This window comes from Stylophora pistillata, chromosome 9, assembly GCF_964205215.1.
Source record: "Stylophora pistillata chromosome 9, jaStyPist1.2, whole genome shotgun sequence".
Lineage (NCBI taxonomy): Eukaryota > Metazoa > Cnidaria > Anthozoa > Scleractinia > Pocilloporidae > Stylophora > Stylophora pistillata.
The window spans coordinates 16,685,896-16,830,074 of NC_142527.1; the positions used below are offsets into that span (position 1 = coordinate 16,685,896).

A 144,179-nucleotide genomic window follows, 5' to 3' on the forward strand; every position below is an offset into this window, starting at 1 on the left:
CTGCTGCATCTGGCTTTGCTCGAGACTCTGCATCTGTTACGACATTCAGTCAACCTGGAATGTGCTCTGCTCGAAGGGTGATTTTCTTGTTGAGACACCATTCCCAGAGGGTACGAGCATGTTTGTCTAGCACACCCTGTTTGGCTTCCCCCATTTTATTTAGATAAGCTGTGGCTGATGTATTGTCCATTTGCATAAGGACCCGATTATTGTTCAGGGATTTGGTGAAGGCGTTGATTGCATAGGTGGCTGCAAGCAGCTCCAGGCAATTTATGTGAAGTGAGGATTCATGGAGGGACCAGGTTCCCCTTGTGTCTATCCTGTTGCACACAGCCCCCCAGCCCGACCCTGAAGCATCTGACTGGATCAGGATGTTGGAGAGGAGGGGTTTCACAAGCCTGGTGTTGGCTGTGGGTAGGTTGTTTTATTCCAGGTCTAACAAGGTCTCAACATCTAGAATTACCTTCTGATGAAGGGGAACTCTCTGGATGTCTAAGGAGTTCTTCTGGTGTTGAAGTGCTCTGTAATGAAGTGGAGCCTGGAATACAGCTGCCTCTGCTGCTATCATTTTGCCAATTAAGTGTGCTAGGTCTGACTGTGAGGCAGTCTTGGAACTTAGAAATCTTCTGCAATCGTTCTGAAGGCTCACAACCTTGTTGTCTGGAAGGGAGAAGCTCATGTGTATAGAGCTGACTAGAACACCTAGGAATTCCATTTCCTGTGAAGGGAAAAGAATAGATTTTTCCATGTTCATAGTAAACCCCAGATTTTCCAGCAGGTGGATCGTTAGAGAGGCATCTCTCAGAGCTCCCTCTCCGAGAATTCAGGATTAGTATGTCGTCTATGTAGATGCATATCCATAGTCCCAGTCTTCTCACAAAAGCCACCAGGGGCTTCAGCACTTTGGTGAAGACCCACGGTGCTGATGTGAGACCGAATGGTAAGCATTTGAACTGGTAGGTTACATTCTGAAACTGAAAGCAAAGTAACTTCTGGTGTTCCGGGTGGATGGGAACAGCAAAGTATGCGTCTTTGAGGTCGATCTTGCACATAAAGTCTTGAGGACGAAGAATGTCTGCAACCATCTTCAAGTCCTCCATCTTGAAATGATAATGGTGCACAAAAGAATTCAGTGAATATAGGTTTATCACTGGGCGTTGCCCTCCTGCTCTCTTTTCCACAAGGAAAAGGTTGCTGTAAAAGAGTTTCCTGTGGTGAGGGACACTTGCTATGGCTTTCTTGTCTAAGAGGCTGATAATCTCGTCCTCTACTAGGGCAAGCTGACTGGGATTCAAGTGATGAGGGAGGGCAGTCTTAACTGTCTGTGACTCCCTGTTAGTTCTAGCCTGTGACCCCTTATGGTGTTGAGGGTCCACTGGTCTGATGTTAAGAGTTCCCAATTCTGGAGAAAATACTTTAGCCTCCCTACCCTCGGAATGTTCTCCAAATTGATGTAAGCAAAGGGAAGAGGGGAAGGTGAATGAGTAGACAGAAGGCTTACCTCTGTTTCTCCTGTGTGTAGTTCTTGTTGGGAGCTTGCACGGACTGCTTGTTGGACTTCTGTCCAAATGTGAGCCTTTGATCGTCCCCCCCCCCCCCAGGTAAGGCTTTCCTTGGGAGGGGGCCCTCTGAAAAGGCTGGTTATTATTGTAAGGCTTTTTTTTTTTTTTAATTTTGACTGCCTTGATTTCCAGAAGGCAAACGGGCTGAGTGAGAGGAATGGTCATCGTGCCCTTGAGTGTTTGATGAACTGTTGCCACTACCAGAATTCTTTCTGCTTGCATTTTTCTTAATCTGAGGCTGGATGGCTTTGGAAACTTTTTCAGCCAGTTCACCAACAAAGTTAAGTTCCTTGGCTTTAGATTCACCAAAGAGGAACTTCTGCATAGAATCAGAGTGTTTACCGAGCTCAGTGATGTCGGTAATATGTGTAGACTTAACAATATCCCGACGTCTATGTTTGTTTACAGTTGCCACAGCATGCCCCAGCAAGCTTAGGCTCTTGAGAACCAAGTTAATTGCCTCACCGACCTGTACGACCTGTGGGTCCTTCTTTAAGTGTTGGAGAAGGATGCAAAGTGGACCCGCTGCGTCTATATAGTTTCTCTGCATCACTTGGAGATCTTGTTCCCAGCAAAGACTAGCTAGAGACTGCTTACCTTGAATAAGGACAAGCCATTTGTCAAGTTCCGGCATGTGGAGAGCGGGAACATCGGGCTTGGGGAACTGTTTGACGAGCTCGTTGTGTGCTTTGTCCTCCATACATGAACGGAAATAAATATCAATTATTTTCTTGAGGTCATTGTTGATGTTCCACATACAATATTAAGTATTCGTAGAGCCCAAAGGTGGTGGAATCTTATCAACCACTGTCACTTTCGAAGCATGTTTCTTAGCTTCCTCTTTTGCCGCCAATAATGCCGAGGCAAAGGGATCTTTAGAAACATCTGAAACCTTAGCGACTTGGTTTAAAGGTTCCTTATCTGCAGCTTGGTGCTGCAATGCTCAGCTGACTTGCAGGGTAGGGTCGCTTTCGGCTGGCTAGCTGTTGGGTGGAAATTAGGCAGGAAACCGTTCAATGACAAACAGGTTTCTTGCAAGGCTGACTGATCCTGAGAGGCAACAGTTAGTTCACCATCTTCCAGCGTAAAATCGCCATGAAACGATCCCCTTGGGGATGCAGGTGTCTCATCATCAGGTTCCAAGCCCGTAGGCTCGTGATGAGATAAGGTTCATCATCCATGATCGCCAAAATTCTCAACACAAAACACTGCAAATCAAATTTCTTCACGCAAAGTGAAAATGGCCACCAGTTTGGTACTGATGCTTAGGTTTATGGGATTGCTTGGACGATATATGGTATGACTGTCCTTTTGGGGAAAATCTCTTCGTGCCAATTATTTTTGCTTTTAATGACTTTGGTATTTTTATATATTTAGGGCCAAGACCAATTAGTGAATTTGGAGTGCAACATGCTATAGAATTGCTATTTGAATAAGTGTATATATTTATAATTCAAAGACATACAAGTGTTATAATTCTAACCAGTCACCGATAACTGACCTAAGTAATAGTGCTAACTTTCCTAAGTTATGAGAGAAAGAATCAGTTTCTTTAGTTCGTTTCAATGAAATGTGACTCCTTTATAACTGGTGCCAAATTTCGATCAGTGGTGACTATCACAGAACATTCTACTGCATTTAGACTATCTCCATGCTTGCTGGTTCAGCAACCGCTCAGGACTATCTTTCACCTTTCTTTTTTTTATTGCATTTGCTTGTTTGTCCACCACAGTCATTCAACTCATTCTATGCATTCAATCCATTCTCCCCTCAGGTTACAATATTCAGTAGTTTTATCGTTACCATGCGTAAATACCCAAGCTACATATGTCCAGCCATAGACAATCGACCATAAATAGTTTTAAAGAGCTTGTTGTCCATTCAAGAGAGTTGTCAGTCTTGCATGTAGAGAGTTAATTTGTAGTAAAGTTACTGAAAAATGGTAATTGATATCTATGTCTAAGTTCTATTTTTGTGGATAGGTTTTTTGTGGTTGGCAGTAGAGACATGACTGGTCGCATCTTTTCATTATTTCCTGTGAAGAATTTTGTCCCAGTCACACTGTCAGGACATCGAAATACTGTAATAGGTTGTTATTTTGAAAACAAATGCTTAGATGTATCCTTTTTACCCACTCCAACTACAGAATTTATGTTTCAGATAATACAGTTTGACTCCCTCTGGAAAGGGCATTGAAAAAATGAATTTTAAGGTGTTCGATAGTATTCTCAGCCAAACTTTGTATACCATGTCAATAACATAATCTAAAATTGCAAAAATTTAAATATACCTAAGAAAAATTTGCATTTTCAATGAAGATGCAATTTCTCCATAGGTATATTTTGCAATTAGCTTGGTGTGTAAAAACTGATGGAGTACCCTTAGAGTTTCACCATCAAAGGATTGGATGAAAATGCCATAGTCTTAGATTTCTCAGAGCATGTTTCACCCCCCTCCCCCCTGTAAATGGCTGAGGGGGGAATCATTGTTGGAAAGAGAAGAAATGAAACAAGTTTTGTAGAAAGAATGGGTGTTGCTTTGTTTCAACAAGAGAAGATCCCCAAGTGTTTCTTTTCCCTTTAAGATACTTAAAGAGTGGAACTCTAGTTTTGACGGGAATGAGTCCATAATCTATTTTTAAGCCAAAACTTCCCTGGCAATGCTCAAAGTAAATCCATAGTAAGTTGTTTCACACAAAGTATGAAAGGAAAGTTTTGTTTGACCATTTCTAATGCTCAAGCCTTAGTGGCCTTTATTATTAAGTTGCTCATGATTTTATGTTTAACATAAACTGGCAAAAGTCTGTTATGGAAATATCTCTGAAAAAGTGTTGTAAAGGAGAAATCAAAATCAAAAAGGTAAAATTCAAAATCAAGAAACTTACTTTTGAAATTGATTACTCCTCACGGGAACATGGATGTAAGTCTATCAGATCATTTTAGCAGATGGCTATACACCTCCATTACTTTTGAATACCAGTGCTAGTAATTTTTTTGTCTTCAGTTGATTTCATACCTTACCTTGTGTTCTATCTCTATAAGGATGATATCATCTGTGCTGTTTAGCTCACAGTGTGTGTTTTATATACTGACAGATCTACTTAACACAAAGTACATTAAGTCACGTTTCTGCAAAGAACTCTAAGAGAATCAGTTGTTGAGTTTATTTTTAGCTGTGTGTGGTCAAATTATCTTAGAGAATATGATATTTGATGGTTGGTACTTGACATGATTAAACAAGACGTACACAGTGAGTCGTGATGGGGCGCTATTTATTTGGAAGTGCCATGGATGCATCAAGGATTCACAAGTTTCTCTTGGTGAAACAGATTTCAAACAAGGTAATAGCTAGTCTGATCCTCACTTCTAGATGTTAGTAAGCAGTAATCCTGAGACCTGTAAAGGAAACCTGTCGATTAACTTTCGGTAAAAGTTTCATAGGGGAAATCAACCTCAAAAAAGAGTGCTCTATTATCCCTTTAACGCCCAAGATCTGATTGTTAATTCTCCCCTCTAGCTACTATACATTTCCTTGTAAATCAGTTTTGAGAATTAGATGTTGAATCAAGATTACAACTTCTACCTGATAAGTTTGAGTATTCTCATGACCCATTTGCTGAATATTGTATGAATAGTATAGGGAGAAATTACATGATAATCACTTTTGGGAGTTTAGTATGAAGATTGCAATGTACAATATAATTTGAACTCAGCAATTTTGAATAATTTCATACAGATGTTCTGATAATTTGATATATTTAAATGATTACATTGAAGGATGTCATTTTAGATCAATATTTTATGTCAATTTCACTGTGCAGGTGAATCTTTTTTACCCATCACTTAATTTAATATTTATTTGTCTCCACATGTATTGCCTCATATTGAAATTATATCCTGGGAGGAAGTGGGAAGTAGTTATAAATCAGCTGTAGATGCATGCTTGCATGAATATTCCAATTGACATTACTTAAGATTTCCTGAGATAACCATCTGATTAATTTTCAATTTTCATCCTTATCCGAAATTAATCACATCCACTTGAGTCAGGTGATATTTTCACACTCAATGGTCATTAGGACTTCTGGTCATAATGTTGGTTTATCTTGTCAGTTTTTTCTTATCCTATGCAATTCAATCTTAGCTGAGTAGTTATTGAGGTATTAACAATTTTCCTGACTAAATGTAAGCCATTGTTAAAGAGTGCTCCAGTTACTTAGTTGACTAGACAACACATTTGTTGATCATCCATCATATTATCAATCTAAATTATTTCTATGAACCAGCTTTCTGTAATTTGTGAAACAAACAAAACAAGATGAAAATCTGTAATTTGTGAAATAGAAATATTAAAAGAAAAATCGCAAACATGCCTGAAACTCAAGAAAACTAAGGAGCTTACATATTTCAACATCTGCAACATTTTTTCAGCCAGGAAAGTGTTATGTATACAAATACATGATTTATGTAAATTAATATATACAGTACAGCTAGCTAGAGTGGCAGCTCATATTACAAATTACATTATTTTGCTCATTATGGTTTAAAGGTGCCACTGACTTCCACATAGACAACACATTGATTTATTCACAGATGTAGTGAAGATTTGGCAAATTACTGATTTTTATTTCGCAAATTAAAGATTTCTATTTATTATGCAAATCTTGAACAGATTTTTGTGTGACAAATTACAGCTTTCTATTTATTTTGCAAATTATTGATTTCTATTTTGCAAATCACTGATTTATAACAGGCAGATCGTTAACAAATTTCTACATTGCAAATTATAGATTTTCATTTTATTTCATTCTCTTTATGATTATCTAAACCAGCATGGTGATGCATAGTTTTAATTTCCCTGTTTTTGCAGGCGATGAAAATTCTCTTCGGTGGAAAAAGCAGACTAAGTAAGTAAGATCCCATTTTGAATAACTTTTTCCTTTTTTCGGTTCAACACAGATTTGGGGATTGACTATAATTAAGGAGTATTTGTCTGGGTTTACCCACACTGAGTCAGGATCTGTTGTTTGTGGGTTTGTTTGTTAAACTTTGTGGGTAATTCATTTGATTTTTAATAAACATTCAGGCACATGGTTTCACAAGTGGGTGTGGAATTATTAATTTTCCACAAGCATAGGTGGCCCCCATATTGCATGTAGATGCAAAAACATTGTGATTACTTAAAGGCAGAATAATGTAGATATTAATTAATTTTGTGGAACTGCCTAAAGGGTTAGTTGAATGCTTCAACTAACCTAAAGGATTTCAAGTAAGTTCATTGTTTTTTGCATGAAAAGCAATTTGCTGGTGTGCAAGTGAATACCAATTTTCTAAGCTTGGGCATATAAAATGATTAGATCCTCCAAACTGTACTCTCTGTTAACTTATTGGTTAAGCTTGAGTCATGCCTGAGAGGCAGGAATGATAACACTTGGGACAAATTGCTGTAGTCCAACATATTAGTACAAAAAGTGACATGGGACTTGCAACCAGTATATTTTTCCATATTGTCTGTATAATGGTGTATGCCTTCCCTTTTCCTCGCTCTCTCAAATTAATTTTGAGATTTATTTAGAGTTCAAGATTGTTTAGAGGAAAGGGGCTGCTTCTAAATTGAATGAAAAATTTTTTATTCATGACAGTTAATGAAAGGACTCCGTCAACAACCTTATCCAAGTTCCAAATACCTTTGTTATTGATTTTCATGTAACTGCACCATTAGAAGTGGTCTAGTTCCTGTGTAGGAAAGTTGTGTTCTGGCAATAATGTGCTCTTATTATCCAACTACACCTAGACAAGTACAAATAACACCATAGACAAGTACAAATATCACGCGGTATTTGTACTCGTCTATTGTAGTACCGGTTAAACAGGTTTTCTCGCATCACGCAAGTAGATTGTATTGGATTGTAGTTATGAAAAAAAAAAAAAAAGTGGCAGACAATTTGAATCATATTTCCGACGACGAAGAGTCAGAATGGCTGGCAAATATAGGTCCAAGTTGATTAGATGAATCGAACAAAGAATAACAGCTTGACTACCATAAAATTTCTTCATTTAATGAAGAAAATAGAAACAGCGACACAACAACGCACCAATTCCGTTCCGCTTCGCATACTTCTGTCACGCACTCCCTGTAAATAAATATCCGTGAAATTCGCCCACACTGAAATAGCAGTTTGGCGTGTTGGATAGTAAATAACTTATTAGACATTTTGTTGTGTAGTATCGCTGAGTATTTTTACTCGTTATTTGTATTTTGATAGGGCTCGTCAAAATACGGCACAACTCTTAATAATACTCAGCGATACTTCACAACAAAACATGTAATAAGATATATCTATTGTGCCTAACAAATTATATGCCTTTGAAACCTCTGTTTCCTATTTTCAGATCATGTTGAGCTATGAAATTAGATATACATTTTTTGTTTATAGATAGATGGGCTTTCCTTAGTCAAGATAAAATGAAAAGCCTAATGTGTACTTCATTGCATTATTTTATTGATTATAGGCACTATTACAATCAGGGTGGCTCTGCTGAACTGACAACGACTGCATTTCACAAGGCCTCCCATCTCTTAATAGCTGGATTTTCCACTGGCTTGTTCACACTGCATGAAGTGCCAGACTTTATTCTTATCCACACCCTAAGGTATTTAAAAGTTCTGTCTATTCATCTTATGAAGTGTATACAAGTATGCAGTTAATGAAATGAGTGAAAGTGGGATACAGTTGGTTCAATTAACGCTTAAATGTGCATTATTTTGTGAGTTGTAAGTAGTCCTGTGGTCAGTGCGCTAGACTCTGGGTCAGATGGCCTGGGTTCAAGTCCTGGCCGGGGCTTGACGTTGTGTCCTTAAGCAAGATGCTTCACTCACATTGCTTCATCTTCTCGGATCGGACGTAAAGCTGTCTCCTGCATCTATCAATTAGTTAATTTCGGCAGGGGACGTTAAGGAACCCACATCACGAGATTGCTGTGATGTGGTCTGGCCTGTTTACTGGGAATGGAGGGAGGGGGCATCTGTAAAATTTCTTCTTTATTTATTGTAAACTGCTGCTGGCAGTCTGGAAAAGTCCCCCGCACAGTGTTGTAAAGCGCATTAGAGCATTCCATGGAAATGCGCTATAGAAATCGATATATTATTATTATTATTATTATTATTATATTATTTTCATAACACATTTAGATTTTAAAAGTGTCCTGTAAGTCTCCTGCACATTGTTGTAAAGTGCATTAGAGCATTCCATGGAAATGTGCTATAGAAATCTATATATATTATTATTATTATTACTATTATTATTATTATTATTATTATTATTATTATTATTATTTTCATAAAACATTTAAACTTTAAAAGTGTTCTGTACATGGCTGTCTTCAGAAATAATTATTTTCATTGTGAGGTGTAATTAGGCTTAAGTGGTTCTGGCCTTAGTAGAAACCCCTTCTACCATCTTTAGATTGACACATTCATCTTTTCAAGAAAATGTAACTTGTTTTAGGTGAGAAATTTTCAGTAATCATGGAGGTTACTCTAAGAATTCTCTTTGATTATTGTAATTAACTTATTTTCACAGCATTTCACAACAGGCCATTGAAACAGTGGCTGTCAATAATAGTGGTGAATGGCTTGCATTTGGATGTAGTAACATGGGTCAGTTGTTGGTTTGGGAATGGCAAAGTGAAACATACATATTGAAACAGCAAGGTCACTACCATAATATGAACACTATGTGTTATTCCCAAGATGGACACGTTGTTGCAACTGGAGGTGATGATGGCAAGGTTAGTCCTCTCCTTTTTCCATCATTTGCAATAGTACAAGTTGATATTTAAGATTACTGGTAAGCTATCTGTGCTTCTGCTCCTACTCCCATGCTCTGCTCCTGCTCCCGCTCCCATGCTCTGCTCCTGCTCCCATGCTCTGCTCCTGCTCCCATGCTCTGCTCCTGCTCCTATGCTCTGCTCCAGACCTGCTCCCGTGCTCTGCTCCAGACCTTCTCCCATGCTCTGCTCCAGACCTGCTCCCATGCTCTGCTCCTGCCACCATGCTCTGCTCCTGCTCCCATGCTCTGCTCCTGCTCCCATGCTCTGCTCCTGCTCCCATGCTCTGCTCCTGCTCCCATGCTCTGCTCCTTCTCCCATGCTCTGCTCCTGCTCCCATGCTCTCCTCCTGGAGAGCATAGGGTATCAGCCATGGACCTCCACCAGACTCTATTTTTGGAAGTTTTCTTTATTGCTTCCCTCCAGGTGATATTCTTACCAGCAAACTTGTCTTCTACAGATTGCTTGCAGGACTGATTTGGACAGCCTCATATTCTGGAGCCCCAAGGGTTTCATTATTTTATAGGCAGTATGGCTGTTATTACTTGCAGGCTTCTGGAGTGTACATGTAGGCCCTACCATTCCCATTTTCTTCAGTCAGTACTTTGGTCTATACAGCTTTGTTGTGTCATTTCCCATAGGTCTTTATTTGAAATCACCTCTGGCCATTAGATATTCTGAATCTGCCATAAATACTCATTGTTGAATGTCTGAAATTTCTTGGTTGGTAGTTTTGTCCACCTCCATGTTTCCAAGCATTATAAAAAGACAGGTTTGTACTGAAAATACTGAGCTTTGTTCACAATCCGAAGACTTGCATAACCATTAAGAATGGCAATTGTGCTTTCTCAATCCTGTCTGATGTGTCCTTGTCAGTTGCACCAGTTTATTTGATAGCACTTCCAAAATATGTGACTAAGACACTTTCAACTTGCTCTTGACATTCCAAACTTAAAGATTCCTGTTGTCTCACATCAATTTATTTGCATCTCCTTTGTTTTCTGGATGTTGATTTTGAACCCCACCTGTCTGCCAATCTTCTGTAATCTTTCTCCTTTCACTTTCATATTGGTCTGTGGGTGAGGTAGCACATTCAGCAAATCCTAGTCTTTCAGGCATTGGGTCAATGTCCACTTGGGTTCCTTTATTTTCAGGCCACCTCTCTACTGTTCTGTGGTTGCATTGAATGCTTGTATACCTGTTATCAAGATACTCCCCCAAAATCAAATCACATGTATTTTGTTTCTGATTCCTCTGTTACTAACTGTGTGCAAGTTTGTTCTTACTTCTCTCACCTGATTGTTAAATAGAGACATATTCAGACCCCTGTTTATTTCCCTTGTACTCATTGTCAGCATTTCCAGGTTTTAATCATTTGTTTGTTTTCAATTTTAGGTTAAACTGTGGAACATGATGTCAGGTTTCTGTTTTGTCACATTTAATGAACACGGCTGTGCTGTCACAGGTGTTGTTTTTACACCAAGCAGTCAAGTACTGTTAAGTTGTTCCTTGGATGGTACTGTCAGAGCATTCGATCTCAACAGGTACACTTTAAATCACCCTCTATGATATGGGACCCCTAACCCTAACCCCAAGCAATAGTTTTTTTTCTCTTTTTTTTTGGACATTATTGTAGTTTAAATGCAAGGAAAATACAAATTCAAGATATGTATACATGTACAATTCATCTTTGGATAATTATTGTCCACAGAGATGTGAATTTCATAGGGCTGGAAGCTGGAAAAGTCAGGTCATTCTAAACCAGGCCTAAATATGACAAGTGTCCTCCTCTTTTTCAATCATGAATCATGACAAAAGGTTCTTTTTCCTTTTTCTTTCTTTTTTTTCCCATGGCCGTTTATGATAAGGTTACCTATATATTCAGTCATCACTAATTTCTTTGGTATTTATAGTGTCACTTTCAAGTTATGTCAGTGGTGCCACAAGGATTTGGTGTTAAATCAAACAAATTTTGCAGTTGATATTTTTTGCCCTTCTTTGTCACCTATCTTCTTGACATTGTTTTGATGTTTAAGGAGAATCAGCTAGTTACTTCAGGGAGTGTGGCCAAAATAAAATTAATATCTTGTTATTTAATTGCAGTTCTTAACAACAAGAAATCATTCTCAAATGTTTCAGGAATACAGTAGATAACTACAATATGAATCCTTAGCCTCTTTGGATGTTCCTCATCCATTACAAAATTGTTCAATTTTTAATGTCAACATTGACTAAACTTGTTTCATTGAGTGAAAAAATTGTCAAAAAATTCTCTCCTAAAAAAGTACAATAAATTGATATGAGAAAGTTGAGAAATTAAAGTATGAAATGTAGATCTTTATGTCAATGCACATTAACATGCCTGAAACTCAAGAAAATCAAAGAGTTAGTGTCAGTTCCATATTCCCAGCAAAGCATTTTTTGGACAAAAGTAAATCAGTGTGGATATTTTACTAACTGAAGGAATATGTTCATTTTCCCACAAGATATCGAAACTTCCGTACATTTACCTCACCCCAAGCAGTTCAATTTTCATGTTTGAGTGTAGACAGTAGTGGGGAAGTTGTCTGTGCTGGATCTCTTGACACATTTGAGATCTTTGTTTGGAGTGTCAAGACTGCACGTCTTACTGAGGTATGTTACTGGCTGATCAATGTACAAATTAGAAGGGTTGTAGGGAGCAGCTGTTCTAACTCAACCTGAGGTCAGATCTCGTCAGCACTGAGAATGACTTAAGAATTTCCCAGAAATGTGCATTATTATTAAAATATGGTATTAAAACTGTTGAGTCCTCTCTCAAAAGTTCTGATGTGTATGCTGTTTTCCATACTCTTTATGAAATTTAAATGCACCAGACTAACTTATTTTTATAAAGCTGGAGGTTTAAAACTTAACATGGCATTTGACAAAGGGACTCAGATCTATGAACTGGAGTGGCAGAAAACTAAAAAGTTGCAAGTCTTCTACACATACAGGTTATAGCTGAGGGTTGGAAAAGGGGCCCTTTTTGCATTTTACAAACTGACTTTAGAGAAATTCATGCATCACATTTATAAAAGGAAAAATTTCAAATCTCTCTCCTTGGAAATCTTGAGGTTTTTGCCAAATGAAAGAAAATTTCATAGGTCACGCATTTCAGGAGGTCATAGTATTAATCAAGCCTCGCCCTGGTTCATAAATTCATGAACTATGCTCTCCTTTCTGTAAGATTCATACATCACATATTAATTTTGGCCTTAATCATGTGTCACATAATATAAAACCTTTGCCCACCCTCTTAGCTTTTTACATGTCCTCTCTTATGTAAGATGGCCAAAACGGTCGAGGTAAGAACAAAAGATCTGAGGGAAGATTTACAAGTTTAATGCACAGCAAATAAATGCAACGGTACAATAAAAAAACGGGAACGAGTGACACTAAACAATAAATAAGAAAACAAAGTTCCAATGAGCTAAATCATGTAACAAGATTAAAATGAATTAGGAGAAAGTACTTAACAGTAAAGGATAACCTACAGACAGAAATAATTCAGTAAAGAAAGGAAACAAACAAAGTACTTGAAAACAGGAAATTGTGTGACAGAAACTATCAAAAATAGTGATTGCTACATCAAGCATGAATTCAACAAAGATTACAAGCTAGGCTTAATATTACAACTTGAGCTAATACAGTATAAAACAGTGAAAGGAGAAAATGAAATTACTAGTGTATTGAAAACACAGGAATCATAGCAACAATGAATTGGAAGCAGGTAAGCAAAATATTACAGCTGCTAAAACGAAAACAATTGTAGTTCATATAGCAGAGAAATTACATGCTGTGCGACAAAGGTCAGAGTAAATAAATAAGATACAGTAGTAAGATAAAAAGAGTATGTGGCTAAACTAAGCAAATTCTAACCCGAAAATCACTACAAAAATACAAATGGAAACAACTATATGCTGAGCTTAGGGCTCAAACAAACATAAAATACTGAAACACACCAAAAGCTAGTATAGCTTAGAATCCGCTTTAAGGCACTCTCAGGAAGGCAACAAATCAACTGAACTCACCGAGCAAACAGTTGTAACTTATAGTAAAATACAGGAAAAGGTAAAAATAACTTAAAACCAAATTTGGGCTAGGAGCGATTAATTAAACAGGAATTACCTAAGGGAAATCGGCAATTAAAGGAATAATACAATTAACACATTACTAACACAATTAACACATTACTAACATTACTGACAAATCGCTAAAATTCCATAAAATAAAACAAACAGAACAAACATGTTTTAAGTAGGAAATAAGCCTAAGTGACTCTGTCACACTTAAATGTACACTGTAACATGTTTAACAAATGAATGTAATTTGATTATTCCTTAAAAGGTTCTTTCTGGACATGAAGGACCTATTTCTGGACTAGTTTTTTGCCCATCACAACCACTACTTATATCAGGATCCTGGGACAAAACTGTTAGGCTCTGGAATATGTTTGATAGTAAAGTTTCATGGGAAACCCTTTGTGTGGAATCTGATGGTTAGTAGTAAATTATTACCCACTCAAAAAACTATATGATCTTGACAGATTTATGCTAGCAGTTTGGCAATTTACATTCATTTGACAACCAAAATGACCTCACATAATTAGTTAACTCTAGCTTTAGTTACTTGAACCATCAGTGCAAAAAATTGAAGCCACTATCCAAAAGTGAATCATGTTTTAGGAAAACTGTGAAAAAGAAGAATCTTCCAATCAATTGTCTGTCATGCAAAAAGAGGCATTGATTCTTATGGGGTAAAATGTTTTTGTACTTGTGGTCACTGTTGGGCTTAAAATTAAGAGCTGACTTTTCTCTCTGATCTCCAACCAGAATATGGCCTCACTTTCCAAGGGTCAAGGCCTAAAAAGAAGGGCAATGGACACTTGTCATAACCCATACAAACAGTTCTATTTTGTCACATTGTAACTTTTTGTTGTGTTCATCAGATTTTAATGAATATTTTCAAAAACTTGATTTTCGTTGTTTGGAAAAAAATCCTAGACTTGGACCTTTCATCTGTTGAACAATGATATAATTCAAAATATCTGTAAAAGAAGAACCAATAGCTTAAGGAGTTTGTCTTTTTTGTCTTGTAAACAGTTTCAACTGTGTGTGTGAGTCCTGATGGCACTCAGGTGGCCGTTGCTTCATTGGATTGCCGTATCACATTTTTTGACATAAGAGGAGGAGTTGAAATAGGAACAGTGGAAGGGCATAGGGACCTTGCTCTTGGAAGAAAAGCTTCAGATAAGATTACAGCAAAGTCTATGGCCTCTTCAAAGTAATGAGCATTGTACACTTTGTAAGACATTGTTATTGCGTTTACGGCGACCAAAATCTAAATTCTCAAGTTCAAGGGCATGTCGCTCCAAAACACGGTTAACGAGGTGTTTGGGACTATTTTACTGATCGAAATGATGAACCAAAGTTGACTGTTTGCACAAATCTTTATTCTTGAAAGGCAATTGACAACGAACCACAATCAATGACAAAAATAACGATTATTCTCACAGTCAATCAATCTATCGAATGATCGATCCTAAACTGAAATAACAATACAACGAAGTTCTATCAGTCTAATGAAAAGCTGCGGAATACATAATCAAAGAATCGCGTGTCAAATAACGTCTATAATGAAATTAACAATACAAGTAAAACAGAACAAAAGTTTCGAAACAAATTAAAAGAATTTTGGTGGCTGATAAACAGCCCATTGTTCTATCTAAATGATGGGCGTTCACTGACTCACAAATTGGCACGAATTTGGCCTTTAAATCTTAAATACATAGAGATGATTGCAATATTTGTTTGTATATTGTCGCCCAACACTGAAAAGACTGGAAAGGAAAAACAAAGTTACAAAGGTACTCACATATCGGTCCTGCTTGTGCCAGAGGTTGAGAAAACGAAAGGGCAAAAGTTTACCAACACTATTCAAAACTTTTGAAGAACTGCTTAAAGGGATGCTAAACTTGCCTTTTATATGCGCATGGTGACACTGAAAGGTCCGATTACAAAACCAATAGAAATAAGATCATTTTGAAATTGGTGAACTAATCAATAATCAATCAAAAAATGAGCCTTCTGGCTAATGTTCTTAACAATTGTGTAACATGTTCCTTCCTGTAATGAATCTTCCCTAGCTTGAAATCTTTATAAAACAGTTTTTCGGTGCCTGAAATCTCTTTTGATATTAATGTTAATCAAGGGTTAAGCCATTGAGATTGAATATTGCCAAGATAGAAGATATTGAAAAAAAAGTAGTGATAGCAACAGCAAAATATAATTGAATTTTTTGGTGACAGTTTCAACAGACTTAATAAATAACAGAAAATTAGTGTTTGAGCTTCCAAAATCTGGCTTAAAAAGTCGAAATACTATTTTGATGTCACAAAATTACTGTTTGCCAGAGAGTTTGTCTGGAAAGAGAACCAAATTTTCTCCTGAAAAGAAAATTTTGGGAATTGCATGACACCAAGCAGTGTTCTCAACCAGCTGATAATGTTCACTTATGCCCACAGATTTAAAAGTACTAAATTCAGAGTGAAAACAACAAAATTATGACTTTGATTGTGAAATGAAATTATGACTTTCATTTCATGTTGATGTACTTGCATACATAGCTCAAGCATAAATTGATGTGCTCTGTACTTGCATACATAGCTCAAGCATAAATTTATGTGCTCTGTAGAATAGTGATTATGCTGACAGAAGAATATAAAATGTATTAACGTCTAGGAGACATAAGTTTGAAACAACACAATGTGATTAAGTCATTTTTACAGTTGAGAAGTATTTTAAGTAGTAATTTCATGGCCATTCACACCAGATACTTCACCAGTCTAAGCTACAGTGCTGATGGAAAATGTGTCCTTGCGGGCGGGAGATCAAAGCGTGTCTGTCTGTATCATGTCAGTCAAAAGGTCAGTACCTGACTTCTATAACTTTTCCTTTGTGATCTTTATACTTAAATTTTCCTTTGAAATATTTTCATATCAATAGCTTTAATTTCTTATCTTTTAATTTATTACCTACATAGCTATTTTGAATTAATTGTTATTAGGTACCGGTAGGTCAATTGGAGGGTTTTGAAAGCCTGACATGAATAATGCACATCATTTTTTTTTTCAGAGTTAAAGGAAAAAATCACATTAAAGTATCATTTTCAAAAACTTTGCAAATTCAGACATACTTTTTGTAAAACAATTATATAATTGTTTATGATACAATTTCATTCACGTGAGTGCTTATGAGCAGCACATGACATTGGGAGCTCCACATGTTTTTGCCTATTTCTCATTAATTCTTGATTGGACTCTCCTCCATCTTCAAGCCACAGCCCTATTTACGTCCTGCTATGGCTTTTTGCTATTCCAGACAAATTTTACAGTCTATTTCGTTGCCCATCGCTATCTCAAGATTGGACCCCGGTGTATGGCGGTGATTAATTCACTTTGGCATCTCGAGGGTGAAACCTACTTGGTGTGGAACTCGTGGTGGTCGAAGGAGATCATGCACTCCTCCTTCCTCTACCACTTTCCTGCATCGTACTAATAATTTCTGCACCATTCCTTCTCTGGAATCAACATTTTGTTCACCAACGGTTTGGAAATTTACCGGAAAGACGTGATTTGCATATTCCTCCTCCGTCTCAATTAAATATTCAACTTGACACCTTTCCCATCGGCTTGATAAACAATCAACCTGTCACGGCAATCGGATCGCAAAATCGCCATCACACCTCAAGTACGGCACCCCGAGGCCGTAATCCGTCCAATATCTCTGTGTCAAACTGTCGACCGCGACGAGAGAAACACAAGTTTGGCATGAACATCTTACTAGCAAACACACAGCTGTTAGCGCCTAAAATCGACGAAGTGTGATCTGTGATGTTGGACGTAAAGCCTGATTTAGGTTTCTTTACAGAAACTTGGTTACGTCAGACCATCAGTGACAGCCAAGTTAATATTCCTGGTTACTCGTTTCCATGGTGGTGTAGGACTTTACATCCATGATTCCATCAAATTTAAACCGCTCGATAAATTTTCAGACCCTGATTTTGAGTCACTTTGGGTGTGGCTTAGGCCAAGGAGGCTGCCTAGAGGATTCCCCTGCCTGGTTGCTGGTACTGTCTACCACCCACAGTTAGGTGTTAACAATAGTGGTATGCTTAACCACCTTACTACTACACTGACTGACATTGTGGGCCAGTATCCCGGTTGTGGTATACTCATGTGTGGTGATTTTAATCAGTTGAGCCTTAGCCGCTTCATATCGCAGTTCAAGTTGAAGCACATTATTGATAAGCCAGCAAGAGGCGATAAGATACTGGACCTCATTTTGACCAACTTGTCACATACATATCATGAGAACGTTGTTTACATCCTGCCACTGTTTGGTCTTTCAGATCATATCGTGGTCATCCTCCGCACTAAAAAGAGGCCATCCTGCGCTGGGCCTAGCAGCAAGTTAATTTCAAGGCGTGACACACATGCTAGTAGGAAAGCCGAACTAGGACAGTTCTTTTCAGCTGTTGATTGGTCCATTTTGGATTCTGCCCCTAACAATGATGATCGCTCTAGACAACTGTGTGACACCATCACTGCAGGACTGGACGCTATCATGCCCGCAGTGAAATCTGAGGTTCATCTTAATGACCCTCCGTGGATTACTCCTGAATTTAAGACTCTAATCGCCAAGCGTCAGCAAGCTTTTATGTCTGGGGATTTAGCCAGCTTTCGTCACCTTCGAAATACTGTTAACCAGGAGCAGAAAACTCTTCGTGAGAGGTTTTTTGCTTCTAAAGTTGAACATCTAAAGAACACCAAGCCCTCCCAATGGTGGGGGGAGGTCAAGTGTATCGCTGGGATGACCCATGCGTCAGGTTCTTACAGTCTGCATTCGCTACTCCACGTTGAGGGACTGGATCACCATCTTCCAGACTGTGATGTCGCTATCAATTCTGCCTTCCTGGACCAAATGTAGTCTTTTTTGCCACTCCATGCTACTCCACCCTTCGAAGCGAACTCAGCGGTGGTAACCATTTCTGAGGTCGATGTTTTGATCATAATCAGAAAGTTGAACCCCCGCAAGGCTGCGGGTCCCGATGGGATACCTAGTTGGGTGTTTAGGGAATATGCTGACTGTATAGCTCAGCCAGTGACTTCCATCCTTAATTGTAGCTTTGCTGAGCAACAACTTCCCCATCTTGGAAGCTGGCGGATGTGGTACCCATTCCTAAACAGTAACCTGTCAAAGTAATCAACAAGCACTTACGACCCATTTCCCTCACACCAATAATTTCCAAATTAGCCGAAGAATTCATGGTATCTGTGTTCATCGGTCTGGCTGTGTTGAAAATTATCGATCCCGACCAGTTTGGAGCCTTACCAAAATCCTCCACGGCCCTAGCTCTGACGTCCATGCTCCATCACTGGACGCACACAACTGATGGCACGGGATCTGCAGTCAGGGTGGTCCTGTTTGACTACCGCAAAGCTTTTGACTACATTGACCATCAACTGCTCACTCACAAAATTTACAGTCTTGATATCCCTCGGGGTGTAGCACGTTGGGTAGTCGATTTCTTAGTGCATCGCTACCAATGCGTAAAATTATCTGCTGATTGTTTCTCTGAGTGGGGCCACGTACCAGCTGGTGTACCTCAGGGGACAAAATTGGGGCCATGGCTCTTCTTGCTAATGATAAACGATCTAAGAATTCACCAGGTTCAAACTTGGAAGTACGTTGGTGACACGACGGTGGCAGAGATCTTCCTGCGTAACGCAGTAGGTGATGCCCAAACTGCTGTTAAAGTGGTGGAGGATTGGTCCAAAGCACAGAAGACGCAGCTTAATGCTGACAAATGCAAAGTTATGGTCATCGACTACAAAAGGCAGAAACGCCATTTCACTCCCCTCTCGGTAGATGGCAAAGAATTAGAGACGGTAGAGTCGGCTAGGATCCTAGGTGTGACTATTTCGTGTAACCTTAAATAGAATAACCACATCAATGAAGTTATAAAAAGAGCAAATAAACGATTATACTTTTTAGTCCTCCTGAAGAGAGCCCGCGTTCCAGAAGATGACATAATTAATTTCTATTGTTCAACTATACATCCTGTTCTGGAATACTGCGCACAAATATTCCATCATGCGTTACCTGTGTATCTTAGTGATGACATTGAAAGGGTCCAAAGACGCGCATTATTTCACCAGAACTGTCATACCATGACTCTTTAGAAAGGCACGGTTTAGCTTCGTTCTATGACAGATGCATGAAATTATTTACGGATCTGTTTTTGTCTGTCTCAAATCCATCTCACAAATTATATAATTTGCTGCCAGATAGGTATCTTTCAGCTTATAATACTAGACACCAGCGCGTTTTTAACATGCTGCGCTTTTGCACTGATCATTTTAAATCTTCATTTATCCCGGCTATGTGCACGTGTGCTAACCTAGATTTTTAGCTATTCCATTGCTGTATATTAGTTATATTAGTAATTTTATTTAGGTCTTAGCATTTTTGTAATTGGTAGTCTTATATAGTCTTATATAATCAATGATTGTGAAAAGCACGCAATTCAGCCTATGGCTGCAATGCATTTTATTTGGTAATAAACTATCTATCTCAACTATCTATCTCAGGTACCTAACTTGTAAAGAGACTGGTGCAAAGAAGTTTCCAATCTGGCAAAAGTTTTTAAAAAAATTAATTTATAGCTACATATATGTTTAGAGCACAGGAATTGTGGTCATTTGGAAAACAGAATTGTGATATTTGATCAACTTGAGATGCTCACTGTAAGGCTTGTGGCTTCTTGTCACCAAGGTTATCACTCTACCAAAAAATAGAATTGGTTCACTCACAATTTTACTTCTTTGTACATTTTTTAAGTATTATACCCTTTTTAAAGGATTAAAACATCTAGAATTACCATTTTATTTTGTAACAGATGTTGATAAAACAATTTGACATTTCTGGCAACCTCTCTTTGGATGGCATGAAGGTAAAAATGGAACCATGTTAGATAAAGAGCCAGGTATTTCTTTTAGCAGTTGGTAGGGGTTTTAGTAGGATTCAGAGCCGGATTTCATCATTACATGTATTTGGCACTCTTGTACAGCTTACCCATGGCTCGAAGAACTTATCCCATTGGGGGGGGGGGAGGAGTCAGAGCCTTAAATTGGCATCTAAAATACACATATCTTATTAGATGTTTTGTTGTGTAGTATTGCTGAGTATTTTTACTCGTTATTTGTACTTTGACTTGCCCTACGGGCTCATCAAAATACGACACAATAATGAGAATGATACTACACAACAAAATGCCTAATAAGATATATTTATTTACAGAAATATATATAAGGCTAGGATCATCTGATGTAAAACTTGCTTCCTGTAGGCAAGCAAGCACATATTTGAGGCAATGTGAAATAAATTTTGCACAGAGTCCGAATTTATGGGAAGTAAAGCATAAATCTTGGGAAGGAAAGTTAGGGAGTAAGTGGATTTACCTTGATAAGACTGTTCTTGCATTTGAAAGCATTGAAATGTTACAAGTTTGTAATCAATGAAATGCATATTACCCTCTCTTTTGACAAAGAGGAGCTTGTTGGAGATATCACATCAGATATGCTGTATGCTCTGTCTATTCAGGAGTTTCTCCACAGTGGTAACATGACAGAAGCAGGACCCATAGGCCTAATTGATGATAAAAGTGACATTGATCTAACCCCAACTCTTCCGGGTGTTTTGAAAGGTAACTTGTGTAGATGTGCAAAACCAGTTCTAGTTCATGCTACCACTATCATCTCCTTGTGAGTTTTAGGCAATTTGTTTTTCATTTTTATTATTTACTATAATGATGGTAATCATGATAATCATGTAATTGCAATAAGCACTAAGCACTCATAAAAAGATGTCTTTGCCATCAGTTCAAAACTGCAGAGACAGCTAGAGTTCCTTAATTGTTTGTAAAATAGTATTCACCATACAACATTGTTTTTTGGGGGGAAGGGGGCAAATAGTTAACAAGGGCAAAAGAGATTAAATTGAAGTAACTGAGGGTGGAAAAGGTCAATGTGTCATGATTGTATGTTGAATTCCTTTTGATTTCCTGGAATATTTTAGGCTTCTTGAACACTTAAAACATAAATGAGCTTGGAATCAGATGGTCTGAGGTGCATTTCCTTGTGGAAAGTTAGAATTATTTCTCTGTCCCATGCATTAAATAAAACAAGAAAAATCCTCCCCATAACATCAGTGACTTGTAGCTCAAATAGTTACTGTCAATCAGAAGTTGATTGTGATAAACAACCATAGGAAAGTTTGAAAAACTGGTATTTGAGTTCCAGCCAAAACCTGGTGTTTTATTTGCTATCTACTTGGAGAAGAGTTTTCAAAGAAGTGTGTTGCCTTATTTTCAGGTGATATGAGCTCTCGCAGACTTCAGCCGGAGATCAGAGTGAACTCACTGCAGTTTTCACCCACAGGTACTGTACCTGCAGATGTTGTTGTTTGGCATGTCCTCCTTTTTCCCAACTTCCTTGTTGTAAGGAATTGTGGCTGTAATCTGATTGGGATAACCTCTCATTGAGAGTTTCAGTCATTGTGTAGAGTTTAAATGACTGCATGATCAGTGGATTTTATATTAGAGTTACACTCTGTAGGCTAAAGTAAGAGTTGATAGGCACCAGATGTTCAACTCCAAAACAAAAACCATGAATGTGGCAGACAGAAGGACAGAGTTAGGTGCCATGCTGAACAATGTCAGCAACATTGGGATGCAGGAAAAGAAATTTGTGTAGCTACCTTATCGGGGAGTTTTTCAAAGAAACAAATGGTTGTAAAATTACATTGATATGACTACCTTTTGGTTTCATTTTCATTTAGTAGACTTGACAAATTTGGTTGATCATTAGCAGCAAATGACCAAAAAAAAATTTTAGTCTGTCATCAACACAAATGGGTTGAAACAACTTTTTCATCTCTACCAAATCACCAAACTATAATCTCCATTCTTGCTGTATGGCAAACTTGAGTTTGCTCTCTCACTACATCACATCGTGGCTTTTTTCCAAATGCACCTGTTTTATTGCCCAACCCATCATTACCATTGATTTTTATTTCAAGACTTATTTAATTTTACTCTTCCACCGTATTTTCTCTGTTTGGTATGTAGGCCAGACCTGGGCTGCAGCTAGTTCTGAAGGGCTAGTGGTATATTCACTAGAGTCTCATGATTTGTTTGATCCATTTCAATTGGAATGCAACGTCACCTCTGAGAGGATCTGTCAAGCTAGTAGTAACAAAGAACATACGAAGGCCCTAATTCTAAGCCTAAGACTTAATGAGCCAGAACTTATTTGTCAAGTTATGGAGGCAGTTCAACCTTGTGACAGTAAGTTTTAATGGTGTTATTCTTATCCCGTATAAGTATGATTAAATACGGATACTAGATTGCATTGACCAGAAAGTCTCAAGACAAGAAATTTTGCTAAGATTTACTTTGGGATTTCTTAATTTTAGTTACACCCTTTGAGCTGTTCGGTATTACTAGTAGGAACATGTTGTTGACAAGTTCGTTTGTCTTTGCTTAACATATAGTTCCACTGGTAACACAGTCCTTAAAGGAGCCCTTTATCGAACGACTGATGCAGTTTATTGTTGTACAATTGGATGAGTCACGACATCTACATTTTTATCTTTTGTGGTGCCATTATATGTTAACTGTTCACGGACAAAAACTGAAAACACTGGCTAGTGGACAATCTGTTATGTTGCGCAGCCTACAAAAGAGTCTCGTGAGACAACAAGAAAACCTTAACAAGATGTAAGTAGCTTTCTTTTATGTATTCACATACGCGTGAGATAACTGTGATGCTTGTTCACTTAGTAGTGTTTGGAAAAATGATAACTTGCTCATTGTTCATAAAAATTTTTGCACAAGCCCTTTGATGGGTGAGATATAGAGACAGTAATCAGTCTTTTCATCTGTTGTTGTTGTTGTTGCTGTTGTTGCTGTTGTTGTTTTTCTTTTTCTTTTAACAGTTACTTGGGGTCCTGAGACCGGGTTCACGAGACCTCTCGTGAAAGGATCATCTGATAGCAACCAACTCTCTATTAGGCCAGACCCTGGGCTGTCTCTGGGGGGGGGGGGGGGGGGGGGGCTTGACGCAGAATCTAACGTTAAAGTTTTAGATCAACCAGTAGAAAAGGCATTTCTAACCGTAATTGGATTTTTTTGCGTTTTTTACCTTGTCCAGTGATTGGAAATGCCGAAAAAAGGGAGAAAGAAAACATGCGAAGCTCCACTCTAGTCTTCCCAAAGTCTCTTAATTTCAGATGTTTTAGCTTGTTTTACTTTAAACACTCTATTCATCGATAAAATTTATCGATGGGACGTTTCATAGACTCTGATTTTTTTTTATCATAGTTCATCGAGTAACACTTACGCCCTCACCTACATAACGGCCTTTGCTGACATGCTTAAGTCCAACACTGCCACTGATCGCATGCTGGAAAAACCATCGATGCTTGTGAATAATGGCGACAAGAGACTGAACGAGAATGAGCTTCAACTACCAATCAAACATAAACCCCTCTGAAAACATAAAAAGCACGCATTTATTTGCTGACGGATTATTTCAGAGTTTTTTTTAGTGTTAATTTTTTTAGTTTTTTTTTTCTGTTTGTTTTGTTGTTGTTATCGTCGTTGTTGTTGTTGTTGTTGTTGTTGTTGTTGTTGTTGTTGTGGTGGTTGTGTGTGTGTATATGTATATGTATGTATCGGCAAATCAGATGTAATGCTACGGATAAGCTTGGCGTCTTACTACAGTCTTATTACTTACTATTCATCAGTTAGCTAGACCCTGATTTTCCAAGCATTGATTGAATGGATGAAACTAGAGAAATTCGTTCAGTGTTATCCACCGTAGATTCTTGTTTTCTGAGATTCTCATTCTCATTTTTAGTACAAACATTATAAAAACAGTATAAACAAAATCTGTCAATTGGTGTTAATTCTAGTTCCAGTCGTCTTCCATGTGGAATATTTCTGTTACCAGAGTCTCTCCGAGTAATTTTAAAAATCATCCTCTCATTAAATATTCTTTGAAAACTGTGCTGAAACTGTATAGAACTTTCAGGATCGTTATCGACCGAGAGCTTTCCTCCTAGAAATACTGCGATATCAGTCATATTGCTTTGGCGATATTTTGCTTGAGAATTCAATAGCCTTTATCGCGCTCATTACCTCTCGCTGACAGGCGAACGAATCCGCCGATTGCGTTTCCTCTGAGGACTCTGAGAGGGACAACTCAAAAGTTTGTGTGTGCAAGTATGCTATTCACTATAAAATCCTGGGTTGTGGTTACGACATGCAACTGAGTTCGTTTTCCAAACCGCTTATCAGTATCGCCTACTTTGGTAATTACTTTCAATAATTGTTGGTTCCTATACAAGCCCCTTTTTAATTTATTTTTACAAGAACGGTTTATAACTTCAAGCCAAAGGTTCACAAAGAAAAATAAAAACAGGCCTTCGGGAACAGCCTGGCGGTTTCCGGTTCTTGTTCTGCTCTTTCCCTAGTTTGAACATTTTAACCCCGGAGTTTTCTGTACTTTTTGCGCGGGATCCACCCTAGCTTTCGCTGAGAAACTGATGAACCAGATAGATAGTCAGATCTCTTTCCAAATCTGGTAGCAAGCCTTTGTGCTAAAGAAAGTGAATCTTCGAGCAGTTAAAGAGGCGATAAACATTATAAACTGTTAAAACTTCGAGAAGGTTAAGCAAGGGCGCTGTTATTTTGTTGCTAAATATAAGTGAGAAAAAATGTAAGCCATCGAGCATGGATTTACTAAACAAATACTTTCTTTATTTGAGATTTCTTCGCGCCTCCCCAAGATGATGTAGCCAAAAAGCGTTCATGTTAGGTCCATATCACGTCCCAATAACCAATATCCATTAATACTAAGTAATATAACATTCATGTATGTTGTACCATATATCCTAGCAAACCTTGTTTTATCAGTTATCTTCATCTTCTTCGAGTTACCCTTGTTCTACCTCACTAACCCCCGTCTACCCTAAGTTACCCGTGTTTTACCACATTGACTCATCTACCCAAATTTGCCCATGTTCTACCACATTAACCCTCATCTACCCAAGGTAACCCATGTTCTACCACATTAACCCTCATCTACCTTAGGACAAGGTAACCCATGTTTTACCACGTTTACCCCCATCTACCTACCCTTGGTTAACCATGTTCTACCACGTTATCCCCCATCTACCCTAGGTTAGCCACGTTCTACCACGCTTACCCTCATCTGCCCTTGTTTAACTATGTTTTGCCATGTTCACCCTCATCTACCCTAGGTAACCCATGTTCTATCACGTGTACCCCCATCTACCCTAGATTGACCATGTTCTACCACGTTAACCTTCATCTACCCTAGGTAACCCATCTTTTACCACGTTTACCTCCATCTACCCTAAGTTAACCATGTTCTACCACGTTAACCCTCATCTACCTAGGTAACCCATGTTCTACCACGTTATCCCCCATCTACTCTAGGTTAGCCATGTTACACCTCGTTTACCCCCATTTACCCTACGTTAGCCATGTTCTACCGCGTTTACCCTCATCTACCCTTGTTTAACTATGTTTTGCCACGTTCACCCTCGTCTACCCTAGCTAACCCATGTTCAACCACGTGTACCCCCATCTACCCTAGGTTAATCATGTTCATCCACGTTAACCCACATCTACCCCAGGTAACCCATGTTCTACCACGTTTACCCCCATCTACCCTAGATTTATCACGCTCTACCACGTTAACCCTCATCTACCCCAGGTGACCCATGTTCTACCACATTTATCCCCATCTACCCTAGATTGACCATGTTCTACCACGTTAACCCTCATCTACCTCAGGTAACCCATGTTCTACCACGTTTACCCCCATCTACCCTAGATTAACCATGTTTTACCACGTTAACTCTCATCTGCCGTAGGTTAGCCATGCTACACCTCGTTTACCCCCATCTATCCTAGGTTAGCCATGTTCTACCACGTTAACCTTTATCTACGCTAGGCAACCCATGTTCCTCCACGTTTACCCCCTCAACCCTAGGTTAACCATGTCCTACCACGTTAACCCTCATCTACCCTAGGTAACCCATGCTGTACCACGTTTACCTCCATCTACCCTAGATTAACCATGTTCTACCACGTTAACCCTCATCTACCCTAGGTAACCCATCTTTTACCACGTTTACCTCCATCCACCCTAAATTAACCATGTTCTACCACGTTAACCGTCATCTACCTAAGTTACCCATGTTCTACCACGTTCACCACCATCTGCCCTTGGTTAGCCATGTTACACTGTGTTTACCCCTGTCTAGCCTAGGCTAGCCATGTTCTGCCACGTTAACCCTCATCTACCCGAGGTAACCCATGTTCTACCACGTTCACCCCCGCTCATCTACCCTGGGTTAGCCGTGTTACACCTCGTTTATCCTTATCTACCGTAGGGTAGCCATGTTCTACCACGTTTACCCCCATCTACCCTAAGTTACCCATGTTCTACGCTGTTTACTCCCATCTACCCTAGATTAGCAATGTTCTACCCGTTAACTCTCGTATATCCTAGGTAACCCATGTTCTTCCACGTTCACCCCTATTTACCCTAGTTTAGCCGTGTTATGCCTCGTATGAATGATGGCTTATTATTTATCGAAGCAAACAAACCATGGATTTAGAGGCGTATTGAACAACAAGTTGACGGCCTATAAAGGTAACTTGGAATCTATAAAAGGCTGAGGGGATCAGAATTCTTATCGTCGACAGGAACTCCGCAAATACGTGGACCATGGACAAATTATTATTCGTTTTTGTTTACAAGTGTAATAAAAGTTATAAATCTAACTGATGTTGAGCCATCTGCGGAAAACTTTTCCTTATTATACACTTTTGTAATCATGATTAGGTCAAAATTATCAGTGCAAAAGGCCGTAAATCTTTCATCTGGAGAAGCTGCACAGATAGCTGCCAAGTTATCGCACATGCAAAAAAAAAAAAATTCAATTTGCGCTCGTCTCAATTCGGACCAACATGATAAGTGCACTGCTCGATTCCTTTTCCGCTACGATGCCTATATCGCCTGGGTTCGCCTCAGTTACAATCTTAAAAATGACCCCCTCGCACTTCTTAAACTTGCTTAACTTTTGAAAATTGGGAAAAGAAGCGTTAAGTAGCGCTTCCAAAATAGATTGAAAAAAACTTTAAATTTTCCTTTATTTTCCTCTGAATGGAAGAGAAGATAAAACCCTTGAGCAACCCTTATAAAGCTGTGCTTTATGCATGCTGTTCCCATAGACTTAATCCTATTTTTTTCACCCTGTACATCTCCGTTGCTTCTTTCTTTTCAGCGTAACATCGCTCGTTTATCGTTTTATCGTGTAAAAAGCTCTTGAAGTAATAATTTGCCTTGAGTGTAATAGGTTTCAGGTAATTTGGGATTTGATGGACAATATAAGGGACTAGAAATTCGATTGACAACGCACTTGCCAAAGAATTTGTTCATTATTTTTTCGGGGGAAACAGATGCCGAACTAAAGTGCATTTCGCAAAATTTTAGATTAGAAACCTTTGGAAGGGTGACGGGGTACTTAACGATAACAAAAATCCCACTTCGAGCATTTATGTAGTTAGTTTACCCAAGAGAGAAACGCCCCTGGTATCACGACTAAGTAAAGTTACAAAGTAAAGTATTGCAAGTTTTTATTATTTAAGTTACTGTTCCTGACTGAAGTCAACGGAAGACGGTTTGGAATGATATCTCTGAGGAAAAATCTAATCACCTAAAAGTATGACCTAATACAACAAAACTATTTAACTACGGGTCACTATTACAAGCCGGCCAGATCTGTTTTTCTTTTTTATGGAAGACATTTCGCCACCAATCAGAACTGTAAATCAGATCGATCATTTCTCAGGCGGTACCATATGTTCTGGTAAATTCAGTTGTGTAATTATTCAAAAAAACACGTGGATTTACAGGCGTATTGAACAACAAATCGACGGCCGCTTACTTGTACAATATTTTTCGAAACGAAACGAAACCCTGCGAGATGTAACAAAACTAAAAGAATAATGCAGGTATATTTTCTAGTTAGGTAAAGATAACTTTCACGATGATTTTGGAGTAATCGTCAATTAATAAGAAGGATTTTTATTCATTTTGCAAAGTAGTAAGATAAGAAGAGTTACTATTTTTCGAAATCGACTATTTTCACCCCGCGGAAAAAACGTGACCACTTTCATGTCACAAAAATACATTTAACCATTTCAAATCAGTATTTGACCGAGGACTTTGGCCTTCTTTTATTTCTTAAATCGTATTAAAGTAAATGCGAAATGGATCATTTTCACCATTCAATAACAATGTCTTTCTATTCAGGTCACAAAACTCGTTAAAAATTCACTATCTGAGGGCAAATATGCTAGTTTAAACAACATCAAATTTCCAAGAGGCAACTATCAGACCGATAAACAATCTGTTGTCTTTATTGTTCACCACTAAATTTTCTTCCGCGCGCCAATTGAAAAACAGCCAAATCCCACTAAATGCAGATCAATCAAATATTTATTCATGCGAATAGATGAGGGTTAACGTGGTAGAACATGGTTAACCTAGGGTAGAGGGGGGTAAACGTTGTAAAACAGGGGTTACCTAGGGTAGATGAGGGTTAACATGGTAGAACATGGTTAACCTAGGGTAGAGGGAGGTAAACGTTGTAAAACACGGGTTACCTAGGGTAGATGAGGTTTAACATGGTAGAACATGGTTAACCTAGGGTAGAGGGGGGTAAACGTTGTAAAACATGGGTTACCTAGGGTAGATGAGGGTTAACGTGGTAGAACATGGTTAACCTAGGGTAGAGGGGGTAAACGTGGCAAAACATGGGTTACCTAGGGTAGTGAGGGTTAACGTGGTAGAACATGGCTAACCTAGGGTAGATGGGGGTTAACGTGGTAGAACATGGTTAACCTAGGGCAGATGGGGGTAAACTTAGTAGAACATGGGTTACCTAGGGTAGGTGAGGGGTAACGTGGTAGAACATGGTTAACCTGGGGTAGATGGGGATAAACGTAGTAGAACATGGGTTGCTTAGGGTACATGAGGGTGAACGTTGCAAAACATGGTTAACCAAGGGTAGATGGGGGTGAATGTGGTAGAACATGGCTAACCTAGGGTGGATGGGGGTAAACGAGGTGTAACATGACTAACCTAAGGTAGATGGGGGTTAACGTGGTAGAACAGGGGTTACCTAGGGTAGATGAGGGTTAACGTGGTAGAACATGGTTAATCCAGGGTAGATGGGGGTAAACGTGGTAGAACATGGGTTACTTAGGGCTGATGAGGGTTAACGTAGTAGAACGTGGTTAACCTAGGGTAGAGGGGGGTAAACGTGGCAGAACATGGCTAACCTAGGGTAGATGGGGGCAAACGAAGTGGAACATGGCTAACCTAGGGTAGATGGGGGTTAACGTGGTAGAACCTGGGTTACCTAGGGTAGATGGGGGTAAAGAGGTGTAACATGGCTAACTTAGGGTAGATGAGGGTAAACAGAGTAGAACATGGGATGCCTAGGGTAGATGAGGGTGAACGTGGCAAAACACGGTAAACCAAGGGTAGATGGGGGTAAACGTGGTTGATCATGGCTAACCTAGGGTAGATGGGGGTAAACGAGGTGTAACGTGGCTAACCTGAGGTAGATGGGGGTTAACCTGGTAGAACATGGTTAATCTAGGATAGATGGGGGTAAACGTGGTAGAACATGAGTTACCTAGGGTAGGTGAGGGTAAACGTGGTAGAACATGGGTTATCTGGGGTAGATGAGGGTAAACGGGGTAGAACATGGGTTACTTGGGGTAGATGAGGGTTAACGACGTGGTGGAACATGGGCGACTTTGGGTAGATGAGAGTCAATATGGTAAAACACGGGTAACTTAGGGTAGATGGGGGTTAATGAGGTAGAACAGGGGCAACTCAAAGAAGACGAAGATAACTGGTAGAACAAGGTTAGCTAGGACATATCGTGCAACATACATGAGTATTATATTACTAAATCCCTCAAATTCGCCATTTAGAGCCACAAAAACGACAATACACAGCAAGTGAGGTAGGGTTACATTTATTTTGAGCTTTAACTCAGACATTTCATGATATGAGTTTACGATAATAAGACTCTTCAATATTCTCCCATACATTCCTTTATATTTCGAATAAACAACCAGACTCGTCGCTTGTCTGGGCTCCCTGTGCACTCAGGGTCTTTAAATAACTGAGAAGAAAGTGCTGCCTTTGTAATAATATCTGCAAATGGTCAGAATTTCTAGTCTTCTCGGATAGGGACGATAAATGGAGGCCCCGTCTCACAAGCCCTTGTATGTGAAAAGAAGTTTGTGGGACGTTAAAGAACCCACACACTGTTCGAAAAGAGTAGGACACGTACTGCCCAGTGTTGTGGTTTATCTTTGTGTAGTGTCTATCAAATTGATGGGGGGTGGGGGGGGGGTACTGCGCCTTTGAATATTGTATAGAAAGGGCGCAATATAAATATGGAATTCATTCATTCAGTCTAACATGAACGCTTTACTTGTAGCGGACGGGATACAAAGTTAAATAGTACTGTTATAATAGGGAAGATAAAGGTCTTTATTAAGAATTATTGTGCAAACAGACGTGCTACAATTAACATGAATAACATGAATAAAATGAATAAGGAAAAAGAAAAGGTATTAATTACTATTGAAAAGACATCTATTAATAAAAGCTGATTTGAAACGGCTTGTCTGGACCTTAGGCAAAATATGATTAGGCGACCTAGTTCTCAACTGCCGTGTTCTCTGGGGAGGTAAGAGATCGCTCAACGCAGTGTTGGTGGAAGAAATCCTTTGCCATAATTTCTTATCTCTATTACAACGGATATCCAAGATACTGTGTTGCTTTAAGCAGTAACCCAGCTTATAACACCTGGCAAAGAGCTTATCAATTCTACTTAAATATTTACTATAAAAAGCACACCCCCAGACCTCAATAGCATATGTAAAAACTGAAAGAATCAAACTTTGAAAAATAAGTCCAAAAGGAAGTCTCATCTCAGCCCTTTAAGGTCCGGCTCATCTCAGCTTACCCTGCTGGCAGACGCCTCTGCCAGCAGGGTAATCTCAGCTCCCCCTTCACTGCAGAAAAGAATGAAACATAGTATGAAGATCCACCCCACTCGCTTAGAACCAAAATGGACCGTCTCTAAAGCCAGCATGGTAAGGGAAGGGCTCTCTGCATTTGTGTAACGACAGTTCTACTACAAGTCCTTGTAGCACAAAATGCGTTAACAAGACTAACGACGCAGTTTTCAGACCTCCCACACCCTGTTTTACCTATTAGTGAATAGAGGGCCCAACCATATACTGCCGGGTTGTCCTGTATCTTTAAAGGCCTAGGTTAAGGGTAGTGCTCAGCTATGACGAGGCCTCTCATTTCCCTCTCAATTTGCCAGCTCACGATGTGCCGCTTGGCCCAACCCGCTCTTCGTTTATTACGCTCATTTTCATAATCGAAAATGTGAGGCGAACGGGCCCGGATAAGGAAGAATGCTTTTTCTTTTTGGCAAAACCTCGCAATTTGCTTTCAATTTTCTTTCTTTGTTAATAGAACCTTAGGAAATCTGCATCAGATGTACTTTTTGTTCTGAGCACGTGGAGGGTAAACTCCCTGTTTGGTAACTACGCGGAAGGACTCTTAGCTTTTAATTCAGGGAGAAACTTTAAGAAACTATTTATTTACTTTCCTATGGATATCAAAACGACTGGTCTTCTGATTTATTCAAGGTCCTTTCCTTGACCCACGAGTCTGCTTGGTGTTTTCAGAGTTCTCACGTTTTTATAAGGCCCTGGGGAAGAGTGACACTATCACTATAACAACAGACTGGATTGCCCATGGCAGCCATAGTTTATTTGAGATGCAGAGAAAGTTGTAGATATCAGTAACTTCATTATGTGAAATCAAGCTTCAAAGAGGAAATTTTTCCTAAAAGAGTGATAAAAGGTACGGTTTTTTTTCTAAAGAGGGCTGTCTCAGTCTATGATTTTCTCTCGCAGCGGTTCAAGTTGGTAACGATCACAGTAAACAAAGCACTAGAAATCCACAAAAACAATGGGGACGGTCGGATAAAAAGGGTTATAATGCTCTGGCTCAGCCTAATGTTAACTCAACTTTGTAACCGAGAATGTTTGTTAGATAAGACAGTCGAACTTTAAACATGATCTCCAGGTAAACTCAGACAAACAGTTTCACATCGCGTTATTTATTGCACGTACGCGCGACTTGAAAGTTCTTTTGGTTACTCGGCTGAAACTTTCAGCAAAAACCGTGAAGAATCTAGGGTAATTCTGTGTACACTCTAGTCGGGCTATCGGATATCCTGAACTCAACTTGGAGAAAATAGCAATGTTAGGGGAATACAAGAAATATTCCCCCTCCCAGAGGATTGCAAACAGATTTTTGTTTTGCGCGCTTTTGGGAAAGTTTTTTGGTATGAAAGTGCTCAGTTTGTATATATTGAAAGTGGACGTTGGGCACACCAAATAAACAGAAGTTTGCGATAGATATCGGTTGACAAAAATTCGATGCATTCATGCAGGGGTGAGTCCTCGCCCTTCATGGTATAGTTTGACAAAAGTTAAAAACACAACTTTCTTGATACTTAATGTGGTGATGGTGCCCAGTCTATAAGCAAGAAATTGTCGTTTTGTATAATTCCAAGCTAGTTGATTCATGTATGGATGCATATTACCAAATACCTCAGTGATGGCAATTAGAATGTTTCTCCTTTGTGGATAATGAAAACCAGACAGCTTTAAGTCCAAAATTTAGCTAGTTAGGAGGCCAGTCGGGAAAGTGGATCTCCACCATGAGTTTATTTTTCTGCGGTTGGTGCAAGGTGTTTAGATTATAAGGATTGTTTTTCAAGCATGTTTATCTTTCCTGAAATGCTGAGGGTGTAAATTTTCTATACTTTTTTCAAAGGGTTTTTTGCTCAACTCACTGACTTATGATATTGAATTACAGAGGTTGATTAGCATTATGTAGCATTGTCCCAACATACAAGGATTGAGATTGATTGATTGGCCATTAAATCAGAAATTTTACAGCCACAAAGTCAATGTAAGAACAAGTAGTTATAATTTGTGGCCTCTCAGGTAATCCCTGTCACCGCTAAGCTGACAAGCCACTTAAAAGCAAAAATATGTTATCTCTTTAATTAGAATTGTTCACAAGAATGATATACCTTTGCGGCACTCTTATGCTAATCGAACAGAACTCCACGAGAGTGTAAGGCTCCAGGTTTGTGAGGTTTCAGTGCATAAGGCTCCAGGAAAGCCAGCTGTGAAATAGTTGAATTATCAAAGAGCTAGTGGACTTTGTTTACAAAGCACTTTATGTGGCCTTATTTGAGAATGTTACCAATTGTTAAGGGTAGTTCCTTACACATTTTTTGGCTCTGATATAATTTTTTACCTAACTCATCAATCATATGATTTGCTGTTACCATCTCAGATGTCCATGACAAACAAGCAATCTCACCACTCAAGCTCAGAGGGTAAACTTCCTCGCCTTCCACCCATTGCTGCTCCAACTTCAACCAGCTCAAGGTTTGACAAAAGTCATCTAAGAACACACAGGAGAAGTGAAAACATGCAAGGGCTCTTGACAAATAAATTGTGAGTGATCTTGAACACAAGTCAGTTATTTTTAGATGATGAAAGACAACCTGAGGGTGGCTTTTAAATGGAGTGAAACCTGTATTCAACCTACTTCAAAGGAACTCTTGCCAGCCTTCCCTGGTGTCAAGGTGCAAGGTGTCCACTGAAATTATGTAGGATTAGTGATTATAGCAAAGTCATTAATATGTAAACTGTAAAGACCAAAGTGAATGATGGACACATGTACATTGTGATAAGTCTTTGGTGTCCGACCTTTTTAAGGGTGATACAATTAAAGCCTTAATTACCCATATAAACATTTCATAAGCAAAAGACCTAATCTTAGCTATAATTGCTATAATAGCTATAATTGGATGTACGGCAGTTTGGGACTGTGCCAGGTTCCAGTACGACACAAGCACTAATAAGCATGGTCCACTCATGGCTTAGTGCTACGGATGAGAACGGTGCAACTGTCAGAACCATCCTCTTTGACTTCCGCAAGGCGTTTGACCTCATTGACCATCAGATCCTAGTTCAGAAGCTCATTTCATACGATCTTCCAAGCGGAATAATTGACTGGATAGTGGACTTTCTGTCCTGTCGCCGACAGCGTGTTAAACTTAGTCAGGACTGTTACTCGGAGTGGGGGGCCATCCCATCAGGGGTCCCACAGGGCACAAAACTTGGCCCCTGGTTATTTACTATTATGATAAACGACCTCATCATCCCGGGTACAGACATGTGGAAATATGTCGATGACTCCACTATTTCTGAAACAGTCATGAAGTCTGAGGTCAGCAAAGTCCAACAAGCGGTTGACGAACTCGCGACGCAAGCTTCTGCTGACAAGTTCCAATTAAATGAAACCAAGTGCAAGGAACTGCGCATAACATTCAGTCACTCTAGAAAGAACTTTGATCCAATTAAGGTTAATGATCAGGACTTAGAGTGTGTAGAGCAAGCAAAGATCTTAGGTTTGCAGATATCTTGCGATCTCACGTGGAATAATCACATATCCGAAGTTGTAAAGAAAGTAAACAAGCGCCTGTATTTTTTGCGTCAGCTTAAGCGTGCACAGGTCAAGTCGGAGGAACTTTTGCTCTTCTATTTGACTTGTATTAGGCCTGTCACTGAATATGCATGCCCTGTTTATCATCATAGCCTCCCGCAATACCTTTCAGTAGATCTTGAGAGATGTCAAAGGCGAGCTTTACGTATTATCTATCCAGATTGTTCGTACAATGAGGCGCTTCTTTTGACTGGTCTAGTTCCCTTACACAACCGCCGCGAGTTCTTATGTGATAAGCTTTTTAATTCCATCCTGTCTAATCCCTCGCACAAGCTCTATAGCTTACTACCTCCCAAGAATGAGTGCGAAGTCAATTTAAGGAGTCAGCACTCTTTTACTACACGGCGCCTCCACACCATTCGTACTCGAAATAGTTTTATCCATCACTATGTCCATAAAGCAATGATGTAATATTGTTTTTCTCTTAATTATATATTTTTGTCTTTTTAATTAGTTCTTCTTAGCCATGTATTTTTTGTAGTATATATTTTATTGTAAATCAAATGTAATTCAGCCTGTGGCTGCAAGGTTTTTGATAATAAACTATCTATCTATCTATCTATCTATCCAATTGCTTAAATTAAAGTGAGTCGACATGATTCAGGTTTCTGGCCATTACAGAGATGCTCCTTTAATTGTTGTGTCTGAACAACCTGAACTCTTACCATGCAACTTTTTATTTGATTAAGGGTCACACTGCTTAAAAACTTGCTTTTGTAGAATGTGTTTTATCTACAGAAATTGTTCAGGAGTTATTTATTCTTGGTCTCTCTTATTTGCATTTATTTACTAGGTATGAAATAGCCTTTAAAGGCAAAGAAGATACAGAGGAAAGTCTGAAGAGAAGGCCTATATTGGCTGGGGAACCTGAAATGCCCTCTCAAGTATGTTTAAACTTAGATATTGCACTTACTACCCTGTAAGGAAAATGTTTGAACTGCAGGGGTGCACACTGTATCTGGTGTAAGGGGAAGAACAAGGAAGCATGCTGAAACCACAACAGATAATTAGTTTAGGTATTTGAAATCCCTAAGGCCTTAAAGCTGCAAGTTTTTCCATCACACTTTGAATTGGTTTATGGAATATATCAGTATCATTATTTTTTATCTGTAAAAATAAATACCTCTTCTTGACTGGTTTTCTCTGTTTGTTCTAGATCAGATATTTTCATTTAACATTCACTGCTTCATGAGTAAACGATTAATTTCAAAGCCATATCATGTTTTGGGTGCCAGACAGTAGATGTTGAATAAAATTGCTGGATTGTTTAGGAAGGTGTTAGGGGTGTTAGTAGCCAGAAATCTGATCTCTGACCCCCCAAAAGGATATGTGACCAGAAGGTGTGCTGAAGGTGGTATATATGGTATTCAGGAAAAATAAAGAAAGGGGTATCAAATTTCTAAAGGAACTGTGGGTCTGCATTGGTTGGGGTAACAAGATAATTTGGTTTATATAATCAACTGAATTGATAATGTAAATTATCATAATTACCGTAAAAAGTTTAAAGCTGAAAAAAGCTTTTAAACTCTTTACAGTGGCCAATTTACTTTTTCAACTCAGTTGATAAAAACAAATTATATCAGAAAATGAGTTTATTAAATATATGAATTTTTATATTTTCTTTCTGTTGTAGATGATGAGCACTGAACGGCGAACACGAGTAAGTGTGGTCATTTGTAATATAGATGAGTGCAGATATCCAGAAAGTATATCTTGTGCTCTGCAACTGAAAACCTCAGTGCCTTGCTGGGAAACAATGACTCCAACAGTACTGGTGTAGCTTAAATCTTCCTGATTGTAATGATCACTCGAACTGTCTTTTGATATCAATTTTAATCGATGAAAACTCAACTAACTTACTCGAAAACCTCAAGTTACATTTTTTTTATTGAACCCGTGCCGTGCATGCCTGAACTTGCACTATGCACAGGAGTGAGGCAGTTTCAACACTGATTAAGCTTGCATAGCTTCTAGACTTGTTGCCAGTCAAGTTGGGGAGTTTAGAACACAAATACAAAAGCTAATGTATATTAATTAAGTCACACTCCAAAAGTGGAGTGTAACATTAATCAGCAGCACAAAAACGTAAGGTTTCCCAATCTACTGAGTCACTGAGAAACAAGTGGGCAAATAAGCCTTGAAAAACATGAAATCTGAGAACTTTTCATTCAATTCAATACACTGTAGCACATAAAAAAGTCAGGACTTGTCAAGTTCTAAGTCCGATTTTCTGTTGTAGCTAAACTACCAATTCATGAAGAAGTGTGTTCAAGAAGGCCCTGTGACATCAATGGCGAATGAGTGGTGGGATACCATCTTAACTATGATTCCAGCAAAATTGGTATTATCTCCACAACTACAACCAAACATCAAGGAGTTATATGATGAAATCATTGCTGAGTATGACGCCAGTATCAGAAAGGCAATGGGTGAGTAGATTTAACTTGTTGCAGTTCTCATCTCAATAAGAGATAATATCCTAAAAATTACGTAGAATAATTGTTTCTAGTTGTCCTTCAATAGTAAATGTAGTAGATGTAGCAGTGAGGCCTTAAACTAAGGTAAAGATTAGGAGAGAATGAATTTAAGCAAGTCTATGAACTTTTGCTGATCCACATCCTGCACATTACATGAGGCTCTCTCTCCAGCCTCTCCTAAAAAGAGTGCTCAAGCATGAAGTATATGATATGGTGAACTATACATATACAGACCATCCATTTTCTTGAATATCACCATTACTCTATTCAGTGGCACCCCTGGGAAGAATGTATCTTATTTTATTTTATCATTGATACTTTTAATTAGCTATGTGTAATTGCAATCCCTAGAAGAATGCTGATTTACTTCATTACCATCTATTTTAGTTCTTTCTGTTTGTTATTTTATTCCAGCCTATTCTCATCACTTTTCTATCATTTCAAAAAATTGTTATCTTACATGTACCTTATCCCTTAGAGCACTCCTCATACACTCACATTCCCCAATATTTCACCTTTCTTCATCTATAACACACCTCACCATCCTAAATATAGCCAATTAAGTTGCCAAATATTTTTGGCCCTGATGATGTGGGGATCAATGAAGGCTCATGGACTTGCTTTAAATTAATTGTTTTAATTTTTTAAACTATTAAGGTCTTGCTACACATTTATTATGTAGACTAAAATTAAACCTAGGCTGGACTGTAACACATTCTGACTAGTGAAAGTTCCTTCCTATTTGCAGAGCTTAGGAGAGCTGCTTTGAGTACATGATATAACTCTGTGCAGATAAATTGAGTTGTTAAGGCAATCAATAAACTAGTTCTTTTGAAAAAATTGTGCACCAGCATGTATTTGATCAACAACTCCTGTTTTTGCAGAAGTAGACTTTGCAATGTGAGACAGCAGCCAGTTTGCTACGCAAGATTCAGAATTGCGACATTTGTAGTTGAATTTTTGACACATTTGAAGGCAGCTTGTGAATTTACCTTTCTCTTAAAAATCTCAAAAATATTTTAGCTGGTGAACTTGTTACAACTTATGTTCTTTCAAGTGACAGTGTTTTATTATTTTTTTTATTATTTCATATAATTTTTTTGTAACAGAACATACTTCTCCTACATTTGGAGAGAAATGCCAACTTGCCTTTTCCTTCTTCTAGTTCAACATATCCTGGTTAAACCAAAGGTAAAAGGAGTTGAAGCTGATGAAGATTTACCAGATGAAGTCCTGTAAGTTTACAGGGTCCCTTTCTTTTTTCTTTAATAAAGAAGAAGTTATAATAGCATGTGATAGACCTCTTTATATATGGTGATTTTAATTGGTATTTTCTACATTCATGAAAACTAGCCTGTCTGGCCTTGAAAAACATTAGTATTTTCACTATATATTTGCATATAGTCATGCTGTCATTATGAAAGGACTCAACAACAACAACAACTTTATTTTTTTCACCCCAAAATATACAAGAAAGAAAGATTTATAATAATAGTACAGACAATGATAGGGGCACTGGCTGCCCGAAATAACCTAAGAGTTAAAAATGCCAGGATTTTAATTTTTTTCAAGATTTTTATTTTTTTTATGGATATTACTCTGTTTGGGTCAGTTTCTCATTGGTTTATTTTGTATCAATACAGCTGCTTGTACATGTATATGCTTTGATGCACATTTAACACTAAATTTTAACCATTAAAATTCAACATTTTTATTTTTTTATGGATATTATTGATTTTTCTATTAATTAATGTACTCAAATTCTATTTATGTGCATTAAATTTTCACTGTGCAGGGGATAGTCGAACAAGAGAAAGGCAAAATTAAAGACAGGGGATGAATGAGATCCACTGTAATGTAACAACCCAATCTGTAGATCAGTTTTAAAAAAAAATGTCAAATCTGAGTCTGTTTGCTACTTAATATGTGGATTTGTGAAAAACATACTTTGAGCTATGGTGTGTTGGATAAAAACTTAAGTCATTCTCACATTAAATGAACACACTAAATGAGTACATGTTAAGACAGTGTGTCCCACTGGCAACATGTTACAGCTTCTTGGCCAAAGTGTGTTTAACTGTTTCCTTACTGAGTGACATTTGGTGATTCTTGTTTGTGACAGAAAATGTATAGTAATGTGCACATACACACACAAGCAAACTAAACAAAATATTTCTGAGGATTGCTGAGATCCATGATCCAAACTTAATCACAAGCAAAATCCATAATCTGGATCCAAAAAGTCTCTAAGAACTGCAAACTGCTGCAATTGCTGGATCTGCTTGAAACTTAAATCTGGGCAAAAATACTGTCATAATCTGCTGATACGTTTAAATGTCTTTTCACCCCCTCTTTATACAAAGGTAGATGTTAGCCCAACACATTGGTTTAAGTCTGCTTTAATTGAAATTTTTATGACTGCCAGGCAGGAAATTGAAAGCTTGGAGAAAAAGGTTGTACACTTAATTTACTTGAAAAAAGATTGACGAACTGGACATGTGGGTCTTCCCAAAATGCTACAATATGCACTGCTTTTAAACACAGACAGGAATAAATTCCCAAATGTAAAGTTTTTACCCGGTGGTTGACTTGTATCAATTCTATAACTCTCAGTACAGACTTATCAGCTACTTTACTGTAAGCTGCTTGTAGTATGTGGTAAAAAAAGCCCTGTAGCTTTTCTTAGATTTTCTTCTAGAAAACTTGATCAAGAAGACAGTTTGGCCCAGAGTTAAATGAAATTTTCTTGCTTAGTTTTTTTTCACGTGATAACAATGACAAGCTTTCTGAAATGGAATGTTTTTTTTTTTTAGTTTATCATAAAAATTGCTTGAGGAACGTGTTAAATTCTGGCAGCTTTTTATCTTCAATTTTGTCAGCAAATTGTTCTTCTTGAGACACCGATTTATTCCAACTGACAAACAGAAAACTGTGCTTTTCACAGTCTTGTTGGGGAACAGGGGGGTGGGAGCATGGGAGAACAGGGGGCAGGAGAGGGCAGGAAGCAGGAGCTTATTCTGGCTTATAATCCAGTCAAAAACTTGTACCCAGCAAAGTTTTTTTACTTCCATTTAACATCCACCAAGGCTTAGGAGGAACTTTTTTACATGAGTGAATGTAAATTTGTACTCAGCATTAATGCTGTTGAGATGGGATAGCTCTTGAGGTGGGTTACATTATAGATCATGAATGAGATTACATGAACTGTACACGTACACATTTGTCAATTTCTTGCAAGCTCTAGCAGACAAAATTATCTACGGTACAGAGAAAGTCAGGTCAAATGTTGTCAAAAGCTACTCAGGTTTCAAATCCTTTTTATCAATCTGAAGATATGAGAACACAACAAAAGGCAGGAGTGAGGAGGCTAAGCGTCCCAATAATATGGGAAGCAGGAAAATATGGTATGAGAAGTGGGAGGCTGTGACTCCCTTGTTCCAGCTCCCCCCTCTCACAAGGGTGGGTCCCAAAATGAAACTCGACTCAACTTCTGAAGCTCAATCAGGGAAGTGAACCAGGGCTACAAACTTGAGAGGTCCCTGTACCTCTTAACTTTGACATACCATTAGTTAACATAACTATATTTTAGGCAATTATAATACATAACTATATAGAGCCTTTAAAGGGAAATGACATGATAATCTATCATAACAAAGATGGTACCAAGGAGGATTAAATGTAATAACTCTCTTTTGAACTAGACATCGCATATATGACCACTTTCAAGAATAAATTGTTCTGTTCTCTTATCCAGTGGAATTGACTATTCCAGTCCATGGAGAGAGAGTTTCAATGCTGCCCGAGAATCAATTAAGCAAAATCTACACATTTTACATCCTTCAATGCAAACAATTTTGGGAATCTGTCAGAGTAAGAATTACTCAACCATGCTGATAACTGATCAGTCCAATCTGAGGTAAGTGAGATTATTTGTTTTACATGCATCCACTTGTTATGAAGAGTTGAACATGCTTCTTTTTTTTTTTAGCTTTTTAATTACCTGGGCCATTGTTCAGTGATATGGCTTGCACATTTTACAATTCCATTTAGCAAAGATGGCTTTTAACATTTTGGTATTTTCAAATTGTCAAAATACAGTATACAATGCATTACAGTTAGTAGTGCCAATTGGAAGATGCAGGATGGAGCTCTGGTAAGGCCATTGTATTGTTCCTTTGCCCAAGACATTGTACCCTTACATAGCCACTCTCCAGGCAGGATTATGATGGGGGTGTTGGCATACTAATTGGCAAAGCTGAGGAAATGTGGGGGAGGGAGGGGGGTGTTGTTACCTGCATTTTTTCAATGGGGTGGGGGGTGGTTACAATACTCTTAAGTCACATTCTGCTTAACTGACTGGACATACTAATGCTTTTTGGCTTGTTAACTGACTGAACTTTGTTTCACCTTACAAGGATATATACAGGATATTGGTTATATTTTTTGCAGAACTCAAGGCTCTATTGAATGTGAGCACCTCAAGAATAATGTAACCCTTGATTGTGAGAAGACTGAAGAAAAGCTAATGCATAGGTAATTGTGAGTACTTTGTGAGATCTTGAGAATCGATTTAGATTTTGATTTGTCTTGATCTCTCACTCTCACTTCCGATCCCATCTGAGATGAAATGAATTTATATTTACATGTATTCCATGGCTGCATACATACTCTCTTACTTTATTGAAGTGCTGCAATGAATATCTGTGGGTTTGATCCTCTCTTAATTCAGGATGCTCGGCTTTACCTTTTAATGTCTCATTGTGTTATGCATTTAACCTTTTGGCGAAAGAGTGAAGATCATGCCTCTCAGGCTCTTGATATCTGATTCATATAAAAAGATTGATCTCCAACCACAAAACTCTTAGCAGGCTAAGGGTTTGTCAGTGAGGTTCAACAGAGACAAACTTAGAAACTAGTCAATTCTAACCATAGTGCAGATACAGATTTCATTACCTCTGTGGAGTGTAGAGGGACTTGTCAGTTGTGTTCCTCCTAACAGCTGTGTATTTGACTCTGACTTTGATCATTAATATATTAACTGTTTTCATTGCAATTAGCTGGTTCCCAGAAGTGGTGAATGTTTTTATTGACAAAGATATGCTGAAGCACATGAGCTCTTCACAAGTTGATGCCTTTTACAACAGTGTCTCTACACTTATTTCTAACCAGGTATTATAGAGTGCAGTGTATACTCTAAACTTTGATCCATCTTTTGCTTATGAATTTAAAGAAAACAAGATTTGATTTTCCAACAAATTGTGCGTGTTTTTCTTAGCTAAAGGACCTCATAAACAGAACCATAACTGTATGGACAGATCTGTTTCATGAGAACAGCAAAAGTTGTCTTCCACTTTTCAAAATGGAATTGATCTTGGATGATGACGACCACATGCAGTTCTATCCTGCACTTGATGATGTCGAGGCAGCAGTATTGCATGTCATATCCACAGTTACTAGAACCATGCAGCAAGTTCCTACGGTACAGGTATGTCTTTAAAGCAAGCTAGTCCTGATTACCTTGTTTTTGCCCATCAATTCTTTTCCATAACAGAGAAAAGAATCAAACCAAAAAAAACAAACAAAAAACAATACCAGAAAACACATAAACTTCTATCTTGGGGTGACCCTAAAAGCCGAAACAGTGGAAAATTGAAGGACTAGTGGAAAATACCCCAAATCCTAAACAACAGAACAATTACCACTGACAGTATTTTATTTTGGTACATTCCAGGGGTAGTGGTGGGGACAAGAATTGTAAGGAAAAACTCATGTTATTTCAATGAGGCAACAGAAATATCATATTTTGTATACATTCTTCAGCCAATAGCCAAAACATAGAAGTTATTTCTCAAAGATTCACTGCAAGACATTAAACTTAATATAGTGATGACCAATTACTTATAGTAATTTAATAGTAAGGACATAAGTCCCACAAAGTGTGATTTTATTCCCTTTGGATGTTTAACTAGCCTGTACACTAATATTCTGAAAAAGGAGTAAGGAATTGAAACTATACACTGATCTTATGAAGTCTTTTACATTGGAGAAACTCAATGTTGAAAACAAGCTTTGAAGAGAACATCTAAACCACTCCAAATGGCAATTAATTTCCAAATTTAATCTAGCTGAATAGTATCCTCACAGGGGTTGATTTCTCTAACAGGAAAACAACACTTCAGAAGAAAAACAAAGTGTGACTAACCATAATGCCTTTTGTTATATCATATATAACCTGTCAGTGACCATGCAGCCTTAAAAAGGTTTTATTGAACAACTGGCAAATTATAGAGAAGTAGCCTAAGTGTAAGGAGATTAGCTTCCAATAGTTTCCTCTAAAAGGGGGAAAATCAATGAAAGACATGCATGCTCATCAGAGCAAAGGTCAAAAAAAGGTCAGCTACTTTGAAAATAACCTAACTACCAAAACAGCAAGGGTTGCTTTCAACCTGTCAGCCCACCTAACACCTCTATAACCACAGAAAATCACTTCTTGAAAACAAACTCAGAACAGCTAACAACATGATGTTACACATTAATTCCGAACAAAGGTAATATTTTGGGTATTGGTTTAGTTTCTGCAGAAGTTATACTCACGAGGAGAAAATAAGAGAGTGACAATCTCAATCATTTATGTACACAACTAGAACACTGCTACAGTGTAGCAAAGGAAAATACTACCATTCTATCATTTAGGATTTTGGGTAATTTTCTGTCATTCCATCTGACTTAAAGGATTTGGGGCAATTTTTGGCCATTCTGTCTTTTTGGATTTGGGGTTATTTTTCTGCCATTGGGCATTCTGCCATTCCAGCTTTTAGGGTCACCCCTATTTTTGGAGGAAAATTGGTAAGAAAGATTGCCTGATGAAATGATTTTATTTTTTTATCTTTTTCCAAAGTACTTTAAATATTAAAAAAATAAACATTTGGCTCATACTGGCTCTAAGATATGTGAATTTTGCATTTATTCAGCCAACTGAAATAGAATTTGTGTATCGGATTGAATTTTCCTACAAACTACTGGAAAATTACTACAAAGGAAAAAAAAGAAGTCTGACCTTATTTTGAATTCAGTAAATGGTTTGAACCCGGGGGTAACATGGATGATCACACTACACTTTCACACTTTGTTTTAAATTATTAGACCAGTGTGTTAGGGCCTCTTACCTTCTCTAGTGGCACATTCTGGTGCACTGCGCCAGCTCATTAAAAAGAAAGGTCAGCATGGGTAGCTCAAGAATGAAGTGAACTTGTAGATGATTGAATGAAAGCTACAGTGTTGTGAAAAAATTGGCAAAATCTAAAAAGCAAAATTTCAGGATGCTCATTTGTTTTGGCTGACAGGAATTTCTGGAGCAGTAATGCTCTTGAGGGTCATAACTATGAGAAGAGAACATGTCCTATCTAAATTATTGGAAAAAGAAAAGTTATTTTGGTTACTTACATGCAACCTATGTCAGTCTTGCTCACTTTGTGTGAAGAAGTGCAGGTTTTATATGTATACTATAGTGAAGTTTGTATATATATCAGCCAGAGTGTTTGTTAGTACCTTGAGGTAGTCATACTGGTAAATCTTTCAAGCTTGTCAAGAAATAGGCCTGTCTGATAGACCATATTAGAATTATTGTGCTTTCAATCTGTTGTGCAGTCATGGTTGGCAGGGGGAAACACGATGACTCGTGTGGATGCTGCTGTGGATAATGATGTTCTGTTCAGATGCACTAAGTTCCTTAAGGATGCAGTGAACTTTAACTTACAGCAGCCAATTGAGTACCTGCATTCCTTTGGTAAGAAATGAGCGCAGTCATCTTTATTTAATATGTAAGTTGTAGCTTAAGTATAAGGAAATGTTTGTGCCACCTTTGCAGAGGGATTGGGCAAAATGGAGATAATGGATTTGGTGTGTGTCTTTTTAAGTAAAAATATGTTATTTAAATTGCCACCTCCATCATATTGTTTGGACCTACATGTAAGAGTTGCATTAAACTGGTTTCACATTAGCTTAGTTCAGATCATTGCATGGGGCTCACGGAGGCTTAATCATAAACCCTGAAATTAATATCCTATTTCTATGAAGCAATGATACAAAAACTTAATATTCAGATTTTAAAGCTTTTAGATGAGTATTTAAGATCCAAGTTTGTCCAGTCTGGTGGTAACCAAAGAACTGTATTCTCCATTACAACATGCTGCCTCAAATTAGGGTGTCGAAAATGCAGACTGCAGACTGCAGACCTCGAAAACTCAGACCTTGAAAATGCAAACCTCGAAAATGCAGACAGACCTCAGAAACGCAGACCTTGAAAAATCTGTTTTCGACATTTCAAAGAGAACCGTGGTTGTGAAGCAATTTTTCGGCGAGGGAGACTTGGTCAGTAACAAGCATTACACGCGATCAGAAGTCGGCAAATTATGACCTGGTTGTTTAGCTTTTTCCTGGCTAACTTGTTTACCTCTGTCTTTTTCGTTTAGGAATTAAGGGTCTCCTTAAAACTTATTGACTCTTTATGCTACATTGAGTATTGTAAATGACAGGAGCTTTAGGTGAAATTGGACAATGTATTTGTGTTGAATTGACAGATAAGTATAGTGCTCTGGTCAGTGGGGAATCCTCAGCTCATGTGGAGCAGTTCATTTCATCTGAAAACTCCTTTGAAAATTACATACAGGTAATCATTTCACTTCCTTTGCATGTAAAAGTCAGGGGCATTGAACTAAATTATTGTCTTAGCACAAGTTTTTTTTTGACTCTTCATGAAAAACATTCCTAAATTTATTTCATGAACCCTTTTTATAACTCTCTGAAAGCCTTTAAAAGTTCTCCTTGAAGCCTGCATGGAAACATTTAAAATGCAAACTGTTGTGAAATCTTGCCTGTTGTGAGTATTGCTTATAGTACTCATATGGGTCATCATGTCAGCTGCCTTTTATGTATTTTTGTCATGTTTAGTTCTCTTGTTACTCTTTTTCATATTTAGGGGATTCAAACAGTAATCACTTTGTAGTGAAGTTAGAGATTGAGTTTCATTCCTATTCGCATCATGATGGATTCTTTCAGCTACTGGGTAGTTACTAAAACATGGAACTACCCAAAACCATCCAAAACCACCCAAAACCACCCACAACCCCGGGGGGTACTCCCTTATAAGGGCTTAATGGGGAAGTGCGGCCAGCCAGGGTATTTTTTTCGAGATTTTTGTCTTAAACAGGGTATTGAATTTATCAATTTTTGTCTTAAACAGGATATCTTTTCTTGGAAGATAAACAGCAAAATTTTTACAAGCTCTAATTTTAATTAATATTGAATTCCGTTGATTTTGGCATTGATACCAGGCACATTAAATGTCTTAAACAGGGTATCAAAAATCGGAATTCTGTCTTAAACAGAGTAGGAAAATCAGCGATATTTGTCTTAAACAGGGTCAGGGTAATTGAGGGGCCGCAATGCACCTCCCCACCCAGGAATATATCGAGTACCCCCCGGCCCACAACCACCCAAAAACCACCCACAACCACCCAAAAACCACCCAAAAACCACCCAAAAACCACCCAAACACCAACCAAAACAAAAAAGGTCACGCAAGTACTCAAAGGCCTGGGCAAGTAGACTTGGCTACTGAGTTGAGCCTGGTTTCTAAGCAATTTCAGAAAGCAAATACATGCTTCCTGAATTCAATTCAGTGAATTGTGTCTTGCAACTTCTGCCCTTAGTCAGTGACATGTTTTTTTCCAAAGGGCTCGCTGGATTGCAGCACACTCGCAAGAAGTGCACCTCATTAAAAACGTGTCTTGAAGATGTATTCAATGTAGTATTTTAGCACGTATCCTGCAGCAGAGGTTTTTTTCTACTCCCTTCCATGCTACAAGTAAAGGGAAAGTTGTCCTTTTCCTCGAAGAGTAGAAAAAACCTCTGCTCGCAGGGTATTAAGCACGTCAACATAACATTGACATTGGAGTAGAAGACATAAAATCCCACCATAAAAACACTAAAACACTTACTTGCCTTAGGTCGCAAAACGTTTTTCATTTTAGTGGTGTTAAAATTTGAGTTTGTGTTTACTACACGCCGATGTTTCTTGTATTCTCAGTTGTTAAAGTTCCTGTTAACGTCCAATTATCTGATCATGCCAGGGATTTAAAAAATTTTCAGTATGAATAATTGGTAAACAAAGAGAACTTTAAGTGGATAAGGTTTGTGTCACTTTCAACTATGGTAAATGCTCTAATAGGCGTGAGGGGGACTTATTGGAGGGGGGAGGAATGGCGAGCTGTTACGTTATTTTTGTTTCTGATGAAGGGAGAGCTCGTTATTTTGAAAAAAAAACTAGCTGCAGAGGATCTACTTGAAATAACATCACCGCCACCAAAAGAGGAGTGCCGCACTGGTTAAAAGGCCTTTGGCCAAACCACAGATCAGGCTGTATGGTAAAATTTATGTCGTGTCTATTTAATTAGCTCCAGAGGGAGAGCATGTGAAGTAGCTAATATCGAGTAAAATTACAGCCTCTCATTTAAAAAACAAAACAAAAAACAAAACCAAACAAAAAAACAAAACAAAAACATTAAAAAAATGTGGTCGCCATTCTACATCACTCCAAGGACAAAAATTAACACATGGAGCAAAACAATTTTTTGGGATCACTTTCTGAAATTGCTTAGAAACCAGGCTCAACTCAATAGCTAAGCCTACTTGCCCATGCAGGACTTTGCATGACCTTTTTCATTTTGGGTGGTCATGGGTGGTTTTTGGGTGGTTTTGGATGGTTTTGGGTGGTTCCATGTTTTAGTAACTACCTCAGCTACTGTTAATCTGGCTCAAACAATTATTCATGTTTGTATGATACAAAAATACTTTCTACCAAACACAGATAATCAGAATATGAAAAGTAGAAATCAAAATCTGCTAAAAAGCATTCGTAGAAACACATAAGCATTCAGCGGCCTCTTGGCAGCTTTTCCTTGGTAGATGTTTACTGAAAATTTTTCCTTTTTTTATTAGCAATACATGGCAACAGCAATGCTAATCAAGACATTATTGTATGTTGTTTAGTGAAAAGACAAATTTTCAAATAAATGTAACATGAATGTAACAGGAATTGAAATCCATTTTCTTTGTTTTAACTACAGGAAATTGAAAAGTTTCGTTCCCTTGCTTGGGAAATAAGTTCACTTCCAACTGTGGCACATTTTGACATGGTTCAGTTAGACTGTGATGATTTGAAGAGAGGCCTGGCTACCAAGGCTAATCGTTATGCAGATCAACTGCTTCAAAGGCTGGCTGAAGAACACCGCACAGAAAACAGAAGGTAATTTGTTACTGCCACAGGAATATTGAAACATTACCAGGTACAAAACGAGAAATTCTCAAAACATTAAATAAAACTACTCTTTCCAAAAAATATGAACTCTAGTTACCAGATTGGTGTGAGAACTTGCCTTGGTTTTTTTTTTAATCACCTTGAGTTTTTCATGATATTGTTTCTTGACTTTGTTTCTTTTAATTGTCTGATTTCAGCTGTTTTTTGTATGCAAAGAAAGAATTCCTCTTGTTTATTAAGTTTATAGATTTTAGTGCAAGAATAAGTACAAAGGCTTATGATATTCCTGTTTCAATTACTTCTGTGAAGCTCCAGACAAAACCTTTTGAAGGAAAAACTTTTGTATTGTCAGAAGGTTAATCCTTCTTGAAGAATGGGTATCAAGGGTGTCTCAAAAACTCAGACCTCAAAAACTTAGACCCCATGCAGACCCGAAAAACTCAGATCCTCTGGGTCTCTCGAAAACTCAGACCCGAAAAACTCAGACCCTCTGGGTGTCTCAAAAACTCAGACCCGAAAAATAAAACATACTTACACCATGTGAATGCCACAAGCCGACTTGTTTACTGTTCGTCGATACAATGGCATTACTTGCACTGATCATGAAAATTATCTACCAAGAAAAGAAAAAACAGCTTGCAGTGTTAGATATGTGCAATGATCATGAAAATTATACTCAACATTCGTATAGATTTTTCTTTTCGTTATCGTATAAGCCAAGTTTATATCCACAACGTGTCGTGTCATTAGAAGCCATTTGTGAGGTGCTTTGCGTGATGGTTTCTAGTACAAATACAGGACCGGCGTCACATGACAGTAGCGGCGGATATTTGAAACCAGATACAACCTTTCAGGGTCCTTATACTTCCCTCATTTTAAAGAATAACTGTGTATAAACACTGTGTATAAACAGTTCTTTGTTTATGTTTTCTTTCATTTTAACATAAGCTTTTAATCAATATTCGTGGTAAATTACAGTAAGACATTATCTGTTCATGGTTGCATTTTCCAAGCCACACGAGTTATTTTCTTTCCTTTCAATAAAAGCATTTGAATGTACCTACTGTATGATTCACTAAAAGGTTTTTTCGGAAACGACATTGCAAAACTGAACACGGAAATAACATTGCAACTGTTTGTTTTGAAATAAAAAGTACTTATCAAAATGATTGGTTAGAAAATCAATTGCTGGTAAAACCACACTTGCTCAACCAAATGACAGCAATTTCAATCCTTTTACAGACAGACATATGATTTAGATTACAGATTTAACAAGAACGATAATAAACAAAGTCACTGATGTGGTGCACCTCTGTATATACAACATCTTCAATGTATCACTTGATTTTACTTTGAAGAGCAAACTTCTTGGTAGTCCAGCTCCACTTCGAGCAGGTTGAGGTGCGATTGTCGCAAATGGCTGAGAATGTCAGATGGAATGTTAATAAAGCTTGAATGGAAATAAGGAAAGCTCGATGTAATAACAGTCTCGCTTTACACAGTAGTACTTTGTAGTGAACTTTGCAGAGGAGAGTTTGGTTTTTGGATCCGTGGGAGAAGGGTACATCCACTTTTCTTAATGGGACAAAATGATGTCGAAAGGTACAATTTGCTGCCTCCACGGGAATTCTACTCTACGTGAATTCTACTCTGCAATGCTTGTATTCTTTTGCATTTTGTTGGTCATCTAGGAAACCAACTACAAATGGTTGGTTGTTGTGGTGTATTTCCGTGAAAGGGTGTTTCTGAGCGGTACCACCTCAGCTTGGTCTCCATGGATTTTTATGAGCTCCACCCTTTTTACCTTGTGCATCTTTCGTAGGCTCGACAAGATTACTTTTTGATGGAAGTGAGCTCCGTGGCAATCTGGAAAGGTAGTCCAACTGTTCTTTCAAAATGCCTTCAATTTCAGAAACACACAAACTGTGTTTACAAATGCTGTTATACTTGAAACATTGACAACTACAAGTGGAGTGATCGTGATAGACTATGCACTCATACATTCCTTTCTTGCATGTCTTGGCTTCAACAAGGTATTTTTTCCTCTTGTCATCCCCACCTAACGATGGCATTTGTTGGATAGCAGTGTTGCAATTTAGCAGGCTACTGTTGTGTGACGCCGGTCCTGTATTTGTACAGGAAACCATCACGCAACTCACTTCGTGAATGGCTTCTAATGACACGACACGTTGAACTTGTATACACGTATGACACGTATAAACTTGACTTATACGATAACGAAAAGAAAAATCTATATGAATGTTGAGTATAATATTCATGATCGTTGCATGTATCTAACACTACAAGCTGTTTTTTCTTTTCTCAGCAGATAATTTTCATGATGAGTGCACATAATGCCACTGTATCTACGAACAGTAAACAAGTCAGCTTGCAGCATTCACGTGGTGTAAATATGTTTTATTTTTCGGGTCTGAGTTTTTGAGACGCCCAGAGGGTCTGAGTTTTTCGGATCTGAGTTTTCAAGACACCCAGAGGGTCTGAGTTTTTCGGGTCTGGGGTCTAAGTTTTCGAGGTCTGAGTTTTTGAGACACCCTGGGTATCAAAGCAAGGGACTTTGGAAATCCAAGTTGTCAAGAGATATTTAAAAGGAATGTATTGTGTATCTAAGGGTTCATCTTTTTTCAACAGAATCATCTCAGAATTTGAATCTGTAAGAGAACGAGCTCTTACAAAACCTGAGGACACTCGTGAGATGATTGACATGCTGAAGTTTGTTGAGGAAGCCAAGTCAAAGATCCTTGTCAAACTTGACAGTGACATCAAGGTGACTTTCTCCACCATCTTTCTTTCATACTGTTGAATACACTAGTCTACTGTCTGCTGCAGGCCTAAGGGGAATTGATTTCACTTTTTTTTTCTATTTTGAGGTTTTACACATAATTTAACATGCCTGAAGTAAATACTTGAGATGGTATTAAACCCTGTATGTGCATATTGTGTAGGCAATACTACACAATGCAATGTTGGGGGATTAATCCAGGAAATTTCTCCCGACCTAGTTACATGGATGGGGGTTGTAATGGGGGCTACATGGAATCACTGTCATGTCTTCCATGAGTATCAATGTTTTGAAGATACATACAAGTATGACCATCCACATGAAAGTGTACACTGCACACTTTCCTGTGGATGATCATACATGTTTTCCACTCTCCTAACCATTTCCAAATTCTGTTTCCTTTCCATTTGACAGACTTGCAGAAAAAATTTTGCCCAAAACCAAATGAGTTGTGAAGCCACTCAAACAACATTTAGCTATATTGCTTTTGTAGATTAAAGATTTCACCCTGTTCCAATGGGTTTGGTGTCTGTTGGGAACTGCAAACTAGGCCTTGGAATGCTGTAAATGAGGTTTTTTGTAACCAGAGCAACAGCTGTTTGTTGATTGTACAGTGGTCCCTATCATTTGGGTTAAGTGCTTGGAATGAGTGTCTTGTATTTATGGCCAGATTACCGAGATTTTTGTCAAGATAAGAGCAGTTAAGGTCAAATTTCCTGCCATCTTGTACATGTTAATTTCTATGAAAATTAATACTTTACTGTGAAGGATATGGAATTTAAAACAACAGTTTGAGAGCTTACTTCCTAGTTCAATAATCATATCAAAGATGAAACAATTTTTTTAGTGTAATAGAAAAAATCATATCTGTATCCATTTTTTGTAGGAGTCATTCAATCGACTATCTTATCTATTGGATGTTTTTACATTCACACAAGAAGATGTGAGCCTCAACTCTGAAGTTCTAAACTGGCCAAAAAATATTGCCCCAATCTTTGATCAAAATGATGAGGTATTCATACAATTTTGTTGCTTTCAAATCTGTATTTTGCCATTTTTTTTTAACAAGATGTTGCATAACAAAACTGACTGCTGAAAGGTCTGCCAAAAGTTTTATGCCTATTTTTCTCTTTGTGTTTGAAATTTGACTTAGAGTGATTGTTGCCTTTAAATTATTTGAATTGAAATAGTTACTATGTGATCTTGTAGATTATGGTAGCTGCTCAGAAGAGTAATGAAAGTGCTTTGATGGAAAAAAGGGAGAAAGTTATGTTGGAGCTGGACAAAATCAAGAGGTATTTTATTAATATATACCATTATAATTCTGTAAACTGGAAAAATTGACTTACTAGACCTGAGGAATTTAAATGTAGCTACTTCAAATTTTCCTGTTGAGTCTTCAAAGTCAGCAATATCAAATGCACCCTTAGATTGAGAAAGATAGGAATGTTTATTATTATTATTATTATTGTTATTATGATGATGATTGATGTTAATTTTGTTATCATAATCATTATTATTATTATTATTGTAATTATTATTGACATAAGTTATTTGAAGATCAAATGATGAATGTTCACTCCCCTAGTTTTCGTGACCACAGCAGGAATGGCGGATGAGTGTGCCAAATAACACAATAGACTTGAGAGAAGCTAATTGCAAATAAGAAGGGAAAAAGTTACTCAAGCACAATTTCCTGGATAATAGTCTTTTGCCATCCTATGCTCTGCGATCCTATGCTTGAGAGGCTCACAATCCAGGAGACATGCAACAGCTAGACTTTGTTGGCTCAGATTTACAGATCAAAAATATTAGAGCCTGCCAAATTAATTGTGTACATATTTTTAAAGTTTAATAAAACTGCTATCTTCATTATTATTATTATTATTGTTAACAGATATTGAACATTAAACACCAAGCAATATATATATATGACATTTCATCATTTGATTAAAATATGGCAAATCTTCTCTAAAAGAAATAATTAAAAATTAGCTCAGATTTTCAAGAAATCTTAAATGAAATCAATGGTCAGCACCTTGAAATACAGGCAAGAAGGGACAATTTTTTGTAAGATATTCTGGCTATTGTGATTTCTCAATTTCTCGGCAAAATTATTTATGATTTTCAAAGAGTATTTCAATTCTGGTGGAAAGTATTTTTCTGTTAAGAATGTTATTTTTTCCAGGCGTGTGGAAGAGTTTAAAGAGTATGGAGATATGGACATGATGATGCAGTACGTAAAGGAGGTCCAGTCAGTTCAGAAGAAACTTAGTGAATGTGTGGATGCTATTGGTTTCATCAATGAGGTACTGTCACTAAGGCTTACTGTATTTTGCGAAACAAAACGAAACAAAATGAAACGAAACAAGTAAACCCATACTGTATTTTGCGAAACTAGCTCTTTGAAGACTCTAGCGATATATAACTTATTTCTTCCGATTCGTAAACACAATTCGTAGATACAACTCGATGCAGTGATGATTTATAAATAAAGACTTTGAGCCAAAAGGTCAGAGGTGCACCGTTTCGCAAATTAAAGATATGTAAATCTGTAATTTGCGAAACGAGCTCTTTGAAGACTCTAATGATATGTAACTTATTTCTTCCGATTCTATAACACTTTTCGTAGATACAACTTGATGTAGTGATGATTTGTAAATATAGAGTTTGAGTCAAAAGGTCAGAAGTGCGCCGTTTCACAAATTACAGATATGTAAATCTGTAATTTACGAAACGAACTCTTTGAAGACTCTAATGATATGTAACTTATTTCTTCCGATTCTATAACACTTTTCGTAGATACAACTCTATGCAGTGATGATTTTTTAATAATAAGTTTGAGCCAAAAGGTCAAAAGTGCGCCATTTCGCAAATAACATAATTATAGGTAAATCTTTAATTTGCGAAACGAGCTCTTTGAAGACTCTAGTGATATGTAACTTATTTCTTCTGATTCTAACACTTTTCATAGATACGACTCGATGCAGTGATGATTTGTAAATATAGAGTTTGAGCCAAAAGGTCAGAAGTGCGCCGTTTTGAAAATTACAGATATGTAAATCTGTAATTTGCGAAACGAGCTCTTTGAAGACTCTAATGGTATGTAACTTATTTCTTCCGATTCTATAACACTTTTTGTAGATACAACTCGATGCAGTGATGATTTGTAAATATAGAGTTTGAGACAAAAGGTCATAAGTATGCCGTTTCGCAAATTAAAGATATGTAAATCTGTAATTTGCGAAATGAGCTCTTTGAAGACTCTAATGATATGTAACTTATTTCTTCCGATTCTATAACACTTTTCGTGGATACAACTTGATGCAGCAATGATTTTTTAATGAAGAGTTTGAGCCAAAAGGTCAGAAGTGCGCTGTTTTGCAAATTACAGATCTGTAATTTGTGAAACAAGCTCTTTGAAGACTCTAATGATATGTAACTTATTTCTTCCCATTCTATAACACTTTTCGTAGATATAACTCGATGCAGTGATGATTTGTAAATAAAGAGTTTGAGCCAAAAGGTCATAAGTGCGCTGTTTCGCATATTACAGATATGTAAATCTGTAATTTGTGAAACGAGCTCTTTGAAGACTCTAACGATATGTAATTTTTTTTCCGATTTTATAACACTTATCGTAGATATTTTATTTTTTTTTATTATTTTTTTGATTTAATGATTTGTACCAAGTACTGGAGCAGAAGCAGTAGGACATGGGTCCCCTACGGAAAGACTAATATGGTAATTAAAAAAAAGGTAGCAGACAGGAAAGAAGTCCCTAAAGATAAATTGCTTTCTGTTCATAAACTATCAACTGGACTAGGCGGCCAGTAAAAAATAACAAAATTGTTGTAGATTTTAATAAATGTACAAACATACATACGAGGCAGTACGCGCAAGGTTTCTGACACATGCTACAGCAATGTCAAAGGGCAGAATTCCAATTTGACCTGGTTTTCATCTGGTACTAACCAACTGCTATTAGAGCCTTCAAAGAGCTCGTTTTGCAAATTAAAGATTTACATATATGTTATTTGCGAAACAGCGCACTTCTGACCTTTTGGCTCAAACTCTTTATTAAAAAGTCATCACTGCATTGAGTTGTATCTACAAAAAGTGTTATAGAATCGGAAGAAATAAGTTACATATCATTAGAGTCTTCAAAGAGCTCGTTTCGCAAATTACAGATTTACATATCTAATTTGCAAAACGGCGCACTTCTGACCTTTTGGCTCAAACTCTATATTTACAAACCATCACTGCATTGAGTTGTATCTACAAAAAGTGTTATAGAATCAGAAGAAATGTTACATATCATTAGAGTCTTCAAAGAGCTCGTTTTGCAAATTACAGATTTACATATCTTTAATTTGCGAAATGGCGCACTTCTGAACTTTTGGCTCAAAGTCTTTATTTATAAATCATCACTGCATCGAGTTGTATCTACGAATTGTGTTTACGAATCAAAAGATATAAGTTATATATCGCTAGAGTCTTTGAAGAGCCTGTTTTGCAAAATACAGTACGTGTTTACTCGTTTAGTTTCGTTTCGCAAAATACAGTAAGCCGTCACTAATGCATTTAAATTTGGTTATGTGCATTTTGATTTTCAACCTTGCAATCACAAGAGTTTGTAACTTATCACTTAGGTGATATTTAGAGTTTTTCTTGAAAATACCTTGTAAAAGGAGCTGACAAGAAGTAATTTGGCAATGCTACAAAATAACAAGGCATTAATGTGAGATACTAATCTCACATACTAATACTAATCCATCACTATATTCATTTAAATTATTAGGAAGAAGATTTATTCAAATGGGAGCAAACATCTTATCCTGAAGTAGAAACTATCACTAAAGCCATTGAGCCTTACCAAAAGCTGTTTACAACAACTGTAAAATGGCAAAGAGCTGAGAAAAAATGGATGGATGGAGCCTTTCTTGAACTGAATGCGGAAGCCACAGAGGCAGAGGTATGGAGGCAGTTAAAGCAGAGACTTAAACTCCTATGGCCTTGAAAAAGTTTGTCAGTAGTACAGAGAATGAATCCCTGAAACAACACCACCACAAATGAATTTTAAAAAGTCAGAACTTTATAATGGTTTCCAAATTTGAATTTTGTAACTGGTACATTTATACTGAATGTTTTCTTCTGTAAAGAGGGAAAAGATAGGGAAAAGATAGAAAAAAGGGCTAAACCTTTTCCACTTTCATGGCTCACCAAACTATTATTAATGGTCGGGGAATTTTTCCCAGTTAAGTAAATCAAACTAATCAAGTGGATTATCACTTCCTGTTGTAGGGTAATGAAGGTGCTCAAATAGATAAAAATTAAGCTTTCCATTGATTGGGGTAATCAACTAGTTTAAGGAGGAGCTCAGTCCCTACTGATAGATACTAGAGCCATATTTAATGGAATCTACTTGCAAATGTAGATAAATCTTAGTTTATAGAACTTAAAATTGGCATCAAACTCCTTCATTACTTCAGTGTGGCTGCTTTATGATGTGTCAAACGATGAGTGATATGATGGGAAAAAGTGTTTAATGTTTACCATCTTCTCAAAGATCACGTGTTGATAAATAAATGATTATTTTTAATGTGCTGAAAAAAGGCAAATAGCATCCTACTTTTGGACAGATTTCTATGATCTCTGAATGTTCTGCATGTGGATATGCTGCCTCAGAAGAATTAGTGATGTCCTTTAACATCAAATTACTATAGAAGTTGTTCAGAAATTCACAAAGGATGCATAGCAAATCCTGTCACTTGTTGGGCACACATTACTTTTACACATTACTCTTGTTACTTTTTACCTTTTAGGTTGAGGAATATGGTCGTGAGATGTACAAAATTACAAAAGTGTTCCAATCAATGAAGAAAGAGGCGGAGAAAGAAAAGAAAGGTAACAGAAGAGTTAAGGATTCCAAGGAGAAAGAGGAGCCAGGATCAGAAATTGCTGCTTTAGTAGTTTCTCATGCAGTACAGCAACAGATCAGGGAATTCAAGGTAAACTATTATGACTGCTGTTTTAAATTATTTTGTGGAATAATTCATGGAAAGGGACCTAACAAAGATTTTGTTCCTCTAAAATAAATCATTGCTTTATATATCCTTCTGTTTGGCTTGACCTTGCAGAAAACCTGTTTAAAATAATAATTTTATCAAAGTTTTATCCATTCTTTATGTTGCAACTGAGGAATATTAGATAAATTGCTTTTTGCACTACTTGAACTGGGAAAAATAGGCTTGAATGGGGATAGCTGTCCTGCCACAGAGACCCTTTGCTACCAAAAAAATTACTTTCCATGCCATACTAATGTGTATGTTTTTACTGATATATATTTTTACAGAAAATGTGTCGCTAACAGTGAGGTCCTTTTTTATTGAATGATCATTACTTGTTGTTTATTCAGGATCACATTCCTGTTGTAAGTGTTATGTGTAACCCTGGAATTCGTTCTCGGCATTGGAAGGCTATGTCAGACATCATTGGATTTGATATCACTCCAGACTCTGGAAGCACATTACGCAAGGTCCTCAAATTCAATTTAAAGCCATTCATGAATGAGTTTGAGGGCATCAGTGCAGGGGCTAGCAAGGTAAGACAAAATACTCTAAAATTAACAGTATTTTTACTACGTTGATTCTTTCATTGTAAAAGGCTGGCTGGATTTTCACAGCCAGTGTTTATGGTACTTTCCTTATTTAGGCTTTGATTCTATTAGATGTTAAAGGTAAGAATTGGTCTGTGCTTAGCAGGGAATTATTTCAAAAACTGGTTAAACAGACACGCCATCGTGTGTGTATGTTGACATGCAAGATATAAACATGACATCTGCCAATTTGTGACGTGTGTAGCACACTGTATAATAATATGTGTATCATGAGAAACTCCATGTTTTCTTGTGGAAAGTCCCAATGTCACTTACAAAATCTTACAAATTGGTTTGGCCAAAATACAGAATCCAAAGTGTGGCGTGTGACATGAGGAATTTGGAATCAACAAGAACTAAGAAAGTTTAGGAAGAATTCAAATATATGATATTCCCATATTCACAGTCATTAGTAGATTTTTACTATATAAATACATATGAAACACCAGGTGAGCTTCCTCACAAAAATGTGATATCCTCACTCATGAAAATAACATGTCTGCTATGGTTACATAATTAATCGTGACTTTGTTAGCGAAATTAAAATGGCTTGGTTTTTCACAGGTGTTAATTTGTACAATCAATGGAATATTATATTATTTATTTGTTTGTTTATTGTTATTTTATAGAACATTACAATCAAATTTACACAACCCGCATATGGCATTAGCTATTCTTGGCGGGTAGTAGTAATAAATAAGTAAATAATACACATTGCAAGCTAAAGAAGTTTCATTACCACAATTAACTAAAGAGATTTTACAATAAACTAAAGAGATTTCATCTACAATATTATAGGGGTTATAAGCCATGCATTAGTTTACTACGTTATAAGCTAAAAGATATGTACAGTTGTCATACAAATTAAATACAATAAAATTACTAGTGAGTTAAAACAAGACATAATAATCAAATACAGGCAGAGCAGACTGGAAAGTAGAGAAGAGAGAATTGTGATATACAGATGTGAGCGAAGTACTACAGTTATAATTTTCAATAATCATTGTTATTGAATTTCAATATTAGTGAATGGGCGTCAACATAATAATCCTCAATCCCAAGTATAGTCAAAAGCAACTTATGAATTTTCCTTTTAACTGCTCTTTTCGTGAGCTTACATGAGTCAGGGTTTAGACAGTTCCATAATCTCGTACCAAAGGCAGAGAAAGACTTAAATTTCACATGCAATCTTGATTTCTGTACATAAAAATTCTCTGTGGAAGAAAAACACGTGTTATATGTATGGATGTCAGATGAATTAATAAAAAGTTCGTGAATATTCCTAGGTGTAGAGCTAGTAAAAAAGTCTTGCATTATGGCAGAAATGGTTTCAAAATAGAGCATATTAATGGGTAGGATACTCAAAGTTATAAAAAGAGGGATAGCATGAGATATTTTGCTGGAGAAGAAAATCAATCGGAGTGCATGCTTTTGTAGGGTGAGAATCTTTTTTAAATCACTCTGAGCTGCCCGGCCCCAAGCAGCTATACTGTAGCACGTGTAGGGAAAAATCAGCGAATGGTAAATTTGAAGAAGGGTATTTAAAGGTACATAATGTCTAAGCCTAGCAATTATACCGACTATTTTGCTAATCTTCAAAGCAATACGATCAATATGAGGCCTCCAGGTTAAGTTCTTGTCAATTAGTACACCCAAAAATTTTACATAATCTTTGCATTCAAGAAGTGTGAATCCATTGTTGTTGTTATCTAGAATTCTGATACATAGCTGATGATTATTTCTTTTTTGTGCTGGCCTAAAAACGACAAAATTTGATTTCTTCACATTAATGGTTAGTTTATTAGCATTAAGCCAATCACAAACATTTTTTAGCTCATTATTAACTACAGTTTCCAGGGATTTCAAGTCCTTGTCAGTATATAACAGGTTTGTGTCATCAGCAAAAAGATAAAAGCCAAGTTTATTGCTACAAAGATGAATGTCATTAATATAAATCAAGAAAATATATATGGCTCTGCAGAGATTCAAAATTTGTCTTTGAGTGTGTTATATCCTCTGTGTGATGTAAAATAAGATTGAGAATTTGCTAGTCTCATTTCTTTTACATAGCTGTTGCAGTCAAATTTGAAAAGAACCAGTTAGTTGACAGAGTTATCAGATCACGGCATTTTCTATATAGTATTGAGAGATAGTGTTTAGTTGGCCTACACCTCAAAAGTGATGAAAAATTGTAAGAATTGAAATGTTAAGAAGTTTTGAATGCAGTAAGCTTATTTCAGTCTGTGCATTTTAGGAATTTTCATTGGAGAAAGCCATGCAGAAGATGGTAGATGAATGGGACAGTGTTTTGTTTAATACCACTGAATATCGAGATACTGGCGTGTCTATCCTGGCTGCTGTTGATGAAATACAGACCACACTTGATGATCAAATTGTTAAGACCCAGACCATGAGAGGATCTCCCTTCATCAAACCATTTGAGGCAGAAATAAAGGTCACTGTCCATAATATGTCAGTCAACAGCATTATATTATCTCCAGACTTCTCTCTTGTAATTTATTTGTTCTGTATTTACATTGTGTAATCTCTAATCACAGAAATCTGTTAATTCCATATGCTATTATATTACACCCCAAGTTGATAGGAGGCAAATTTCCTTTTCATCCTTAAATCAATTTCCACCTTAAAACTTTCTTAATATTCAATAGATATTTACTATAATCACATGTCATATTTCATGGTTGTAGGCATGGGAAGAACGCCTCTTGAAGATGCAGGAAATAATTGATGAGTGGCTTAAAGTTCAAGCACAGTGGCTTTACTTGGAGCCTATCTTCAGTTCTGAAGATATTATGCAGCAGATGCCAGAGGAAGGACGCAAGTTCAAGACTGTTGACAGGAACTGGAGGGACATTATGAATTATGTGTGCAAAGATCCCAAGGTAGACAACATGTGATATCTAGTTTAGTTAAGTTACATTTTTATTCCATGTTTTTGGGTTTCAGGTTGGATATGTGCATGTAAAAGTATTTTTTCTTGTATTATTGCCTTTTAAATGATATGGTATTCCATAAATATTTTAGAGCATCTAAATACATTCTAGAAAAAATTGCTACCAAGAGTAACTCTTCATGCAATTTGGCGACTGTTAATGGGTCACTTGAAGAAATCTAGGAAGTCAAAACTTTTGCTTTGGTTATATGATCAGTTGCTCACTTTCAACTGGTTGAAGCAACTCTAGCCTAAATTATAGTTGTTATTACATGATATGATTGCTCAGTTTTGTTTTAGTGCTGGAGCACTTTTATATTAAGTGGTCACATAGTCGTAATATTGCACTATTATGATTTGTAGGTGCTTTCAGCCACATCGATGCCAAGTATGTATGAAAGATTGAAAGACAGCAATGACTTACTTGACCAGATTAACAAAGGATTAAATGCCTATTTGGAAAAGAAAAGAATTTTCTTCTCCAGGTTAGCCAGGCTCAACAACCAATGCACAATATTTGTTTACAAATAATTTTGTTGAAATATATAAATTATGCAAGTTGAGGAGGTGGATAATACAACATTCTGCAAAGCTCCAAGATATCAAGATAAATACAAAAATATCCATAAAGCTTCCTTGGGAAACTTTTTTTTACCTGCACAGAATCCTGCACTCATAGTAAGCTCCTTTATACTTAACAATTTTAAGAAACTTGCAAAACCAGAGTCTCATCACTAAAAATGTGTTGGGAGATTTTGTTGTTCTAATTGACTGTGGAAAGTAGTCAGTGATTGCATTGGTTTGCTTAAGTATGTTCTGTTTTGGTCTGAAGAAACCAACCTTTTATTAGAACAGCAGTATGTACTGGCTTTATGAAACATGAGTAATTCAAAATGACTATCTTTCTGGTGAAACCTCATCCTTTTTCTGTTACTAAATAAGTGATTTAACTATGCTGTAGCTTTTATTTTTTATTGGAACATTAATTCCTCACTTACAGTATTTGTATGTAGCAGCTCATATCTGATAATTGTTTATCTGCTTTACATATATATATTTAATTTAACATGTTTTTTGGAAGGTAGTAATGGTCAAAAATGGTCCATGGTAATGCTAAAAAATGTTCCTGAATTTTTAAAACATTTTACTCTGATTTTTCCAACAGATTTTTCTTTTTGTCGAATGATGAGATGCTCGAGATTTTGTCAGAAACAAAGGATCCTTACAGAGTTCAGCCTCATCTAAAGAAATGCTTTGAGGGGATTGCAAAGTTAGAATTTACATCTGCCTTGGATATTACACATATGTACAGTAGTGAGGGAGAAAAGGTACAATATATGTATTTTCTTTAAAAATATACTACATACACTATATTCATATTTCAGGAGTGTGAGAAGGTTGTGTCTATATGGTTTATTGTGCTACACATATGTTGATATAATCCAATTAATCATCCGAAGTATAATTATGTAGCTGCTGCCTTTCACAGCTGGTAAAGATTGTTTTGTTCCTTATATGTACAGTGCTTTTCATTAGGTTCCCCTCAGTGATACAATATCTACATCAGAAGCACGAGGTGCAGTAGAAAAGTGGTTGCTTCAGGTCCAGGATATCATGCTTGTCAGTATCCATGACATCATTGAACGAGCTGTACAGGTATTCTCCACTTTGTGTTAAATGTGAATTTTGGTTTGTGTTTAATCGCCATTTACTTGCAACTATAGAACTTTTTTAACATTCCAAACATTCCTATTATTTTAAAGGCATATGTAACAGATGACAGGAAAGTGTGGGTATTGAGTTGGCCTGGACAGGTTAGATGAAAAAAACTCTATAATTGTCATTTTTAGCTGGGTTTTGAGTTCTTGACATTGAATTTTCTAATCTAGGATTAAAATTCATTAGAAGTTTTCTATTTCCCCTGGAGTTGAACATTTTTATGGTTATTGTGATATATAAAAAGAAGCTCTGAACTCTGAGAGCATCTTTCCAACCACAGATACATTGTTTAAATGTGTATCAGTAAACTGTAAGGGAAACCTGATGAACCGTCAAGGCAAGAAGCAAATGAGCTCTGTTTTATCATACCAAATGCTGTCTGCCACTAGCACTTATGTGTTTAAGTCATGCTTATTAATATTCTAAACCCCAAACCTAACATAACAAAGTACATGATTTATATAAATCATCAAAATATTTATGTAATCTAATTAATGTTGATACACTTCTTTTATTCAGACAGCTCATTTTTCAAAAATATTAGATGGGATAAGTAATGCTCCCGATAAAACTGCATGATATGTATGATTAGGAGGGGTCATTTGAAAAAGTATGTTCATTGTGTACTCTAGTGTTTGATAGAAATAATCAATTATTGTATTTCAATATTGGAAACTGTTTACAATTTATCTCTTTTAGCACTAAACACTTTAAATCATTCTGTCTGATTTTTGTTGTAGATTGTTATCTGTGTGAGCCAGATATATTGGACTCGAGAGGTGCATGAAGCAATTCGCTCTGGACCCCATGGACTGAAAGAATACCACGAGAAACTCACCCAACAAGTAAAACTACACCTATATAGTTATGAGAGACAAATCAATTGAACACTAATGCAGCAAAATACATATTTGCTATACATTGAAACTTTTATTTAGGAGATACAAGGCTTGGCAGAGTGGTTCCCTGAATAGAGATCAGTTAGTGTTTATCAATTATCAACCAAAAATGAAAATAACATCTCTTGATGATTTTTCTGATTTAAGGTAGGAGTTTTCATCTCAAGTAACCAAGTGTGGTTAAAAGACCATGATTAACTGTTGGTCACAGGCTATTTGTACTTTGACATTCCCTTGATATATCCATTTGTCACTTGTGACCATAAACTGCTTTTGACAAAACTCTTGAAGAGGACATTTCAACTGTCAACATTAGGCAATGAAGTTTCTCTTTTATCAACTGATGTATGCAATTGGAAAGGTTATGTTCTGGAAAGTTTTGCTATTCTAATTAAGGCACATTTAGTCTTAATAACCCTAAGTGGGGGCAGTCACATTTTGACTTGTTGAGGCCAATGTCCCCTGAATGGAGTTGGTCATCAATAGAATGTCGTAACATATATAAATACTAATACCAATACCAATACCAATACCAATACCAATACTAATACAAATACAAATAGAAATAGAAATAGAAATAGAAATAGAAATACAAATACAAAGACAAAGACAAAGACAAAGACAAATACAAATACAAATACAAATACAAAACAAATACAAAAACAAGTACAAAAACAAACAAGTACAAATACAGAAACAAAAACAAGTACAAGTATAAATACAAATGCTAAAACAAAAACAAATACACATGCTTATACAAAAACAAATACAAGTATAAATACAAATACCAAAAAAGAAGAAATACAAAAGCAAAAACAAATACAAATACAAAAATAAGTACAAAAATAAATACATTACAAATACAGAAACCACCACAAAAACAAATACAAAAAACAAATATAAATGCAGAAAATTAAATTACCTAGACAAATAGAGATACCTTAACAAAAAAACAAGTACAAATACTAACACAATTACAAATACAAATTCAAATAAAAAAACAAAATAAAAAAACAAAATAAAAATATAGAAAACATACACAAATAAAAATACAAAAACAAATATAAGCAGAAATAACAATAATGATAATAATAATAATAATAATAATAATAATAATAATAATAATAGTAATAAAGAGTATTTCTATAGCACACAACTCCAATAAATTGCCCGTGGCGCTTTACAACAAATAAAAATAAGTTATAAACAAACTACATTTACTAACATTCAGTAACAAACATTTTAAAAAGATAAGTTTTCAAAACGCTTTTTAAAATGTCAACAGAAGAACTCCTACATATTGAAAGAGGCAAAGAGTTCCACAATCTAGGAGCACATACTGCAAACAATCGATCTCCATAAATTTGCATTTTTGAAGATGGCTCTACAAGGTTACCATTACTAACAGATCACAAAGAATAAGAGCTCCTAAGATAAGTTAAAAGATCAGACAAATGCGAGGGGGCCTTACCATTAAAAGATTTATAAACTAAAAGAAGAATCTTAAAAACAATACAATGCCTAATGGGAAGCCAATGTAGATCAATTAAAGTCGGAGTAACACGATCGAACTTCCTAGTCATACAAACTAGACACAGCAGAGTTCTGAACAGATTGTAATTTAGCAATAAGGAACTTAGGACGTCCATAAAGTAGAGAGTTATAATAGTCAAATTTAGAGGTGACAAAAGCATGAACAACCATTTCAGTGGTTTTGTGGGTCAAATACTTTCTAATTCTCGAAACATTCCTAAGGTGATAAAAGGAAGACTTGCAAACATCAGAAATATGTGATTTAAAAGACATAGTATCATCGAAAACAACGCTAAGATAATCAGTTAACTGTGAGGTGACAGCTTTCACAATGAGCTTAGAAATAAGCTCATTGACATATGTAACTACAAATACAAAAGCAGAACGTACAAGTATAAAGATAAAAAAATACAAATACATAAAGCAAACACAAATACAAAAACCAATTACAAAAACAAATACAAATACGAGGATAAATACAAATACAAAAACAAGTATAAAAACAAATATAGAAAAAGGGAAATACAAATACAAAAAGCAAATACAAATACAATAACATGAAAAAAACAAATACAAATACAAGTATTAAATGCAAATACTAATACAAATACAAATAAAAGTACAAGCAAATACATATACAAAAACAAGCACAAATAGAAAAGTAAATACAAAAACAAATACGAATACAAGTATAAATACAAATATAATAACAAGTGCAAATACAAATACACAAAAATAGAAAAACAAACACAGATACAAATACAAAAAGAAATAATTAACATACATTAAAAAGACAAATATATGTATTTGATTGGCTGAAAATGAGTGCATTTCTTCAAGTAATACAGGCACAAAGTTGCAGCATGTGTGCAAATTTGTAACACCAGTGCAAAGTTGTAACAGGAGTGCAAATTTCCAATAGCGGGCGCATTGTCTGTTTCATCTGTCTTGAATTTCTGTGATGTTTTTTTTTTCATGCAAATTATTAATAAGAAAAACATGAGTTCTCATGCGATTTGGTATAAATTGAACTCAAATTGCCCTTGTCCTTTGGGTGAGTGCAGTATTTTGACATTCCGTTTGCTTTTCGCTCTTGATCATTTTGACCTATTTGTAGTTAATAATAATCATTGAAAAAGCCAAGGAAAAAATGATATTTCAAAGTTGATATTAGTAAAAATAGACTACTTATGGTGAAAGGAAAGGGTGTGCCAATTAGAAATAGAAACTTCTTTTTCTGGAATTTGCATTCTGTGATGTTTCTGGTCTTTAGTTCTGTACAATCTGAAAATGGCAATTTATCTAATAAAAAAGGTGATGTGTCATCTAAGCAAAGAAGCATAGCTATTTTTCAAAAGCTGATCACTTAATCTGTTCAAGTGCAGCAGTATAGAAATAAATTTAAGTGAATTTATTTAGCTTTCAGACATTGTGGTCCTTGTTCGTGGTAAGCTTTCAAAGCAGAACAGGACCACCCTGGGAGCTCTTGTAGTAATTGATGTTCATGCAAGAGATGTGGTACATGATATGGTAGAGAAAGGTATTAGTTTATGATTTTCCTTGAGTAATTTGCTAATTTTGAGAATCAGTGTATACTATGTCAGTGCTTGTATAACTAATGTATACTTATGTGTGAGGGTTGTTAATTATTCATATGTTGGTAGTATTTTGTAATGAACAAAAGCAAGTCCCTAGACATGGAAATCAAAGATAAAGATATGCCCCACAAACATTGTCTTCCAATCATTGATATTAATCAATACTGACAAATAAAAGTTTTGGTGAAGTGGTAGACATGTCTTCTGATGAAAATTGTGAAATGAACATCAGTTATGGTTTACAATTTAGTCTTTCAGTAGCCAGACTGGTTGATTATCACACAGGCATGAGTTCTGAGTAAATTTTTCTACATATAATTATCTTGAATATGAGAGTAATGATTATCAACAAGACTTAAACCCATTGTCATGAGGTTTTCAAATGTGGCAGGTGTCTCTCAGGAGAATGACTTTCAGTGGTTATGCCAGATGCGCTATTACTGGGAACAGGACAACTGTCTAGTGAGAATCATAAATGCAACTGTACGGTATGGTTACGAGTACTTGGGCAACTCTGGCAGGTACAAACAATGTCTTCTATAATTCAAATATTTTTAGTTACTTGTCATAGTCTGCTTTACGCCACATGAACAAAATGATATTAATCATGGATTTTTTCTCATAGGCTCGTCATTACACCACTGACAGACCGTTGTTACCGTACGCTTGTGAGTGCTTTTCACCTGAACCTTGGAGGAGCGCCAGAGGGTCCAGCTGGTACTGGCAAGACAGAGACAACCAAGGTATAACTGAAGTATTAAACACTGTTTTACCATCAATAATACTATATTTGATCCTCATGCTAACTAATATTTTTTCCATTATCTATTTATTTTCTTCATGTAGGACTTAGCAAAAGCCCTTGCAATACAGTGTGTAGTGTTCAACTGCTCTGATGGCTTGGACTACTTACAAATGGGCAAAGTATGTTAATAATGTCTTCTTGTCTTATTTTTCATAGTTTTTCCTCGGACTGATATTTTCTCTCTTTTAAAGTTTTTTAAAGGGTTGGCATCCTGTGGTGCATGGGCATGTTTTGATGAATTTAATCGCATTGAGCTGGAAGTGCTCTCAGTGGTAGCTCAACAGGTATTAGTATTATTATATACATGTCTTCAATTACTTAAATAATGCATAAGCAGTACTGTTAAGAAAATTAATGATGGGGCTGTCGCAGCTCCTTGTGGTTATGTTTGTACATCTGTACCCCCCCCCCAATGAAATAAATTGATGTGTTCTCAGACCACTACTACATCAGTTCTCTTTATGTATAGATAAGTTACAATGTGAGTATTATAAAATATATTTGCTTTCTGGTGTTCCATTGTTGTAATTGGTTTGTTTTCTCTTAATTTATCCACATACAGTAGTAATTCAAAATTTTCCTATGTTGTTGCCATTGTTTTTTTCAAGTGATTAATCTCAAAAGTTTTTTCTTTCTAGATTTTGTGCATTCAGCGTGGTATAGCTGCTCATCAAGACAAGTTTGTGTTTGAAGGAACAGAACTGAACCTTAACTCAAACTGTTTTGTGGCAATCACTATGAATCCTGGGTATGCAGGGAGATCAGAACTGCCTGACAACCTCAAGGTATAATACAGTGTTCACTTGGTCTCTTGAAGTATGCGTAATAAGTTCATAGTTCAATGATGATGGTGATGATGATGGCATTGACGAAAAGTGAGGGTTTTAATGATGGTGAAACAGTAAAACATGCTTTAAGAAGACACCCATGTGACTCTTACTCAATTACTTACTTAATTTTTAGATGGATCTAAAGCATGTAGGAATTATGCTTTTGTCTAAGTGCTCAGATAGAAATTTCATTAGCCTCTACATTTTCTGAAATCTTTCTTTATTTTGTAAGAGTAATATAAAGCTCAAGGCATGGATTATGGTTTTGCCGTTGTGTCGTTTTTTAAACTTTTGCATGATATGTTAGTTACTGTTTTTGGTGTTAATGGCATTGAGACAAAAGCGAGAAATTACCAAATTCTCTCAGCTGGAAGGAAGAAACTCCATTTCTTGATGCACAATTTGGCACATATTACTTGACATCTCATGGTGCTGTCTTGCTGGAATCATGAGATTATTTCATTATAGAGTAAGCACATGTTGCCATATTTACATATTTATATCAAATTGTTTGGAAAGAGAATTTGTGATTGACTATTTTTCATTTTTTGTTTTGTGATTTCTTAGTGAATTCAGAGACCAAAATAATGATTGATACTGGCTCCCAAAATGTAGCCAAGGTTAAGTTAGCTCCCATACCAAAGAATGATGCAAACAACACTGCATAGGGTTGAAAGAAAGCCTGGCAAATGAAACAATAAAGATTGCATCTGTGAACTTTTGTTCTCATTACTTTTTACATCAACATTTTTGCTGTGTGGAGTCTAAGTTCAATTCATTCAAATGTGATCTGACATTTCCTTGTTGGTGGCATTATACACTGAAATGGTGTCCTTTTAGGTGCTGTTTCGTACTGTAGCCATGATGGTACCAGACTATGCATTGATTGGGGAAATCATGTTATACTCCTATGGATTTGTAGATGCCCGCAATCTGTCAGTGAAAATAGTTACCACCTACAAATTGTGCTCAGAGCAGGTAAGTGTAATGTTTATGCATTTTTGACCAGGCATGAGGTCAAGAGGGCTGGACATTTTTATGCACTGAGACGAGGTCAACGTCCATAAAAACATTGAAAAAGAGAGAGGCTAATGTCCAGTCATCTTGACCGAACAAGCTTGGTCAATAAAGGATTTACTATATAGCAAAAAGATTTTGCTTTATTAAGAATCAAAGATGACTGTGTTTGTAGCACAATAAACCTGCAGGAAGGCAGTTTATTTTTTTTTTATTTTGACTGCCTTCTGCTTCTTTTTTTTCTCCAACTTCATTGCCAACATTGTCAATAAGTTATGAACTTAGTAAGACCTCTTCAGATGGGCTCATCTTGCCCACTGGAGTAGCCAAATAGAACCCAAGATTCAATTCAAATTGCCCATGGGTGGTGCCAGCTATATATTATTAAGTATATGTGAGATATACACCTAATTGCAATTTAAGGTTGTCATAGAAAAAACCAAAAGCGAAAAGCCAAATAGGAATTAATTAGCTTTGGTCAGATACCTTCCACCTTACAGCCTGGATTTTAATCCGATAGAGGGAAGTTATCACCATGCCAAACACTTCATTCAGGAAAATGACATTGCCTTCCATTGCTGTCTTTAGCCCCATGCGTTTATCTTGCATGCTTTTGCACAACTTTCATCAGAAAACTGCAAAGGGTGTTTCAGAAACTCTGGCTATGAGTGACAATTTGTCTGAAGTAATAATTTTGAACTCTTTCATTACACACATCGGTGTTTCATGTGTGGAATCTTACAGTGTGGAATTACAGAATTATGTCTTGTTATTGTGAATGACTTCCTAAATAGCTGTTAAATTATGACAACCTTATTGCAATTAGGTGTGTATGCATATGTATAGATATCTAACGATAATGACCTCTGCTCATTTGGTTACAATGTTAGTCATTTTTGGTGACAACAGTTCTTTATGGGACCACTTTCCCTGTTACGCTCAGTTTGAATGTTTAACCTAGATTTCAACCAATTAGAGGAATTATGTTAAAATAAACTGTGGTTTTTGCGTTCAAGTGGATAAATGAATTATTATCTGTTTATCAATAGTTGTCATCCCAGTTCCACTATGACTATGGTATGCGTGCAGTGAAGGCTGTCTTGGCAGCAGCTGGCAATCTGAAACTCAAGTATCCATCAGATGATGAAAATGTCCTGTTACTGCGTTCAATAATGGATGTCAATCTACCAAAGTTTCTCTCTCATGACATTCCATTATTTGAAGGGATCATTTCTGACCTTTTCCCTGGGGTATCTCTCCCTAAAGCTGATTATGGCACCTTCCTTGAGACTGCAAAAGAGGTTAGTCTGTTGAAAAATCATGTTACAAGAATCATATGATCGTTAGGCTTCCTTCATTGCTTCATTTGTTTTTCTTTTTGGTCTCTAAGATTGAATGGTTATTGTCATTAAACTTGTCATTTGTTTCTCTGAATATTAGCTTTCCTCTTTATTTTTAGATATGTGACAAGAAAAATCTCCAAATGGTGAATTTCTTCAGTGAAAAGATTATCCAAACTTATGAAATGATGATTGTTCGTCATGGGTAAGAAGTGAATTTTCTGGATCAGTTGTTCTAGCATTAAACTTGTTTAAAAAACCCATGGAAAATTGCACATACATTTATAGATACCCTATGCAAATATTTAATCATCTTTATCTCATAGCTTCATGATGGTGGGTGATCCATTTTCTGGGAAGACACAAGTACTACAAGTACTGGCTGAGACATTAAATGTACTAACAGATAGAGGTTATGAGGATGAAAATGTTAACAAGGTAATCTGTCAATTAGAAATATATAAAGTTGCCAACCTTATATAATGGAATTTATTAAAAACTGGATCATTGGATAATGCAATTTAAGACTTTTAATTGGCTTAGCCGTTATGGTATATGAGCCAATATACCATAATCTAATATCTGTACATTGTAACATCTGGTTTTTTCTTACAAAATAAAGTCGAGAAGATATGTCTAATATCTTGGAGGCGTTTTTTTTAATAAAACAATTATTCCACTTGTGCTTGTTGGATATGGGATGATTATAGCCAACTCGGCGCTATGCGCCTCATTGGCTATCTATTATGTCATATCCAACGTGTGCTCGAGGAATAATTGTTAAATATCTAGCTGAGTCTTAATGTGAAGAATCAAGCATTTCTTATACAAACTGAATGAATTGAGGTATTGTTTCCTTTGCTAAAATTTTAAGAGTGAACTGCATTTTCTTCTTGAACAAACTTCTTTAGTATGTTTCAGTGTAGTATATATTGTCAGTAACACCTTAAAATAAGACACATTTCTTTTTCAACATTGCAAAGTGTATGTGGAGGTATACACATACTTACTGAACTGTGTGTGGTCACTTGTGCTTTAGGTCCTGAAATGATCAGAAGTTATGTGCACATTTTTTTTTGTAATAGTGATGTTCAGAATTGAATTAATTGAGACTTGCTGGCAAAGTTAACTGCTTGTACAGTGTCCATGTATTAACGTGCCTATACTGATGACGCAATATCTGTTTACATGTAAGGTTTGGTTTCGTGTCATAAACCCTAAAGCTATCACTATGGGACAATTGTTTGGCCAATTTGACCCAGTTTCACACGAGGTGAGTGGTGTAGTTTCTGTTGTCTCCAGCATAAATTAAACTTACTGGTATGATAAATTGAAATTATGAATGTTAAATCTAAATAATTCTGAAAGCCTTCAAATTTGCACCTGTTATTTCCTTTCATGATCAAATTCTGTTTCTTTCATATGCCACAATCATAATGGTCTCTGCCCTATTTATTCCAATCCACCCAAAAACCATGATAAGTACAAACCAATTGAAAGTAGATACAGAAGATAATCCTATTGAGAAAATGAAAGGCATAGATCAGTTTGATTAGATTTAGCTGGAATTCCTGTAAAAGTCTCTAAAACCCTTTTTTTTGCTAGTCTTTTTTCCTCTGAGAATTGTTAATCAACTTTTTTGTTTTACTTCTCTCATAGTGGACGGATGGTATTGTCGCAAACACTTTCCGCGAGTATGCAGCTGATCAAACTGATATAAAGAAATGGGTTATTTTCGATGGCCCCATTGACACCTTATGGATTGAGAGCATGAACACTGTTCTAGATGACAACAAAAAGGTTTGTGTTGAAACTTACCTCCACAGGAACAACACTTTATTCAATCATGAGTATATATTCAATATATCAATAATATAATGAACTTTTCTTTGTTCATACCTCTTTTATTTTGTTTCCTTAGCTGTGTTTGATGAGTGGAGAGATTATACAGTTGTCAAATGTCATGAGCTTGATTTTTGAATGCAGGGACTTATCTCAGGCTTCTGTAAGTACCAGTGAAGATAAAAAGATGAGCAGGTGACTTTATTAGCCTTGATTCTGAACAGTGATTTATTTCTGGAAGTCTTACCATGGTTTTAGCAGGCAAAGGAACAAAGTTTGCATGAGTTTCAGAGTATGATTTGTTAAATTTTGGATAGAGGTTCAGTTAGCTACCATGGTTTTGGCAGGTAAAGGGGCAAGTTTTATGTGCTATTGTTTAAGCTTGACACAGATATTTGAATATTGAATAATTCTTCCATTTGTGCAGCCTGCCACTGTGAGCCGCTGTGGTATGATCTACCTGGAGCCAGCTTCTTTAGGCTGGGAACCTGTGCTTCAATCCTGGTGTAACACCTTGCCTGAGGTCCTTAACAATGAAAACAGAAAACTTATTTTGGCTCTCTTCCACTGGGCTTTGCCAGCTGGCATCAGTTTTGTTCGCAAGAATTGCAAGGTGAGTTTCATGTGTTTTTTGGCTTAATTGGCTTCAAAATTTCCATGGAAATTTAACCTTATGATACATTTTTTTGAGTGAGGTCATGATCCTGAATGCAATACAAAGAAAAAATAAAAATGAGCTATTTAGAAGAATTTCTTTTTAAAAAAATAGTTCAAAATGAAACTAGCCTGACTTAATTCTAACTTAATTTTTCCAACTTTCAATACATGTAACCCTGCAAACCTTGTCTTCCTGTTCTTCCTCTTTTTTTAGCTTTAATATTAACAGAATTAGAGAAATTTGAATTTTCCTCTGAGAGTTTGTACTGTGTAATGTATAGGAACCTATATCCATGCAAGACAGTAATCTAGCACGTTCTCTGATGAACCTGGTGGAAATCCTAATGAAGGATATTCCAGAGGAGGATAACAAATATGCAAAATCCTGGTTGATCGTAAGTCTTCCTTTCAATTTCTTTTAAAATTTTGAAGAATGCAAAAAACATTTTGCAACTCGCCAAGTATCCTTGCACATTATATTGAAACATAGGATAAGGTGTATAAAAAAAATTTGCTTAGGGTCTTGAGCATGGTCATTTGGCTGAAGAAAGGGCCAGTACACAAGACTGACTGAAGCTACAGTTTTTTTGCACTTGGGTAGACCTAATTTGCTAAATCACATTTGTATTTTCTCCTTACAATGATTTGAATTATACTGATGCAAGTTTTGTGTTTAGAATTGTATCATTAACTCAGACAATGTGCTGTCTGCAAACTGTTTGTAATTTAGCTGGCACTTAGAGATTCAAAGTCAGAAATTTTTTTTGACACAAAACATTAACCACCTCTCAAAGAACAGATTTATTTTTAACTTTTTGAAATTAGTTACATTTAATTCTGTAAGTTCTTCAAAACTGCACCTCCTACAGAAAATTGGCCTGTGAATTAATTCTGTAAAATAATTAATGCAACTGTTATTGATCAGGAACAGTTTTACACTTTACATGCCTTGAGTTAAAAACCATCTGTGACTTGGCAAGTCAGTTCACATGGAGTAATCAGCATTTTGATTATTATTAGATTCACCAATTCAGTTTGCTTGGTGAAGAATTTTGTCAGAATGCCAGAGTTTTAACATGAAAACACATTTGCCAAGTAGTTGCAAATCAGTAAATTTGCATAATTGCAGTCAGACAACATGATGAATGGAGCTACTTTTATCCCTAAAATTTGTTAAGTTTTTGGGTTGCAGAAGAGTACATACACAAGGTGGCGGGTCAACAGCAAGATTACATTGATAAGAGCACATGGTAACATTACCACTGCAAACTACATGGGCTCACAACAAACACAGTCAACGATCAGTCAGTACCAACAACAACAGTGGATGTTCATTAATAAAGTTCAATTCACATCTCCTTCATCAATCTCTGAGGATGTCTGTGAGAGTGGGATGATCGACGCAGCATAGGACTTGTGGAGGCAGGAGTTGTCTCCAATTGAGCTGAGTTATCAGGTGGATGTGAACTGGTTTCAGGTGAGATAACCGGTTTGGGTTCTAGAACAATTGGGGTTGCCGTCTCCAAGGATGGTACACCAGAGTCAGTTGTTGTAGAGTGGGTTATTCTGCAAGATGTCATCCACATGTTGCCTCCAAACTCGCCCATCATCAAGGTGAACTTGGCAAGAGTGTAAGAGGGGTGTTGTACCACAGTTCCAGGTTGCTGCCTTTGCCCTGGCAAGTGGTCATGTGCAAGGACTGTGTCGCCAACAGCAATTTCTCGGAATTTAGCACACTTTTCATGGTGCATCTTCATCCTTACTTGATGATGGGAGACACGAGTGGCAAGGTCCAGCCTCACTAGAGAGAGACGTGCGCAATTCTCTTTGTAGAAACAGTATGGCTGGGGATGAGCTGGTTGTGGCATGCTGGGTGCTTCTGTAAGACAAAAGGAAGTTCTGAATTCTTTGCTCCAGTGTGCAGGGTGGATCAGATGCTGAAGAGTCTAGAGAGCACTTGAAGGTTTGCACAAACCACTCAGTTAGACCATGCTGAAGAGTCTAGAGAGCACTTGAAGGTTTGCACAAACCACTCAGTTAGACCATTTGAAAATGGATGATATGGGGAGACCAATATCTTCTGGATGCCATTTTGTCTCAAGAATTCCTTGTACTCAGCAGACTGAAATGGTGGGCCATTGTCACTAATGATTTGCTTTGGAAGGCCGTATCTTGCAAAAATGTTGCACATAGCATTGGCTGTTGCTTTGGCAGTGGTGATTTTCATGGGACCGATCACTTCTGGCCACTTTGAGTGAGCATCAACTATAATGAGATAGTGGTTGGACTGGTGGGTCGCAAAGTCTACAAGTATGCGCTGCCAAGGAGCTTTAGGCCATGACCAAGGGGAAATTGGTGCTGCTTGTGGTGCCTTTCTGGTTCGGAAACACTTTTTGTACCCACGTTCTCTCTCCCCGATGTCACTGTCAATCTCAGACCACCATACATGACTGCGGGCAGCTGCCCTCATGTGTGCGACTCCTGGGTGCACATTGTGTAGCTCAGTTAGAATGTGCCCCTGTAAGGAGAGAGGTATGACGGTTCACAGGCCCCATAACAGACAGCCTTGCTTGATAGAGAGCTCATCCTTGCGGAGGAAGAATGGCTTGAGCTTAGGAGTGGTGCAGAAAAAGGCAGGCCAACCATTTTGGGTCATTGTGAGAGCCTTTGTTAGGAATTGATTTCTAGCAGTTTGGCGTGCAATTTCTAAGACAGAAACAGGGTGTTTGCATAATTGCACTGCCGGCACCTGAGAGATTTTGTCCTCGATACTGGCATCCTTCCTGTACTGCAGGGGTAGTCTGGACAAGGCATCAGAGCCAGCGACTTAAGCAGAGGGCTTGAATTCAACTTCGTAGTGGTACAATGAGAGGAGCAGGGACCAACGCTGAAGATGCACTGCTGCCAAAACAGGTGTGGCAGAGTTTGGTGCAAAGATCTTTAGCAAAGGTTTGTGATAGTTCAAAGTGTGAACTCATGCCCAAATAGGTACCTCTAGTACTTGGTCACGCCAAAAATGATTGCTAGGCCTTCCTTCTATATTTGACTGTAATTCTTCTCAGACGAATTTAAAGACCTTGAGGCATATGCGATTGGTCTCTCATCTCCGTTGGAGAAACATTGAAGTATGACAACCCCTAGACCATATTGGCTTGCGTCACTTTGAAGAATCACTGGGAGTCTAGGATTGTAATGCACCAGCACATGTGAGGAAGAGAGAGATTCTTTTGCGTTGTTGAAGGCCTCTTCGCACTATAGGAGACCACAGGAACTCTTGATCTTTCTGGAGGAGCGATTGAGAGGCTGAAGAATTGAGCTCAGATTATGGATGAACTTCCCATGGTAGTTTATCATTCCAAGGATGGCTCTTAATTGGGTGCAGTTTTCAGGGTGTGGTGCTTTCTTTATGGCTTCAACCTTATCCTCCATTGGGGAAATTCCTTCAGCAGAGATGACGCAGCCCACATAGGTTACTGACCGCTGCATGAACTTGCACTTGTTGAACTGGAGTCGCAAGCCGTAACTGTCTAAGCTACTGAGAACAGTGTTCAGATTCTGGATATGCTGTTCATCATCCTTGCCCGTGATCAGAATGTCATCTTGAATGGCTGTGACATGCTCAAGACCTTGAAGAATGATGTCCGTGGTCTGCTGAAAAATGTCCTGGGATGAGGCAATACCAAACGGTAGCCTTTTGTACCGATATAGACCATGATGTGTGTTCAACTTGATGGTTACGAACTGCTGACTGTCAAGATCCAATGGGAGTTGCTGATAAGCATTCTTTAAATCAAGCTTGGTGAATCATTTTCTGACTCGCAACTTGACAAATACATCCTCAGGCAGGGGGATTGGATACTGAGGGACATTGAGTTGGGGGTTGACCGTAACAGCATAGTCTCCACAGGACCGTGTGGTGCCATCCGCCTTTGGAACATGAACCATGGGTTTTGCCCATTCACTGAATTTGACCTTTTCCACAATACCTTCGGATTCAAGTCGGTGGTACTCTGCATCTACTGCTTCCTGGAGAGCATAAGGTACCGGGTGGGCCTTGCAGAACTTTGGCTGGGCATCTGGCTTCATCTCCAATTTAGCTGTGATTCCCTGAATAGTACCAAGGCCAGGCTTGAAGACATTAGAGTGATGCTGGACTGTGTTGTGCAATTGTGACTCAACATCTGGTGTGAGGCCTGGGTCTGAGACATGGATACTATATATTTTCTTCCAATCTAGGTTGACACGAGAAAGCCATTTTCTTCCAAAGAGTCCAGAGCCTTTAACTACAAGGAGTGGCGTAGTGATATGCTGAATTTGATACTTGAGTTGTACTGGGAACTGACCAGAGACTTGGACTGGATCCCCTGTGTAGGTGTGCAGGTATGTATCCAGTTTGGAGTGGGGTCTCCTTGAAATGCCTGTTGTAAGTCTCCTGGGAGATAATTGAAACTCCAGCGCCGGTGTCCAATTCCATTAGGAGAAGGATTCCGTTCAATTCAATGGGTACCATTGTTCTGTGCATTGATGCTGAAGATTGAGAGAGAGAAAGTGGATTTGAAGGGAGGTCGAGTTGTGACACTTCTGGCTCTTCAACCATGTGGATCTTCTGAGATTTAGACTTGCATGCATCTGTGATATGAGCTGATTGCCCACAGGAGTGGCATGTATAGCTCCTGTATTTGCACTGGGAACGTGCATGGCCTGTTTTGCCGCATTTAAGGCACTCAGAAGTGCTGTTATTTTGATTCTGGTTAAGTGGCTTTTTGCCTCAGGCCTTGCACGGAGGCCTGCGTGTTCTGTGCAGACAATAAGTCTGACGGCCAACAGAATAGAGCTTACGTATGATGTGCGATCCTGGCAGTAGATAGCGCTATTTATGCAATAGCGAAAATCAGACCTGAAAAAAATCAGGCCTGTACGGGACTCAAACCTCTGCGATACTAGTGCAGCACTCTACCAATTGAGCTAACAAGCCAACTGGGAGCAGGCCGTTAAGTTGATTCGTAATAAACCCGTGAAAGTGATAAATGAGATGCAATGAATATATGAAGTTCATATATTTTGAACTGCGGTATTAGATACGTATGATGTGCGATCCTCGCAGTAGATAGCGCTATTTATGCAATAGCAAAAATCAGACCTGAAAAAAATCAGGCCTGTACGGGCCTGATTTATCACTTTCACGGGTTTATTACGAATCAACTTAACGGCCTGCTCCCAGTTGGCTTGTTAGCTCAATTGGTAGAGCGCTGCACTAGTATCGCAGAGGTCAGTGGTTCGAGTCCCGTACAGGCCTGATTTTTTTCAGGTCTGATTTTCGCTATTGCATAAATAGCGCTATCTACTGGGAGGATCGCACATCATACGTATCTAATACTGCAGTTCAAAATAATGAACTTCATATATTCATTGCATCTCAGAATAGAGCTTGTTTGCCGGAGTGGCATCTTCTCGAGAGAATGCAGCGACATCTGTCTTGGCAGCCTACCACCGAGTGCTTTTTTGAGAGTGTTGTCGAAGTTGTGTTCCTTGGTTAACAACTTTTTCTGGATTTCCTTGTTGCGAAGTCCACAGACCAGACAATCACGTAGAGTTTCATTTAGATGTGTGCCGAAGTTGCAGGTAGAAGCAAGATGTCTGAGCTTGGTGGCAAAAGTGGAAACACTTTCTCCTTCGAGTTGAATGCAGTTGTGAAATCGATATCATTCTACGATAAGACGTTTCTTCGGAGCAAAGTGGTCCTTAAGAATGGTTGCGAGATCAGCGTAAGTTTTCTCGGAAGGAGCTTCTGGTGAGCACAGGTCCAAAAGGATGTCATAAGCTTTGGAACTGATGACAGATATCAGGGTTGCTCTGCATTTGAATCGTTTGCCTGTATCTGCTGGAACGCCGTTCGCGATAAAATACTGCTCCAAACGCTACAAATAACGATTGATATTGGTGGAGGCTGGATCGAACTCTTCTATTTTGCCTAAGTTTGGCATGATCTCATCCTTGTTGCCAGATATGTTAAGTTTTTGGGTTGCAGAAGAGTACACACACAAGATGGCAGGTCAACAGCAAGATTATATTGATACGAGCACATGGTAACATTACCACTGCATACCACGCGGGCTCACAACAAATGGACAGTCAATACAGAACATCTCCATACTATAACAAATTTGTATTTAAGTTGTACATTACCATTGTTGGGACATAAACCTTATGTTGGTCCATGGAAAAAGGTGGAAGAGGAATTAGATAAATATCCAACAATATTCATTTAGTGTTTGTGATTAAATACACTGAACTCCATAACAGAATTAACTATTTTGTATACTTTTCATAGCCTTTTTATTTGACTTCTTTTTATTTTCTTACTAAATTGGGGCATTTCATCCCTTCACATCTCCAGGCCAAACACGTTTTGTAAATAACTGTTAATCAGTGGAAGTAAAAAAGTGAAGGATGTGTGTTATAATCTTTTTCAGTCTTCTTTCTTGTTCTCCATGGTGTGGTCAGTTGGGGCTTGTGTTGATACAGACAGTCGAGCAAAATTTGATGTATTCTTCAAAGACCTGATGGCAGGCAAGAATGAAGAATGTCCTATCCCTTCTATAGTAGGCAAGATTGAGTCACCAATTCCAAATGAAGGATTAGTTTATGACTACTTGTTTGAGGTGAGAGGACATACATTGTAGCCTTTAAAGTCAGTGGCTCTTTTGACTTTTCAGCTTACCGGAAGGTCAGAGGGCCCTTTTCTTTCAAAAAGTGTGGTTTAAGTTGAAAAAGCTTAAAAGCTTGAAAGAAAACTCAGGAAAACTTTGTACAACAGCACAGTTTTAAATAGACATATAAATCACCTCTCTGTTGTTTGCCAAAGTAAGGACCTCCTTTAACTTTATTCCATCTTTGGATTATGAAAATCTTGAATAATTTAAACAGTGACCGTGAATAATTTAGTGCAGCATTGCCATTAACACTTTCTGCCAAATGAATAAGGCTATTTGAACAAATACAATCTATAGATATGGAATATGCATCAACTTAGATTTCGCAGTTATGAATTCTGGAGTTGTAATGTTTTTTGCCACCTTTCTACCCCTACTGTATTTCAGTAATGACCGTCCAATAGATTTTTCACAGGTTTAATGTGTTTGTCCAAATGTTATGTTATTAGGTGTCTGCTAACTGTCTTTCTGTACATGCTAGTTGGTGTCAAGCCAGGTTTGAAGGTCTTTCCATCCTAAGAGGGTATTTCTGAGAATATCAAGAATTGAATCCATGGACACTCACAAAAAACTGAATCTCTTTTTAATTTTGCCTTTACACTCCCTTGGATGAGTGTATTTAAGAAAAAGTAGTTAAAGGTTCCATCAAATTATTTTATGGGAGAAATTTTTCAAGTTAAAAATTTGGTTCTTACCCAATTAAATATGCAAACTTTTGTATTTTTTTGCTCTTGTCACTGGAAACATTGAAATTATTCTACTGAAACATGGCGGTCGCACCATGATGTTGTTAGTCCTTGCTCAATTTTTTGGGAATGTCCATAGATTCTTTATATTTTCAGATATACCTACTAAGTTTTTAACTTTTTGGCACAGACTGGTCACCAGATCACGTAACAGAGCCTAGTGTGAATTTGATACATTTCCTTTTGGCTGCTGGGATCAGTTGAGGCCTATGTCACTGAAACATTGAATATTTCCAGAAACCCAGGTCTCCATGATTAATCTTCATTTTAATTTTTTGAGTTATGGAGATTAATTAAACATGAAAACTGGTTTTGTTTATGTTATCTAGAGAAAGGGTCGAGGAAACTGGATTCCATGGACAAAAACCATCAAGGAAGGTGTGGCAGGTGGGAAGGGACAGCAGATAAGTGACATCATTGTCCCTACTATGGACACAGCACGCTATTCATACCTAATGGAAATCATGTTTAACAACAATAAACCCCTCCTTTTTGTTGGTCCAACCGGAACTGGAAAGTCAGTTTATATCAAGGACAAACTCATGAATGGCATCAATAGGGATGTGTTTATTCCTGCCTTTGTAAATTTCTCTGCCCAGACAAGTGCTAATCAAACTCAGGTGAGTAATTTGTTCTTTCATCCATGAAAGTAGGTCGCAAATTAATTACCGACACACTCAAAACTGTAAAGACTGCAAAGAGGTTTGCAAGAATGATGTGAAGGGCGTTTTGGAAAATTTAAATAGGAGTATGTGCATGGGTAGGTGAAAGTTAAGCCCCCCACATCTCGAAATGTTCTGCCACCTCTGCTTCAAGGTTGAACTTTTGCAATTGCATTAATTGGACCAGGTCAAGCTTGTGATTACACAGGGTACATCTCCTTTCCAAAATAGTGGCAAAGAGTGCAACATTTTTTCCCTAATCAACCCATGTATATCGTCTTGTATCCAACTGGAAATTCATTTGAAATTTGTAAGGGTGATCAGGGCAAAGAGGCTTGTTGACATCAACACAAAAAAGTAATCAGGTTGTCACTATTTTGGAATAAGTTCAACCACCAATTTTTTAATTTGGTTTTCAAGTGACAATGGTTGTAGCTATCACAAATAAAAACCTCAGCCTTGATAAATCCAACCATCATGCAAAGACCAAATCCAGTTATTTTTTTATTACACGTAAATGGTGAGGAATCATTTCTTATTGATCCAACATCACTAGGATATCATCATGTCAAAATTGGACAAGAGGCGAAAAGGTATATTTGGACCACCAGTTGGAAAAAGGTAAGAAAAATTGTATGACAGCTGGTTTATCTCTTTTGTTTAACATACTGCAGTTCAGTGGCTTGCATTTATAACTAAGAATCTCTCGCTTGCTAAAATGATTATCCTTACCAGACTTGGTTATGCACCACCACATCATAGTTTTCATTTCTTAGATTGATAACCAAACAGCTTTTGTTCACTGTTGACTATTTATTGAACAACTGAACTTTCTACTGTGCAGGAAATCTTCAAAACAGCATCAACCATTGGTTTCTAGAATAAGCAAACTAACCCCCTTCCCTCTTTAACCCTTTTATACTAATAAAATTTCTTCCCGATTCTGACATTTCCCATCTTACACTATATTCCATATGCATTAGATTTCTAACATTGCTCATCTTGAAAAGTCAAATAAAGCTAATTTAAGTCCTAATAGCCTAGAATTTTCCTGACTGAATGAAAGAAATCACCTCATGCACCATTCCTTGAACATAGCACTTTTCTTATCAGCTTTTTTATTCTTTTAAATGTTGACTTCATTTTTACACATTACATGTAGATATGTTATCTGAAATCAAATCTCATTATTTGAAATTAGTGCTGTTACAATAGTGTAATAAAACATTTGCATGTGCAAATGTAACACATAGAAAGTCAATCTATGTAAACAAAAAATAATTATTATGTTACATGTGTGCATTAGAATATTTTTATAACTTATGCGCTATCATAGGCGAACGGGCTGGGGGGGGGCGGGGGGGCTGCAGTCCCCCAAATTTTGGGCAACTCAGATTTTTTGGGCAGCACGAGAAATTTGGGCAAAGCTAGTTTTTAAAGAAGCTTGCATGTGTCTGTGCATTTTTTTTCGAAGAGATATTTTCTGTTTCAACCTGAAGTCAGCGTTGTAAATGGGCTCGATTTCCACCGTCTCCCGGGTCCGGTCTTTGATCTTCCCCTTCGGGGGGATGATTGCGGGCTCATTCTCCCGAACAGTGGCTGGTAAGCAAGCCTACGTTGTAAAGCCAGTTAAATTCACACGAGGCAGTGGTTGCCTAGCACGGGATCACTTTCTGGTTATTTTTGAAGGGGATCATATGTTGATATACATATTTGTAATTTTGCTGTTGGGCACTGTGCTGCACTGCACTAATTAGTGTGGGGAATTTCTAGTCGTGAATTAATTAGAGTCAGTTTCGGCATAACTTTCAAGAATCATATTTAACAATTATTCTACGAGCGCGCGTTGTATTTGAGATGATAGATAGCCAACGAGGCGCGTAGCGCCGAGTTGGCTATAATTATCTCATATCCAACAAGCGCGAGTGGAATAGTTGTTTTATTAAAAAAAACGCCCCCAAGATATTAGACAAATCTTCTCGACTTTATTTTGTAAGAAGAAACCGGATGTTACAATGTACAGATATTAGATTATGGTTTATTGGCTCATATACCATAATGGCTAAGCCAATAAAAAGTCTTGAATTGCATTATCCAATGATCCAGATTTTAATAGTGTAGATTATCCACTGGAGACTCTCAGAGGATCTGAGTCACGTGCTCGGCAACCACTGTCTCGTGTGAATTTAACTGGCTTTACCACTTCCTTTATGGCGTAAAGCCAGCGAAATTCACGCCCGTAGTTTTTCAAAAATTTACGCGACAGTGAAAACAAATACGCACCGTATGTAAGTTTTTTTGTGTAAAACTCGCCGAATGCCATATTAGACATGTCGAATCCAGCCCCACAAAAAAAAGTAAGCGGGCCTATCGCCATCGCGTTACCTGTTCCGAATGTAAAAAAGACATCGTTGCTGAGCACCAAGACGCTCATGCAAGAACCAAGCATATAGGCAAGAGAGTATACAACAAGAGAAAGTGGGCGGATCAGGGGGAGGAGGAGGGAGTCAAAAAACAGTTTCTCACTCCGAGTAATCGAGGCGAATGATGAGCACATGGCTAGGGAGTTAATGTCACTTGTAAAAACCTTCAGAGGGGGTCAAGCGTAATGGCCATTGACCCCTGACCCAAACCCAGTCCCCTTGATTGTGAAATAAACCTGGGTCAAAGAGAGAAGGCATAAATTTACTGTTTCTCGTCCGCCAAATCAATCACAACTAGGTTTCACCGGCGGCGATGAAACAATGAATATCCTTAAATACAGTAAAATCGACGCCGAAGACGTTGGCTCAGATCTTCAGAATGACAACAGTACAGATATAGTGGATTCATTAGATACTGCTCCAGATAAGTCAGAAATCGAGATGATTTAAGTGAATAACGGTGTTCGGCGTGTTCCGGCTATGTCAGAATTTATGAATGTCGGTGTAACAGATAAGTCAGAAATCATGGATAAAGGTAATTCGGATAAGTCAGAGATAATGGCTATGGAAAACATACACAATCGTGCTGACAATGGTGCTAGTGCTCCGGATACGACAGAAATCGTAGACAATGGTGCAAATTCTGAAATCGTGCATAGTGCTGATCGGGATATGTCCATTTCAGTTGTCATAGATAACAGTGTTCTGGAAAGGTCACAGAAGTCAGTTATCATGACTAGTGGTGCCCCAGATAAGTCAGATATCGTAGATGGTGCGCACAATTCTTCCTTGGATACAAATGTATATAGTGGTACTTGCCAAAAGTCCGGTGATATAGGCGAGGGCCCTCAGCAACCTATCTTGAAGTGCTACGACCCAAAAAATTTCGGCAGTGAATCGTTTTCTAGAGATTTCAATCCAGCCTGGTACAAACGTTATCCATGGATGAGCTATAACTGTGAAACAAATACAGCGTGCTGCTACCCATGCCAGGAATACTTAAATGCCCACGATTTCACGTTTGACAATTGGAAGAAGATAGAGCGTCTCACTAAACACCACAAGAGTGAGAACCATCAAACGGCCATAGCGAAATGGATTGATTGCAGAGCAAATAAAAAGAAAAATACTTCAATACTGAGCAAACTCGAGGAATCACACAAACAATTGAGTCAGTTTGCTAGACATAACGTCTCGTAGTCACGTTCGACGTACTAAAAACTACTATAAAACGAATACAAGAATTGTAAAAACGTGTAAAATGGTATATAAAAAGTCACTTGTAACAATGTAGCGGAATTCCAAATCGATTTCGATCAATTACGATCCTCATCAGTAGTACTCCGCCATGTTTAAAATACTCATAAATAATTGTTCATATAAGTGACTCTGAAATGTCCACACTTCTTCCAGGCCTCATGTAAGCGGTCATGATGTATCAATCACAGCTCGTGGGATTTGAAAAAAGTTCCATTCGTTCTTGGAGTTCATAAGCGAGTCTTCGTTCACATTATTTATCCTCACTCCTTCAGTTATTTGTCTCAGCATCGCGTCATTGTGATAAACCCCCGTCACATCCATTCGGAACTGCTTTACCTCTCTATTGTGTTTCTCTTTACAGTGTTTCCACAATGCAGATCGTTCTTCCTTATTGTTAAGTGATTTCGTATGCTCTTTCCCTCTGGTATACGCGCTCCTGGCTGTTTCCCCTACGTATACGCTGTTACACTGGATACACTTAATCTCATACGTCACACTTTCTCTATCACACGGTCCTTTTCCACCTGTGCTACACACTGGGCAGTCTTCTCGTCCACACTGTCGCGGTTTAAATGGGTCGGACTTTTGGAGTAGTCGTTTAATGGCGATTCCGGCTTTCTCCACCACTTTAATATTGAAACCTTGCTGCTTTATTTCTGTCTGGTATTCCTTCCGTAACCGTGAGTTGGGCGTAGCTGGTACAAAAATTACTGATTCATTCCCGCCGCGTTTGTACCAGTTGGATTTCCTTTCGCTCTTTTCCTTTTCTCGTTCCACCTTCCTCCACTCCTTGGGTCGATGTAACGGTCTTTCTCCTTTTCGCTCAGCTCTTTGTCTCGCTCTAAAAGCTTTGAGGGCCGAATCTACAACCTCATATCTGAATTTCTTGCTGTACCCCGAGTATTGCATTCTCAGGACCATCTCGTTAACATTCTCTACTACTCGTTCCCATGGTAACAATCTGCTACAGTTAAGTAAGACCCGAAGGACTTCTTGGGTCAGGACTGTTCTCTTTGTACTCCAGCTTACGGCAGACCTAGCATGTACGACTGTCTTAGAAGCCATGCTCTTGGAATAAAACTCATACATGATCACTGAGGTTGAGGCTTTCTCGTCCTGCCTGTCTGTCTCTTCCCCTTTTGTTTCCATCCACACCTTCAAGTCAAGGATAGGTAGCTTTCCGTCCTGGTGTTTAGAGGGGTAATCTATTTCGAGTTGTATTGACGGGTGTATGTCGTTTCCTATCTGTTTTATCAATGTCATAGTCCTCTCATCGTCACTGATTCCTTGATCCTCAGCTACGGATCTCTCATCCATGTGAGTTTTTCCATCCTTGTACCTCATCCCAACTGGTGTTGCTTGCACAGCCATGTTGATGTCATCCACGTACCGTTTGTTCATTTTCATAACGATGGCCAATTCATTCAGCCTTGTTGCAAATTTTTCATCCCACCAAATCATGAAAATCTGGGCCAGTACCCCGGTTAATTTAAGGCCAATTGGACCACCTCTTATTTGCTTTCTGATCTCGTTATCAAATGTGAAAACATGATTTTTCATAATCACTGTCAATACGACTCTTAATGCCTCTTTCAACATAATACGTTTCGCACGTTCATCTGGCTGTGTGACTGGTGGGTTCCACGATTTAAATCTTTTCTCTTTCTGCTCCTCACTCCCACTTGCAGTGATCGTGGGTGGTCTCCCTCTATTCGTCTTTCTCGTTGGACATACATTTGTAATCTCCATCCTAGCTAGCACTTCCGGTGATGTCGTTAATGCCAGGTACAGACCCAACTCCTGACTGTTGATACTTCGGATACTGATGTTACTCTCGTAGAAAACCTCACACACCTTATCGATTGTGAACTCAATATCAAGACTAGGATATAGAGCAATCACGTCGGTGGAGCCAATTATTAAGTTGTCGTTATCCTGGTCCTGATTAACTCTGTTCATTTCCGCGATCATGTCTTCCGGGGTACTGGCCCAGATTTTCATGATTTGGTGGGATGAAAAATTTGCAACAAGGCTGAATGAATTGGCCATCGTTATGAAAATGAACAAACGGTACGTGGATGACATCAACATGGCTGTGCAAGCAACACCAGTTGGGATGAGGTACAAGGATGGAAAAACTCACATGGATGAGAGATCCGTAGCTGAGGATCAAGGAATCAGTGACGATGAGAGGACTATGACATTGATAAAACAGATAGGAAACGACATACACCCGTCAATACAACTCGAAATAGATTACCCCTCTAAACACCAGGACGGAAAGCTACCTATCCTTGACTTGAAGGTGTGGATGGAAACAAAAGGGGAAGAGACAGACAGGCAGGACGAGAAAGCCTCAACCTCAGTGATCATGTATGAGTTTTATTCCAAGAGCATGGCTTCTAAGACAGTCGTACATGCTAGGTCTGCCGTAAGCTGGAGTACAAAGAGAACAGTCCTGACCCAAGAAGTCCTTCGGGTCTTACTTAACTGTAGCAGATTGTTACCATGGGAACGAGTAGTAGAGAATGTTAACGAGATGGTCCTGAGAATGCAATACTCGGGGTACAGCAAGAAATTCAGATATGAGGTTGTAGATTCGGCCCTCAAAGCTTTTAGAGCGAGACAAAGAGCTGAGCGAAAAGGAGAAAGACCGTTACATCGACCCAAGGAGTGGAGGAAGGTGGAACGAGAAAAGGAAAAGAGCGAAAGGAAATCCAACTGGTACAAACGCGGCGGGAATGAATCAGTAATTTTTGTACCAGCTACGCCCAACTCACGGTTACGGAAGGAATACCAGACAGAAATAAAGCAGCAAGGTTTCAATATTAAAGTGGTGGAGAAAGCCGGAATCGCCATTAAACGACTACTCCAAAAGTCCGACCCATTTAAACCGCGACAGTGTGGACGAGAAGACTGCCCAGTGTGTAGCACAGGTGGAAAAGGACCGTGTGATAGAGAAAGTGTGACGTATGAGATTAAGTGTATCCAGTGTAACAGCGTATACGTAGGGGAAACAGCCAGGAGCGCGTATACCAGAGGGAAAGAGCATACGAAATCACTTAACAATAAGGAAGAACGATCTGCATTGTGGAAACACTGTAAAGAGAAACACAATAGAGAGGTAAAGCAGTTCCGAATGGATGTGACGGGGGTTTATCACAATGACGCGATGCTGAGACAAATAACTGAAGGAGTGAGGATAAATAATGTGAACGAAGACTCGCTTATGAACTCCAAGAACGAATGGAACTTTTTTCAAATCCCACGAGCTGTGATTGATACATCATGACCGCTTACATGAGGCCTGGAAGAAGTGTGGACATTTCAGAGTCACTTATATGAACAATTATTTATGAGTATTTTAAACATGGCGGAGTACTACTGATGAGGATCGTAATTGATCGAAATCGATTTGGAATTCCGCTACATTGTTACAAGTGACTTTTTATATACCATTTTACACGTTTTTACAATTCTTGTATTCGTTTTATAGTAGTTTTTAGTACGTCGAACGTGACTACGAGACGTTATGTCTAGCAAACTGACTCAATTATCGAACACGTTCCTGGCCTCGGCCCACAAAATTTCATCACACACAAACAATATGTGAAGGAAAATCGCGACTACTTGAAAGCATTGTTAACTATGTTGAAAGTTATCATTGAATGTCTCATGTTCACGGCCCAACAGAACATCGCCCAACGGGGCCACGATGAACAACGTGATAGTTTGAGTAATAGCAGTGATGTAAATAGAGGGAATTTTCTGGAACTAATTCACTTGCGGTGCAGGGACATAGCTTGGCTGAAGGATAAACTTAAAAGCCAGCTTTAGAAGCATGCACAGTGGACATCTCCCCGAATACAAAACGATTTGCTACAAATTATCGTCGACCTCATTCGCGAGCGTATCACAAACGATATGCGAACCAGCGGATGGTATGGTATCATCTTGGACGAAACATCAGACATTAGCAGAACAGAACAAGTTTCACTTTGCCTTAGTTTTGCACTGAATGGAACGAAGAAAGAAGCATTCATTGGTTTCTACTCCACAAAATCAACCGAAGGCGAAGTACTGTATGAACTGGTGAAATCTGCTATCACTGAACTCAATCTTGATCTCAAGAACATTGTTGGTAAAGCATTCGATGGGGCGGCTAATATGAACGGTGTACACAAGGGACTCTCGACAAGAATGGAAGAGTGCTCTCCGCTGGGTATCTACGTCCACTGTTACGGACATGTGCTCAACCTCACCCTTCAGGATACTATGACACAGATTGAACCATTGCGAAACACTCTGGGAACTATCCAGGCTCTGTACAACTTTTTAGAAGCGAGTCCCAAACGACACGCCTTGTTTAGTGACACAGAAGTACAAGGTGAGGATCTAAAACTGACGCTGAAGTCATTAAGTACCATGCGATGGTCATGCCGGTGGGAAGCCCCAATGCCGTACACAGAAAATGGAACGGATTGTGAAAGCCCTGCTCACACTGTCTTCAGGCAAAGATCCAAAAACCTACTCTGAGAGCAGAGCCTTATTGAACGCCATTTGCGACTTGGAGTTAGTCTTTGGACTGTGTGTACTGAAAGTAATCCTGAGAAACACTAATAGTCTGTGCCGATATCTTCAGGGGAAGACGGTCGACGTGATCTCCGCTCGTAGAAATGCCGACTTGACCATTCAGACCTACGCCAGTTGTCGGAGTGAAGAAAGTTTCAAAAGCGTATGGCAGTTAACATCAGCAATGGGTCTGAAAATGAAGAATTAGCTGACCAATTCTCAGTTTGAATTACGAGAAGCCAGGGCACCCAGACAAACGCCGTCCCGCCGCCTTCAAGCCCTTGTTGGTGAACAAGCGCAAAGACAAACGCAGACACCGGAATCGCACCATCGTATAAACACTTACTATGCGTCCATCGACAAGGTGCTGTCCGAGCTTGAGCTCAGGTGTAGCGGAAATGACCAGGAAATACTCTGTGATTTGGGAAATATCTGTCAGAGTGAAACACCAGATAAAGAAAGCTTCTCCCGAGTTGCTAAATTTTACAAAATCGACGGGAAGATTCTGGAAGCCGAGCAGAAAATGTACGCGAGTCTTCGTCGTGTACGTGGATTAGGCTACATGACTGTTTCAGAAATGTTGCAGACAATGCACGAGAATGATCTATTTGATAAGTTCCCGGAGTTTTCTAGTGTGGTACATATCCTTGCAGTGATACCTGCTACATCATGTTCTGCAGAACGATCATTCAGTGGGTTGCGCGCGCAGATTGAAAACTTACCTCCGCAGCACCATGGGGCAACAACGTGTTAGTAACATCGCACTTATTAACACTGAAAGGGAATATGCCAACTCTGTAGCCGAGAAAGACATGGATCGTATCAGTGATATATTTGGCCGTCGAAATTGCAGAGACAGCTACTTCTTTTAACGTGTTTTATATGTACGCCTATGTTAGTGTATCATATGACGACTGTTTCGTAAAAATTTGAGCAACTTGCGAGAATTTTTTGGGCAAATGGTTCACCGCCCCTCCTGGCAAAAAATTGCCCGCACGCCTATGTGCACTATATAAGCTTTTTCAATTATTAAATTTTATTAAATTATTATGTGTAGTTATTCATCTATGTATTCCTTGTTATAAGTGTTCCTTCATCTTAATGAAACAACAATAACTGATCGCTGCGATTAAAAGAGACAGACAATGAACTTGTACCAAATTTTTCATTAACTTTCCTTGTTTGGTCTTGAACAGTGGTTTCCTCAATTGGATCTAGCTGAAATCATTGTCTTTTCCTTTTATGTGTGTGGTTCATTTTGTTTTAGCAACCCTAGTAGGACTAGAGGCACATTAATACTCAAATAATTTCATTTTCACTGCTTTTACAGATTTATAATTTTTGTTGATGATGTGAATATGCCTGCACTGGAAAAGTATGGTGCCCAGCCTCCAATAGAACTTCTTCGTCAGTATTTGGACCATGGCAACTGGTATGACAGGAAGGACACATCTAAAGTGACCTTGATTGACCTTCAGTTTGTGTGTGCAATGGGTCCCCCTGGTGGTGGTAGAAACCCTGTCACTCCTCGCTTCTTGCGACACTTCAATGTAGTATCAGTTGCAACATTTGGTGATGACACAATGCAGAGGATCTTCTCCACTATTGTTAACTTTTATTTCAGGGTAAGGTTTTCATGCCTGTTTCACTTTTTACTATTTCTTCTCATGATATTTTTCTATAATCTCTTTAATGAGTTGACTCAGAAAATTCAAGATGTTCGCTTTGAAAATTGTATCCCTTTCCCTCAGTGAAAAACGCACACCAATTGTTGTTAAAATTAGATCATAGATAGCTCCATTTTGATAAACAGGTCAATAGTCTGGTTGCATTAATGCCCAACAGGTGGTAATCTCAACTTGTACTTCACAAACAGTTGCTGCTTTATTTAAAACCTAAAGCTATGTTTAAGTCAATTATGCCTTTAATGTAGCCCTGAACTGTACAAACAGATCACCAAGAGATAGAAAAAGGAATTAAGAGCTAGTTGTCAATTGTTAGAGGCCAGGTAGTTAAGCAGCAGTCAAAACTGTGTGGCGCACTTGATGGAAATTTTCAAAATGATAGGTTCGTTTTTGGAAACTCAATTTACAGTGAGTATGTGCCTTTCAATAATGGCAACAAAATTATTTGGTTTGTGGAACATACTTCTCCTTTAATCATGTCATACAAATTGCAGATTTAACTGAATACCTCTAATTGAGAAAATAGATAATATAGTAAAGATGAATTAACAAGTCAAAAAAAGGTATTTAGTTTTTAATTGCAAACGACCACCATTCAATGTATTTAACTGTGACCACTTTTTCTTTTTTTTAATAGAACAATGAATTTCCTAATGATGTCTATGCTATGGGAACTATGATAGTTGGTGCCACAATGGAGGTGAAAATAAAATTAACTTGACACCTACTTGTAACAACTTGCCATAATTCCAGACTAAGATTCATTGTTTTCATGAAAACAACTCATTCATATCTGTTAAAACTATGGTTCTTAACAAGATGAAAAAAAATCGTGGAAGGGTGTGAGTCATTGGTAATTGCTATGATTCTGTCTATTCCAAGGAAAAGATGAAGGATTGCTTGAATTTAGTCCTACTTATCAAGGGAAATATCCTACTGTATTTTTGTACATTTCTGAACTCATTTCTTCTCCTCTGTTTTGGACCATTCTAATTTTGGTATTTTTAATTATTTTCTTTTTTTTCACTGTTGGTTTTGTCCAAAACAGAATTTCTGAAGTGTTTGCATTAAATATCCAAACAGTTTCTAAACTCTTGGGTTCTGATTTCCAGGCTTTTAAGATGGTGCCATTTGTTTCTTTGAATTACAGGTGTACAAACAAGCCATGGTGAATCTTTTGCCAACTCCGGCCAAGTCCCACTACACATTCAACTTAAGAGACTTCTCCAGAGTCATCCGTGGGGTTCTCCTTATCAAAAAAGATGCCCTAGCTGATAAGAAGACTCTGAGCAGGTATAAATACGAATTCATAAGATTTTATTCATATTTGTTGCTCAGGTTCGGTAATTTGTGCAGGGGTCAGTGCAAGTCGTTAAGAGTTTTCCCTCGAAGCATGGCTTGTATTTTCAGGTCTTTCACACAAGACAACCAGGCACGCCATTGCCTTAAAACCCCAACAGGGCTATAAAGCTGTTGCCACTGAATGATCATTACTCATATTTTGTCATGCAAGGGTAACTTAAGTAGTGTTCAGTTTTGCATCGCTTTTAGAGTTAGTGTAGACTAAGGACGAGGGATAATGCTCAGTTTTAGAATCGTTACTAATTAGCGTCAACTGTTCTCTAAATGAAAGAGACTTTACAACGCCTTTTCTGAATATGTGAGACACAACACCGTTTTGGAATGATCCTTTCACATTGATTCCGTAAAAATCACCTGTATTTATTTGCTCTTTACAAGCATAATAAAATATGTGATCCTTATATGTAGATTTCTTCCGCCTCTGTGACACTGAAATAATTGCCAATTTTATTTTAGACAAGGTGGAGTATTTTTAAAATTTCAGGTCAGGCTCAGGTCAATCTTCTCAGGATATTGTTTCTTTTCACTTATTGCGATACGTCAAAATAAGAAAACTGCTTAGTTTTTTCTCCTCTAGCTGTTTTTCGTCCTAATAATTACGCTTTCTCTGCTGCTTGATTGACACCTGACAAGGCGAAGTGTACGTGTTGAAAGTGCTTGAGGCCCTCTTGTTAATCAGATATTAAAGAATCACTGAACAGCGGACAAGTTTCTTGTGTTATTTCTCTGAGATGTATAGACAAAATATGTTACTTTTTAACTAAATATGTGGACGAAAAAAGAAAGATGATGTTTCTGATATATTGTCTGTTTCAGACTGTGGGTCCATGAGGTGTACCGTGTCTTCTATGACCGTCTGGTCGATGATAATGATAGGGCCTGGTTACACAGGTATGGTCCTATTTCAATGTCAATTACATTCCTGTTGCTGTTTGGATGTTCGTAATAATGTTGTTTTATGCTCATTATATTATCTTACAGTTTGCTCAAAACAGTTACCAAGGAACATTTGAAGGATGATTTTGACTCTTTGTTTAAACACTTGTCATCAGATCAGAAAACGGTAAGTGTGCCTTAAACACGAAGGCGCGCTGTATAAGGAAGACCTAGGCTCATTTGTCACTCACCGTTGATGTGTGCGGGTGAAATTTAAATGCTGGTAGACGAACAAAAGGAGCTAATGAGATATCTATTGTTTACTTCCACCAGCAAGGTTGCATGAGGTAACGTGCGAACTACCTACTTTGATCTCAAATTTACCGCCACAAATAAAGACAGTTTTCATTGGAGAAAGGAAATACAAATCTCAAAAATTCTTGTATTGTGATGAAGACATAAAACAATTTTGAGGAATGCGCCCGCTGTTCACTGCTTTGGAGTAGCTGTAGCTCAAGCTGACTTGACTCTAAGCGTTCTACATCACACGACGGTTGATTGACAAATGGTCAAGCGGGACCTAAGGCTCCTTTTATAGCGCGCCTTCGTGTTTAACAGTCCTGTATTTGCATGAATAATTTGATATATAAGTTCATTTCAAACAAGAAAATTTTCTGTGTAAAATTGAGCTACAATTTACATGGGAAGCTATTTTATGATTTTTTAGGCATCTGAAGATGACTTGAGAAGCTTGATGTTCTGTGATTTTCTCAATCCTGATGTGGTAAGCCGTAGAGAAGACTATTAACTTACTTTCTGGCAGAATTCAGTTGAGTCCAATTGAATTAGCTTTAAAATTTGAATTTGAGCCTACTAGTTTATGCCGCGGGCAAGCCCATAGGATTCGTGAAGGAGTTGATTAGTTTTCAAAATAGGGTATATGTGTACTACAAGTCAGTTAGAAATGGCATACATTTTACACCCCAATAGATGGGCGAGGATCGTATGTATCAAGAAGTGGACTCGATTGACGAACTTTACAAGATTGTGGAGCAATGTCTTGAAGAGTATAACCAGACACATAAGACACAGATGAACTTGGTCATCTTCAGGTCAGCCATGGTCTAGTGTTTATTGCATCAGTAACCATTTTCACTTTTCTACAACCAATGTCAACTTTGGCGAGCTTAAGAAGGAGTTGTATGTTTTTAGTTAACTTGGTAAAGATTACAAATACGTATCTGTTAGGCGAGGTACACCTTGTATAGTTACCAATCTACGTGTCGCGTTATATAGAGAGATGATTTTGCGTCTTGTCTCATTTGGGGACAGAGATAGAAAATCTGAGTCCCAATGAGGAATTGCTCTGCAGACCTTCACATTCTGCAGTCCAATACTCTAAAACTGAGCTACAGACATTTCTGTGGTGAAACGTCATTCTAGGTTCTAACAAATAACTTTACGGAGTTGCATTGTTCGTAAGAATCATCTCTGCTTTTCAAAGTCTTGTGCAGCACTACTTACATTTTCACCTAGGTAAAGATTGCTGGAGTATGAACTTGTGAGTTGCTCACCAAGATGGTAGCTTGAGGGAAAAAGTAGCTTACAATTCCATATCAGTTTTCCTAATTTTCTGTTGTTGGTGGTGTCACAGATATGTACTGGAGCACTTGGTTCGCATTAGTCGTATCTTGAAGCAACCAGGAGGAAATGCTTTGCTTGTCGGAGTTGGAGGTAGTGGAAGACAGTCTCTTTCCCGTTTGGCAGCAGCCATTTCTGAGTTTTACGTGTTTCAGCCTGAGATCTCCAAAAGCTATGGTCTTCCTGAATGGCGCGAAGACATCAAGGTTAGTGATAAATATGACTAAAAAGTTGACTTCAAGGCTGATTTTCACTAAAGATTGACTGGCACTCATAATCGTGATAGGAAGCAAAGAGCGTTGTGATTGGCTGAGGATGACTCAAAACCCAGTGACCCGAAACTGTATCCTTTAAGCCATGATAAGCTTGGAGGGTCTGACAACTGGCTTTTCGACTGGTTATTTTTTCACTTATCTATTTAGTTTTTGCTTCTGCTCGCAACACTAACAATATAGTTTGATTGAGGTTATTAGCTTCCAAATTCTATGCAGAATCCTTTGAAAATGTGAAGTTTCCGACTCCAATTCTATCAAACTTGCATTTTGTATGACCCCACGAGTGGCTTTTAAGTTTTGATCTCTCACTTGCTGGTATATGCTTTTTATAACACCAACTGACTCCCTTTCCGTGACTAGTAAGAACCAGGCTTGTCTGTCCTATCTCTTGACAATGTACACTTAACATTTGTATTTCTTTGTATTTTTAGACACTGCTTAAAAGTGCAGGATGTCAAATGAAGCCAACAGTGTTCTTGTTGACAGACACTCAAATAAAAGAGGAGTCCTTCTTGGAGGATGTGGACAGCTTGCTTAATACTGGTGAAGTTCCCAATTTGTTTGCAGTTGATGAGAAAGCTGAGATCAATGAGGTAAGTGCAGTTTTTTTTTTATATCTGCTGGTGGAAATAATGTAAATATCTTTGTTATTTCGACTGGACGTCAGTTACATTTGACCATAAACCCGTGACTTAGATCCATGTTTGCTTACCTCAAATTTATGATGAAAGGGAAGGGGGGGCGGTGTTCATTATCACTTTTGTCCAAGTTGTTACCCAATTCATTTACGGTGGCTATTTACATACAACATTTGCATGAAAACTACCAAATAAACTGCGCATAAATTTTGTCAGTGGAACGTAAAATATACCACTCAATAATCGAATTCGAGGTCCCTAGTGTAAGGTACAGAGATAAACAGGAAGGCTTTTAATTTAAAGGTTTATCGTGGGATTTATTCGAAGTTTCATAATAAGTGAAGAATTAGTTTGAGCTCATGGAACACACGGTGCAGTGTACTTTTACTTGCAAGTGCTTAAGAACTGCAGTTTATCCTTTCCAATGTTGGTCATGGAAATCTTTGTTTAAAGAAATCATTTAAAGTAAATCTTCCCTGGTTTGTCTGTGTTCTGTCTTTCTCTTTTTTTAGAGTGTTCGCCCTGCAGCCCAAGCCAAAGCTGACGACAAGAATGCTGAATTTTCACCTTTGGCATTGTTTAATTTCTTTGTAAATTGTTGTAAAGGAAACCTTCACATTATGTTATGCATGAGTCCAATTGGGGATGCATTCAGAAACCGACTCAGGCAGTTCCCAGCTCTGATCAATTGCTGCACCATTGACTGGTTTCAGGTGATCATTTGCTTGGGCATGCTTATATTTTATATTTATATTTTCTCATTCTTGGGCTGTGGCTCATTTTGACATAATTTGTCGCTCACAGTTTGAGGATGAAAATAATCGTTCTTGCTGCATCTCGATTGTAATAGTATAGTATAGATATTTGCTATCACCGCCATTGCGCTGAAATCAGTTACTTTATTGGACAACTCAGATGACATTATGAGATTACTTGTTGGGAAAATTATATTCTTATCTTTGCACATATAACACCATACACATCACCCCGAGTATTTATTTGTCAGTTTGTCTGTTAATTTACTTGTTCATTTATTTCAGCCATGGCCCGAAGATGCCTTGGAAATGGTAGCTAATAAGTTCCTTCAAGATGTGGAATTGACGGATAATGAACGAAAAGAAGTTGTTCCAATCTGCCAGTATTTCCATACAAGTGCTCGCCATTTGTCTGAAAGGTAATTTATCGCTCTTGTTGTTTTGTTTTGTTTTGTTTTATTTATCAAACAGGTGAAATGTTATCATTAGTGAACCCTTCAGCCTTTGATTGTATTGGTTACCACGCTGTTTTATTACTGTGACGTTACAACTACTTAAAGACTTGATATATACTGCAGGTATCTTGATAAACTTGGGCGGCATAACTACGTGACTCCCACCTCATATTTGGAGTTGATATCTTCGCTAAAAACACTTCTGGGAAAGAAGCAAGATGAGGTGTGTACTTTCACTTGAAGTATTTAGGTATAAATCATAGACCAATCAAAATAACAGTTGATAATAAATCAAGTGTGGGATCTATTTGACCACAGCAACACGGTCAGGTGTGCAAAGTTTTAAATGTGCCTAAAGTTATACTAAGCAGGGATAGGCACCTATTGCCTGACTTCTCTCAGTCTTTTATGGCGAACTATTTGTGCTTAGGAAGGACTAAGAAGTCATTCGAAGAAAAGAAAATGTTTCAGTCAATTTTTTGGGGAGAATTATCGTTCTCGTGAAATCAGTATCCTACAACATGTCGACCATCTTTGTAAAATCTGACTTTTTCGTTTAATACAGGTCATGCGAAACAAACACCGCTATGAAGTTGGTCTGGAAAAGCTGGCATTTGCAGCATCTCAGGTAGGTTGTATGGTGTGTTTGACCTAGTTTGGAAGAAGTTTTGCAGACTTTCGCACTAAAACCTGTCTTGTCTTTTTTGTACAGGTAGCAGACATGCAAAAAGAGCTAGAAGAGTTACAGCCCCAGCTTGTTGAGACAGCCAAGGAAAATACTAAAATGATGATAGTAAGCATTTGTTCTTTCCTTTAGATAGCGTTTTTCTTGAAAGTGGATGCCAGTTGTGTACAGTTTGTCATGCTTGAATTGGATGATGGCAATTATTGGTGTAAAAGATATATACTCCTTTAATTTATATTATTTTTAATTGTACCATGGTACAGTTTTCTGCATAGCGGAAGGACTTAAAGAGATACCATAGATTTCCAAAATGCTCCGAATAGAATTAGTGAAGGTAAAGATCTGGCTGAAAAGAAAATAATTATTGCTCAGATCTGTCTTGAAATTCGGCGTTTGACCAAGGTGTTCTAATTCTTCTTGTGAAATGTCAAAAACTAGTCTATTGAAAAAAAAAGTGTGATTTTTTTGTCACCCTGAACTTTGGGTCAGTGGCTTCAGTCACACTCATTCAAAGGCATGATATTTTAAGGCCAGCAATGCAATTATTGGAAGATTTGTTTTCTAGTTAGTTATCCCTTTCTGCGTAGTAATCATTTTTGATACCACCATTTTGTGAATATTTTAGTTGGACTCTCACCACTTAAGCTATTAAACCAAAATTGTAAGGGTTCCTGCGCAACCGGTCTTGAACAATTTGGAAGGGAGAAAATTGCTATCGCATTTAGTTCACCATTTCTAATCACACTATTAACTTTCTAGTAGTTTTTACTGATAACGCCCCATGTGTTCACATTACGCTACATGTCCTCAACAGGTAATTGAAAAAGAATCAGCTGAAGTTGAGGCTCGTAGTGAACTTGTGAGGAAAGATGAAGCAGTTGCGAATCAGAAGGCATCAGAGTCACAGGCCTTGAAGGAAGAGTGTGAAAGTGACCTTGCGGAAGCTATCCCTGCTTTAGAGGCAGCCTTGGCAGCTCTGAATACCCTCAAGGTTGATGTCATACTCTGTTTTTTATAGTAGTCACATGGGTACTTCCTTTAGCACGCTGAGTGCCTCAATGTAGATCTCTTACTTTGCATTTTTTCTCTGTAAATATTTATTGTTACTTAACACCCTGATAAATATTTATTGAAAATAAAAGAGAATTTTAAAGCACATTTTATCAGTTGAAATGCGAAGACCAAGTGCACGTAGCTTAGCTCCTTCAACCTCGCACTAAAAATATGAAACGAATTCTTTGTTTAAAAAACAAAATAATTTTTCCTCTTAAAAACAGTTTAATGCAACCTTGGTAATATTGGTAAAATAGAAAAAAAGGTCATACATGTCACCAAACCTTGTTACAATGGCATTTTCTTTTTTTCTTCACACGTGAAAACCATTTAAGTGACATTTATGAAAGAACTGTTTTGTTACAAGGTTTCTACTAATTTATGTCCCCGGGACTTTCCTTTGAAAGATGATTGATTAAAATATGACATTTAGTTTCCAGGTGTGGCAGAAGCTGACATGAGTGATCTTGAAAAGAAGGCAACATAATTTATATGTGGGTGCATTTTCTTTTACAGCCAGCAGACATAACAATTGTGAAGTCCATGGCCAATCCTCCTGCTGGAGTGAAGCTTGTCATGTCAGCTGTCTGTGTCATGCGTGATATCAAACCTGAGAAAATAAATGATCCCGCAGGAACTGGAAAGAAGATCCTTGACTACTGGGGCCCATCAAAGAAGCTTTTGGGAGACATGAACTTTCTTAACAATCTTAAAGAATATGATAAAGACAATATTGCTGTGAGTAACTGTGACTTGTTTTTTCAGGGAAAGTTTCTATAGAGACATAATCTGTTTCTTAATCATTGTATAATTTTTAGTAAGTTGAAGCTTACCACTTTCAGTTGTTTCTGTGATGGTGACTTTTTGATGTCCCTCAGCAGTGATTGTTGGTGCATAATAGTCTAATTGGAATAAATCTTACCGTAACACAGGTAGGACTTATAGTAGGCTTCATAAAATTGTAAATTACAGTTTGATAATTACATCTCACTTTTCACCTATTTACTGACACACACATGTTTTATTTTGTTTCATTTGGCTTCCAGGTGCATATCATGAGTAAGATCAGAAAAGAGTACATACCTAACCCAGACTTCGATCCACAAAAAGTGCGCACAGCCTCTTCTGCAGCAGAAGGGTTATGTAAGTGGGTACAAGCTATGGAAATATACGACAGAGTTGCTAAGGTAAGTCTTTTAATAGAGTGTTTTCATCTAGGACCTGGGTATTGGGGGGAGGGACCTTCAAACAATTGTCGGAGATATTTGACTGGGGAGTGAGGGGTGAGAAGAGACTTACATTGTGCCTGACCGCAGGAAATTTTTGCGACAAGTGACCAATCTCAATGTCTTGAAATTCGTTAGTAACCTGAGTTGAAATGAGAAGACAGAATGGTGAAAGGAGGTGCACCAGAAACTTTGTACATTTTCCATTCTTTATTTCGCTTATGAATAATTTCAAGTCGACTACACCTTGCGTTGAACTTAAACAATCAGAAATAGATGAGTACTTTATAATAAATGAACAAACGCTAAATAGATATAAATTAGTTCGCTTTAACTGTTGAATATATAATTTTTTCTTAAGGTTGTGGCACCAAAGAAAGCTAATCTAGCCGAGGCAGAAGCATCCCTGGCAGAAACTATGAAAATTTTGAATGCTAAACGTGAAGAACTGGCTGAAGTGGAAGCTAAACTTGCCAATTTGAAACTGACATTTGCAGAGATGACAGACAAAAAACAACAACTAGAGTTCCAGGTTTGTTAGGATGTATATTTTCATACTTTCTAAATGTTGTTCTAAATATCTCTTAATGTCGATTTTCCTTTGACCATGCTAGTCATTGTTCTGAAAGTTCCAAAAGAAACTGTTAAATTTTATGAATGAGATTCACCATAATAGTTTGTGGCATCAACTGTGCTACGAAGTAGTTTTTTTGATAAGAAAATATATAAATAATTTCAAGTAATGGTGTGAACTCAGGAGTAACAATTGATCTTGTTGTCAGCCCTTTTCAGTACCACTCTCTCATGCACGATCAGACCACGCAATCAATTACAAACTATTGTTGCCATGTGTATTCGCTATGTATGACGTAAGATTTTGTTTATTTGTAGGTGGATTTGTGTGGTAAGAAACTAGAAAGAGCAGAAAAGCTTATTGGTGGACTCGGTGGTGAGAAAGATCGCTGGTCAGCAGCTGCAGCTTCTCTTCAGGATGTATATGATAATCTGACAGGAGATGTTCTCATCTCCTCGGGAGTCATAGCTTACTTAGGAGCCTTTACAGCTGGCTTCAGAAAAGAGTGCACTCAAGAGTGGACCAAGATTTGTAAGGTACTCATCAACGTTTGATTGGAAAATGTTTAGAGAAGCAGTGGCTTAAAACAAGTGGGAGGGGAATAACAGTAGCGATGGACTAGTAAAACTTAGTGATACCTACAATCTGCGACAAAATTGTTGACACAGCGATCTTTTTAATCCCCTATAACTTTAATTTTATCTCTTTTGCCCTCGTTAAGTTAACCATTTCGCCCCCTTCCCCTAAAACAATGTTGTAATCGTGATTCTATGAACTCCTAACTAACATTGATTAAGGATGTTGAAGAAACAAGACTGTTATTCTCCGCATAAATAAAACTCTTCAAACATGATGTGGCAAAATTGAAACAAGACAACTGGAGGGGCATCACACTTTTACCAGTCATAAGTAAGATCTTTGGCAGAGTGTTGATGAGTAGAATTTAAAAAGGAGTTGATAACATCTTGAGGAAGGAACAAGCAGGTTTTCGAGAGAACAGAAGTACCATCGATCAGATGTTTACTCTCAGGAGTATATTGGAGCAAGTCAATGAGTGGAATGCAACTTTGTATACTTATTTCATAAACTTTGAGAAAGCATTTGATTCTAAACACCCCGAAAGTTTATGGAACATCATGTCAATATATGGAATCTCAGAAGAGCTCATCAATCTGACAAAAGCAATGTACAATAACTTTGAATGCGCAGTCCTGGAAGAAGTTGAAACAACAGAATGGTTTTAAGTCCAGTCTGGAGTAAAGCAAGGGTGCACCATGTCAGGTTTTCTTTTCTTACTGTCAATTGACTGGGTTATGAACAGAACTACAGAGGGCAGGAGAACTGGCATAAGATGGAAGTTCACCTCAGTCTTAGAAGATCTTGACTTCGCAGACGACATTGCCTTATTGTCATTTAGATATGTTGACGTAGAAGATAAGACCAATAAGCTTGTTGTTATTGCGGGGAAGAGACGAGCACACATGAACTCAATTCGACCTTTTAATGTCTCCCTCCTCGTGGTTCCTCTCTACATACCATAATACTATGGACTAGTGTCCAATCTCCTAACACTTGTCAATGAAGCTGCCAGAGTAGGACTTAAGATCAACGCAAAGAAGTCAAAAGTTGTGCGAATAAATGCCAGAAACGACCAAAGAATAAAAGTAAATGATGAGCAGGTAGACGACGTTGAAGAGTTTTTGTAGCTAGGTGCACTGTTGAACAAAGAAGGCGGAGCGACCAAAGACATACAACAGAGACTAAGTAAAGCCAGACAAACTTTCTACAGGTTGCGAAGAATTTGGAACAGTAGCGAAATTAGCAGAAAGACGAAGGTTCAATTGTTCAAAACAATTGTAAGAGCAGTTTTGATGTATGACTGTGAAGCTTGGAAACTCACGAAAACAGAAGCAAAGAAGTTAGACGCTTTCCAATAAAAATGCATGAAACGCATACTGAAAATAAGATAGCCACAGACCATCTCACACCAACAAATCCAGGAGACCACATGAGTGAACAGAACAAGTGATGAGATCAGACGCCGAAGATGGAATTGGATCGGACAAATAATGAGGAAGAACAGAGAGGAGCTCTGCGTTACAACATTAGAATGGCGGCCAGAAGGGAGATTGAGACCAGGTAGACCAAAAACAATATGGAGGAGAATGATTGAAGACGAAATACAAATATCTGGGTGGCAATCATGGACGACTGTTAGAACTTTAGCAACAAACCGAAGTGGATGGAAAGAGAATGTCAAAGCCTTAGGTGCCTTATGGCACAAAGATATATAGAGATATAGAGATAGAGATAGAGAAACACGATGTGGCCACTAATTTTGACGCTGATTGTAGGGGTTTACTGTGATGATCAGCATGAATGGTTATGTGCCTTTTATGTTTTTTTATTTTTCCTTTTCCTTTATTAAGTCCAAGAACATACCTTGTTCAGATGACTTTTCACTCAGTAAAACGTTGGGTCAAGCCATTAAAATCAGAGCATGGAATATAGCAGGCCTACCAACAGATTCTTTCTCCATTGATAATGGAGTCATTGTGGATAACACCAGGAGATGGTATGTTACCTTTCAATTACAGTGTACAGTTGTACCTACAAAAATATCTTTTTACCTGTCATCTTCCTGCTTGGTGAAGCTGGCCATATCCTTGTCTTTGTTTTGATAATGTATACAGGGCGCTTGTTACTTAGGAAACCTCGTAATGGTCTGGCTCACCGCTGTCTCTTTAACTCACTGGCAGAACATTAGAGCTCAGGTTCAGAAGGCCTGAGTTTCAACGCCTCGTGGGAACTTGGCATTTTTTTAATTTTCCACGCCTCGTGACAAGACGAAAAAACGCATTTCTTTAACTTACTACCGAGCTAGATATTTACCATATTTCTTCTTCTACTACGGTGACGTTTAGATTTCTCATTCTGAAATAAACTAACGTGCTTTTCTTTCACAGACTAACTGTGTATGGAAAAATGAGCATGTTTGGGAATGATTATCATGCGAGAATGTTTTCGCACTCGAAACGAGTAAAGCTGTAGATATTGTTTGCTGATGAGAACATACCATGGCTTTGCTATTGCTTAACATTACAGGCCGTTGATGATTGACCCACAGGGGCAAGCAAACAAATGGATCAAGAATTCTGAGAAAGATAACCAACTCTCAGTAAGTAATACCAGATTGGGTGCAGATAAGTAGGCCATCACATTGGCACTTCCTGGGTCACATGTGGAAGTTTCAATAAAGATTCATCTTGAACAGCTAAATCTTGCGCGAAAGGTTTTCCTAGGTTTGGAAGAGCTTGTTGTTGCTTGAAAATACTAATTTTTGTGATACCATCAAATTTCAGCACTCTTAAGCATATGTTAGTAAATAAAAACTACTGTAGATATATACAATTAATCATTCTTACCCAAGGTAGTTGTTGACTGTTATTCTATATGTAATGAAACACAAGATCTGCCTATAGTTATCTACACATGTGATTTACTTTCAAAATGTTTTCCAGGTGATCAAATTAACTGATGCTGACTACATTCGTACTCTTGAGAATAGCATCCAGTTTGGAAACCCCGTTCTTCTCGAGAATGTAGGCGAGGAACTCGACCCATCTCTAGAACCTCTGCTGCTAAAGCAGACCTTTAAACAAGGTTTGAAAGTCTTCTTAAATTACTAGTGACGAAGTGTGCAAAAGAGTTTTTGGGCAACAACTGCTGTCCCGGTTGTTTTTCAACAAAAAAAAAATGCAATTGGCATTGTGTTTCTGAACGTTGGTCGACTTGCATGTTACATAATTCACTTGCATGACCAGGGACATCAGTCTCAAGGTCGTTGAGGATTCTAAAATAAAAAAAAAGCAAGTTATAGTTTTAGAGACTTCCTTTATGACGGTATCCGTGTCCGAAGTCTGGTGGATGAGTCAATTTACTCAGCAAACTTAAAAATTAGAGATAGAAGAGTTGCCGGGAACAGCACTTTTGTCGCTAAAAAGCATTTCCATGGGGAAATATTGTGGACCTGATGAAATCATAAGACAAACTTTCTTATGAATTGAACAAACCTCGGTAATTTGATGGTATGATACTTCATAATGAAATCCTTTTATTGTAGGTGGGGTAAAGTGCTTGCGTTTGGGTGAAAGTGTGATCGAGTATTCTGATGACTTCCGGTTCTATGTTACAACCAAGCTGCGGAATCCTCACTACTTACCTGAACTGTCCACAAAGGTTACATTGCTCAACTTCATGATCACTCCTGAGGGCCTGGAAGATCAACTGTTGGGAATTGTTGTCGCCAAAGAAAGGTTTAATTCTTAGAGATATGTTATACCTACGTAGTCTATAAACGAAATATTCATTCATCAACTTTGCCTTTGTTACTGTTTAGACCTGACCTTGAGGAAGAAAGACAGGCATTAATAGTGCAGAGTGCTGCCAACAAAAAACAGCTCAAGGAGATTGAAGACAAGATTCTAGAAACACTTTCCTCTTCTGAAGGAAACATCTTAGAGGACGAGACAGCTATTCAGATATTAGACTCATCCAAGGTAAGTCCATACATTATCAGTGCACTGTATGGTATGGCGGAAAATGATTACTGTAAGGTAAGGTGATTCCTTAGTATTGCACTGGGAATTCTGTTCAGAGGGTAAAAGCTTCCATAACTTCCTAAGACTAGTGTCTTAACATTTGGCCATGCCACAAGACAATTCTAAAATTGTGGCTTTTCATTATTACAAAACACATATTACTATTTCAAGAATTTAGCCAAAGCTGTTCTTTTTGCTCTTGCAAAACGCAACGGAGGCCAATGGAACAATTGCTCCTAATGGATGCAGTTGCAAGCATTTAATCCATAACTTATAGCCAGTGACAAATCCTGAAAATGTTCCAGCTGCAATTTTTTGTGCATATTTGACATCATACCTATGGAGAGAACAGTCATGGAAAATTCAAAGAAAACGTCATGTCAACCTCTTTCACTCAGGAATCACTTATGCAGACGGATTCCATGTTCTATCATTTCATTCTTTCCCACTAATGATTATTCCCATGTGAAGTATAGAGATTTGCGAAGTGTAGCACTTCGAAAAGAACAAAGAACAACCACAATAGTAGCAATTATTACGCAGGCGGTTCGAGAACACTTGAATTGAACGATGCACGCACCTCATAAATTTTTCATCGCACAGAACTGCTAGACATTGAATTAAAATAAACAAAGAAATGAGAAAATTTGATGCTTGTAAGAGTGGTCATCTGCAAACTGAGTTCTTTAAAACTAATTTTGTTTTATCAATGCAGCATTGAATGAACTAATTACTAATGAAGTAAAACTGAATGAAGTATAAATTACTTGCAGGTACTCTCGGATGAGATCTCAAAGAAGCAGAAGGTAAGTAGATCTCAATTTAAGGCTGATAAAGAGTTCTTTATTACCAGTAGTGGTAGTACTTTTACTGTTAATTCCAGTTACAGTTATAAGATAGTTATCACTAACAAAAGAATCGGTAGCAGGCTGTGCCATCAGACAGAGAGGCATTTGCTCCTCTTTTATCTATATTCAATCGTTGTTAGTCGCGTCTAAGAGAAGGGTAAATTACGTACTTCTATTAAACAATTGTATTTTGATTAGATCGCAGAGGAGACCGAAACTAAGATTAATGAGTCACGACGTGGATACAACCCGATAGCAGCACATGCGTCAGTTCTGTTCTTCTCTATAACTGATTTACCAAATATTGATCCCATGTACCAGTCGTCGCTTACTTGGTTTGTTAATCTCTTCCTTAACTCCATACATGACAGGTTTGTATATTTTGAATGCTGTGGAATAATTCATGTCGTTAAAGAGACATTTTTTAGAGAAAAATCCCCAATCTTTCCTTTCTTATTTCCACATGTAGCCTTCCTTTCCTTATAGCAAGATAAGATATCGTTTCGTTGTTTTCTGATAATGGAAATGTCAGTGTTTTGACGGCGGCTTCTTTTTTCAGAAATAATCAGAGATTCAGTCAGCCACGTCACAGCCAACGATGTGATGTGGCTGACTGAATCTCTAAATATTTCTGGCAGTTTTTATGCAGTTCAGAGATTTTTTTTTTCTTATTGTTTTGTGCCTTTGATTCTCTATCTTTTATTTAGGAATTTATTTCGTTTTTGTTTCGCATTTTAGGTGATACCTGGCGAAAACCTTAACTTTTCTTAATCACAATGCACACTCGCTCCATCATTTTCATCCACAATGTAAACTCTTTGAGATGTAATTACGCTTTAAAGCAAATATTACCACAAAAAGCCAAGCTGTATGCACATTCTTGTAATTTTTTGTAAAGTTTTATCCATTTTGGCTACCTCTAGTCGATGTGTGCTGATCTTTGTTTTCCTTTTCATTCCAGCAACAAATCGAAGATCCTGGAGCGTCGATTGCGCTACCTGAGTGACCACTTTACCTACAATCTCTACTGCAACGTGTGTCGATCGCTTTTTGAAAAAGACAAACTTCTTTTCTCTTTTGTGTTATGCTGCAACATTCTGAAGTAAGCTGGACGTTCAATATTGAATGTTGCTAATTTAACTTAATAAGGTCCTACGTAGATGTAAGAGTTTCGCGACCGAGGAGCGATACATTGAAACTGACTTGATCTGTAACCACGTTTTTATCGTCACATGCAGTGTTAAAACATCCTCACTTTTATAAATGAGACCTGAAAAACATTTTGATTGTAGTTCGATCTCAAAACTTGTAAAGCCGTGTTTCTTTTCGTTGCAAAGTGATATCTCGCTGTCATCAGCGTCGGCAGTGAACTCTTCTCTGAGACTGCTTGCCTTCCCAGTGGGTCTGGAACATTTACTGTGTAGCGTTTTTTACCAACATATTCTATGTTCATTTCGTTCTTGTGTCACCACTCGAAATGATTATTAAACAATTTAATATTGATTTTGATCACAGCTCAAAGAATGAGATGGATATGGAAGAATTCATGTTTTTCTTGACTGGTGGAGTAGGCCTGGAAAACAAGGTAAAATGCAGTCAATCAAATACATATTTTTTCAGCTTAATTTCGCTTTGGAAAAGGGATATGTTGTCTCTCGGCATTGATTCATTGTCAAGGCTTTTTCATTTAAACGTTTGTTATTTTTCAGCTGGAAAACCCAGATCCTTCTTGGTTGTCAGATAAAGCTTGGGATGAACTTTGTCGAATGTGTGACTTGCGCGGCTTCAAGGATTTTAGGTTTGTGAACGCATATAACTGTATTGATGAAAGTTTCTCTTTTCCAAAAAAGGCAAAACCGTTTGTGTGGATAAAAAAGGAAAATGATGTGGAGTTCAATTAAAGGCATGGATAGTGAAAACTCGGGCTAAACCCGAAAAGTTGTTCTTCTTTGTACTAGTGAAACGTTTTACTTTACAGAAAAAGTTTTGTTGGTAATACACACGAGTGGCGCAAGATTTATGATAGTAAAGAACCTCACCGAGCTCCTTTTCCAGCTCCATGGTCTGAACAACTAACTGATTTCCAGAAGATGATGGTTATTAGGTGCCTCCGGCCTGACAAGGTAATGACCAGCCATGCAAAGATTACCGAACTTCCATGATTTAGATAAACAAAAATAGAAAATCTGAAAGAAATCTTTAAAAACAGAAAAAACAAACTGCAAATGTTTAAGTTGATTTTATAATGATTTTGGGCGGTCAATAGCGAGAGCATATAGGAAGTAAAAAATGTAGCAAAAGATTCGAAAACAATACGCCTTTTAGGGAGACAAACTACACGTGGAAACATATTAAGAGATTTAGCTCAGCGTTTCCGTGAAACGTGAACGTTAAGAGTAACCACGTGACCAAAAGTAGATAAAGTTTATGTTAAATATTCTTTAAATGCCGCACTTTTCTTCAGCCGACGGCTGCAAGAGCTCACGTTCACTAGGACGGCTTCTAGTCCATTCCAAAGTAGCGTCACCTGAGCTTACGCGAAGCCAAACAGTAAGGTTCACGCTCTGTAACGTAAAACGAGAAAGGACTAGTTCACGTTTTTCGTTTTACATAAACTCGGCGCTAAATCTCTGTACTGTTAAGGTTGTGTCTATCTGGCATTACAGATTGTTGCTGAATTATACGCACATTTTTGGTAGTTCTTACTTATGATCTATTGATGCATCGATGACGGCACCATGAACGATGTTTGTTTCTTCTGAAAAACGAAGAGAATCTATTTTTCCGTGTGTCTGTCCAGTAAGTGATCACAGAGGACGTCAAAAAAAATTGTTAACAGTGATACGCTCGCGCCTTACATGCCACTTTTTCGTTCTTACCACATTTTAACGTCATCTCTGATCTGTTACTGAACAGACTCACAGCAGCTTGATATTTATTTATTAATTATGAGCTTCGAGCACCTAATTTATCAGAGTATTCCTTCTCAGCTTCATCTGAACCCGTCTAACGATACTTCATTGTACGTAGGTTGTGCCACTTGTAACGAATTTCGTGGAAGATAAGCTTGGAAGTAAATTTGTGCAGCCTCCACCATTTGACTTGGCCAAGAGCTACGTTGATTCCAATTCATGTGCCCCACTTATTTTTGTATTATCTCCTGGAGCTGATCCCATGGCAGGTTTGTGACTTTATGTTATTGGTCATTTTGAATTATATAACTGGCTCTCCGCGTTAGCTTTTATAAGTCAAAGACTATGATCTGTCTGTCAGTCAGACTATGCATTCTTTCGTCAATTATTGACTCAATTTATTTCTTTATTTTATTTATGTGTGGACGTAAAATTGAAAACCATGTTATCGTTTTAGGCCTGATGAAGTTTGCAGCAGATAAAGGTTTCAGTGGGGACAGATTTAATGCCATTTCCCTCGGACAAGGACAGGTATTTCTTTCGCATTAAATACTTTTCAACATTGGCATGTAGTCAAAGTATTTTCGTGGATTAGGTTCCCTTTTTAATCAATTTTCTTATAACCGTCAATCTTTCTTTTTTATTTTACATCTTGCTTAAAGAGCAATCAGGCAATTTACCTGTTTTTGCTTTTAGTTCTTGCTAGGTATTGAGGACATTTTCGTTGGCTGTTTTTCGCCTTAGAGATTAGTTTTGGTTGGGTTTCTCGACACTCAATCGAAATGCACCTTAGCCCACTTTATCTTGAGGAAGGTATGAATTTAACGCATGCGTAATGCTTTTTAGGGGCCTGTTGCCGCTCGTCTTATAGAAAATGCAATCAAGGATGGAACCTGGGTTGTGTTACAAAACTGTCATTTAGCAGTGTCGTGGATGACTTCACTAGAGAAGATCTGCGAAGACTTGTCTCCAGACAACACTCATCAAGACTTTAGGTTGTGGCTTACAAGTTATCCCTCCGATAAGGTAACATGGAAAGTCATTTATTACCGTACCTAATGGAAGTAGTAGCAGCAACTCTAGGGTAGTGCTAACGAATATCGAAAATGTTTGCGTAGTTCACTATTTGTAGTCGGTACGAACTTTCCTCTTTTCCACGCTTATCACAAATGGCCAACATTATCTTTGTTCGACAGCTCAGCTCAAATTTGCAAACTTTCAGATGTTATTTCTGCATCTCTAACTCTCCAGAGCTCCAGTTTCGCAGCGTCTCCATTAGTCAGTGATGACTCCCATAACTTTGAATTGTTTACTGGTTAGTTTCCAGTTACTGTCCTTCAAAATGGTGTAAAGATGACAAATGAGCCTCCAACAGGATTGCGTCAGAATCTCTTGCAGTCCTATCTTTCTGATCCAATATCTGATGAAGAGTTCTTCAGTGGTTGTGGGGCTAAATCTGCGGTAAGCCAATAAGACTTGAGAATTTCCTTATACAGCTGTGTTTGAGCCATGAAATGAACTAATGTTAGAGGAAACGTTCCCAGTTAACGTTTCACGCTCAAAATTTTGTGTTGTCGTTGGTCTTTACAATGGAGACTATAAAACTTGTGGCGTTGTGATGAGGTAACAAGGTTCTTTTTTTAAGGAAAAATCAGCCTTGAACATATTTTAGGTACATGTATCACCTGGACGATCCATTTCAAGCCTTGTATTTTTTCCCGATTTAGGTCTGGGAGAAGCTCTTGTTTGGTTTGTGTTTCTTCCACGCTTTGGTTCAGGAAAGACGAAAGTTTGGACCCTTGGGCTGGAACATTCCGTATGGTTTCAACGAGTCCGACTTGAGAATCAGCGTTAGACAATTACAGGTTTGTACAGTGAAAATCAAGAAAACTTGTAACTTGCTTGTACGTTACCAATGCTTTTGTTCTCTCAGATGTTTATCAATGAGTACGAAGAAATTCCATTTGACGCCATCACTTATTTGACTGGGGAGTGTAACTACGGAGGCAGAGTTACTGATGACAACGACAGGTCTGTAATGAAATTCTTTCCTAAAAATGCCAATGACTGCCACACGATAATAACCTACAGGCTTGTGTGGATTTACCAGACGTTCTCATAAATATTTATACGCTTATAATGTTGGTTCATGCTTGGCGAGGTCTGGTTGCACGAGGCCGTAAGAGACACAACCGAGAGCAACTCTATCTAATAACTTTTATAATTGCTATCATTATCATTATTGTTGTTGTTGTTTTGACAGATAGTTAACAACTATTCAACGAAGTGGAGGTGGTTAGTGGTGGATATTTACCGAGCCGCGAAGCGGCAAGGTAAATATCCACCGCTAACCACCGACACTGAAGTGAATAGTTGTTTTAGTATATACTAAAACAGTGAGATAATATACACCACCGTCGTTAATTTGAGTGATTTCTTCCCTTGTCACGGATGCAAACCGGGACGCCATTTTTTCCTGAGTTGTTCGGAGGTAAATAGCAAAGGATATTCGGAGTTTGACTAGCCAATCAGAGCGCGCCTTCAACGCTATCCACTGTTTTAGTATGTACTAATTGTATTTATGGCCGAAGAAGACAATAAGTGGGTGACAATTTCTTTGCTAGTTTCTTCCATTCTGTCGCTGGCAACTGCAACTCACGGCCAAAGTGGACGGGGATTATACTGCAAAATACAGCTGCATGAATCATGTTATGTATGCACAGCCTAACATAAAGATTTACACCTTGATGGCACTATAGGAATTAGATAGGACAAACGCACACGCTTTGTTATAAAGAAAGATACAATCCATTTGTCACTTATCGTAGTAAATAAGCGGCAGTTATTAACTAATTAAAAAATGTTAAGCAATTTATACAAGGATCATCATAGTTTTTAACTGTTTTTTTTTTTTTTTGGGCGAATTCAGACGGTGCCTTATGAGTATCTTGGCAGACTTCTACACCTCAGAGATTGTACATGATCCTAAGTACAAGTTTTCACAAAGTGGTACTTACTACGCTCCTCCAAAAAGTTCCTACGATCAATATGTTGAGTTTATAAAGGTAAATTCTTATCTATAATAGTGTTGAAGATTAAATAGTATTTAGCCTAAGCGATTAACTGAAACCCCTTGTTTATTGTAGGAACTTCCCTTATCCCAGACTCCCGAAGTTTTTGGGATGCACGACAATGTGGATATTTCCAAGGAGCTACAGGAAACCAAACAGGTTTGTTACTCATTTTGTGAGGGTGCGACAGATCTAAAGTGTAACTGTAAGCTCGTGTAGAGACATATTAATTCCTTCGCTTATAGCGAAGTGAATTAGGTGACAACTCTAGGCAGGCTGAATTGAGATAAAGCATACATTTTAACTTGATTTCAACCGTCGAATTATTTAAGTGTTATCGTAGTGAAAAATGTTTTATGAATCAACAGCTGTTTGACTCCGTATTGCTGACTCAGTCACAAAGTGGCGAAGGAGGGGCTGGCAAAAAGTCCGATGACATATTGTTGGAGATTGCTAAGGACATCTTGTCCAAAGTAAGTATTCACAGAGCATGAAAATTTGGAACACCCAATGATTAACACACTGGAAATTGGATCAAATAGTGCACTAGATGATAATATCACTAAGAAAAAGAGCTTTTTCAAGAAATTTTCTTAAGCCTGAATGTTCTCTATCGCGTAAATCGATTTAAAAAATTATGTTCACTGTAGTGATTCGCATAATGGGACCCTTTTGAGAGTTTTTCATTGCCATCTACGCGTTCTTTATTAAACCAAGTTACATCCTGAAGATAAGATTGTCTTAACGATCATGTATAAACATGGAAGAAATTTCAATGCGACAGTGATATCAATTAAAAGTTATCTTAGTCGACATTTTTCCTCGATTTCTCTTTTTCTTTCGCTTTGAAGGTAAAAGACAAAATGACAAATACTGCTCCAACAGGAAAAGCAACTGTATATGCCTTCAATTCCGGGAAATTTGGATTTTCTACCAGCTCTTAAAATTGTAGTTCCTTTCTTATCTTTTGCGGAGAATTTCCAGATATTGGCAAGGCAACAGTCAGAGAGCATCCTTTGAGTTGAGCGAGAAAAGATATGGAAATTCGGAAACCTTTAGAGAGACTAAAATTCATTATTCCCTTGATAATGTTTTCAGCTCCCTAAGAATTATGACTTGGAGGTGGCGCTGAAGAAATATCCAGTCACATACGAAGAGAGTATGAACACTGTGCTGGTTCAAGAAATGGAGCGATTTAACAAGTAAGTCGGTCTCTTGTACTTTGCTGGCGCTCTGGAAGGTAAGGGTTTGAGTTGTTTCTTTGTATGTTGTGTTTTCAGGTTGATGTCAATAATCAGGACAAGTTTGCAAAATCTTCAGAAGGCTATAAAAGGCTTGGTGGTTATGTCATCAGATCTGGAGGCATTGGCGAGCAGCTTGCTAGTGGGAAAAGTGAGTCAGGAAGTCATCCTCAAACCGTGAATGCAAATGTTCATTGGCAAATTCTCTCTGCTAAATATACACGTACACCACCGATAACTCTTCTCGCGCTAGTGGTACTTGCGTTTGAAAGTTTGCATAGTGATTAGCCGAGTTGAAGGAATTATATTTGCAACTCGAAGCGGAACTCACATTTTACTAATTTGAAGGACTTTTCAAAGTTCTTTGTGCTTCTAGACTGGTTCTTTTTAAAAACTACGGAACAGTATTGCGGTGATATTTTTTGAGCAGTGTGATATGAGCTATTGTTAGTGCTCCAGTCAGTATCAAGGCACGCGACAAAGTAGTCTCCTTCGCAGCCGTCTTTCGGGATGTCACGCAACGCTCTCCCTCGAGGGAGCGTTGCGTGACATCCCGAAAGACGGCTGCGAAGGAGACTAGCGACTAAGTGGATAAGAAACTGATATGAATAGGACTGTCGTTATAAAAGTTTACGCAAAGTGTTTTTGACCAAGTGAGTTTTGGTATTTGTTTTTGTTTGTTTATTTTTGTATGTTTGTTTTTGTTTATTTTTGTTTGTTTGTTTACTTGTTTTTTTTATGTAGGTACCCGAGATGTGGATGAAGAGATCTTATCCCTCTTTAAAACCTCTCGGAAGTTACATCAATGACTTTCTCGCCAGACTCAAGTTTTTACAGGTATTAAGTTTGGAAAACAAACTATTCAGCGTATATTTGTTTTCTCGGAAATTGCCTAAATGGGAAAGTAAAGTGGACATTGCTTATTTTGAATTTAAATCTCAGTTAAAATCAAAGGTGAATGTACATTTTGAAATTTTGAGTATCTTGGCAATATTTAGAAGAATAAAGTTATGTTTACAACTTTGCTGGATTCGAAAAGTACTAAGCTGTTGATGATATCCTCCATAGGACTGGTTCGACAATGGAAAACCAGTTGTTTTCTGGATATCCGGGTTCTTCTTTACACAGGTACTGTGAAGTTTCTCAGTTATTTGTTGTAAGTGTTTTATGTTTGTGAATATAAATACATGCTCTTTAGCATATAATTGTGCAGGTGATGGACTGCGTAATATGGCAACCTAGAGAGCTTTTTGTCATTTGGTTACGAGCGTACTAAGGAATGCATCCGAAATCCCTTGGTAGAAAAACCAAGAGTACTTTGTAATATTAGAGCATGCCGCCCTTTGGTGAGTGTAGAAGATGCCTGCATGATTTATCCCTTATTCTGAGGAGCACAGAGAACTGACCACGAAGCAAAGATCATGAGAATGATTTTGTAGCCAGAGGATGATCAAGAAACTCGCTGAATGTCAGCCTATTTTTTCAAGTTGCTTACCACGTGATTCTCTTTATTTCTTAACAAAATTTAATTCCCTTGGAACTCTCAACCCCCTATATAATATTCCTCTTTAAATTTTAAACTAACAAACCTGAGAGCTGGTTTATTCTTTTGGCTTGGGAATCTTTCATCTACAGGAGTAGTTGCTGACATTTAAGTTAGTAACAACCTTTATTATTTGTTTACCCCCTTTCCAGGCTTTCTTGACTGGTGCAAAGCAGAATTATGCAAGGAAGTACACTATACCGATTGACCTGCTGGGCTTTGAGTTTGAAGTGAGTTTCACAATGATTCGAACTTGTATAAAGGCGCCATATGAATGTCTCGGGTTCTCTAAAATGATGCCCATGAATTGCAATACAAGAAGAAGAGTGTATCCGAGTTGTCGCCCTTACTTGAGCGTTGGTTATGCAATTTTGGGCTAAAATCTTCTAACATTTGTTGTTTATGTTTATTTATGTATTCATTTTTAAGTTTTTCACAACAGTTTCAGGGGTTTTTGGCCTAATGAATTTCAATGGTACAGCCCGAGTAGATCCAGTCAAGCATCTTTGCTATGTAATTGGATGTATTTGGGCTGAAACGATATACTTGAGCGACCCCATTTCTGCGTCAGCGCTACTTTTTTTAACTCTTACCCGGACTATTTGTACAACGCTGACTCGTCCGCGGAATTCTGCAAAGAGAAAGCACGAAATATGATGAGAAAACAGAAAGGGATAGTGTTGGGTCGGATGTCCTCCCTTCCTGCCACCCTTTCTCTTCCCTTTGTTAGCGCCGCATCTGTTTTGGAGACGACCGAGGACGAGTTAGTGCTTGATAGACGACTTGATGTACAGGCTCTCACCAATAGCGTGTGCAATATGGACGCCCACCAGGAACGGTTCCGACCGTCTTCTGAGGTGACGAATTTCAGCGGAGAGTTAGTGTTCCGCAGGCAAAATACCGGCAATATTTGATCTAAGCTGAATTTTCACCGTTACGTTCTCTTTAGGTTCTTTCTGGAGACACGGCAGAAAAGCCACCTAAAGATGGAGTTTATGTACACGGTTTATTTTTGGAGGGCGCTCGGTGGGATCGTAAGAGGTTTGTGAGAACAATAAAATTTTCTCCTGGTTCAGCTTACGACTTTAAATTGCACTAATAAACACTCGATTGTTTTACAGAGGATTGATCGGTGAGTCATTGCCAAAGATTCTCCATGACACGATACCAGTTATATGGGTGAAACCAGGTAAGATATTGTACAGTGTGTATAGAGGATACGAAAAATAGGAAGTGCATACTTTGTTTTCAAATTTCATACAATGAATAATTCGTACGGACGTTCGAAATCCTCCCATGTTCACCTGTGATTTGGATTTTATTGTTATCAGAAAACGATCACCTCAATTTAAACAGGGAAAAATATTGAAAGTTTCTGTAATGAAGACCAAAGCATCGCTACGAGCTTTTGCCACTATGCGGAAACTGGGGAGGTGTCTTGCCGGCTAAGAAGTTCAGCATTCGTACATTAGGCCAGAAGTTTCTTGGTGCTGTATCAGTAGTAAATGTCAAGTTAAAGTTAGCTTTGCTAATTGTTACATGAACCCTAGCACATTTGTGTGTTTTTTTTTAGGTAAAATTGCCGATTTTAAAGATAGGCAGGAGTACAAGTGCCCAGTGTATAAGACAAGTGAAAGAAGAGGAACTCTATCAACGACGGGCCACTCGACCAATTATGTGATGCCAGTGATGTTACCTACTGACAAGCCTCAGAATCACTGGATCAAGAGAGGCGTTGCACTGCTTTGCCAACTCGATGATTAATTGCGAATCCCACTTGTCAATTCGAAATCGAGTTCGAGAGCAAAATGTAAGATATTCAAAAAATTGTGTAAATGATACTAGTTTTGTTGACATAATTCTTCCGCTTAACTTGAATAAAGCTGTCAGTTTGTTTGAAAAATATGGCCTTTCTTTATTAGTATTCATTAACAATTTTGATTTCAATCTTGTGAGCTCCTTGGAAACAAAAGAGTGGAACACCTATGTAAACATTTCAGCTGTACGATGATTGCAGAAGATGAATTCCTGTATTTCTTAACATACAAATTGTCGAACTCCTAGACTAGACAGAGAATCAAAAGCACTCCATAGCCATTGTGGTAACTGTGAGTGCTCTCAGCTGTTGGCAAAAATGAAACCTGTAAGCCGGATGAAAGCGATAAGCTTGGTTAATCTGGAGCGCTTAAGTGATTTTTTAGTTTATTTCTGTCCCTAATACTACATGCCAAGCATTTGCAAAGGTTGCTACTGTGACTTGTATGATCTGTAAATCTTGAATTACTTCCTACACGGAGGTATCGACATTCTCGAATTTCCTCAAACAGTTTAGTGAGCTCCAGCATGGATAATTTGTTTTTGTCAGTTTTCTTACTTGTAGTGATTTTTGGAAGAGAATCCCTCACTATCTTCCATCTTGCTCTAGCTCTTTGTTTGCCTCCGTCTTCCTCGGTCGCGGTGGTTTTAGGGGAGTTTTCAGGGTTACTAAGTTTCGAATCCTTTCTTTGAGCGTTTATTTTTGGGGATTCGTTTATTTCTTCACTGCTAGTAATCCCCTTTTCTTCAATGCGTGGCAGGGGAATGAAACTAATTCGCCTTGTAGTAACTTCCGTCCTAGATCCTTTGCTATGAACCTGTGAGAGGCCATCGGTTATCGACAGAGTGTCCTGTTGTTTCCTTTCTGATGGAGAAGTAACGGTACTCAACTTTCTGGCTCTGACCCTCTCTTTATCTGTGATCTCGGTGTTATCATGGTTATTTTCGTTTAAGGAACTGCTGTATACCTGCCTGTTATCCCTACTGAATCGCCGGGGCTTATTTTGTTCTTGAAAGAACCTACTGCTGTTGGCTAATGTAATCACCGGTGGCAGAACTTGTGATTTGGATTTCTTTCTTTTCTTTCTATCAATATTCCGATCTTCCGCTATATTTGGCACCTTAGGTGTGGATTTTTCGTCAACAGTCCTGCTTTTTCCGTTATCTCCACTCAAAGTCACTGGTGCCACAGCTTTCACAAACGTGATACGTCGTTTCCTTGTTTTAATCTGTTGGTAAGCGTCGGAATTTGGAGAGCTTTCTAGCTGAGAAGGCTGATCAAACAAGATTGGTGGTACAAGGTTCTGTTTAGCTCTAAGAAACTTTTCTTGTCGTAGAGACCAAGAATTGAAACTTCTCCGTCGTTCCTGTTGTATCGATTTCATCGTGCTTCTTAGATCTGTCTCTTTACTTTTGTTGATACTCACTGCTCGGCGAAGCGAGTTACTTACCCTGTCAAGTGGATCTCTTAGTTCGTTGTTCATTTCTTGTGTCTCATTATCAATCTATTTCAGTTTTCATTCAAGTAATGCCATAGCCGCCCTATTAAGTGACAATAATTGTTTGAATAACTGCTGAGCATAGGACTACCAGTAGATAATCAAAAAAGATAACGAATGCGCTGTCATTAGAGTTTCCTTGTGGATGTGCATAATATGTTTACACAGCTTTAGGCTGGCCTTTACCTCATTTGATTACGTAGTTCATTAAGGTAGGTTGAGGGCTTGATATGCAAATTTGTTACTCGCTCACCCTTGCGTGAACACTTTTGAACGTCATTGTAGATAAGCAATTGATGATATTACATCATCATAATAACAATGATTAGAATTTATGAAGCGCAAGTTACATAAATGTATGATTCAATGCGCTTCATATAAAATAGAAATTGACGTTGATAATGACAGCCAACTAAAGTTAATATGAAGTTAAAAATAAAAGATATTTAAAAAGCCTAACAATTCCCTTAAGAAGATAAAAACACTGAATTAATAGGGCAATAAAATAAAAGCTCGGCTTAAAGGTTAACTTTTAAGATTACGCTTAAAACTAGACATAAAGCCCAGGCCGGTGATGTCACTAGTAAAAGAAGAATCTTGAATTCTATACAGTATTTAAAGTTCATGTAGAATAAGGCAAGACATATTTCTTAATGCGCAGGATATAAGTGTAAATAAAACGATACATCGCAGACTTTGTTTGTATGACTGTTTATAGACCATCTATCATCAAGTTAAGTACCAAGATTTCTGACAACAGAAACTCTTTCAACACGAGAACTTCCCAGAGTGACTGAAGAGATGTTGACCTTACACATATTCGCCTAGTCCATAAATCGCGTCGCTCCAAAATTTCCTTTAGACGCACTTACCAGATCTGCACAAAAACGTATTGTGGGTTCTATTTTCAGTTATTCTGAAGCGCTTTCGCAGTCGCTTTAGCCCCACTTTAAAGTTAGCGGGGTTTTGTGTTTTCGGTAGTTTAGTTATGAAGTAAAGTATAATTTCGTTACTATTTTGAAACCAAAGATGTGACGGGGAGGAATGGGACGTTTTTTACTTATTTCGAGGTCAGGCGCGTCCGTAACGCCGACTTTGAGCCATGTAGTACATTTGTCAACAATGTGGCGGAGACTTTCCTTAAAAAAAGACAGGAAAATGGCGGCGGCAGCTGAATCTTTCCCACACTTTAATAGCTCGCCGAAGTAGATGAAGGGTTTGACAGGTTAATATTACTTTCCTCGACGAACCAGTTACTTAAAGTGACCTCAAGCGAAATTCGTCGAGGTGTTTGTACGATTTTTATCGAAGCTTACATCTTTGAGCCACAACTTACACTTACGGACGAGGACATTTCCCACCTGAGCTCGGATTTGACTTTTAAGTTCCTCTCAAAGTTAAAGTATATACTATTATCTCATATCTATAGTAGTTACTAAAACAACCATTCACCTTCATTTATGTCTAGGGTTCTTCATAAGACTTTTCCCCTACCCAATAAGCAAGTCTTGTAATGAGCTAGTGATAACCGAAAATCGTACCTTTCTGACAAAAGTTTTAAAATGCTTGCTCACTGTTTCTAGAGCTCAAATATCGACTGGAGTAATGGCTATTTGCCCTCATTTCTGGATCTTCTACTCCTTCATCCACACCGTCGTCTCTCACCATTTCTCCATCACTTGTGTATTAAAAGGACACCTCAAATCAGTATTGCCAGACGATCTTACCCTCTTTGCTAGAAATACAAAGCCGGGTGGTCAGTCTTGAATGCCCTCAGTCAAGTTAACCCCGTCATTTTCTTTCACTTTCTGAGGTTAAATGTCTTTGAAATGTGTCAGTTGATAACTTGCGCAGTCTTGTGATCTCTCCAGTTCTTACGCTAAATTTACACCAGTTTCTTACATTCTGCCGTGATATGGCTCACTGTTTCCTCCCTCTCTCCTAGAACACAGCACGCACTCTGATGAAGCATCCTGTCTATCAATCTTGTTTTGGTGCGATTTGTGTGTTATGTGCTGAGACACAACATTCTAGTTCGGTGGTTGAACTCAATCATAATTTATTACCCATGAATCCCATGATTCATCACGTCATATACGTCATACACATCATTCCCCCACACTAAAAATTGAACTAACAGGTTTAACAACAAAGCCATATAACTGAAACAGAGCCAAACAACTAAATGTTCATAGTCACTTGATTTAAAGTCAAATTCAAATGAGAAATATTTCTAAATCATTCTCATGCTAACTCAAATAATGTCATTTTGCAACATAGTCTTTCATCCATACTGGACTTTTTCTGTTCCTCACTGGTCTTGACTCTCGTAATTTGGGATCTTGCATGACTGGAGCTTGAGTATTGGAGTTTTCTTTGCTCTGTACATCATCAGGGGTTCTGTTCTGACTCTCCGAGATAACTTGTGATGAGTTGACATCAGGAGTATCAACTGTCGAAGGCGCATCTGTCTGTGACTCTTGGTATTTCTCTTCAGAAACCTGTGGTTCAGTAGTTGTCATGGTAACAGAAGTACTTTCTGTACTTGGTAGTTCAGATCTTCTTAACTGATCGAGATGACGACGCCAAGTTGAAGTACTAACTTGTACTTGGTATGATACTGGACCGGTTTGTTTTGATACGATACCTTTGGACCAGAGATTACCTCTTCCATGATTTCTGGCTAGAACAGGTATACCAATGTTGAAATGACGCATTTGTTTGGATGATGGTGCTGCGACAAAAGACTTTTCAACTGTACGGGTTATGTGTGGTTTTAATAGATCCAGACGACAGCGTAAAGGGTCACCCATCAGCATGACAGCTGGAGAATTACCAGTTGTAGTATGTGGACAATTGCGGTATTTCATAGGGAAAGTGTCAAGTTTGTACCTGAGACTTGCGTTGCTTTCGTCACTCTTCAAAGCTTCCTTCATTGTCCTTACAAAGCGTTTAGCCAATCCATTTGTTCTTGGATGGTAAGGAGCTGAGGTAAGATGCTGTATTCCATTCATCTTTAGAAAGGTTTCAAATTCCTCTGACCTGAGTTGTGAGCCATTATCATAAACAATTTGAGTTGGCAGACCATGTGTGGCAAATATGGTTCTCAGCACTTGAATTGTTTTTGAAGATGTTGTTGATGACATGATGTGAACTTCTGGCCATTTTGAGTGTGCGTCGACTGCTACAAGAAACATAGAGTTCATAAAGGGTTCTGCGAAGTCTATGTGGACTCGGCACCAGGGTTTTTCTGGAAATTCCCATCTATGTACAGGAGCAGCAGGAGGATTGTTTTGTGTAAGTGTACAACCTTCACATGTGCATGTGCTTTCAATTTGAGAATCCAAGCCGGGCCACCAGAAATAGCTTCGGGCTAATCCCTTCATTTTGACAATTCCGATGAGGCCTTCACGTAGTTCCTCTAGAACGCGTTGTTGGAGTTTTGGTGGAACAATTACTCGTCCTCCCCACAACAAACATCCATCATCTTCTCTTTTGTGGAAATAAGGTAGGAGGTCTGGATGTAACTGTTGTTTTGCAGGCCAGCCAGACAGTACAACTTGGATCACTTTGGCAAGAATAGGATTACTTCTGGTCTCCTTCCTCAATTCTTTCACTGTGACAGGTAGTCTGTCGATTTAAGTAGAAGATGTCTGCTGGATCTTTACGGTTTTCGTCTTCTTTAGTGCAGTTCAAGGGCAGTCTAGACAGTCCGTCTGCATTTGCATGAGCCTTACTGTTTTTATACTCTATTTGATATGAGAATCCACTAAGAAATAGAGCCCAGCGTTGAATAAGAGTTGATGCTATAGCTGAAATTCCTTTATGAGGGTGAAATATTGTTGCAAGTGGCTTGTGGTCAGTCAATAGGGAGCTTAAGGTGGCTCGTACCGGTTTTCGTCTTTTTGATGGTTTGTAACTTTGAAAGAATACAACAGGAAGACTGACCAAGGCCAGTTGAACACTTTTACGGGGTTGAATTATATAATCATTGGTTATCCAAAAATAGGTGTCATTTCGTCACTAGCAGTTTCCATGGCAACGCTTTCATAGGCTTATTCAAACGCATTTTTTAGCTTGTGGCTTAAATAATTCGAAAACTAACCCGGTGACCCCATGATTTTTTTCAGTGATTGCTTTTGGCACTTGAAAAGGAAAATGCACAAAGGTTTTTAAAAAATACTACGGAGCGGAATTTCAGATAATCTAGAAAAAAGGCAATTTTCAGACATCGCAAATTTCCTTCCGTAGAATTTTCTAGTTTTTTTTTCTGATGATTCCTTTCGACGCTATTATCATATTGGAACAATAAAAAGAAGGGGTCACCGGACTTGTTTTCATACAATAGCTTTCGTGAGTTTAGCAATTTCCATGCGCGTTCTCGCGCATTTAAAAATCTGGATTCTATAAGATCGTCATTTGCTCATGATCTGTTATAGCTACCACTGACAATTGCGTGTGCTCGCGCGCGCGCCTACGATCTGATGTTTACAGACGTTTACTGCTAATTAAGAAAATCATTAAACAGCTGTCAAAGACAGCCTCCCGGTCTCATCTTAAAAATCCTACACACGACTTCTGGCTATATCATATTATTTTCCTTTAAGTTGCAAAGTCTTCTTCCACTTCAGGTAGATTATACTTCACTTGAGTTCTTCTTTTTTCGCCGTCGCAAGATTTCATATCGGTTGAATATTTCTTTTAAATGTGAAGTGAAGCAACCTTTACTTCTCCGAAAATCGTCTTCTTTATCTTAGTTTCTATCTCCTGCATTCACAGTAGCCGCTCAACACATCAAATACAAGCTCTTAGGTAAACTTCTCACAAAAGTAGAAAAAAATTCCACGCGCCGCCATCTTTGTTTTGAATTTTCATCTTTCGATCTCGCGCTTCTTTCGCACGTTTCTCTCGCGCGCGTCACGCAAGAGTGACCTGTTCCCCGCGCGAGGAAACTGGTACGAGCCACCTTAAGCAACCACGACGAAAGGGACGACGACGACGTCAAGTAGTCGCGGAGGGTCTGGAACGAGGACGTTGTTTTTAGCGGGAAAATGAAACTTAAGCAGTGAAGTTGCTCAAGGACGACGACGTCTGAAATTGTTGTTTATTCTCGCTTCGTCAGTTTAAGAAATGACATCGTTCAGAGACCTCCAAAACCTTCTTCTCAGTCATGGATCAAATTTTCACCTATATCGGAAGTTCGAGAGTGGGTTATTCAACTCTTGCACATCAAAAGTCCAAGGAATTATTAAGCTTTAGCTTTATTTACAATAATTTACGCATGATAAAAGTTTAAAATATAAATTTTACGGAAGTTATTCGGGATTTAAATTCAGTTCTAAGTGTTGCTGGTATAAACAAACCTATTTTGCCCAAGGCTTGCCTGATTTTCAACGTGCTTTAGCCTGATATGTTCTACCTTTGATGCTCCTTCCTTTGGCGAGCAAACGACGCAAGGCTTGCAATTTTAATCAATGCTAGCTAGCGACCGGCACAGATCAGTCGTCGCGCTTCAAACAATAATACTATTTTTCCCGAGTGATTTTGTCGGAATAATTTCTATGGCTGTAAATCTAGATCTTTACCAAACATTTCGAAAATAGATTCGCAAAACCTGAGAGGTATTCAAGCTCATGTTGACACACCGATCCGAAGAATTCTTTGCTGTTTAAAGCGTCTCGACGGAAGAACAGCAACACGCAAAATTTTTTAGTAGCAATAAACCGACAGTTCCATACACACAGCTTTTGCCGAACGCAGAGGTGTATTGCACTGCCATTTAAACCTTTTCATTCAATAAAAATGATAAACAGCACTCTTTCATAAAATATACTCAAATAAATTTAAACCTAACGTGGTCGCTTTCACCGCTTGACTTGACATCTGTTGTGCGGAGGAAGGAAAATGAGTTAGTGGGTTTTCGAATTTTATTTGTTTAGAAAACTGAACAGGGAGGTTAAAATCAACCGAAGAAGCGAATACAAACTCCAACCGGCCGTAGACTGTCAAAAAAAACGACAATAAAGCCGCACCTTTTGATGAGAAAAACGACTTTGAAGTTCGGAAGTTCACGACGACGTGAAACAGGTCCTTCTCAAGTCGTCGACGATAAGACGTCGACGATAAGACGACGACGGAATTCTTGGTTCGCGCTTGCGCAGTGACGTTCTCGCTACTTCCGGTCGTCGTCCTCCGTTCGTCGTCGTGGTTGCTTAAGCTCCCCAATAAGGTGAATGGACGACCTTCAAGATAATGCTGAAACTTTTTCACACCCCACACAATCGAGAGGGCTTCTTTTCTTAGCTGAGGGTAAACTTTCTATGCGTCATTCAGTGTGCGTGAAGCAAATGCTATCGGTCTCCCACTACCATCTGGCATAACATGGGACAAAACACATCCAAGACCATAAGCTGATTCGTCGGTTGCTAAGCGTAATTCTTTGTCAGGGCCATAATGTGTGAGAACGGTGTCAGATGCCACCATTGATTTCACTTTTGTAAACGCTGCTTCTTGTTCCTTTTTCCTGTGCCAGGGAGTGTCCTGTTTCAATAGGGAATGAAGTGGTTGCAGCTGTTTCAAGGTTTAGCAGAAATTTATGATAGTAACTCACAAATCCAAGCCATGATCTCAGCTGATTTACATTCTGTGGGTTGGGGGCATTCACTACTGCTTCAATTTTCTTCTGTGGTTTACAAAGACCATCTTTGTTGATCACATGTCCACAGTATTCAATTTCATTCTTCATGAATTCACATTTGGTTTTATTCAGCTTCAGTCCGGCCTGCACCTTCTAGACGGGTCATAACTTTGTCAAGATTTTGACGATGCTCCTGATCATTTCTTCCAGTGACAATTATGTCATAAATATAGCATTGAGTGCCAGGAATACCTTGGATAACTTGATCCATTGCCTTTTGCCATAGAGCAGGTGCTAATGCTATTCCATAGACTACCCATTTGTACTGGTAAAGTCCTTGGTGAGTATTCACTGTGACAAGTGGACGACATTTTTCTGCAACTTCCATTTGTAGGTAGGCGTGACTTAGGTCTAGCTTTGAGAACTTTTCGCCACCAGCAATATTAGTGAATATTTCATCAATACGAGGTAAAGGATACTTGTCGACTTCTAAATCAGGATTAACAGTTACTTTAAAGTCTCCACATATCCTTACTCCTCCATCAGGTTTGTCAACAGCGACAATAGGTGCAGCCTATTCGCAGTACTGCACTTTTTCGATGATTCCTTGAGATTCTAGCAGGTTAAGCTTTTCATTTATCTTTGATTTCTTTGCAAAGGAGACAGGCCTAGCCTTGTGAAAGACTGGCGTTGCTCTGGCCTTAAGGTTGAGTTTAGCCTGAATTCCATTTAACTTTCCAAGTTGACCAATGAAGAGACTGTCATGACGCTGAAGTACTTGATTAATGTTGATTGGTATAGACATTTTGTGAATTTGTTGCCAGTTGAGTTGGATGGCTTTCAACCATTCACGTCTAAATAAGGGTGGTGAATTAGTTTTGATGACATACAGGGGTAGTGTAAGTGACTGACTTCCATATTTGACTTCTACGTTCACATATCCAAGAGGCTTGATTTCCTCTTTTGTGTAGGTCACAAAGGTGAGAGGTGATTGCTTTAATGGCAGATTTGAGAATTTATCCTTGTACAGGTTTTCGCCTATGATAGCCTTTCCAGAGCCAGTGTCAATTTCCATACAAAGTGGTTGGTTTTCAATTTCAATTTCTATCGTGATGGGATTTTCTGATCCACCTTGGATGTTGTAGAGTAGTCATCAAATTCTTCATTTGTGTTTTCTTCAGAGTCTGAGAGCTTTTCCTCGACTGCATGAACTTCAGATTTCTTCGAAGACTTACAAACAGGTGCAATGTGTCCTTGTTTGTTGCATTTATGGCATATAGCACGCTTGAATTTGCATTTTTCTGCAGAATGGTTTCTTTTTCCACAGTGTTTACATTTTGCTTCTCCATGAGGGTTGTCTTCTTTATCTTTTTTCGGTTTTGGCGGCTTTGAAGGTGTGGCTTTCATTCGATGAACTTCGTTGGTTGAAACCAGGCCTCTAGCTTTCGCGATCTCTGCGACGTCTTTGTTCGCTGCTTTGTCGGCGATCGCTACTTTAATGGCTTTTTCTAGGGTTAAACCACTTTCCACCAACATCTTCTTTTGGGTATTTCGATCTTTGATTCCACACACCAGACGGTCACGAATCATATCATTCAGCTTGTCTCCGAAATTACATTACCTTGCCAACTTTTTCAGACGAGACACGAATTGAGCAGTAGTTTCTGACTCTCGCATGGCGGTGTAGAACCTAAATCTTTCGGCTATTTCAACCTTTTTCTCGGTGAAACGTTCCTCAAGAATGTTAGAAGTTTCATCTAGAGACTTATCCTTGGGCTTTTCCGGGTAAACAAGGTTTCGTAGAATGCCATACGACGATGGACCCATTACCGCGAGTAAACATGCCACTTGTCGCTCTGGCGCGATGTTGTTGATTACGGTGAGTTGCTCGAATCTTTCGAAGTAGCACTCCCAGTTTTCTTTGTTTGGATCGAAATTATCCAGTTGGCCAACAGTTGTGGTCATTTGTGTAGGAATTTGTGGTGTAGATCCACCAGGTTGATCAGATTCTTGCATTTTCCTGGTCGAAGAGCACGTGGTTGTTGTGAACGACGACTGAACTACTTTACGAGTGATTTGACCGGATTCCGTAGAAATTTAGACGACTTGATTAGAAAATTTACTTCCTATTTCCGAAGGAATGAGTTTTAGAAACCAATTTAGGCATTTGGGCATCCCATCCTCGTCGCCAATTATGTTATGTACTCAGACACAACATTCTAGTTCGGTGGTTGAAATAACTCATAATTTATTCGTATGATGCACGATCCTCGCAATAGATAGCGCTATTTAAGCAATAGCGAAAATCAGACCTGAAAAAAATCAGGCCTGTACGGGATTCGAACCACTGACCTCTGCGATACTAGTGCAGCGCTCTACCAATTGAGCTAACAAGCCAACTGAGAGCAGGCCGTTAAGTTGATTCGTAATAAACCCGTGAAAGGGTCTGATTTTCGCTATTGCTTAAATAGCGCTATCTACTGCGAGGATCGTGCATCATACGTATCTAATACCGCAGTTCAAAATACATGAACTTCATATATTTCATTGTATCTTATTTATCACTTTCACGGGTTTATTACGAATCAACTTAACGGCCTGCTCTCAGTTGGCTTGTTAGCTCAATTGGTAGAGCGCTGCACTAGTATCGCAGAGGTCAGTGGTTCGAATCCCGTACAGGCAGGATTTTTTTCAGGTCTGATTTTCGCTATTGCTTAAATAGCGCTATCTACTACGAGGATCGTGCTTCATACGTATCTAATACCGCAGTTCAAAATATATGAACTTCATATATTTCATTGTATCTCATAATTTATTACCCATGAATCCCATGATTCACACGTCATATACGTCATACACATGCGAAGAACTTGATGCTGTAGAGCGGTGAGAAAGTCTTCGGTCTCTTCCTTCAGGGTTACTTTTGTTTACAACTCCCTTGATTATTGGTCTTTACCTGGTTCACTACCCCTTCGTCTGTGTAATGCCTTTTCCTTGTAGAAGCCTAGTATCCTTGGCTCAGTCGGGTTTTCGACCTTGTCATTCCACTTTGACTGCCCTTCTAGATATAACTAATTATTGGTTTTCTAATATGGATAATGGCTTATTAAATAAAGTTCTTTTTCTCGATCTTAAAAAAGCTTTCGATACTGTTGATCATGAAATACTACTTAAAAAGCTCAATTTCTATGGGGTTGACTCCATAAGCTTAAAATGGTTTCAATCATTTCTCACTGATCGTAAGCAAAGAACTTATGTTAATTGTTAAGGACATTAGCCAGAAGGCTCATATTTTGATTGATTATTGACTAGTTCACTAATTTCAGAATGATCTTAGATAGCCACATAGTTACAATGCTTATCTGTTTTTCTGTATTTCTATTGGTTTTGTAATCGGACCTTTCAGCGTCACCACGCGCATATAAAAGGCAAATTTAGCGTCCCTTTAATCAGTTCTTCGTAAGTTTTGAATAGCCGTGGTAAACTTTCGCCCTTTCGTTTCCTCAACCTCTGGCACAAGCGGGACCGATATGTGAGTACCTTTGTAACTTTGTTTTTTTCCTTTCCAGTCTTCTCAGTGTTGGGCGACAATATACAAACAAATATTGCAATGATCTGTATAGATTTAAGATTTAAAGGCTAAATTCGTGCCAATCTGCGAGTCAGTGAACGCCCATCATTTAGATAGAACAATGGGCTGTTTATCAGTCATCAAACTCTTTTAATTTGTTTCCGAACTTTTGTTCTGTTTCACTTGTATTGTTAATCTCGTTCTAGACTTTAGAGCCCAGTATTTAACATGCGATTCTTTGTATTCCGCGGCTTTTCGTTAGATTGATAGAACTTCGTTGTATTGTTGTTTCAGTTTACGATCGATCGTTCGATAGATTGATTGACTGTCAGAATAATCGTTATTTTCGTCATTGATTGTGGTTCGTGGTCGATTGCCTTTCAAGAATAAAGATTCATGCAAACAGTCAACTTTGGGTTGTCATTTCGATCAGTAAAATAGTCCCAAACACCTCGTTAACCGCGTTTTGGAGCGACACACCCTTGAACTTGAGAATTCAAATTTTGGTCGCCGTAAACGCTACATTAATGGTTCTCTTTCTGATTATGGCTCCACTGTGTGTGGTGTCCGTCAAGGTTCCATCCTGGGACCATTATTATTCTTGATTTATATAAACGGATATTCCCGCGAGTAATCTATTCTCAACACCAAGACTGTATGCTGATGAGACTTGTCTTACCCTTAATGCTCATGATCCTACTGGTCTACAAATAAAGCTAAACAGTGATCTAAACAAAATCCAGTTTTGGCTCCAAGCAAATAAACTTAGTCTTAATGTGAAGAAAACTAAATATTCCATTATTGCTACTCGATACAAGATCACACGTCTAGATCATCAACCTGATGTAAGAATAAATGGACATTCTGTGGATAGCGTAAGAACCCACAGATACCTATGGGAGTTTTAGATACGTTGGATCTGTTTACTTTTGGTATAAACTCTTCTTGGATATTTGAGTCTGTTCCAGTTACAATTAAAGACTTTGCGACACTACAAATTGGCGACGAGGATAAACGACAATCGGATAACATGCCAAGATGAGTTTTGAAAGGTTTTCGTTGTCACCAGTTAATTTAGCCGGAGGCGACAAACTTGGTGGATGAGTGGAAGTTTTGGCTCGATGCCTTCTACAGCTACCGAATTGCTACGAAATTACATACGCTGGCGTTAGCAGCTGTGATAGTCGTAATGGTACGATTGAAAACTCAGCCGACTTGCTTGACATTCTTCGTTGTTTTTCAAATAGATTATGGCTGTAGGTGGATATTGAACCCAGGTTGGCGTGACCTGTTAGCTCAGAGATTGTTTTTTTCTGGCCATGTTCACAGGATTTTCTCGCTTTCGCGTTGTCGCGAGCGAAAGAGGTTTTTCATGCCTCTCCAAGAATTTATAGTTCAGTTAAAAACAAGGAAGAACCTCAGGCTCACTTTGAAAAACGCTTTTTTTGTTTTTGGCTCTTTAAAAGGTGACAATGGTTTTGAAAACATTTTAAATTGACTTAGAAACCAAACTTTGTAACAATTTGACGATAGTTGTTATGCTTACGTAGATGCGAAACAATATCACGTAACCTCGTTTTCAACTCGCAATTCCACGCTAAATACCTCGCTTCCTTAACCAATCAGAATGCGAGATTGTATTCAATGATGCGATTCTATATGAAATTGATACCGTGTATAAATAAAGCTTATGATGATGATGATGACTATAATTTCTTCTTCTCTCTCTTAGGCACGACAGAGACATCCTTCCCGCGGAAATGCTGCGCCGTTTCCGAGCACCCCCACAGGATCGGATATCGCCTGCCTTCCAACGAATTAAATTTTACTGACTTTTCTCCTATTTTTACAGACGCATAGTGGTTGGTCTTCCTCTCTTTGTATTTATCTGCTTAACAAATGTGTGCCCGCACAGGAATAAGCATCCTATTTGACAGTCTTTAATTCTGCCGAGAAAGCGTGACTTGAAATTTGAAGAAAGACTCTTATCATGAAAGTTTACATCTGCTTTACAATATTTGATCACTATTTGCTCATCATCAAGAAGTACGCTTACGTATTTGACTCGATCTTTTCGCCCCACCAAACAACTCTTAATGTATTAACTTTCTGTCTTGATATCTACTGCCAGATATTTTTCCTGAACGGTTTTCTTATCATAAAATTTTTATTGGAAAAATAATCAACACTGAAATTTTTTATTAGCACCACATCAAAGCTTGATCTCTTTCAGATCAGTAATGATCAGTCGTAGGAGCTGCTGAGGTCACCTGCGGAAGCAAAAACATACGTGTCGTCTTCAAATATTTTAAAAATTAGTGCATTGGGGCCGTAAGGCAAGTAATTTGTTTATGCTTCTGTCTTCATTTTCTTCGAATTCGTACTCTACGATTACTACAACGATGACACAAGTTACATAGCTTGCAAGACCAACTGACATTACTGAGTACAACAAACATTGTAAGCGCTTTCTAAATAGTTTTGGGATTTGTTAATGAAATTTTTTTGTTTCCTTTTCCTATACCTCCTTGTTTGTTTATTTTTTTTTTGTTCAGTTTGTTATCGTTCTTCGTCATTTACACTTTCAGTTCACTTTCGCACGTTCCTATCGCACGTAATTACGCCCACAGTCCTCTTGTATTAAAATCATAACTCACATTTTTCAGTCAGTTTATCTAGAAGTCGCTCTAGAAGGCGCAGTTGTTTGTCCAAACGCCTTTTCCGATAGGTTATTTCCGGTCGTAATTTTATTGAGGCGTTATCAGCGTATGTATTTTTTCGCTTATTTTGTTTGTCTTTTGTCTATCACATTTAACTTATCTTTTATTTACATTCTTTAGTTTTAACTTGTTATCTTAAACAAAATTAGTGTTGAGAATAGGACGTCTCGCTTTCGCTGTTACACCAAACATCCTTAACAGTTTGTTGTATTTTTACAGCGAGATTTGAAGATTATTTTCTCTCCTATTCACAATTGTTGTAATAAACTTCCAAGTGCTCTTGATATTTTCTCTATCGACTCAAATCGAACACCTCTACTAAGGAACTTTAACAGCCACCTCTGATAGTTTTATCTACCTTATCAGTCTTATTACTACACATTTTGATTTTGTTGTTTTCGCAAGTCGTTCCTTCAGAAGTACGTTTGAGATAGCTTACCTTTCCACTCGGTTAAGTGGCTTTGGAGACGTCTCTTTCACAAACGTAGTTGTTTCTCCTTCTGTACTGAAACCTTCAGCAAGGGGGCAGGGCGGTCCGCGAGTACACGAAAGTTGTTTATCATACATCCAATCAGTTATTGATGAAGAACTTAGAAAGGTCTTAAAATACTGTGCAGCAAATATGCTGTCAATTAATTTCAAGAAGACTAATTATATGATTATTACTTCACTTAAAAAGAGAACAAATATCAGCTTGCAATATAGAACAAAAATCTCAGATAAAATATTTGGGGGTTTTTATTGATGAACATTTAAAATGGGATGCTCAGCTCCAGCACATAAACAATAAAATAACAAAAAACATCGGAATTCTATTTAAGCTTAGACATTATTTACCTTTGAGCACACTCAAACAACTGTACTATACTCTCATATATCCATATCTAACATATGGATTAATGTGCTGGGGAACTGCATACCAAACCAGGTTAAATAAAATCAAAGTAAGACTAAACAACTGTTTCTGCAGCATCTTTGCTAGCAAAAGAGAAAGTTCTACACCATATTTCACACTATTAGAAATCTTAAGATTAGAGAATATTTTTAAATTAAAAATTGGCTCTCTTGTGCATAAAATTCAATTTCAAAAAAAGAAGATACCTCCAGTCCTCTATGATCTAGCCCAACCGGCTTCAGCTGTCCATAATTACTCTACTAGGTATGCCACTAATCAAAACTTGTACAGAGCCAATTATGGTCTAGCAAGATTTAGTGTGGTGGCATCACAGATCTGGCAAACGATACCTATTAAAGTAAAGTGTCTCCCTGCCAAAAGCTTTAAAAAAGAATATAAACTCTTCCTACTTGGCAGGCAGACATCTTGAACAACTTTAACCTATCATAGAGCTCTATTTTACTATTTTAACTATTTACTATATGCGCTATCTCCTTAAGTGTATTTAACTTTCATCCATCCGTAACTGCTCTGTGGTAATGGCCAACTCGAAAGCTTGGCTCCTTTGGCTACTACACACTCTTTCCACTGCTTTGTGTAAATTCATGTATAGTTAGAACTCTCTTCTTTTTTTTTCTACATTTTCTCTTTCTCGTTGTTGTATTTTTAGTAGAATAAGTGTGAATAAAAGAATGAATGAATGAATGTACAACTCATTCTTACATTATTGCGTCATCATTTAAAAGGATTTCGAAATCGTGCTCAATGTTTCTTGAAGGGAAACATTCTGGGTGGAATGGGTAAAATCTCGATGACATATATATATATTCTACGAAAGTGAGTAATGTATTACGCTCCGTGAAAAAGTCCAAAGTGTTGACCAAGCAAACGCCTGATGGAATAACCTTTTCAGGCATATTTCTGTCGATGTGATCACTTACAGAAAGGGTGTGATCTGCTACTGTAGCACGACTCGATTCCGTCGAGGGAAACATCATGATAAGATCATGTCTCCTTGAAAACTCCTATCGATCAGCAAAATAAAGGTCAACGCCTTCCGCCTGTGATTTCTAAATTTGATATTTACGTAAGAATATTCTTTATGTTTTTTTTTTTTTCTGTAGCCATAGTGTTTGATCCAGGTTCTACTGTTGGAATATTTTCGTGTAATAGAAACACATTTTCCTCGGGTTAAGAGTGTTGCAATGCGTCTAAATATCATGGTAGGTACTCAGTGTTCTCAGTCCACAAAATAAGTCATATGCATAAAAAAACTTGGGTAAAACAAAAGATTTTCACATCAAGCTACAGGTGCATTGAGATTTACTGAACTCTTCATATTAAGAATCACAACCTCGGATAACTTGTGGTCAAAAAAACTAACAGAAAGAGGGATTTTATCATTTGCATGTATTAGAACGCACGATCATCCATTTTTTAGGAAACTTTCCAAGAGTTCCTGGGATGACCCAAGGTTTTTAGAAGGAACGAATTAGTGTTTAAACAATGATGATTGTCATCATTGTGTCAAGACATCAGGTGTCAAGGAAAAGATTAGACGAGAGGAATACACGTTTAAAAGCTAAAATTCATCGGACAGAATGCGTGGACAGAATAAATTATTCACAACCGGAAAAGCGGCATATTTAGACGCGACCTGGTTTTGAGGAGCCCTAAATTAGAGAAGAATAGACCCAAATTGGCCGACAAGGCTTCAGAAAACTCAACTCACGGATTTTGGAAGATTAAAGATGTAGCTACAATTTGCACCTATAATGAACGATTTTATATAAAGTAGGAGTATTATCTTTTTGCACCTGAAAACATACAAAATTCGGTCATTTTCAGCATGAAAGTCATTTTCAAGAGCGATTTTCTGGAAACCCTTACTATCCTCCAAAACTCAACGGACGGCAAATGGCAGATTGATCTTCCCTCTAACAAAATTCTTTTCCGCCTGAGTTGTTTTAAGGGACTCTTAAGAATTTAGATACACCCATCACTTTTTATAGTTTTTTGCCATTTTGTTTGCTCAGAAGTAACAAATCTGCATGTATTATAAAGAAGTTTGAAAGACTTAATTTTAAGGTAATGTGAATAAATTGTTGTAAGCAGTTCAAGAAGATTCAGGATAACATCCTAGAACCATTTTCCCTAATAAAACACCATAGAAAACTAAAAAAGATTTTGTTGCTTGTGCCAAACTGAGAAACAGTTGCTGTTACTGTTCAGGCACAAATGTACTTCACATGTCTCGCATCTGATTATTGATCTGGCTGGCCTTGGCCTCTTCTTATGTTTGTATTGATGGGACAAACGAGCAGAACAAACAGCACAAACTCTTGAAGGGCCAATTACTGGAGTGTGAGGCCCAACATTTTGCAACCTTGGTTCCAGATTTGCATCAACTCGTCTCCTAGCAACAGGGATGTTGTTGTTGGCAATGTATCCAGACATCAGGTGTGTTGCCAGAGTCATTCTAAACGTCTTGGATGTGAGTCTCTTGCCAGCTTGTGTGGCTTGTTGTCATACCATGATAAGTCTGCGAGTATTTTTTGGCAGCTTCTCAAGGACCCTGATCCACGAGCAGGTTTTGGTTTTTGAGGAATAATTAGGTCTTTTGGGAAGTGTTTATTATTAGCTTTTACAGTACCAAGACAATCTATGCCCCTGGCAAGTAGCTTCTGTGCCAAAATGTAGAAATTGTGTAGAAATTGTCAGTTACCAAAATGTAGTTTTTGTGTTGGTAGCCCGCTGTTAGGTCAAGAACAACCCTTGCACCCAATCCAACTTCTGGTGTTCCTTGCTCAACATTTTTTCCAGTGTAAATCTGCTGCCTGAGAATGTAGCCACTGTTTAGCCATTGCCACCATCAGCCATTGCCTAGACTTTGATCCCAAATCTGGAAGGTTTGTTTGCAACAAACTGGCGAAACGAAACCCTCCCCCTAAAAGGTATCATTTGTTCATCGATGGCTAACCACTGATGGCTTACCCACTCTTGGTCATACTTTGGTAGAAGTTTGTCCAAGAACCTTCTCACTTTGTAAAGTTTATATGTGCACGATCCTTCGCAGTAAAGCACTATTTGAGCAATAGTGAAAATCAGACCTGAAAAAAATCTCAGGCCTGTACGGGATTCGAACCACTGACCTCTGCGATACTAGTGCAGCGCTCTACCAATTGAGCTAACAAGCCAACTGGGAGCAGGCCATCAAATTAATTCGACATAAACCCGTAGATGATAAATCAAACAACAACAAACATATGAAACATATGTATGAACTGCGGTTATGAAACGTATATGTGCACGATCCTTCGCAGTAAAGCACTATTTGAGCAATAGTGAAAATCAGACCTGAAGAAAAAAAAAAAAAAAAAAAATCTCAGGCCTGTACGGGATTCGAACCACTGACCTCTGCGATACTAGTGCAGCGCTCTACCAATTGAGCTAACAAGCCAACTGGGAGATTTTTTTCAGGTCTGATTTTCACTATTGCTCAAATAGTGCTTTACTGCGAAGGATCGTGCACATATACGTTTCATAACCGCAGTTCATACATATGTTTCATATGTTTGTTGTTGTTTGTAAAGTTTGTCAGGTGAAGGTTGGTCTTGGCCATCCCTTGGTTGAGGTTTGTCTACTTCCTCATCACAAAACTTCAGGTACTTCGTGATACGTTTGAATCTCTCTCGGCTCATATGCTCATTCCATTGCCCAATTTCAAACAATTGGTATGATTTCTGCCAGTAATCATGAAGATCTGGGAGTTTTAGGAAACCCATAGCTACACAAACCCCAATGAATGCTTTCATTTCACCTAGACTTGTTATTGGTCTCCATGGAGACTTATGCTTGTCAGGATTATCAGCTCTTTTTTTTCTGCATTTTTATTTGTCATTTCTCTTAAAAATTCAAATAATGCATCATCCCAGAATAACTGGAAACAAATGGCTGGACTCGACTCACCTCCCCATGTTCGGGCCCGACCCGCAGTGGGAGGATATCACGCCCCCCTGTGAGACTGGACTTGTGATGAGACCACCCTACTAAGGACATTTTTGTTGTGTTAGTATTATGGGATATAGGAACATGTGCTTTTCGCTTGAAGTTAGCAGTCTTTTCGTTGGATTAAAAGGAGTGATTTAAACCGTTGTCGAAAGTTGAAGTTATTTAGTAGTCTGAACAAAACAGCCCACACACGAGTTGGACCAGGTCTGAGATGGAATTTGGGAACAGTGTTGTTTGGATTGTTTTGATTCCAAATAAACTGCGGTTGTTGTTGTTGTAAGCGTCTTGCTTGGTTTTGATTACCAGTCGTTACTCTTCGACGTTTCCGAGGCCTTGGTGGATTGCTTGTTGTACTAGTGTCTGTAGATGCACCATCCCTTTCATTTGAAATAAAAACTTGGCCCACTGTGTCTTCAGTGACGAACGCAATCTCTAATACTCCGTTCACATCAACATTTTGATTGTCATCACAATCAAAATCACTGCCCGCTGACTCAACGTCCTCGTCATTTTCAGCAAAATTTCTCCCCTCGACATCATTTGGATAGCCATAAATGTTGTCATCGATGGCTTGTTCTTCGTCTGAATCAGTCACCAAATCGCTAAAATCACTGTCGTTTTCGAGTGAAAATTGCCCAGAAAACTCCCCATTTGAACAACAGGCCGCCATTTTTAAATCGCTGATAATGATACTTCGAAATTCGCGCGATAAGTAACATTAATTCTTTCTTCTCTCGCTCTAAAATCACTTTGGTTTTTCCGCAAAAACTGATTCGAAATAAATTTTGTGGTGCTAAATTTGTTTTTAAAAAGAGCCAAACGCGGCCTAAAAACAATTTGTCATTTAATAATCCTTCAGAAAAAGTAAATCAGAAAGTTAAAACGAGAGGTAGTTGCAGTTAACAATTACGTTAATCAATGACTCTCGTTCGTTGACATCTGAATTCTTGGGAAACTTTGAGCGAAGTTTTAACTTCTATAAATACACTTTCGCCTATTCTTTGCAAGTTCCTTGAATTTTGACATTTTTACTATAAATTTCACGACAGAAACGGAAGTAATGCGATAAATAAAAGTCGCATTAAATCCCCTGCTGTCTCAGTGCTAGAAAGAGTCTCACTGACTTCAGCTTTTCAGTGGAAGAAAGACAGATTTACACGTACAATTGCAGAAAACAAACAAGCAGACTGACAACTCCAAAACAAACATGTGCATTCACTTACAATTTGACTTTCCGTGACATTTTAAAATGGAACAGAAGACTAATCGTCGTTGGAAATAAACTATACTCTCCGTAAGTTCTCTGAGTGTTGTTGTTGTTTTTTTTTTTTACGAGAAGATCGTCGCATGGTCATTTAACTCGCGTATGTTTGTCATACCAGTACTATTGTTTATTCAAAAGCGTACATGTGCTTTTTTCCTCTTCAATCGACAGCTGTCACATCGTGACAGTTACTTATCAAAAAATGTTTCAAGTTTGCTCGGAAGCCTTTTTTAAGTTAACTTTACGAATAAATATGTTTTTCCCAACACGGACCTCCCGGATGGTGAATAACATGCATGCATATATGTACTGCATTGGTATCGCAGACGTCACGGGTTCAAATGCCATACTTTCCTGACCGTACTTTCCCTTTAAATAAGCTGTTTTTAGTTGAGACTCACCAAATACGATGCCAGATGGTTGCAGGCCCATAATGTTCCTGTCCTCTGGTTCGCTTCGATTTGAAATGATAAAAAATTAGGGAAATAGCAATTGAATTGTGACATGCGTATTTTTATGCAAAATACTCGTCGTCTTCTTCCTTTTCATTTTTTTTTTGTCACCACAGAACAAAGTTTTATGTTTATGGACTCTCCAACTTGCTTGGAAAATATCGATTTATTTGTAGAGGGACAGATTGAGAAAGGTATTATTTTTTTGTTCTGGTATCGTTCGGAAAACTGAAACATGCTCCATATTTATGCCTTTTCTCCCTTATAAATTATATGAACAACCCAAATATGCTGCCTTGCCTGAGCTATGTTTACTGGGAAAAATTATAACCAATCAACAATTGGAGTAAATGGCTATGGGCAAAATCCCATAGCCGCATTTATTTAAAATTACTGTTCAATCAAATCCTTGATACAAAGTTTGGCCCAGTAAAGGTGAGGGCACTGAAAACGCCAAAGCATGTGACCGCACACATGCCGCCCCACCCCAGGCAAGCGCAGCACAGAAGCAAGAGCCGCCCATGCAAGCTAATGCTCGGAATCACAATAGTCAACCATTATGCTGTTGAATAGACTATCTGAAGGTAAGCGAGTAAGTGCCCACCCCAAGCAAGGGCCACCCATGCGAGCTACTGCCCTGGATCAACATTAGGATAAGAAAAGACAAGTATAATGAGACTTAGACCTAAGGCAAGAGCCGCCCATGCTAGCTAATGCCCCAGATCAACAGTGGGATTCTAAACTATATGTGGAATAAGGCTCAAACGCCTCACTTAACGTCCTCGGTGTATTTGAGACAATGCCGACCCCAGGCAAGAGCCGCCCATGCTAGCTAATGCCCCAGATCAACAGTAGGATACTAAACAAAATATGTGAAAGAAGGCTTAAACGCCTCACTTAACTTCTTCGATGCATTTGACACAATGCCAACCCAAGGCAAGAGCTGCCCATGCTAGCTAATGCCCCATATCAACAATGGATAGTCCTGTGTTAATGGACAATTTACATGAACCTGCCTTACTCAAGTAAGAAGAAAGAATATTTTGGGCTACACCAAAAGTAAGAACCACCCCTACTACCTAATACTGCAGGTGGAAGAAAATCCCGCTGGATGGTGAGAAAATAACAGCTTTAAGAGCAAAGATTAGGTGTTCTAATATACTTAAGAAATGCATTAGATTTCCATCGCCCTAAGAGGCGGATTTGAGCATCGGATAACCCCTTATCTGCAGCATGAGAAGCAGCGCCAATTCGAAAACTATGTCCCTTGTAGACTGAGGGGGACAAACCACAAAACTGTACGGCAGATGACAACTGATTTGAAAAATGAGACCGAGAAACTGGAGCCCCATCCACTGTAATGAAGAGAGCACCCGGTCGGGTCCCTCGCATTGCTAAATACTTGGCCAAAAGCTCCACAGGGCAGGATTGTGGCTGACGAGACACCAAAATGGAAAAAGGGGGAGCATTGTAACTATGTTTAAAATTACCGAAAGTAATCTTGAAAGCATTCAAATCCCTTGAAGAGCTGAGCAGCTTACTAACATGCGAAATTTGTAAGGGAGAAGTATCACTCCGCCCACTAGTTGAAGTCATTTCACCAATTCGTAAAAAGGCAAAGAATGCTAGTGAACACATTGCCTGAAATTGACAAATTTGATAAGGAGAACCAACCAAAGAAGGTGCCACAGAAATTAATTTAGCTAAAATGGGCAATGTAATGGGAAGACGACTGTCAAGGCGAAAGCCAACTTTGTGAAAACCTTTAAGCATCTGAGCAACATAAAAAACTTTAGAGGGATCTGAAAAGCCCTTTAGCTTATGGCAGTAACTCAAACATGACACATAGGTCATCACAGTGGATGGAGCATACTGTGAACGAAACAAATAAGCAATAAATAAGGCCAAAATGGAAGGTGAAATAGGCAATGCTTGAAAAGGGTGATGAAAGGTAGAAACAAAAAATTGGTGGAAAAGCTTCCAAGCACGCTGATAAGTTGGTATGGATGAGGGCTGAAGACTGGAGCGAAGTAAAAAGGAAGCTATTGAAGCCAACTCAGTGGCTGCAGATGAGGAGGTATGACCGTGGGAGCTTTGTGCATGTAAGCTGGTGCCAGTTGTTTGAAAATCTGCAACTGTAACCGAGAAAGAGAATCAGCCAGCTTATTCTGTAAGCCTGGGACATGCTTAGCTTTAAAACATATATTGTAATTAAGACAAACTAGGACCAGCTTACGCACAAAGAACATTAAGTCCTTATCACGACAAGTCTGTTTGTTAATAACATGGACCAATGCTTCATTGTCGGTAAAAAACAAAACACGCTGATTCTTAATAGTATGTCCCCAGAGGTGGAGACTTAGGACAATGGGATAAAATTCAAGAAATGCTATGTTGCGATGACGCCAGCTCGCGGGCCATTCCCCATAGCACCAATGCCCGCCAAAAACTGCCCCAAAGCCTATGGCACCGGATGCATCGGTATACAATTTGAGATGGTGTGAATTAGCCCAATCGACTGAGAGAAAAAAGGAGCGACCATTAAAACCCGACAGAAATTGCTGCCAGACTTTAAGATCTGCTTTAACTTCCTGAGTCAACCTGATAAGGAAATGAGGACGCCGAAGACCGATTGTCAAATCAATAAGACGACGCAGAAATGCACGACCAGGAACAACTACTGTACAGGCAAAGTTCAATAAACCTGTCAACGACTGTATCTCTTGTAAGGTAACCTTGCGACGCCTGAGAAAACCGGAAATTAGGTCCTGACATTTTACTAGCTTATCAGGAGGCAGCCGAGCCTCCATAAGGACCGAGTCTAATTCAATACCTGCGAATGAAATTGTTGATGAAGGGCCAATTGTTTTTTCCGGCGCCATAGGGATGCCCAGATATTGGCAGAGCATTAAGAATAAATCAAGTTGTTGTTTACACAAATCAGGAGAGGGGGAGACAATGAGAAAATCATCCAGCAGGTGCAAAATGTGATCGATATGCAATTTCTTTTGGGCAATCCATTCTATGGCAGAAGAAAAAATTTCAAATGTTTTGCAAGAGCTTGAACACCCCATCGGCATACAGCGGTCATAATAATAAAATCCTCTCCAACAAATCCCCAAAAGGTTGTAATCTTGGGGTTGAATAGGAATGATTCGAAAAGCATTCTTAATATCTGCTTTGGCCATAAAACAGCCGTGGCCAACAGTTCTGATGATATGAATGGCATCTTCCACCGTAGCATAGGATACGCTAGTAAATTCTGAAGAAATGCCATCATTCAATGATGAACCTTGAGGGAAAGAAAGGTGGTGAATCAAACGGAATTCACCCTCTGTCTTTTTAGGAACCAAACCCAGTGGAGATATACGAAAATGGGGAAAAGGTGGAGAGGAATAAGGGCCTGCAATGCGATGAGCGGCAATTTCTTTATCTAGTTTGGCATCAACTGCCTCAGGATATTGGATTGCAGAAAGTAGGTTTTTAGCACATGTAGAGTCTCGCGGTCCTTCATAGTACAAGGGAAAGCCATAATTAAAACCATTGGATAAAAGCTCTACTACGGAAGGGATATACCCAGAAAGAAAAAATTGCAAACGATCACTGTGGACGGGTGTTGGAAGCTCCCGAGGAAGTAGGTTGGGGAGTGATCCGGCTGCTAGGGGTGTTATGGCTGCGTTGCTTGGACAATTTGGAAGCGTGTCCTTTGCTAAAGGCACGAAAATTACAATTTATAGCCCGATGTGGACCATCACATTTAGCACATGAGTGCTTAAAGGAGCATCCTGAGCAATAACCCCCTTTATGAAACTTGAAACAATAACCCCGAGGGATATCAAAGTTCTTAGCAAGGCTGGTTGCTGGAATGGATTTTCTGGCATTAGTCTGAGACTTCAACCACAATTCCCAATGTACAGAGCCCCAGGGAAGAGAGGTGGCCTCAGACTGGCGCAAAAAACGGAAGTTTTCATCATAATAACGCCAATTATGTCCCCTAGCAGCCAGATCTTGAATAGTAGCCCCATACTTCATGAGCCCGGGAGCCTCATGGGGATACTGTGCAGTAAAAATACCCACAAAAACATGAAAAGCTTGGAGCCAAACATCTATTGACGTAATACGTTTAGCTTTGTTTACTGGCTCAAGAGCTAACGATGGGGAAGAGCCTTCCTGGGAGGGTTGGAGTGTGATGCGAAATTTGTCCTCAAAAGCTGGATGAACAAGAAGGGAACCAAAATCAACAAATTCATTTTGAATAATTCGGCTCCGAATCTTAGCTGGGATCCGTGCATCGATTGGTAGGTTAACAGACAGGAAAACATCATTGGGACGCTGTGTTCCCGGGGGCAAATTCTGCTCACCTGACAGGGAGGCTAGAACAGACTGGACGCCATCATGAACAGCAGGTACCTCGACTGTATCTTGGATGGCAGCATGTCCTTGGACGCGCTGGATGTTGTGTCCAGATGGCTGGGAGGAAGTAGACTGATCCACAGAGAGTGAAACAGGAGGTGCTTGAGATGATGTGGAGGGGGGACTTTGTGCTTGGTGGACAATTGAGCGCAAATTTGAAAGGAATGGCTGCAACCGCTTGGTCACTTCATCTGTTACCCGCGACACCAGCTGATCCGTTACAGGTGAAGTTAACGCAGCGAGCTGATCTGTAGCTGGTGCTGCAGGAGGTGACTGGGATTGCACAGGGGACAAGGTCGCTGCTCGTGACCCAGGTTGTGCTGCCAAGGATTCATGCAGAATGGAGGGTTGATGGGTGGAAGATGATGCACTGCCATCGAGACCCAAACTCTGTCTCCTGACACGCTGCGGAGGGGAGGAGACCAAGGCCTCCAAGGCCTGAGCAGATGGCCGCTTGGATCGCTGTGAACGACGAGGAGGCATCTACAGAAAAGGGGGCAACAAGTACCTGGAACTAACACTAAAGATTCTAAATACAGTATATATATATATATATATATATATTTCTTTTGGGAACAGGCATGGCTGACACAGTGTCGCCGCAATAGCCTGTGACGAGAGCAAAAAAGGGGGTTCGAATTCGAAATAAACAGGAGCAACAAGGGCCCCAAATAAAAACCAGAGCAACAAGGGCTCTAAATCAAAATAAACAGGAGCAACAAGGGCTCCAAGTAAAATATAACCAGAGTAACAAGGGGGCTAATTCAAGATAAACAAGAGCAACAAGGGCTCTAAATCAAAATAAACAGGAGCAACAAGTGCCCCAAATAAAATCCAGAGCAACAAGGGCTCTAAATCAAAATAAACAGGAGCAACAAGGGCTCCAAGTAAAATATAACCAGAGTAACAAGGGGGCTAATTCAAGATAAACAAGAGCAACAAGGGCTCTAAATCAAAATAAACAGGAGCAACAAGTGCCCCAAATAAAATCCAGAGCAACAAGGGCTCTAAATCAAAATAAACAGGAGCAACAAGGGCTCCAAGTAAAATATAACCAGAGTAACAAGGGGGCTAATTCAAGATAAACAAGAGCAACAAGGGCTCTAAATCAAACTAAACAGGAGCAACAAGGGCCCCAAATAAAATCCAGAGCAACAAGGGCTCTAATTCTAAACAAACAGGAGCAACAAGGGCCCCAAGTAAAATATAACCAGAGTAACAAGGGGGCTAATTCAAGATAAACAAGAGCAACAAGGGCTCTAAATCAAAATAAACAGGAGCAACAAGGACCCCAAATAAAATCGTTCGGAAAACTGAAACATGCTCCATATTTGTACAATTCAGTTTTTAAATTGTTGATAATGTGCTGT

At 38.2% G+C, this 144,179-nt stretch overlaps 5 protein-coding genes and 2 pseudogenes across 5 annotated transcripts in view; 3 read left to right on the forward strand and 4 right to left on the reverse strand.

The window, feature by feature from the left end:
* LOC148723560 (uncharacterized) overlaps positions 1-1,100 on the reverse strand; it is a 1,713-nt pseudogene extending 613 nt beyond the window's left edge.
* LOC111326084 (periodic tryptophan protein 2 homolog) overlaps positions 1-24,543 on the forward strand; it is a 29,452-nt gene extending 4,909 nt beyond the window's left edge. Inside the window, exons 6-21 of the mRNA XM_088734181.1 lie at positions 3,545-3,680; positions 4,803-4,902; positions 6,432-6,468; positions 8,075-8,215; positions 9,145-9,352; positions 10,787-10,935; positions 11,878-12,025; positions 13,760-13,910; positions 14,515-14,695; positions 16,244-16,337; positions 20,372-20,425; positions 21,076-21,178; positions 21,846-21,911; positions 22,601-22,819; positions 23,026-23,251; positions 23,855-24,543. Coding sequence (XP_088590307.1) covers positions 3,545-3,680; positions 4,803-4,902; positions 6,432-6,468; positions 8,075-8,215; positions 9,145-9,352; positions 10,787-10,935; positions 11,878-12,025; positions 13,760-13,910; positions 14,515-14,695; positions 16,244-16,337; positions 20,372-20,425; positions 21,076-21,178; positions 21,846-21,911; positions 22,601-22,819; positions 23,026-23,251; positions 23,855-24,026 — 2,185 coding nt within the window. The 3' untranslated portion in view covers positions 24,027-24,543. The remainder of the gene's footprint in view (positions 1-3,544; positions 3,681-4,802; positions 4,903-6,431; positions 6,469-8,074; positions 8,216-9,144; positions 9,353-10,786; positions 10,936-11,877; positions 12,026-13,759; positions 13,911-14,514; positions 14,696-16,243; positions 16,338-20,371; positions 20,426-21,075; positions 21,179-21,845; positions 21,912-22,600; positions 22,820-23,025; positions 23,252-23,854) is intronic.
* Positions 1,498-2,776, reverse strand: LOC148723561 (uncharacterized; annotated as a pseudogene).
* A 7,859-nt stretch (positions 24,544-32,402) lies between the features above and the next one.
* Positions 32,403-117,435, forward strand: LOC111326083 (dynein axonemal heavy chain 12). Its single transcript, XM_088732278.1, has 92 exons — positions 32,403-32,540; positions 34,053-34,216; positions 36,064-36,154; positions 36,904-36,930; positions 37,510-37,699; positions 38,913-38,982; positions 41,502-41,663; positions 42,197-42,280; positions 42,805-42,916; positions 43,023-43,232; positions 45,395-45,533; positions 46,327-46,415; positions 48,874-49,052; positions 51,714-51,849; positions 52,751-52,876; positions 53,074-53,159; positions 54,053-54,173; positions 56,666-56,839; positions 57,690-57,875; positions 58,283-58,468; positions 60,777-60,977; positions 61,231-61,425; positions 61,839-61,960; positions 62,641-62,803; positions 63,012-63,131; positions 63,239-63,289; positions 63,935-64,039; positions 67,046-67,166; positions 67,616-67,745; positions 67,850-67,967; positions 68,071-68,148; positions 68,221-68,313; positions 68,668-68,814; positions 69,700-69,837; positions 70,926-71,177; positions 71,336-71,421; positions 71,543-71,654; positions 72,412-72,489; positions 72,876-73,016; positions 73,138-73,221; positions 73,486-73,671; positions 73,997-74,110; positions 80,189-80,377; positions 81,504-81,794; positions 82,393-82,457; positions 91,422-91,716; positions 92,414-92,476; positions 92,927-93,069; positions 93,955-94,029; positions 94,120-94,201; positions 94,742-94,798; positions 95,005-95,126; positions 95,669-95,861; positions 96,362-96,523; positions 97,081-97,281; positions 97,609-97,742; positions 97,902-98,001; positions 98,344-98,406; positions 98,491-98,571; positions 99,278-99,454; positions 100,033-100,254; positions 100,563-100,703; positions 101,104-101,274; positions 101,634-101,852; positions 103,746-103,891; positions 104,422-104,494; positions 104,838-104,979; positions 105,440-105,632; positions 105,716-105,875; positions 106,691-106,723; positions 106,964-107,136; positions 107,727-107,867; positions 108,281-108,350; positions 108,475-108,563; positions 108,744-108,888; positions 109,796-109,946; positions 110,135-110,208; positions 110,524-110,703; positions 110,998-111,138; positions 111,405-111,542; positions 111,611-111,708; positions 112,607-112,742; positions 112,824-112,907; positions 113,117-113,221; positions 113,847-113,950; positions 114,029-114,140; positions 114,734-114,826; positions 115,058-115,117; positions 115,685-115,762; positions 116,482-116,573; positions 116,654-116,721; positions 117,106-117,435. The coding sequence occupies exons 2-92, from the start codon at positions 34,053-34,055 to the stop codon at positions 117,294-117,296; spliced, it is 11,883 nt and encodes a 3,960-aa protein (XP_088588404.1). The 5' UTR covers positions 32,403-32,540; the 3' UTR covers positions 117,297-117,435.
* LOC111339061 (zinc finger MYM-type protein 1) lies at positions 89,319-90,990 on the forward strand. Its single transcript, XM_022945635.2, is given in 3 exon segments — positions 89,319-89,970; positions 89,972-90,791; positions 90,793-90,990. Coding segments are annotated over 3 exon segments (1,545 nt in total). The 5' UTR covers positions 89,319-89,443.
* Positions 117,436-139,505: 22,070 nt separating the features above from the next.
* On the reverse strand, positions 139,506-140,394 carry LOC148723562 (uncharacterized). The gene has a single exon (XM_088733625.1). It carries the CDS (start codon positions 140,248-140,250, stop codon positions 139,528-139,530), a length of 723 nt encoding a protein of 240 aa, XP_088589751.1. The 5' UTR covers positions 140,251-140,394; the 3' UTR covers positions 139,506-139,527.
* LOC148723563 (uncharacterized) lies at positions 140,390-144,091 on the reverse strand. The gene is made up of 2 exons (XM_088733624.1): positions 142,758-144,091; positions 140,390-141,688 (listed from the first exon to the last, which is right to left on the reverse strand). Exons 1-2 carry the CDS (start codon positions 143,290-143,292, stop codon positions 140,439-140,441), a joined length of 1,785 nt encoding a protein of 594 aa, XP_088589750.1. The 5' UTR covers positions 143,293-144,091; the 3' UTR covers positions 140,390-140,438.
* Between the last annotated feature and the right edge of the window lie 88 nt (positions 144,092-144,179).

What these genes read in the sequence shown, in the direction of transcription:
- LOC111326083 (XM_088732278.1), top strand. Translation starts at nt 34,053, where the DNA reads ATGTCCATGACAAACAAGCAATCTCACCACTCAAGCTCAGAGGGTAAA. An exon ending in ATGCAAAATCCTGGTTGATC is followed by an intron (nt 74,111 to 80,188) that starts GTAAGTCTTCCT and finishes AATCTTTTTCAG; the next exon opens with TCTTCTTTCTTGTTCTCCAT. An exon ending in TAGTTGGTGCCACAATGGAG is followed by an intron (nt 92,477 to 92,926) that starts GTGAAAATAAAA and finishes TTTGAATTACAG; the next exon opens with GTGTACAAACAAGCCATGGT.
- LOC148723562 (XM_088733625.1), bottom strand. Translation starts at nt 140,250, where the DNA reads ATGACCTATGTGTCATGTTTGAGTTACTGCCATAAGCTAAAGGGCTTT.
- LOC148723563 (XM_088733624.1), bottom strand. Translation starts at nt 143,292, where the DNA reads ATGCCTCCTCGTCGTTCACAGCGATCCAAGCGGCCATCTGCTCAGGCC. An exon ending in TGTTCTAGCCTCCCTGTCAG is followed by an intron (nt 141,689 to 142,757) that starts GTGAGCAGAATT and finishes CTTTCCCTCAAG; the next exon opens with GTTCATCATTGAATGATGGC.